The 128,610-nt window shown below is 43.1% G+C and overlaps 1 protein-coding gene across 1 annotated transcript; it reads right to left on the reverse strand.

The window, feature by feature from the left end:
* Window positions 1–58,901: 58,901 nt before the first annotated feature.
* Window positions 58,902–121,084, reverse strand: ppcdc (phosphopantothenoylcysteine decarboxylase). The gene is made up of 5 exons (XM_052042567.1): window positions 121,001–121,084; window positions 102,650–102,745; window positions 100,289–100,417; window positions 74,879–75,047; window positions 58,902–59,020 (listed from the first exon to the last, which is right to left on the reverse strand). Exons 1-5 carry the CDS (start codon window positions 121,082–121,084, stop codon window positions 58,917–58,919), a joined length of 582 nt encoding a protein of 193 aa, XP_051898527.1. The 3' UTR covers window positions 58,902–58,916.
* Window positions 121,085–128,610: the final 7,526 nt, after the last annotated feature.

The following is a 128,610-nucleotide window of genomic DNA, read 5'->3' on the forward strand; positions in this document are numbered from 1 at the left end:
TAGATATATCTTATATGACTGAAGGAAGAGGAACACATTGGTCAATAAAAGGCAACTTATTTCCAGGCACATTATAAACTAGAAAATAAAATAACAGAACTGCTGGAATCACTCAGCAGGTCAGGTGTCACCTGTGGAGAAAGAGAGACAGAGTTAACATCTCAGGTCAATGGACTTTTATCAGTGCAGCATGTGTAAACAAATACAAAAGGGCTGGGGTGCTGAGAGGGGAAGGGGAGGGGAGCTCAGTACTGATACTGTGGAAGGAGTGGGTAATTATATTGGCTGCTGGAGGCATTCCAATAAAACTGGTAAGCCCCTCAAACAATGAAAGGGTGTATCACTCCAGGGTGCCACAGGAGTGGCAATGATTCTATGGTTAAAAAGAAGCGTTAACACTATTGAATGGATTGATCAAAGGACACTAAGAATGTAAGATTGTAAAGAGTTTTTGCACTTTTTTTTCTTTTTATATTATTATTAATAAAGTTTATTTTTGAAATAAAAAAGCTTTGGGAAAACATGGAAGAATAAAGGATGCGTTCTGAGCAGTTTTATAGAATGTTGCCAGCATCTAACTACAATTTGAATCTAAGAATTTTTTTGGCGAGGTCGATCTGTGGATCTTTTGTTCCATAAAAGTGCAGATCCAACTCTCATGCAGATCCAACTCTCAACTTGTTCCATGAGAGTGCAGATCCAACTCTCAAGGAATCAGTACCATCTTGGGTAAAGCTGCCTCCTCAACCAGTCAAATGACCTCAATGACAGTCAAAAAGGTGTGCAGGTGACATAAATGGACCAGTCATGGACATACTTCACTCCCTGATTTGGACATGTGTCTTATGTTGTGTTTCAAAATAGATCACACTTAGATATTATGGTGGAAAAGTAAAATGCGGCAATTTGGGAATCAGCACTGGTTAGAGCTATGAAATGCTTTGTAGGTTTTAGGTGTCCAGCTGAGACACTGCAACATAGGAGGGTGTGCAAATGCATTCGTAATGTTTACATAGATAACTCAGATTCCAAATGTAGGCTGCATTTGTAATGAGTAGTCAATGCAAATAAGTGAGACAAATATAAGAAGCAAACACTTGACACAAATGTGTGACGTACATAAGTTTGACACAAGTTTGAAAGGTAAAACCCATGGTAATGTAAACAGATACAAAGTACAAAAACATGTTTTGCACATTTCCTGTTTATGTCATTATTTTAAGATTGAATAAGGAACTACGTTATTCAGTGTAAGTATATTACTTTGTACTTGTACTACTGCATCACTCTGCTGCACTATGTTATATATTGAATAAATATTTCACCACTTGGTCAAGCACATGGCATGAAACTGGATGAATAAACACCTTGTGGACCCATTTAGTCTTGAAGTCCACTTCACAAACAGTGCTCTGGCAAATAACAAGACGTACACACGGTAGCAGTGGTTTTGTGGGTGAAGGAAACAAAAACATCTACATTAAATGAAGAGTTCCAATATTAGGTCTAACTAGTGATGACTGTTGCAAAAGATCAGTATAATTTCGAGACTGTAAGGCAAATTTCAGAAAATTTAAACAAAAGTCTAAAATGGCATTCGGTAGTTTTCTGAAAGCCATGAGAATGGAAAAGAGGGACAACGATATCCCTTTGTGGGCAGGAGGAAAGGCTTAGGTATTTTGAACAGTTAGGAAATAAGTAAAGCAGAAAATAAAAATCCCAATGTCATATGTGAAAAACTCACCAAGCAGCTCAAATGGAAATCAAGTCATTAGGTCCATCGATGTGAATTACAAAGGCTGAGGCAGGAAACAGATGAACTTCTTGATGATTTTCTTAAATGGCATAGACGTACAGTAATACATGCAGATTTAAGGAAACAGAAGCTAAGTTAATGGACTTAGTCATTTGGAACTCAGCACACCCAGAGATACAAGAAACTTGTAGATCTGTAGAGTTGAACTATAGATGCAGCCAGTGCATAGGAGGTTTCAAGTCAGTTGATAGGGACACTGAATAAAAAACTAACATTCCTGGGGAGGGAAACAGGGTTACTGCAGTTAGACAAGAGAAACAAACGAATGAAGAACAGATTAAATGAAGGCTATTTATTCGATATGGATAACTACATGAGTTCACAGAGAGGGTGAAAATGTCCTGCATACTGATCAAACCAGAATATAAGGTAAGATCAAGGTATGGAGATCTAAAATGACAACAAACAGAGAAAATGGTGAATGTGTTGTGAAGAACCTCATGCACACCGTCCATTCTCAGGTCAAGCAGACGTGCTTTTATATCGATTGACCTTACACTTGCAGGTGGGAGGAGAGCCCACTTACCATAGCCGGTGTGGTCCACACACTTTCCCCAACTGTACAAAGCATAGGGTTTTTATACACATTCAGAGATCTTAGAACAAAGAACAGTACAGCGCAGGAACAGGCTCTTCGGCCCACAATGTCTGGGCTGACTATGATACCAATTTAAACTAATCCCATCTCCCTGCACCTCCAATATCTTTCCACTCCCTGCCTGTATTGTGTCTGTCTAAATGCCTCTTGAACGTCGCTATCGTATCTGCTTCCACCACCTCCCCTGGCAGTGCAGTCCACGCACTTACCACCCTCTCTGTAAAAAAACTTGCCTCGTAAATCTCCATTAAACTTTCCCTCTCTCACCTTAAACCTCTGCCCTCTAGTATTTGACATTTCCACCCTGGGGAAAAGACTTTATCTACCTTATCTTTGCCACTCACAATTTTATACGGTATACTTCTCTCAGGTCTCTCCTCAGGCTCCTACACTCCAGAGAAAACAACTTCAAACCCCTCCTTGCAGCATCTTCATCCAATGTATAGACACTATTCTCGCAGAGAGCCAATCAGGTGAATTTTTTTAAAAAATTTTTTTAAAGTTTTATTTACAGCATGGTAACAGGCCCTTCCAGCCCAACGAGTCTGCACTGCCCATTTTAAACCCATATTAACCTACCCGTACGTCTTTGGAATGTGGGAGGAAACCCATACTGAAGAATTAAGATATAAGAGAAGATATTTTATTGGTCACATGTACATTGAAACACACAGTGAAATGCATCTTTCCTGCAATTGTCGCCACCCTTCCGGTGCCAACATAGCATGCACACAACTTCCTAACCCCTACGCCTTTGGAATGTGGGAGGAAGCCAGAGCACCCGGAGGAAACCCCCGCAGACACAGGGAGAACGTACAAACTCCTTACAGACAGTGACCGGAATTGAACCCGGGTTGCTGGCGCTATAAAGCGTTACGCTAACCGCTACACTACCATGCCTGTCACTTTGGACTTCATCACCCTGCTCTATTACCCTGAGCAGCTCCCACCTCTGGTGGTCCTACGTTGGAAGGACGGAGTGGTCTTGTTCAGAGACAGCGACAGTACCAGGAGTGGGATAGTTATCCATATTCTACCTCGTGGCCCCTGCTGTATGCTCAATTGGTTAGAAGGTCCTGTAAAATCTCAAATATTGCACGTCATGGAAGTGTTGGGGGCGTTTGGTGGCAGGAATAACTCCAACCAGGTCCTCACCTTGTCTGTATTCCAGCGGAGAGCCAAGCTGTCCCTGGGTATTGTCCTTCCAAGGTCCAACAAGGACCTGCACTGTCTTCCCTAGCTTTGGTTTCCTACACTGTTTGCTCTTTTTGCAGATCCTCACAGTTTGTCATTGTTTATGGTTTAGTTAACTAAAAACAGCAACTATTTAAAATTGTTGTTTCATGCATATAAAATTAACCCTCTATCCTAACTCAGCTTTATGTATCTTCCTGTTCCCCACCAAAGGAATCAGAACTAAAGTTTGGAAGGTGACAGAGTGTTTGAAGCCACACTAGGTTATCGGAACCATGGGAGAAGCAAACAAGAAGTTGGAGGAATTCAACGGGTCAGGCAGCATCTGTGGAGGGAAATAGACAGTCAATGTTTCAAGACCCTTCATCGGGACTGGTAGAGGGGAGATGGCCAGTATAAAGAGGTGAGGGGAAGGGGTGGAGCAAGAGTTAGCAGGAGATAGGTGGATCCAGGTGAGGAGGGGTGATAGGCAGATGGAGGAGGGGGGAGTGGAGATAGCGATAGAGGCCGGGAGGTGAGAGGTGGAGGCAACAAAGGGCTGCAGATGGTGGGATCTGACAGGGAAGGAAGGTGGAGCATGGAACCAAATAAGGGCAGTAGGGTGGGCAGATGGGGACAGTGGGAGGAGGGGACCCAGAAGGAGGAGTGTGGGGATAATATGCAGATGAAGTGGGTGGATAAAGGGAAAGAAACAGGATGATGGCAGCTGGGGTGGGTGTAGGAGCAACTGGGTAGATCAGGAGGAGAGAGAAAAGAGACAGGAAGCCTCTCAATGAGCTTTTGAATCACCATGGCATAGAAGGCTATGGACTTAATGCAGATAAATGGCTTTAGTATAGAGGGGTGCAATTGTCGGCACAGACTTGATGGGCTGAAGGGCCTGTTTCTGTGCCCTACAACTCTAGGATTAATAGGATTGCTCTCCTGGGAGATGTCATTGGGTTGAATGACCACCTCCTGTGTCATAATAAGTGCAAGATGGTTTTCAAAGTAATTTGCCCACATTAACACTGTTCTTCCCACAGTTTGTGAGGACTGGTGCGCACGGTACAGAACCAAATCAGCAGCTTATACATCTTTACATTCTATTCCCCTATACATGTCAAGGCCTGGCAACAGCTCTAGTACTTTAACAATCCCACTGTGTCTGCATCTAAAGCACTCATAGAGACAGAAGCAATTCACCAGCATAGGAAGTGAACTATTTGTAGCTGTATACGGATGAAAGACACTCCATACCTTTCTCTGCAGGAGGAAGTTCATAGTCAAAGCTGATTGCCAATCCTTAGAGCAAATCTATAAGAAGAAAAGCCATGTAGAGGGTCAGTAATATTGCAAGTTGTATTCTTTATACTTCAGAGGTATGATCTTACACTGAATTGCAAAACAGGAAAGGAAATGGTGCTAGCAGATGTGATATCTCATCTGTCACCAGAGCAGCAGTACCAGAGGAGAGATTATGGTGTGAAGATATTTCTTCCAGTAGATCTGACACCAACTAAGCTGAGTGAGATCAAAGAGAAGATTGACAAAGATGAGGAGTTACAGGTGCCTCCCCAGCAACTGATTCAGGAAATGCACAGCCAGCAGTGAGGTGTTTTTGGATGATAAGAGATGACATCTCACTGGAAGATGGTGTTTTACTGGCTTGGATCCAGAATTATTACACCCAAAGGGATGGAAAATGAAGTACTTCAAGATACAATAAGGCCGCTTGGGTTTAGAGAAATGTAAGCTGTAAGCTTGAACAGCTGTACACTAAATTGCCATCTTCAACCTAACCAAACAAAAATGTACTGGTATGTCAATAAGGCATAGATACAGAAATATGGAATAAAAAGCAGAAATGATAGCAACTGAGATACCATCAAGACGCAGCACACCCTGGAAGCTGATTTGTTCGTGTACAACCAGGAACAGAACCTCTTAATTGTAGAGTTCTCCTACAAGTTCCCATTCATCTGAAGAATGACAAACTTGAGGGCTACAAAAGGTTTGAATCTTGTTTTCAGAACAAATGAGAAGCTGATGTGTGACAATAGAACACACTTTATGTCCAAAGGATGTGGAGTTCACAGAGCCATACAGATTCATCATTGTGAACTCATCTCCTTACTATCCAAGAGGACATGAAGTTATGGAAAGTCATGATCTCCAAGATGTTGAGGACTCGGTGATGGTAATACCAGTGAAATAGGAGGTTAGTCTCTTTCTTCTTGGGGCTAGTCATCACCTGGCACTATAGTGACACACATTGGAGACACGAGACTGCGGATGGTGGAACTCTGCAGTGACTCACAAAATGCTGGAGGAATTCAATGGGTCGGGCAGCATCTATGGAGGGAAATGGACGATCGACATTTCGGGTCGAGACCCTTCATCAGCAAACGATGACTGTCCATTTCCCTCCATAGATGCTGCCTGACCTGCTGAGTTCCTCCAGCATTTTGTGTGTTGCACAGACATAAACGTTATCTGCTGCTTACCATCCTGTCTGAATGTTGTCTAGCTCTCTCTGCACAAAGCCATCGACTGGTTCTCTTGCTGAAGAATTGCAAATGGAATTGTACAATAAGCGAAGATCCCCATTTCTGACTTTGTGATAGAGTGGAGCAGAGAGGGGTAATTACCAAAATCATGAAACCTAGACTGGGAGAACTCCAGTGGAATGAAGTAGCCAAAGAGAGTTGGGCCTAAGATCCTGCCCTGAGGAGCTCCTTCAGAGATGTCCTAGGGCTGGGTTGATTGAACTTCAACAACCACAACTATCTTTCTTTATGCAAGGTCTAACTGCAACCAATGGAGTGTTTTCCCTTTGATGCAGATTGACTTCAGTTTTATCAGGAATCCATGTGGTCACTTTGGTTAAATGCTGCCTTGATGTCAAGGGCAGTCAGTTGCATCTCATCTCTGAGACTGAACGCTTTTGTCCTTGTTTGGATTCAGGCTGTCCTGAGTTGTCCCGGCAAAACCCAAACGGGATATCAGTGGGTCGTTCAACAGTGAATGCCACGCGATAGCCCTGTCAACCACTTCTCAATCACTTTCTGGTCATAGAGAGTAGACTGGTTGGACAGTAATTAGACAACCTGCTCTTGTCCTGCCTTTTGTGAACAGGGAACATCAGGGCAATTTTCCACATTGTCGACTGGATGCCAGTGCTAAAATTGCTCTGAAACAAATTGCCTAGACGTTCAACTAGTGCTGGAGCCCAGGCCTTCAGTACTTCAACTGAGATGTTGTCTGGTCCCATGGTCTTTGATGTATCCAATGCTGATTGCATCACCCAGTCAGCGCAAGGCATTAGGATGGAAAAATAAGCATTTTGTTTAACCACAGATCTTTAGCCTGGAAGTTTAACAGAGAAACAGTGCTCCGAAAAATGACACTTTTTAATGCTTTCACCTCATAGTGTAGCAGTTAGCGTAATGCTATTACAGCGCCAGCGACCCAGGTTCAATTCTGACCACTGTCTGTAAGGAGTTTGTATGTTCTCCCCGTGTCTGCATGGGTTTCCTCCGAGTGCTCCAGTTTCCTCCTGCATTCCAAAGACGTACGGGTTAGGAAGTTGTGGGCATGCTATGTTGGCGCCGGAAGCGTGGCAACACTTCTGGGCCGCCCCCAGAACACTCTACACAAAAGGTGCATTTCACTGTGTGTTTCGATGTACATGTGACTAATAAAGATATTTTATCTTATCTACTTTGCTTCACTTTATATAAGTCAGCAGCAATTCGAATGTGCAGGAACGTAAGAAGCTGCAGAGAGTAGTGGACTCAGCCCAATACATCACGGGCACATCCCTCCCCACCATCGGTAGTATCTCCAGGAGGCGCTGCCTCAAGAAGGCAACATCTATCATCAAAGATCTCCACCATCGGGGCCATGCCATCTTTTCATAGCTACCATCGGGCAGGAGGTATAGAAGTCAGAAGCCCCACGCCATCAGGTTCAAGAACAGTTACTTCCCTTCAACCATTCAGTTCTTGAACCAACCTGCACAACCCTAATCACTACCTCAGTTTAGCAACACTATGACCACTTTGCACTAAAATTAACCTTGTCTTTTATCGTTCCAGTTGTGCTGTTTATTGTAAAAATTGTGCATAATTTATGTTTTTCTTGTGAATGCTGCTTAAATGATCTTGTGTGCCTGTGATGCTGCTGCAAGTAAGTTTTTCATTGCACCTGTGCACACATGTATTTGTGCATATGACAATAAACTTGACTTTGACTTTCTGGTGTCACTATAAAGGCTTATCTTGAATGTTTCTCCAAAGCTTATTCTTGTTAGCTCTTGCTCATTGGTTCTTGTTTGCTGTGTCAGATTCAAGGATACAAATTGGACTGCTGAAACATGAATCAGACACATCTAAAGTCCGGAGGTGGGGAAGGAGGGCTCAGTTAATTAAGAGGCATGCTGAGACATGCAAGACTGAAAGACCAACCACAGGACAGGTGTTGTCAGAATTATTGAAGGAAACAAGTGGACCTGATACAGCTTATACTTGTCTGAACAATAGGCAGAATCAACGTCCACACTCAGCACTTTTAACCTTGGTATCAATGGAATAAATTAGTTTAAAATGTTAAAAAAATGATTTGCATTTTGGCTGAAGAATTCATCTAAATGACAACATCTCCACAGCGCAGTCATCCATCAGTACTACAGCCCCTTGGCACTGACCTATATATGTTTCCTCAAGGCTCACCAGTGAGAGTTGAACCCATGACCTTCTGACTGAGAGTCATGGCTGATGCAAAATAATATACCTCCTCAGAGCTGGATTAGGAGGTGTGAAGAGAATCAGTAAACGATTTGAGCTCTGTAAATATCAGCGGTAAATCATTAATTGGAAATTGATTTTGAAATTCACCGACTTGTATGTCAAAGATTTTTTGAGATCATGGGTTATCTTAAAGGGCTCGTGCATAGACGTGTAAATTACTAACTCATCCGGACTCTGTGGAAAACTGTCCTTGAAATTAGCATGGGCCAAGGAAACGATGTCACAACGGATGACATTTCCTCCATCCTGTGATCATCCTCAGAGCAGTTCCTCGCTTGCAAAGTCAGTCATGGAGCCATACAGCACAGAAACAGGCCCTTCAGCCCACCATATCCATGCTGACCAATGTACTTATCTATACCAATCTCATTTACCTCCCTTTGCTCTGTAGTAAATGTTGTGAGAGTACCTGTCTCCATATCTACTCAGGCCAATAAGCTTTGTCTAGAAGGTAGATATCAATGATCCGGGTAATTTTCATCATTGGAGTTCTGTCACAGTTGCAGAAAAGAAATATTACAGCTGCAGAAATAATCTACTGGGTTATAAATAGTCAGTGATGAAGGTTTATTTTCCATATAGCTCTAAGAATGGCATGCAATATCACAAGTATCTACTGAGATCCTGAGGCACTGAATTCCCTCAGAAGTCATCCCAATCTCTGACTGCAACTTCAGAAGACCTACCCAATCGGATTATAAATAGTCAGTGATGAAGGTTTATTTTCCATATAGCTCTAAGGATGGCATGCAATATCACAAGTATCTACTGGGATCCTGAGGCACTAAATTCCCTCGTAAGTCATCCCAACCTCTGACTACAACTTCAGAAGATCTACACAATCCCTGGAAGAATGTTCTGGATCAAAGTCAAGCTGGTAAAATGGCAAAAAATTTAAGGGCAAACATTCCAATCAAGTGTGGATAGATATTGGAAAGGGGCGGATATTAAAGAGGACAGAGGAAGAGTGGGAAACTGAGGTGGTGTTTGATAACTTGAAACAGTGTGAATCATTCTCATAGTCAGAGAGTTCAACAGCACAGAAACAGGCCCTTTGGCCCACTAATCCGCAGGGATCACCAAACACCCATCTACACCAATTCGACGCTAAACCTCCCCTCATTCCCATCAACTCCCCTCAGATTCTACCACTAATCTTCTGTCTGTACTGTTCAAGTGCTTGAGTGGTCGAAGTTAATTTCTTTTCCAAAGAGTCTAATCTACGATCCCTCTGTCTGCCAGCTTCATCCAGTGCAGAAATTAGTTTCTGTTGCTTTGCACTTTCCTATTTAAGTGCTGTTAATCTGCCTTCAATCTCCTTTAACAACACTTCCAAAGTGGAAAATCTTTGATTGAATTTTTCATTTTTTTCATTCAGGAGTTTGGATATAGCTTCCAAAGTGAGTTGAGGTTCACCAGACCCCTTACTTTCAGCTGCTGCTTTTTGGCTTCTAGTAGTCACTTCCAGCAGTTAAAGATCAAAGTCCAATCAAATAAAAGTATTATTAATACTTTAACTTGGGTAGTAGAAGGGTAGTGGGAAAAAATTAAAAAGGGACTGGAGCAGTGCCAAAATGCAACCTACTCCATATAGCGCCACCAAGAGATTCCCAGATTCTACCACTCAACTACATACTAGGAGCAATTAACCTACCAACCTACACCCTCTACACATGGGCAGTTACAGAGAGAACCTACAAACTCCACACGGACAACATCCACAGTCAGGATTGAACCCAGGTCTCTGGTGCTGTGAGGCAGCAGCTCTACTTGCTGAGCCACTGTGCTGCCCAGTCTGTACATTCAATGATGCTGTGCCTTAAAAAGCTGGGGTTCTAAGGAATCGGGCATGAGAGACTTCTTGAACTCTTTCAACACTGTCACTGGATTGTGTGGGACACACATCTTGCCAGACAGCTCCATGAGTTCTACAGAGATAGACATATTCCAATTACCATATCAAAATATTTGTGAAGATGTGCTGGCTCATGCACAGAGCAAAAAGGCAGAACAAGATTAACACGTCTTGCAAGTAGATTATTCGCAGTGATGTTTACCCTATGGTTAATGGCTAGGGTTGCCAATTCTGGCTGGTGGTTTGTCACATGACATCTGGCCTCTAATAGCCCTGCCCTCACACCATTGGTTGCCTGCAGTACCTCTTCCCATGCCAAAGAAAACTAACGCCTTCCCTATCAGAATGTTAATCACGGGTTCACAGAATGGTTACAGCACAGAAGGGGGCCATTTGGCCCATTGAGTCTATACTATAAGAGCAATCCAACTAATCCCATTACTCTGCCCTCTGCCCATAGCCCTATAAATACTTTCCATATTGATATTTATCCAGCTCCTTTTGATTGTTATAATAGAAGCTGTCTCCATCACCACCTCAAGCAGTGCATTCCACATTCACCCCATTTGTTGTGTTATGAAGTTTTCTCTTGTGACTTGTGGCTGCATGAGTTTCCCCCTGGGTGCTCCAGTTTCCTCCCACAGCCTAAAGACGTGCAGGTTGGTAGGTTAATTGGCTGCTGTAAGTTAACCCAAGTGTGTAGGTGAGTGGTAGGGTCCGGGGGAGTTGATGGGAATGTGGGGAGAATAAAAAGGGATTAGCACCGAAGTGGTACAGATGGGTGTTTGATGATCCCAGTGGGTTTGGTTGGCTCAAGGGCCTGTTTCTGTGATGTTGGAACTCTATGAGAATGATTCACACTGTTTAAATATTCTTATGCTATTGAACACCACCTCAGTTTCCCACTCTTTCTCTGTCCTCTTTAATATCCTCTCTTTTCCAATACCTATCCACATTTGTTTTGGTTCTTTTGCTAATCACCTTCATTCCATATCCCCTATTTCTTGACGCCTTCACCAATGAGAACAGTTTTTCTCTCTGTCCACACCATCCATGATTTTACATACATCTATCAGATCTCTTCACAGTGTCCTCCAAGGAGAACAACTCCATCTTCTCTAATCTCTCCACAAAAAGTCTCTCATCCCCAGGATCATTTTGGCAAATCTCGTCTGCACCCTCTCTGAAGCCGAAACATCCCTCCCCACCATCGGTGGTATCTGCAGGAGGCGCTGCCTCAAAAAGGCAACATCCATCATCAAAGATCCCCACCATCCGGGCCATGCCATCTTCTCACAACAACCATCGGGCAGTGGGTAGAGAAGCCTGACGTCCCACACCACCAGGTTCAAGAACAGCTACTTCCCTTCAAACATCCAGTTCTTGAACCAACCTGCACAACACTAATCATTACAGTTTAGCAACACTATAACCACTTTGATCACTTTGCACTAAAAATGGACTTTACTTTTTTTGTTCTAATTGTGTTCTTTCTTGTAAAAGCTATGTTTAATTTATGTTGTTCTTGTGAATGCTGCTTATCTGATGCTAGATGCCTGTGATGCTTCTGTAAGTAAGTTTTTCATTGCACCTGTGCATCATGTACTTGTGCATGTGACAATAAGCTCCACTGGACTATGACATTTTTACTAAAGTGTGGTTCACAGAACTGATACAATCCTCCAGTTGTGGCTGAACCAGTGTTTAATAAAGCTTCATCATGACCTCCTTGCTTTGGTGCACTACTTGTAAAGCCCAGATTTGATATGCTTTTATAACCTCTTTCTCAACATCAAATTCTCAAACTTCCAGTAACTACTCTCCGTCTGTCCCTTACCCCACCCCCCCCATCTTCTCTCTTCTCCTGATCCAACTGGCCCCATCACCCTCTTTCCCCTCCCCCCCCTCTCCCTACCACCCACCTCCCACCGGTTCCCCTCCCCACCTCCCTCCCTTTATTCCATGCTCCACCGCCCTCTCCTATCAGATTCCACCATCTTCAGACCTTTGCCACTTCCACCTATCACCTCCCAGCTTCTGACATCATCCCCACCCTCCTCCTCCCCTCACCTGCTTATTAACCCCATCGCCTGGATCCACCTTTCACCTGCCAGCTCTTGCTCCACCCCTTCCCCCCACCTCTTTATACCATCTCCCCTCTTTCTTTCGTCCAGATGAAGGGTCATGACCCAAAACATCGACTGTCCATTTCCCTCCATAGATGCTGCCTGACCCGCTGAGTTCCTTCAGCGCGTTGTGCGCTGCCCTTCAACCTTGCATTTGTAACTACAAATCTCTCTGTTCTTGGCCCCACCTTTTCCACTGTACTCTCTATATTGCCTCTCCTCATTCTTCCTACCAAAATGTAACGCTTCACATTTCTCAGCATCACATTGCACCTGCCACCGATCCTGCCACCCCAATCCCATCAGCCTGTCAATATCTCTTTGAAGTCTATTAATATCATCTTCATGGTTCACAATGCCTCCAAGGTATGGTCATCTGCATATTTGGAAATTGTAGCCCCTACAACCATGTCCAAGTTAGTAATATATTATTAAGAAAGGAAGTGCTTCTAGGGTGGCTCCCTGGAAAACTTACCCAGTGAAGACTTACCTCCAATGTGAAAAACACTTTCCTCTACTATTTTGCTTCTTAATTTCCTATCCACACTGCTGCAACCCCTGTAATCCCATGGCCCTCAATCTTGATGCCAAACCTGTTGTGTGGCACCTTATCAAGCCTTTTGGGTGTCCATTATGTTCCATATCATTTTGCTCAGTGTCTCTCTGTTACTTCATCAAAAAAACTTGTCAAGTTAGTTGGACATAACCTGCCTTTAACAAATCCATGCCAGCTTTCCCTAATCAATCCACACGTGTCTAAGTGATTGTTATTTCTGTTCCTGATTATTGTTTCTGGAACTTCCTCCACCACTGAAGTTAAACTGATTGGTCTCTAGTTACTGGGTCCCTGCACATTTTTTTTGAAGAGGGGCAATATTCCAGTTCTCAGGTTGACTCTGTAGACATTTGGATTATAGTCAGGACCTCCACAATTTCCTACTTTACCTCCCACAGCAACCTGTGATGCATCCCATCTGGACCAGGGTACTTATCCATTCTAATTGCAGCTGGCCCTTCCAGTACCTGTTGGTTACATCATCCAGAATCTCAATACTTCCTTGTTGAAGACCACTCTCTACTTGCATAAGTAGATTCCTCTTCTGGTCTCTGATCAGCCCCTTCTTTCCTCTGACAACCATTTCCTGCTTATGTGCTGAGAGCATATTTTTCATTTCCTTTTATGTTTGCTGTTCATCTTTTCTCTTGGTCTCTACATCTGTAATTAACACATTATAAATAGGTGAGTTCCCAGCACTGCTCCCTGTAGTAGCCCACTATCAAGTTATAGCTTGTCAATCTGAAAATGATCCATTCATCCCAACTCTCTGTTTTCTGTTGGTTAGACAATTCTCTCTACATGCCAATATACTGTATATTCCCTGATACCATGAGGTCTTACCTTGTACGCTAACTGTTTCTGTATCATTGAGTGTGGGTCTTAAGGCTCCTGTACCTCCTCCTCGATGGTAGTAACGAGAAAAGAGCATGTCCCCAAGGTGAGGGTCTTTAGCAATGGATGCTGCCTTCTTGAGGCACCGTCTCTTGAAGATGTCCTCGATGGTGGGGAGGGTTGTGCCCGTGTTGGAGCCGGCTGAGTCTACAACCCTCTGCAGTCTCTTGCAATCCTGTGCATTGGAGCCTCCATACCAGGCTGTGATGTAACCAAGTCGAAATGCTCTCCACCGAACAACTATAGAAATTTGTAACAGTACACCTACAGGTCACCCTTTACCTATCCTACTCATTACATCATCAAATAATAACAAAATTGCCAAACATAATTTCCTTTTATAAATGCATATTGACTTTGTTTGATTGTATTAAGACTTTCTAAGCATGTTACTGCAACGAATTCCAATGACGGATGGCAGGCCAGCTGGCCTATAGTTTCCTGCTTTCTGCATCTCTCTTTTCTCAAATAGGAGAGTTATTTTTGCAGTTTTTCAATTCCTATCCAGAAACTTAGGAATGTTGGAAGGTCACAACCACTGCATCCGCTACTTTCAAGATGGGAGCCATCAGGTTGTGGGGATTGAACAGCCTTTGCCCCATTATTTTGCCTTGTACCCTTTCCCAGGTCAAAGTCACTGCTTTACATTCCCGTCAACCTTTTGCTCTTGGATTTTCTACCAGAATTGTGATGTATTTGGTGTCATTTACCATGAAGGTAGTAATTGTTCAAAGTCTCTGCCACTTGTGTTTGTCTCATTACTAACTCCCCAGTCTCAGCATTTAAATGACCAATATTTACTTAACCACTCTCTTACTAGATATTTCAAGAAGCTCTTACTTTAGCCTTTTATACTGTTAGCTGTGATTAGGAGTAGGCCATACACTCCCCTCCAGTCTGATCCACCATTTCGTACCATCATAACTGGTCTCCTACCTCCTACCTCCTACCTCCTACCCATCCTAACCCTGTAAGAGTTGATTTCCTCGGTGCACAAAAGCCTATTGATCTTGGGCTTGGGAGGTACTCAACAACTGAGCATCTCCTGACAGGGTTCCAACCCTTTCAGATTCTCCAAAGCCTATTAGAATTAAATAAAATCTCCCAGAGACAATTTGAGGAGATAAATCTCTCCATCAGGTGAAGGAGATTGCACAAGTTGAATCGTGCCCGGAAAATGCATGGAATGAGTGGGGCTTGAACCAACCCAGAGAATGCATGTGCGCAATTTGAACCAGTGTGGAGAGTGCATGGGTGGAGCTCGACTCAGCCCAGAGATTATTTGAGTGGAGTTTGAACCAATCCAGAGAATGCATGCATGGTATTCACACCAGCGCAGAAAATGCATGTGTGGACTTTGAAACAGCCCCGAATTGAATACATGGGTTTTGAACTAGAGTGGAGAATGTGTGTGTGGGTTTGAGCCTGTGTGGAGAATGCACGTGTGGGTTTGAGCCTGTGTGGAGAATGTACGTGTGGGTTTCAACCTGTGTGGAGAATGCACATGTTGGTTTGAACCTGTGCAGAGAATGTACATGTGGGTTTGAGCCAGTGTGGAGAATGTACGTATGGGTTTGAGCCTGTGTGGAGAAGGCACATGTGGGTTTCAACCTGTGTGGAGAATGCACATGTCGGTTTGAACCTGTGCAGAGAATGTACGTGTGGGTTTGAACCTGTGCGGAGAACGTACGTGTGGGTTTGAACCTGTGCAGAGAACGTACGTGTGGGTTTGAACCGGTGTGGAGAATCCATGAGGGGTTTTGAACTTTGAATTGATAAGTGTAGTTCCCATCTGACACATGCATTGTTGCAGCACGAATGCATCAATGTGGAAGTAACCCTCCTTCTTCCCCCAGACTGAGGCATGTGGGGGAGACACGTGTAGCAGCTGATGTTCCTTATTCAAACCAAAGACCAAATCGAGAGTCCCTCCTGCGTCAGTTAGCTCATTGACTCACCGGTTTTATCCATTGAATTATTACGACAGACATGATTACATTTGATTCAAAGGGTGATGTGAGGAAATCTCCTGGGACTGATCCAAAAAATTTCCAATCATACAAGATGCTGAAGGAACTCAGCAGGTCAGGCAGCATCTGACCAGACCAGATGAAGGGTCTTGACCCGAAACATCGACTGTCCATTTCCCTCCACAGATGCTCCCCGACCCACTGAGTTCCTCCAGCATCTTCTGCGTTGCTCCAGATTACAGCACCTGCAGTCTCTTGTGTCTCCAGTTTCCAATCTTGTCCACAAGGCTTTAGGCTGGAGAATTCCAAAGACTCACACTCGCGTGACAGAAGAAATCTCTCCTCGTTCTGTCCTGAATGATGACCCAGAAGTGTTTCTTGCATACAGTTGCTTGAAGAATTGGCAGGATTACATCAGTGGAGAAAACTTGCCATTGTTAGGAATTGTATGTACATGTAAGTGTAAATTTAAGAACTCTATGTACCACGTGCTAAGGCGTCTGATACATTTTTGAATGGTCACTGCAGTCATTTATAGAGTCATAGAGTTGTACAGCATAGAAACAAGCTCTTTAACCCATCAAATCTCAACCTGAAACATCGGCTGTCCATTTCTCTCCATAGATGCTGCCTGGCCTGCTGAGTTCCTCCAGTGTGTGTTGTTCCAGATTTCCAACATTTGCTGCCTCTTGTGTTTTCTTTAACCTGCATTGTCTACACTAACTATTGTACTTATCTTTACTAATCCCTTTAACCTGCATTTGCTCCATAGCCATCTATGCTTTGGCAATTCAAGTCCTTGTCTTCTGAGTTACTCTGTCTACACCTCGCTGCCTCGGTAAAGCAGCCAGCATAATCAAAGACCCCACCCACCCTGGACATTCTCTCTTCTCCCCCTTCCCATCAGGCAGAAGATATAAAAGCCTGAAAGCACATACCACCAGGCTCAAGGACAGCTTCTATCCCTCACAAGACGATCGAACATTTCCCTAGTACGATAAGGTGGACTCTTAACCTCACAACCTACCTTGTTATGACCTTGCACCTTATTGTCTGCCTGCACTGCACTTTCTCTGGAACTGTGACACTTTATTCTGCATTCTGTTATTGTTTACCTTGTACTACCTCAATGCACTGTTGTAATGAAATGATCTGTATCAACGGTATGCAAGACAAGTTTTTCACTGTACCTTGGTACATGTGACAATAATACACCAATTTACCAGTAAAGACATCCTGTTGGTAGTTCTATGTCTGTTACTTCCTTTGACAAATAGCAACAATAAAAAGACTGCAGGCACTACAGAGAGAAGGACTAAGCAACCAACAAGTTCTCAGTCAGTGAGGTGGTACAAATGTGGACACGGTAGCACCGGCTAAAAATACTGATTGAGACATACCCATGGTTTCCTGTGTACAAAGTGTTCAGAGCATCTGGGCACGGTGCTCCCTGTCGCTTAATGATCTATTAACTACATCATTGATGCAACATAATCTTTGGCAACATAAACTGCATGCTTTCATCAGGGACCTGTGAAATGGGGCTTCCATTACAAAGGTTGTCTTAGTTTATCCTTGTCCAGTAAAAGTATTGCTTGCAGATTAAAACAGTTAGCAAGGAGCGAACTAATATCAGCTGTGGTACAGCGGGGAGCACCCTGACCTCTGACGTAGAATAATGTGCTTTCCACTTGAGAAACTTGAGCGCAAAATTGCAGGGTGGTACTCTGATGGTGTCAGAGACTATCCTCCAGTTAACTTCACGAAAGCAGACACGTTGCTGTTTGTGGGAGCTTACTGTATGAAGATTGATTGTGTTGTTTCCTACATAGCAACAGTGAACACACGTCTGACCACTTCTTAACCTCACCCAGTCAAGCTGGCATATTACCCCAGTGAAAGAACAACTCGAGTTTAAAATTCTCACATTTATTTTCTGTTTCTCTCTATGGTCTTAGCTCTCCCTCACTATGCACTCCTCCTGTTCCTAGGAGATTTACGAGGATGTTGCCAGGAGTTGAGGGCCTGAGTTACAGGGAGAGGTTGGGCAGGCTAGGACTTTATTCCTTGGAGCACAGAAGACTGAGAGGTGACCTTATAGCGGTGTATTAAATCATGAGGGGCATAGACAGGGTGAATGCACGGTCTTTTTCCCAGTGAAAGCAAATCAAAACCTAGAGGCCATAGGTTTAAGGTGAGAGGGGAACGATTTATAAGGGACCTGAGGGGCAACTTCTTTACACGGAGGGTGGTGCGTATAAGATACAAGCTGCCAGAGGAAGTAGTTGAGGCAGGTACATTAACAACATTTAAAAGACGTTTGGACAGGTAGGAAACGTTTACACGGATAGGAAGTGTTTAGAGGGATATGGACCAAATGCAGGCAAATGGGACTAGCTTAGGTGGTCATCTTGGTTGGCATGGATGAGTAGGGCCAAAGGATCTGTTTCTGCGCTGTATTACTCTACGACTCTAGTCCATGACTCTATAACCCCACAAGATATCTGTGCTCATTAAATTCGGGCCTTTGGTTCATTCCCCATTCACTGTAATGACAGTTGATTGTGATTTCAGCTGCCAAGACCCTGAGCTCCAGAATTTCCCCCCAAGGCCTCTCCACCTCCATTTTCTTATTTAACAAGCTCTTTAAAACTTACCTTGTTGACTTCTCTGTCGACATATTTCCTAACATGGTTTTGTTACTAACTATCCTGTGTAATCGCTCGGTTAAATTTTCTGTATAAATGGAAGTTCTTTGTGAATTGTTTTGTAACATTTTGCACATACATTCATTTATTTCTTTTTACCAGAATATATTTGGGGAGTTTGCATAATGACGTTACATCAGAATGAACGATTGTAATTGAAATGTATATTGTATCGAAAGCATGATAAATTGAATGTAATGTGTTGATTTTATTGAAATATCAAACTGTTGAAGGACCAAATTTTAAATGCTGCTCAATTATTAAGTCAAATTGTGGGATTTGCATGGCAGATAGTTACATAAGAGCTTTGAAGGATTTTCTGTGTAACTTTAAAATCACACCTGCCCTGTGCAGTGTTGCTTGAAGAACTCCGTTACTGTGGAAGTTCCAGACTAACAGATATTTAGAACAGTAGAAGAAACTTATTGAACTAATATCAGCTGTGGTTCAGCGGGGAACACCTGGACTTCTGAGGCATAATTGTGTACTTTCTTGTCCAGAAACCCAAGCACAAAAAAGAAATGTTGTCTTGATACTCTGGTGCAGTAATACTTACATAAACTTATCCTCCAATCAACTTCACAGGGGCAGCATTAAACCCAAAAACCTGCAGATGGTGGAAATCTGAAATAAAAACAGAAAATGCTGGAAATGCTCAGTAGGTCAGGCAGCATCTGTGGGAAGAGAAAAAGAGAAAACATTTCAACTGGAAGACCTCTCATCAGAATTAGGATATAATGCACATAAGATAAGATAAGATTAGATAAGGTATCTTTATTAGTCACATGTACATTGAAACACACAGTGAAATGCATCTTTTGCGTAGAGTGTTCTGGGGCAGCCCGCAAGTGTCGCCACGCCTCCGGCGCCAACATAGCACGCCCACAACTTCCTAATCTGTACGTCTTTGGAATGTGGGAGGAAACCGGAGCACCCAGAGGGCCCCCTCACAGACACGGGGAGAACGTACAAACTCCTTACAGAGAGCAGCCGGAATTGAATCTGGGTTGCTGGCACTGTAAAGCGTTACGCTAACCACTACACTACCGTGCCTGCATCATCATCAGAAGTGGGATATAACATTCACCATTAGAATTAGGAAAGGGTTTCCTTTGGTCTGCCCAAAAATTGTTGGTCTCCCAGCACTGCGAGATGTCCGTAGGGGAAAGCTGCTGACTGGCACATTCCAGGCTGCAGGAGTACGTGCCGAGGGACGCACTGAAGCTCGGTGCAGCCAGCGCGAGGGCCCGGTGGGGAAGGACGACAGTTTCGGGTTCTTCTGCCACAGGAGAAGGAGGGGCGGGGTCAGGCGAGGAAGCCGCTCAAATGTTGTAAATATGGGATTGGGGTATCACCCCAGGGAGCCACACGTGTGGCATCAGCGCTGTGTTTTTTATATATAAAAAGGTAACACTAAGAATTGAACTGTACACGAATGTAAAGGTTTGAACAGTTTTATTATTGTATATAGTTTCTTTTATTATGAATAAAGTTTATTTTGTTAAACAAAAATTTCCTTTCCCAGTTCTGACACAGGATGAGAAGATGGGGCAGGAATTTGCCCTCTGTCAAAGGCTCTCAAGAGGTTTCATTGGTGGGGCTTGTTATAGCCCACCCACATCTTCCTATTAAGCCAATCAAGGTGCTGTTGCTGTGCGGCTCCAGCTCTTTGTGGGCCAATGAGATCAGCCTTTGCATTTGTTTATTCATTCATAAGGGAAAATGCATTCACTGCCCATCCCTACTTGGCCCCAAACTAATAGGGCATTTCAGAGGGCAGTTAAGGGGCAATGACATTGGCTCGGTCTGGAGGCACATATAAACCAGGCCACACAACACAGATGACCTTTCATGAAGGACTTCAGTGAATCAACAGCCTATAATTTCACAGTCAGCATGACTAATACTAGCATTTTCTTTTATTTCTTGAGTTTAAGTTTGTATTGTCTACACAAAAGCATTACAGCGTAATGTAGGTTAGAATTTACACATTCTCCATGTGTCTGTGTGGGTTTCCTCCGTATGCTCCGGTTTCCACCCACATCCCAAAGACGTGCAGGTTGGTAGATTAATTGGCTGCTGTAAATTGCCCCTAGTGTATTGTCTAGGTGAGTCAAGTCAGGACAAGTGCAGTGAGGTACAGGTACAATGAAAAACTTGCTTGCAGCAGTATCACAGGCATAAGTAGAATCTGGAAGGAGCAGATAGCAACGTGGGGAGAATAAATTGGGATTAGTGTAGGACTATTGTAAGTGGCCAGTGAGCCGAAGGGCAAACCTCTATGCTGAATTATTCTGTGACTCTGTATACATCAAAGAGATAGTGGTTTATTTATAAGACAGAGTACTTAATTGAGTCATAATGTCATACAGCACAGAAATAGGTTTTTCATCCTTCATGTCCATGCCTGCCAACTACCTGCCTACACTCAACCCATTTACTGGCAGTCGTTGCATTTTCAAGCACTTCCTCTCTATACTTGTTGCATCTTCAAGCTCCTACTACAGGTTGTATGTTCCAGTGTCTTTTGTTACAAAGTAGGCATACATCAAGGTTCTCCTATCCAGGAATACAAGTCACAGAGGACAGTATGTCCATGCATATGGATGCACTACAGAATTCCACAGTTGCCGTGGTGAGAGACAAACTCAGATCTCCAGAATCTTACCAGACCAGAAATTAACTGTATGTCCAAGGTTGTTATTGTCTATAACGTGCATTAGGATGTTTGCAGGCATGGTAGTGTAGCAGTTAGAGTAACACTATTACAGCACCAGCGATCCGGGTTCAATTCCACCTGCTGTCTGTAAGGAGTTTGTACGTTCTCCCCGTGACTGTGTGGGTTTCCTCCGGGTGCTTCAGTTACCTCCCGCATTCCAAAGACATACAGGTTAGGAGCTGTGGGCATGCTATGATGGCGCCGGAAGCGTGGCGACACTTGTGAGCTGTCCCAGAACATTCTACACAAAGATGCATTTCACTGTGTGTTTCGATGTACAGGTGACTAATAAAGATATCTTATCTTAACAAAATTAACGGCATGATATTGATGGATGTTGTTCATGATACCTGCAAGGATAGCAGATAGAATCTCCTTGGGTATGCAAATCTCAGACAACACAACATGGAAGCTACTGAAATTGGTGCCAAACATAAGTTAAAACCCACTATGGTGGCTTATTTCAGCACCTGGAAGCATCTCAGATGCACATATATTTGTGTTAATTCCTCTAAAATATTTTTTATTTAATGACTTCATTGAAACTCCCTGCTCGATTGCAAGGACACATCCAAAAGTTTCTCAACAGGCCCTAAAAATTAGATTGAAAACCAAACAGTGTAAGCAAGGGGCTGACACCAAACACAATGCAGGAAACTGGGACTAGCTCAGGAAGACATTTTGGTTGACATGGACAAGTTGGGCCAAAGAGCTTGTTCTGTGCTGTACAACTCTATCACTCTGTAACATCTGCAATAAGTACATCCGCCAGATTAAAATTACAGACGTCAGTTGATGGGTATTTTCCATCTACTTCAGCCACTGTAAAGACTTAAACAAAAGAGTTGACTGAGTAGCCTTTTGGTCACCAAAGATTATAACACGATCTCTCAGCTCAGCCAGTGACAATCCCCCATCTGTTGTGATGCCCTCAAATTTAGCAACCACATTTGAGCTAATTTCGAAACTGCATCTGCTCATGGTTCGGTAGAGTTTCCACTCACTGATCTTAGTTTCTTGAATTTTGTTGCAAAGAATAGCCCAAAGTGAGAACTGAATAATCAGTGATCTACGGCATACTGGCTACAGCCTCATACGTGTACAGTCCTTACCAATCACTTAAGCCCATGTAATTTTAAGAACATTTTAAAAACGCAGAAATAGCAATAATTTTTCTTTAGGAAAGGAAATGAATTTACACAGGAGCAGGAGTAGGTCGCCAGGCCCTTTAAGCCTGCCCTGCCATTCAGTGTGATCATGGCTGATCTACCCTGGCTTCACCTCTTCTGAGCGGCTTCCCCATAACCCTGACTTGTTTCTAACGATCTTGTCTCCTCCACCCTCCTGGGCAGAGAATTTCAGAGATTCACTGCCCTCTAGAGAGAAGACATTTCTCTTCACCTCAGTTTTAAATGATAGACTCCTTGTCTCGTAATGCTCCTTGTTCATGACTTTCCCACGAGTGAAAACATCTCAAAATCTACCCTGTCAAACCCCCTTAGGATCTTATATGTTTGAATAAGTTCATCCCTAATTCTTGTGAATGCCAATGAATACAGACCCAAACTGTCTAGCCTCTTTCAGATTGGGGATTTACTTTAGGATATAACAAAGGGAATTGATTCTGAACAGGGAATCGAGTTACAAAATGATTATTCAGCATATTCTACTCTGGAAGTATTGAAGTCAACAGCTGACCCAATGAAGTCTGACTACTTGTGTAGGAATACAGGCTTGGTGGGAACGTGATCTGTGAAGGGGACAAAAGGGGTTCATGAAGAGATTTATACAGGTCATGTGAGTGGCATAAAGGTAGCAAATGAAGTGCAATATGGAATAATGTGAGGTTATTCAGTTTAGTAGGAAGAAGGATAAGCAAGATTTTGTACATATACCGACACCAACGTGCCTGTCCTCGGTCTCCTCTAATGCCAAGATGATGCTAAGTGCAAACTAGAGGAACAGCACCTCATATTCCGCCTGGGGAGTCTACAACTCAGTGGCATGAACACTGAGTTCTCCAGCTTCTGGTAACTGATTCCCCCTCCGTCCTTTTTCTTTCTCCTCCTGATCTACCAGCACCCCCACCACCATGTCTCTTTCCCCTTCTCCGTCTGCCCATCACCCACACACTCCTCCCACTGGTTCCTCTCCCCCTCCTACTCCTCCCTGCCCACCCACCTCCCTCCATGCTCCAGCTTCCTCTCTGATCAGATTCCATCACCTTCGGCCCTTTGTTGCTTCCGTCGATCACATTCCAGGCTCTGACGCTATTTCCGCTCTTCTCTCCCTCATCTGCCCATCACGCCTCACCTGGATCCACCTATCACCTACCAGTCCTCGCTCCACCCCTTCCCTCCACCTTTTCACCGGCTCTCTCCCCTCTACCTTTCAGTCCAGATGAAGGGTCTCGACCCGAAACGTCGACTGTCCATTTTCCTCCATGGATGCTGCCTGACCCATTGAATTCCTCCAGCATTTTGTGAGTCGCTGCAGAGTTCCACCATCCACAGTCTCGTGTCTCCAATGTGTGTCACTATAGTGCCAGGTGATGACTAGCTCCAAGAAGAACCTATTTCACTGGTATTACCATCACCGAGTCCTCAACATCCTGGAGATCATGACTTTCCATAACTTCATGTCCTCTTGGATATTAAGGAGATGAGTTCACAATGGTGAATCTGTATGGCTCTGTGAACTCTGCCTCCTGTGGACATAAAGTGTGTTCTGTTGTCACACATCAGCTTCTCATTTGTTCTGAAAACAAGATTCAAACTTTTTGTAGCCCTCAAATCTGTCATTCTTCAGATGAATGGGAACTTGTAGGAGAACTCTACAATTAAGAGGTTCTGTTCCTGGTTGTACACGAACAAATCAGCTTCCAGGGTGTGCTGCGTCTTGATGGTATCTTAGTTGCCATCATTTCTGCTTCTTATTCCATATTTCTGTATCTATGCCTTATTGAAATATGAGTACATTTATTGGTTAGTTTGAAGATGGCAATTTACTGCACAACTGTTCGAGCTTACAGCTTACATTTCTCTAAACCCATGCGGCCTTACTGTATCTTGAAGTACTTCATTTTTCATCCCTATAATAAGTCTGGATCCAAGCCAGTAAAACACCATCTTCCAGTGAGACGTCACCTCTCATCATCCAATAACACCTCACTGCTGGCTGTGCATTTCCTGAATCACTTGCTCCAGATTCCAGCATCTGCAATCTCTCTTGTGTCTGCGTTGGGATCTTGTACATGCTGAGGAAATGTTAAACCTTGGTGCTCAGAGAAATTTGGGCATCCTGCTACACAAAGGACAAAGTTAACATGCCAGCAGCTGAGATGGCAATGGTAAATTGGCCTTTATTGCAAGAGGACTGGAATATTAGAGAATATTTGAAATCAAGGTAGAGCATAGAACATAGAACATAGAACAGTACAGCACAGGAACAGGCCTTTTGGCCTACGATGTGTGTGCTGAACTAATTAAACTTGCAATTAAATGCCTAACAAAAGGAATTCCTTCTGTCTACACAATGTCCATATCCCTCCATTCTCTGCACATTCACGTGCTTATCTAAGAGCCTCTTAAATGCCTCTATCGTATTTACCTCCACCACCACCCCTGGCAGCGCATTCCAGGCACCCACCACTTGCTGTGTAAAAAAACTTGCCCCGCATGTCTCCTTTGAACATACCTCCTCTCAACTTAAATGCATGCCCTCTAGTAGTAAACATTTTGACCCTGGGAAAAAGATACCGACTGTCTGTCTATGCCTCTCATAATCTTATAAACCTCTGTCAGGTCTTCCCTCAGCCCCCATTGCTCCAGAGAAAACAACACCAGTTTGTCCAACCTCTCCTGATAGCACATGCCCTCTAATCCAGGCAGCATCCTGGTAAACCTCTTCTGCACCCTCTCCAAAGCCTCCACATCCTTCCTATAAAGGAGCAAGCAGAACTGAATGCAATACTCCAGATGCAGCCTAACCAGTTTTATAAAGCTGCAACATAACTTCCCGAATCTTGAACTCAATACTTCGACTAATAAAGGCAAGCATGCCATACGCCTTCTTTACCAAAATTTTACTTTGGTGAAACTGTGTCCCATTTGGTTACAATTTCTACGGAAATAAATGCAAGTCTTACAAAGGACTCATCAGTGTTTCTGAATGAAAGGGTTGTGCTACCTGGAGCCTAAGCAGCAGTAACAAGAGTTAGAAGGAGGAGGAGGCCATTCGGCCTCTTGAACTTGCTTTGTCATCCAATAAGAAATGGTGGAAAGGGTGAGCAGCTTCAAGTTCCTGGGTATCAACAGCACAGAGGATCTATCCTGGGCCCAGCACATAAATGCAACCATGAAGAAGGTGCACAAGCATCTCCACTTTCTTAGAAGTTTAAGGATGTACAGTGGAAAATATTCTGACTGGTTGCACCATGGCCTGGTATGGGAAACCCAATGCACAGGAGCACAAGAGACTACAGAGAGTGGTGGACTCAGCCAGTTCCATCATGGGTACAGCTCTCCCAACCATTGAGGACATCTACAAGACACGATGTCTCAGGAGGGCAACATCCATCATCAGGGACCCCCACCATCCAGGCCATGCCCCCTTCTCAATGCTGCAATCAGACAAGAGGTACAGGAGACTGAAGACACACACCTCAAGGTTCAACAACAGCTTCTTCCCCACTGCCGTCAGGTTCTTGAACCAACCTGAAAAACCCTAACACTACCTCAGACTACATTTCCCTCAACTTACACTAAAGTTGTTATGTTATTTTTGTTTATTGTGTTGTGTAAGTTATGTATAATTTATGTTAATTTAAATTGGTATTGGTATTGGTTTATTATTGTCACTTGTACCGAGGTACAGTGAAAAACTTGTCTTGCATACCTATTGAACAGGTCAATTCATTACACAGTGCAGTTACATTGAGTTAGTACAGAGTGCTTTGAGGTAGTACAGGTGAAAACAATAACAGTACAGAGTAAAGTGTCACAGATACAGAGAAAGTGCAGTGCAATAAGGTGCAAGGTCATAACAAGGTAGATCGTGAAGTCATAGTCCATCTCATTGTATAAGGGAACTGTTCAATAGTCTTATCACAGTGGGGTAGAAGCTGTCCTTAGGTCTGGTGGTACGTGCCCTCAGGCTCCTGTATCTTCTACCTGATGGAAGGGGAGAGAAGAGAGAATGTCTTGGGTGGTGTTTTGTGTTTGTCATGTTTGTTATGTTTTTTGCTGCTGCTGCAAAAGCAAATTTTCAAGGCATTTCAAGTCCTGATGAAGGGTGTCGACCTGAAATGTTGACTGTTTATTTCCCTCCACAGATGCTGCCCAACCCACTGAGTTCCTCCAGCATTTTGTGTGTGTGTTGCTCCAGATTCCAGCACCTGCAGAATCTCTTGTGTTTTCATGGCATTTATACCCTGGGTATGAATACCCATTACAATAAACTTGAACTCAAACTTGAGATCATGGCTGATCTGTTACCTCAGCCCCACTTTCCTGCACCAACACCTTTGATCCTGCTGATCAATGGAAGGGTGATTTGGCCCCAAGTGGCCCTGCCCACAAGGCAAATGGCTTGAGCTGTCACAGATTTTTTCACTGTTTCCTGAGGTGTCTGAGGATCAGCTGGAAAAATATTATTTAATTTTTGTTTAAATACAAACTTATAAACCTAATTTTATCACACAACTGCTGCTAATTAATTAAAATATTCAAATGAAGAAAATTTAACAACTTTACCTTTTAAATCAAAGTTGGAAGCTCCATTCAAATGCATGGAAAGTCAAAGTCCAATTTACTGTCATGTGCACAAGTATGGTGAGGTACAGGTACAATGAAAACTTGCTTGCAGCAGCATCACAGGCACATAGTTCTCACTACAGAACTTAAACATTTCCACTCCATCTCAACTGTAGCAAGACACGATCATGAAGATTTGCTCTCCTGTGATTCAATTTCTTCAGCAATATCATTCTATTTTTAATTTTTGAATGTGAATCACAGGGGCTGGACACGTCAATGCTGAGGTTACTAACACCGTCTTATCTCTTTCAACATCATCCTCAGCTAGTTCAACACTGCCTCTCCAACCACCACCTCGCTGATAAACCGATAACACTTTGTACATCTGTTGACAGTAATGCAAGCAGCAGAAGCTCTCAGGATCTGTCAGCTGCTTTTCCACTCTCTCTTGTTGGGCACTGGTCTCAAACCCAGACCTTGATACATCCACAGGAGCGACCCTAAGCTTCCAGTTACCCCTTCCCCTCCCCCCCCCACTTTAATTCTCCACCACACGCCAACTGTGACCTACGTGCACTGTTACAATGCAGCCTAGAGTAAGCTTGAGGAACAGCATCCCATCTTCCTTCTGGGCACGTTACATCCTTCTGGACTCAATACTATTTTCCCTGTCTACATCAGAACTGCTATGATATTGACTCAGCTTTTCTCCCCCTCTATTAGTACACCCTGACTCCATTTTTTGCAACAAATCACACTTCTGGGCGGGCAAGGTAGTGTAGCGGTTAGCGTAATGCTATTACAGAGCCAGCGACCCGGGTTCAATTCATGCCACTGTCTGTAAGGAGTTTGTACGTTCTCCCTGTGACTGCATGGGTTTCCTCTGGGTGCTCCAGTTTCCTCCAAAATTCCAAAGACGTACAGGTTAGGAAGTTGTGGGCCTGCTATGTTGGCGCCAGAAGCGTGGCGACACTTGCGGGCTGCCCCCAGAACACTCTACGCAAACGATACATTTCACTGTGTGTTTCGATGTACATGTGACTAATAAAGAAATCTTAAGATATCTTAAATAAAGATATCTTCTTTGTCACTCTCTAACTTCTTCATTTACAACCCATTACCACATCCACTCTGGCTCCAACCTATCACAGATATTTTCTTTGTTCTGTCTGTCTCTATTCCTCCTGCTTCGCCTTTCTGCAACATAAAACTAACTTTGTTCTCTCTTTCCCAGTTCTGAAGAAAAGGCTTCAACCTGAAACGTTAGAGACACAAGAGACTGAAGATGTTGGGAATCTGGAGCAACATACAAGATGCTGAAGGAACTCAGCAGGTCAGGCAGCATCTATGGAGGGAAATGGACAGTCGATGTTTTGGGTCGAGACCCTTGAGTCCTGATGAAGGGTCTCGATCCGAAACGTTGACTGTCCCTTTGCCCCCACAGATGCTGCCTGAAACATTAACTCTGTTTTCCTTTCCATAGATGCTGCCTGACAAAGTGTCAGAATCAGAATCAGGTTTATTATCATTGACAGAGATGACGTGAAATTTGTTGTTTTGCGGCAGCAGTACAGCGCAAAGACATAAAATTACTATAAATTACAAAATAAATAAATAGTGCAAAAAAAAGGAATAATGAGGTAGTGTTTCATAGATTCATGGACCATTCAGAAATCTGATGGCGGAGGGGAAGAAGCTGTTCCTGAATTGTTGAGTGTGGGTCTTCAGGCTCCTGTACCTCCCCCCCGATGGTAGTAATGTGAAGAGGGCATGTCCCGAGTGGTGAGGGTCCTTAATGATGGATGCCGCCTTCTGGAGGCACTGCCTCTCGAAGATGTCCTCGATGGTGGGGAGGGTTGTGTCTGTGATGGAGCTGGCTGAGTCTACAACCCTCTGCAGCTTCTTGCGATCCTGCACATTGAAGCCTCCATACCAGGCGGTGATGCAACCAGTCAGAATGCTCTCCACCATATATCTGTAGAAATTTGGAACAGCTTTTGGTGACACACCAAATCTCCTCAAACTCCTAATGGAGTAGAGCCGCTGGCATGCCTAAAATGTTTCCAACATTTTCTGTTTTTGTTTATGGAGGAATTTAAGATTTAAGATAGAAGGATATGTGGGAGGAAGGGGTTAGATAGTCTTAGGTGTGGTTTGAAGGTTGGCACAACATGGTGGACCGAAGGGCCTGTATTGTGCGGTATTGTTCTATGGTTTCAGACATCGAGCTTCCACGGTTTTGTTTTGTTTACTGTGTTGTCAAATCCTCAAGGTGCATATGACCACAGCAACAGTAATGGATTATTCCCAGTGTGGTTTGTGCTTAAGTTGCAACTGAAGATGATGTGCATTTACGGTTCTGAATTAATCAATACTTAATTGGTATTGGTATTGGTTTATTACTGTCACAAGTACCAAGATACAGTGAAAAGCTTTTGTTTGCATGCCATCCAGACAGATCATTCCATACATACGGACATCAAGGTAGTAAAAATAAAACAGAATGCAGAATATAGTGTTGTAGCTACAGAGAAAGTGCAGTGCAGGTAGACAAATAAAGTGGAAGAGCCACGACGAAGTAGTTGTGGAGATCAAGAGTTCATCCTTTAGTGCATGAAAGATTAGTTCAAGAGTCTGATAACAGTGGGATAGAAGCTGTCCTTGAGTCTGGTGGTACGTGGTCTCAGGCTTTTGTATCTTCTGCCCAGTGGGAGAGGGGAGAAGAGAGAATGACCAGGGTGGAAGAGATCCTTGATTGTGTTGGTTGCTTTCCCAAGGTAGCGGGAAGGGCAGGCAGAGTCAGCACAGCCATCACACAGACAGAGTTTGCGTGATGGACTGGGCTGTGTCCACAACTCTGCAATTTCTTGCGGCCTTGGGCAGAGCAGTTGCCATATCAAGCTGTGATTCATCTGGCTAGTTTAATATGTAACTTTGAAGAAAATATGGACTATGTTCTCTTACTCTGTAGAGATGTCGAGAAACAAAAGTAAGATCACCAGTAACAAATTATAAAGAGATAACAGGAGCAGTTGTTAGCCACATGTTCCATCAAGCTTGAGCCATACATGTCATGGCTGATCACTCCTTCGCCTCTGTTCCAGTCTCCAGCTGGTTCCCCTTGATTCTCCCATTGTCCAGTTATCAGTCTCAGTAACTCAGCCTCCACGGCCCTTTGGGTAGAGAATCCTAAAGATTCCTGACCCACTGAGAGAAGAAATGTGTCCTCATCCCCTCCTTAAATTTATTCTGATACCAAGCTCCCTTGTTCTAGAGTCTCCCACTAGGGAATTCATCTTTTCACCAGCTATCCTGTCAAACCGCCTCAGGGTGTTTGACAAGGTCACCTCTTAGTATCTGTTCTTCCAATGTCCAATGAGTATGGGCTCCACCTTTCTCATAATTCAGCCCCTTCATCCCAGGAATTAATCTAGTGAGCCTTCTCTGAAATGTCTCCAACCCAAGTATGTCCCGCCTTAAATAAGGCGACCAAAACTATACACAATACGCCAAGTGTCATCTCACCAAAGCCCATATTCTATTGTCTTTGCAACCAAGTTAAAAATTCCATTTATCTTCCTCGTTAAATGTTGCGGGATCAATATTTATTAATATTCAAGTGCATTGTCCGTAGTGTTTGTCCTGGAGAATTGTGGATTCAAAATCGTACCATTGACGGTAGTTCAAAAGAAAAGGACGTACGCATAACAACAAGAAAATGTCTTTTCTCTTAATACAAACTAATTGATTTGAGGTCTGTGATTAGGCTTTGCAGTTTCCCTTCTCCCTTATTGTTGTGATTGCAGTTTCAATTAGCCCTCCACTCAGAAGAGAAGGAACTACCTCTGTGAAGAATAGTTAAGCATCTCAGCACGAGGTTGATTGCTCATGGTCAAGAGATGAGCTTATTACCTAGATACGTCAGTGCAGTGCTGAGGGAGTGCTGCATTATCAGAGGTGCTGGCATTAGGATGCAACATTAAAATTATGGGCCACTCTCAGGTAGATATGGCACTATTGCAAAGGAGGAATAAAGAAACTGGGTGACTGGTAGAGTTTCTGCCTCACAGAGCCAGTGTCCCAGGTTCAATCTGTCCTCTGTTGCTGTCGATGTGGAGTTTGCACGTTCTCCCCGTGACTGTATGGGTTTCCTCCAGGTGTTCCGGCTTCCTCGCTTCCCTCTTCTCCTCTCTCCCGTCGGGCAGAAGATACAAAAGCCTGAGAGCATGTACCACCAGACTCAAGGACAGCTTCTATCCTGCCGTTATCTGATGTATGGGTTGGTAGGTTAAACGGCTGCTGTAAATTACCCCTAGTATGTAGATGAGGGGTAAAATGTGGGGAGAATAAAATGAGGTTAGTGTTACATGGGGGCTTAATGGTTGGCATAAACTTGGTGGGCCAAAGGGCCTGTTCCCATGCTGTATGACTCCATGACTTTAGCAACAAGGGCGCTCTCCCTGATGCCCTATCTGATATTTAAAACCAAGATTAAAAAGAATCTGGTCATTATCTCATTGCTGTTTTACAAACTTGCTGTGTATAAATTGATTGCACAGATCCCACATTACAAGAGTTACTGCACTTTTCATTCTCTCACTGTACAGTGCCGTGAGACATCTGAGACTGGATCAGTTGCAATTTAAATGAGAATTCTTTCCTCCGACATTCTCCTTTGCAAACTAATAACAGATCGACTAGCCAATGGATGATTCAAAGCTGATGGCAACCAAATCTACTGATTCATATAAATAAAAGGCAGGTTTTGTGAGCACATTCCCAATATACAGCAACACCGTGTTTCCAGTTTCATCAGTAATTTATGAATGGGAGGAAATCACCTTCTGACTTGAAAGGATATTATGGAAGCACATTATTTGCTTTATCATTTCCTTTCAGCAACCCCGGGTGGCTGGAGGCAATCGCCAGATCACAAACAAAGCTGTTTGAAGACTTAAAGTATCTTTTAACAAATGGTCCACACCTGAAAAGTTAACAATCCATCTCCTCTGTTTACAGAGGCTCATCAGAGGGAGGTGCACACCTCCCTCGTCTTCTATCCTTGCTGATCACCAGCGGTCACTGAGGTGCCTCACGCCATGTAAACAGAAATGCTCTCTGAAGTTAAGGGAGAACATTAAATGTCAGACTTAATCCAACACTCCATCTCCATATGAACAAGTTACAGACACAGTGAGACTCTCTTTTACAAGCTGAACCGGTTGTAAATTCCAAGTCCAAGTAGCTTATGTGGTGGATTTAGTTTCCCAGCTTCAGACCATCCATCAGCTCTTTGTTCACCTCTGGGTGGCTGCTTAGTAAGTGCTTTATTACTGATTAGTAAGTGCTTTATTAGTCATTAGCAAGTGCTTTATTACTTTGGCAAGCAGACTTTCAAAATAAAGAGGGCTTGTGTGATGATCCCTAACCTAAACGAATTAGCTCTCCGGCTACAGAACTTGCAATGGAAAAGTTTTGGCAGTGGAGATAGGGGTTTGTAGAGAAGGGTGAGGATGGCCCTTTCTACCCCCGAGACCGTGTTCAGCTGTGTGAAGGTAAGAGGGGCACTGAGCTCCAAAATGGCAACCCTGGTGTGGAATCAAATGTGCAAGTGATCCAGGACATGATCTGCATGCCTCCAGCAGAACTACAATGCGTGCATGCATTGTGCTCACATCCCTGTGGCATCTGACGTGATTCATCCTACAGACATCTACAGAGTTGCATCCCTGAGAGCTGTTCGTAACCCGTACTGTTGGTAACTCGGAAGTGAACAAAGACAGTGTGCGGGAGAGGGTCACGGAAACGGCGGTGACGGGCGAGCGAGCCGACGCGGGAAGAGTGGCCGCCAGCCGGCCTCAGTGAGTGGGTCTGCTCAGCGCTCCCATCTCTGCTCGGCTCCACCCAATCCCCCCCAATTGTGGCTCAAAGGAGCAAGGAGAGAAGGCACAGGGAGGTACCGTGTTCCCACCCGGCAGAAGATCCCCGCAGCAGCTGGCAAATCCGTCCCCGTCCATCCCGCAGAGTACTGGCCGGGCATAAGTCAGGCATTTCTAACCCAGGGAGGACTGTACATGGGCCACCAACACCATTCTGGAGCTCTCAAAACACTCAAAACAAGCTCTGACAGCCACTTTACTACTAGTAAAGATAATAACGTGACCACTATCAGCACCCCCACCTCTATAATGCACAATTAAATTACTTGATCTGTATGAACGGTATACAAGACAAATTTTTCACTGTACCTCCGTACAAGTGACAATAATAAACCAATTCCAATACCAATAATGCACAATTAAATCACATAGTTTGAAAGTACTGCATCAAGACATCCTCAATATCTTGGCTCATTACCTCATTTATATAATGTAACTGATGCATCTATCGGCCCAGAAAGATGACTGGCTGAACCTCCATTACCTGGCTCCATGGTATTGGTATTGGTTTATTATTGTCACTTGTACCGAGGTACAGTGAAGAACTTGTCTTGCATACCGATCGAACAGGTCAATTCATTACACAGTGCAGTTACATTGAGTTAGTACAGAGTGCATTGAGGTAGTACAGATAAAAACAATAACAGTACAGAGTAAAGTGTCACAGCTACAGAGAAAGTGCAGTGCAATAAGGTGTAAGGTCAAAACAAGGTAGATCGTGAGGTCAGAGTCCATCTCATCGTATAAGGGAACCGTTCAATAGTCTTATCACAGTGGGGTAGAAGCTGTCCTTAAGTCTGGTTTATACCTTATTGCAAAAGCAGAAAGGAATGATAGAATACCGACTGAAGTTATTCTTTAAATCGCTTGATGACGGTGACATACTGCTCCTATCCTGTTCCTCAGCTGAACCAAACATGAAACAGCTTTTCATGAATACGGTGTCCTTTATAAACATGCTCCAATCTCAGGAATGGCAGAGGAATTATCCCCACTGCCATGGCTGACATTCAGCTTGCTGTTGGCATTTCAGAGCACAAGCATGCTGGTCATTATCACACTGCTGCTTGCAGAAGCTTGCTGAGCACAACTTGGCTGGTGTCTCCAGAGACATAGAGACATAGACATAACATAAGCTATCTTTATCAGTCATATGTACATCGAAACACACAGTGAAATGCACCTTTTGCGTAGAGTGTTCTGGGGGCAGCCCGCAAGTGTCGCCATGCTTCTGGCGCCAACACAGCATGCCCACAACTTCCTAACCTATGTGTCTTTGGAATGTGGGAGGAAACCGGAGCACCCAGAGGAAACCCACGCAGACACGGGGAGAATGTACAAATTCCTTACAGACAGTGGCCAGAATTGAACCCAGGTCACTGGCGCTGTAATAGTGTTATGCTAACCACCACACTACCTTACCTGCCCCATGACTGTGCAGCACAGAAACAGGCCCATTGGCCCAACGTGTCCATGCCAATCTCCCAATTCCCCACACTCAGCCTGTATCCTTCTATGCCTATTTAACCGTTTGTCTGAATGGCTCTTAAACATAGTGATTGTTTCTGATTCCCTCACCTCCTCCCACAGCAGATTCCCTGTGTCAAAAACTTAACCCCAAATCGTCTTTAAAACTCCTTCCTCTCACCTTAAACCTATTCCCTTTTGTTTTTGATACCCCTACCATGTGAAAAATACTCTGACTATCCATCCTATGCCTCCAATAATTTTATACACCTCTATCAGGTCATCCTTCGCTCCAGGAAAAACAAGCCCAGCCTGTTCAATCTCTCCCCGCAACTAAAGTTGTCCAGTCCCGGCAACATCCTGGTGAATCTCCTCTGCACTCTCTCCGGCACAACCACATCCGTCTTATAGTGTGCTGACCAGAACTGCACACCATATTCCAAGTGTGGTGTGCCACATTACAAGACTGGATACATTTCAAAAGTACTTCATTGAGTATTAAACACTTCCAGGTGCACTGAAAGGGATGCAAAAGGCATTATATAAATCAGGTATATCTCTTTAACCCAAGCAGCTGATACTTGCAATATTACACACAATAGGTCCTTATTATCGAGACACAAGAGACTGCAGATGCTGAGAATACAAATCAAAAGGCTGGAGGACCTCAGCAAGTCAGGCAAAGGGATGATCAAGGTTTAGGGTCCTTTTGCCTCCACAGATGCTGCCTGACCTGCTGAGGTTCTCCACTGACTTACTATCCGTGGGCCCATGCACGTGAGAGATGGGAGTACTGGGAAACATTGTGTGTTCCTCTCCGGTGGTGCCTGGTGAACGTGATTGGCCATGAGGTGGATTCCATTGGATGTCTTGCACTGGAGAGTAGTGAAATATCAATAGTCGGTGTACGGCCGGAGCCAGGGTCTGCGGTGTGCGCTGGGTGTGCAGCCGGGAGCTGGGATCTGGACTGTGGACCGGGTCTGTGGCTGGAGCCAAGGCCTGGACTGTGGACCGGGTCTGTGGCTGGAGCCAAGGCCTGGAGTGTGGACTAGGTCTGTGGCCGGAGCCAAGGTCTGTGGCTGGAGCCGGAATCGTGATTGTGATCCAGGAACATGGATAGGCATGGCTGACGCACTCATATGTTTCAGTTTGTCGAAGTACACCAACTGAAACATGCAAAGGGAAGTTGTTAAACCCATGGAAGGGTTGAAAGCCTCCATGAAGAAGTGCAACATCCCCGCTGTCTCCTGGGAATCTCTGGCCCACAACGGCTCAAGGTGGAGCAGGTGCATTCAGGATGGTACTGAGAACATTGAGACTCTGCGCTGTCTGTGGAAACGGTGGAAGGAATGCACTACCTCACCTTCTCATTCTGTCAGCTCCCACCTCAGCCACCTCAGATCACACACAACCGGGGTGGAGTTCTCCTTAATCCCAAGGGTCTACCTAAAACGAAGAGAAGAAGGATTTTCCTTCAATATGATTGATACATCTGATGATTTGTTATCGTGTAGCACAAGTTCCAGCTCTTTCCCTGCTAGACACTAATCCTGTCCTAGAAACAAGATAATTTCCTGTTGATGGCTATTCTTGAAAGCACACACCACCAGACTCAAGGACGGCTTCTATCCCGCTGTTATCAGACTATTGAATGGATCTCTCGTGCAATAAAGATAAACTCTTGATCTCCCAATCTACCCTGTTGTGGCCCTTACATTTTATTTTGTCTGCACTTTATATGCACTGCACTTTCTCTGTAACTACAACACGATATTCTGCATTCTGTTTTCCCTTTTTCTACCCCGATGTGCTCATGTGTGGCATGAATTGACTGGATGGCACACACACAAAAACTTTTCTCAGTACATGTAACAATAATAAGACCAATAAAACCAATATTAAGGAAGGCAACCTTACCCGGGACTACATAAAAATGCAAACGTGCACTGTGATTCACTGAAGGTAAACAGATTATTCACTGTTGCTTCTGTTCAGAGGAATATAATCTTTGTGGTGTAAATAACAGTCTCAAAAACTATACATATTTCATTTGCTGTTGTAGAAGTGAAAGTTGGTGATCAACTTTGACAACCATTCTGTGAATGGGATGTTAAACAGTGGTGGGTAAATCTGAAATAATATTTCCCAACTGTGGGCAATCATCACATTTTAAATGTTACACTGTTTAAAGTCAAAGTCAAAGTCAAATTTGAGTTTATTGTCATATGCACAAGTACATGTGTGCACAGGTGCAATGAAAAACTTGACTTGCAGCAGCATTTCAGGCACACAGCATCAGATATACAAGATTCACAAGAAAAACATAAATGAAACACAATTTTTACAAGAAAGAACACGATTAGAACAAAAAAAAACAAAGCCCACCATTGGTACAGGAGACACTGCCTCAAGAAGGCAACTTCTATCAAAGATCCCCACCATTTGGGCCATGCCATCTTCTCACAGCTCCCATCAGGCAGAAGGCACAGAAGTCTGAAGTCCCACACCACCAGGTTCAGAAACAGCTACTTCCCATCACCATTTGGTTCTTGAACCAACCAGCACAACCCTAATCACCATAGTTTAGTGACACTGTGACTACTTGGAACTAAAATGAACTTTGTTTTTTTTGTTCTAATTGCATTTTCTTGAAAAAATGTATATAATTAATGTTTTTCTTGTGTCTTTGCACTGTTCTCTTGCCGCAAAACATATGTCAGTGATAATAAATCTAATTCTGATTCTGAATGCTGCTTATATGATGCTATGTGGCTGTGATGCTGCTGCAGGTAATTTTTTCATCGCACCTGTGCATACATGGACTTCTGCAGATGGCAATAAACTTGACTTTGAGTTGTCTGTGCAAAGTGGTGTCATAGTGTTGCAACAAAATATTACAGTACCAAAAAAATAGGCTGAAAATCTTTGTTATAATTACAGTTGGGTTGTCATGAAGCAGATTTAAAATGCTATTAAACTTGAATGAGTGGGATTTGTTGCCTCAAATCCTTATGGAGGAAAGTTTGGAGTGTGTAACCTCCTTTTCTTTTGGGAGAACTGCAGGATCTTCATACAACTGACCAGCTGGAGCATACAGACTGTCTCTGTTTAAATGATCTGTTAAGGATGGTAACTGGTGTGTTTCCCCTCTGCATTCCCCAGAAGTCACTCCCTGTGTTGATAAGCTTGCGACAATGAAAGAAAGGCCCTTTCACACATGGACTCCAGCAATGGTTCAAAGTAGCCGTATCAAAACTAGTCAATTGATGAATTGTTAAAAAGTGCAGAGGTTACCAGAAAACAGAGCTGTCAGCACGCCACTCATTGGCTGAGATACACCGTTATACTAAGGCTAAACATTTGAACTATTTTCATCAGCACCACTCATTAAAAAATTGAACTGCAGATGGATAGTCTGCTTTTGGAAGCATTGTTGAGATGTTTAGCCTGTCTCCTTAATGCCTTTGCTTCAAGAAGGCAAATTACGAAAATTATAAATACCAATAAACTTATTACTGGATCAATGGGTTGTTCATGGACACCCCATGATCTTCTCTGCATACTACACTCAGTGGACCTTTGTTTTAGGATCTGGAGCAACAAACAATCTGCTGGAGAAACTCAGCAGATCAAGCAGCATCCGTGGAGGGAAAGGAATTGTCATCAAGTTTCTTGACATGTGCGCAAGTACAGTGAGGGCAGGCATGGTAGTGTAGCGGTTAGCGTAACGCTATTACAGTGCCAACAACCCGGGTTCAATTCCAAATAAGGAGTTTGTACGTTCTCCCTGTGACTGTGTGGGTTTACACCGGGTGCTCCAGTTTCCTCCCACATTCCAAAGACGTACAGGTTAGGAAGTTGTGGGCATGCTATGTTGGCGCTGGAAGCGTGGCGACATTTGAGGGCTGCCCCCAGAACACTCTACGCAAAAGATGCATTTCACTGTGTGTTTCGATCTACATGTGACTAATAAAGAAATCATATGTTGTCCTATCAGGTACAGGTTCAACGAAAAGCTTGCTTGCAGCAGCATTACAGGCATGTAGGTACAGACAACGCACAGAATATAAATTATATATTAAATTACATTATATCGACAGTTCAGGTCAAAACCCTGCATCAGGACATGAGGCGTAACTCTACATGTTAGAATGTGTGTCTTGTTTACTGATGGTGATTCCAACACTCCCACACACATTCTTGATCCACATTGACAGCTTTGGAAGATAAATATTGTTCACTCCTACAAAGCTGTATGTTCCCACAGAGGCAGCTATGGGGATTGGTACAGGGGGTAGAGTATTTCCACGCACACAGACATCTAATGAGAAGAAGAGCAGAAGGCTGGTTTTTACCATGCTGATTCCTGGCAATGAACAAACTGCTGGAGGAACTCAGCGGGTCAAGCCACATCTGTGGGAGGAAAGGAACTGTCGATGTTTCAGGTTGAAACCCTGCATTAGGATCTGAAACATTGATAATGCAGGGTTTTGACCCACTGAGTTCCTCCAGCAGATTTATTTGTTGCTCTAGATTACAGCATCTGCAGGCTCTTGTGTCCCCATAAGCTTCAATGTGCTGATGATCAAATAATCTGATGTTGGCTGAGAGATAAAGATTACTGGACACCTGAGAGAACTTGTTCAAGATGGTGCCAAGGTCCAGCTACCCGAGGGGGAAGATGGGAGTGGGGGGGTTGGGGGGGGAGTTCATTTTAATGTAATATCCAAGAGTTGGAAGCACAGAACTAACACAATTGTCGGCCTAAACTTTGTACCCGGGACTGGAATGCACACACTGCTGAGACAGAAGTGAGACTGCTCTCCATTGACCCACAGCTGATACAGCTTGAGATGGATACAATATTAGAGGGAATGGCGTTAACAAAATCATCAAAAAAAATTGGCATAATTTAGGAGAGTTGTACAGTCAGTAAGAAACCTGGAAAACAGGAAATATTTGGCCCTTTGCTCATGAAATTGAGGCGAGATGCAGGATTTTCCACATTCTTAACCATGACTCTCTTGGTGTTCAGAGAGTTGCAGTTTGGATTATTGTCCTAATAACAGCCCAATTGGTAAGGAGGTTTTGTGACTCAGTTACACATACCAGGAAAGATTTAGCTCATCCATCTTTCGGTTGTAATGGAGACTGCGTATCTCAGCTGGGAGAACACAAGGGAAACAAAATCAGTCAGAGTTCCCAAACCTGATCACCAGGCAATCCTCACTAGAATGTGCATCAACAATGGGTGGGGGAGAATCAAACTCAAGTACGATCTCTTAGTCAAACGACTGGCCAAGCCTCTGAGATCACACATGGTCAGATGGTTTAATAAGTATCTCCATCACTTCCGTTTGGGGAAGGGAGAAACTTAAAAGAGAAAAAAGAACAACATTCACATTGGAGATTGCCTATTAGCTACCATTATAAAATTTCATGTTCCTGTTGAACTTCATCCATTTCTGTGGCTTTTCTATTTTCACAACTATTTATTACTTCTATTTGCTTTACCAAGTAACTGTTAATAGCCTAAAAAAAATTTTTGTTCTTGCGGGTGTATGTTAACATTCCTCTGTGTTATTCAATGTGCTGATTATTTAAAATAATTGAAATAGGAAAGGTCAAAAGACGTCACATGTTTATCTACTATTATCGACAATATTAAAAACAGTAATCATTATAGTAAGAAAGATTCTAATCTAGTGGCTGATCTTTGTGCAGTGGGTTCTTGTAAATGATTCTGTGACTTTATTATAGTTATTGTAACCAGGAAATCCTTCCTCCTGCAAAAACACACACAAAATGCTGGAGGAACTCAGCAGGTCAGGCAGCATCTATGGAGGGAAATAAACTGTCAATGTTTTGGGTTGAGACCCTTCATCAGGACTGGAAAGGAAGAGTGCAGAAATTCTGGCTTCTGCCTTCTTCCTTTCCAGTCCTGATGAAGGATCTCAACCCATGGGCAGGCACGGTAGTGTAGCGGTTAGGCTAACACTTTACAGCGCCAGCAACCTGGGTTCAAATCCGGCCACTGTCTGTAAGGAGTTTGTACATTCTTCCCGTGTCTGCATGGGTTTCCTCTGGGTGCTTGGGTTTCCTCCCACATTCCAAAGATGTACAGGTTAGGAAGTTGTGGGCTTGCTATGTTGGCGCCGGAAGTGTGGCGACACTTGCGGGCTGCCCCCAGAACACTACGCAAAAAGATGTATTTCACTGTGTGTTTCGATGTACATGTGACTAATAAAGATATCTATCTGTTTATTTCCCTCCATAGATGCTGCCTGACCTGCTGAGTTCCTTCAGCATTTTGTGTGTGTTGCTCCAGATTCCAGCATCTGCAGAATCTCTTGTGTCTGGAAATCTTTCCTTCTGATAGATAAGCTGCCTGATTTGGGTAAGATAAGGAGTATAAAATGGGACGTGTTGAAGTTATATACTCCAATCAAGAAGAAAATCAATTAAAAAAAATGAGAAACTAGACTTCAGCCTCCTGGACTGTTTCAGAGAATCTCAATATAGCCTTAAGGAACAACATCTCATCTTCTGACTGGACACATTACCGCTCTCTGGTTTCAACAAATTCAGATGATCTATTATTCCTGCCTTATAGCACGCAGTTTAACATTCAGTAATGTTGTTCTCTTCTCTTTTGCTATTTTCAGATTTCATTGCTATTTATACCTGCCCCAACTCTTTTCTTTATTCACCAGCCTTTACTATCTGCATTGAGACAGTACCACCACCATTCAGATTCTCCCGATCTCTTCCCTATCACAGATTTCCTTTTGTGTTCCCTATCCTTCTCCATTTTCTCTGCAATTTAAAGCTTGTTGTATTTCTAATTTTTCCCAGTCATGATGAAAAGTCATTGACCAAAGTCTTTAACCCTGTTTCCCTCTTCATGGACCACAACGTCCAGCAGATTCTGCTTTGGTTTCAGATTTCCAGGGTCTCTAGTATTTTGCTTTGAGGTCAGTAAATGTTGGTAAGATATTCATAAATGTCATTGTGCACAAACTAAGCAAAGGTGACATGCAGGCAGAGCAAGTGAACATGAATGCAAACGATATGTTGGCCATTACTGCAAGGAGCTCAGAGCACAAGATTCTTCTCGCTCAGGCACACAAGACTCTTCTTCTCAGGTACAGAAGCCTGAACTCCCACACCACCGGGTTCAGGAACAGCTACATTCCTACAACCATCAGGTTCTTGAACCGACCTGCACAATCCTAACCCTACCTCAGCAACAGGACACTACGGACCAACTCTTGCACTGCCATGGACTTGTCTCTGATTCAGTCCTTTTTTATTGCATGGTCTTGTTTTTGCACAGTCCCCTTTCTTCTCTCCCTTCTTCACTGTTTTGTATAATGTCTGCATGATTTATAGCCTGTGCCTACTTGTCTGTGATGCTGCTGCGAGCAAATTTTTCATTGAATCTGTACCTCTCCGTTCTTATGCATGTGACAATAAACTCAATTTGAAGATAAGTTATCTTTATTAGTCACATGTACATTGAAACACACAGTGAAATACATCTTTTGCGTAGAGTGTTCTGGGGGCAGCCCGCAAGTGTCGCCACGCTTCTGGCGCCAACATAGCACGCCCACAACTTCCTAACCCGTACGTCTTTGGAATGTGGGAGGAAACCAGAGCACCCGGAGGAAACCCAAGCAGACACGGGGAGAACGTACAATCTCGTTACAGACAGCGGCTGGAATTGAACCCGGGTCGCTGGCGCTGTAATAGCGTTACGCTAATCCCTACACTACCGTGCCTGCCACAGATGAAGAAAGCCTTGTTATAATTGTTTTGGGTTTTGGTGGAATGGGATCCAGTGTATTGTGTGTGATTTTGGTCTTCTTATCTTTGGGATGCTATCCTTGCCTTGATTCTGGGAATGAGGGGTTGTCCTCTGACAGAAGAATGGATAGGGTTTTCCTAGACTCACTCTGGTTTAGGCAAAATGAGAAATGATCTGAATGAAACAACAAAAAAAAAATTCTCAGAGGCTTTGTCCTCAGACTGGAGAGTCTAAGACTAAGGGACAGAGTCCCAGGATAACAGTTAGCCACTTAGGATTGAGATGAGGTGAAATCTCTTCTCTCAGATCTTCAGAATTTTTTATCGTAGAGGGCTCTTTGAGTACATTCATGGCCAAGTTGATAAATTTTGGACAGAATGAAGGAATTCTCAAATGAGTTTGGAAAATGGGTAATGTGGTGGTGCAGTTATTTTACAGTTTCAGTGACTCGGATTTGACTCTAATGTTGGGTGCTGTCTGCATGGAGTTTGCACGTTCTCCTCGTGATTGCATGGCTTTCTCCTGGGTGCTCTGGTTTCCTCCTACATCCCAGTCCTGCTGATTGTTTGGCTACTGTAAATTACCCCTAGGTAGGCCGGTGAGAGAATCAGGAGGGTGTTAATGGGGCATGTGAGAAAGAAGAGGTCATGGAGAGAATTGAGTGGGGGAATGGGATTGATGGGAGCTGGTGGGATTGATGGGACTCCTGAATGAATGGGCTTCTTCTGTGTTGTAAGGAAATATGGAAAAATATATGGAAACCTTGATCTTACCGAAAGCTGGAGCTGGTTTGAAGGAATGGATGGCCTGGTCATAGAGGTCCTGGTCCTGTCCCCATTCCTTATGAAACATTTCAGGTAACAAAGAAAGGGGAGCAGAATGGGACCATTGGGACCTAGGGATACAAGTACATGGTTCCCTGAAAGTGGCAACACAGCTGGACAGAGTGTTGAAGAAGGCACGTGGCACGCTTGCCTTCATCACACAGAGCATTGAGTACAAAAGATCGGATGTCACGTTACAACTGTACAGGACATTGGTTAGACTGCACTTGGAGTCTTGCATGCAGTTCTGGTCGCCCAGCTATAGGAAGGATGTCATTAAGATGGAGAGGGGGCAGAAAAGATTTACAAGAACGTTACCGGGACTGGAGGGTTTAACTTATAAGGGGAGACTGGAATGGGCTGGGACTGTTTCCCCTGGAGCACAGGAGAATGAGGAGTGACCTTATAGAGGTATATAAAATCATAGATAAGGTGAATGGTCAGTCTTTTTCCCAGGGTGGGGGAGTCTAAAACTAGAGGGCAGAGGTTTAAGGTGAGGGGGGGAAGATTTAAAGAGGACTTGAGGAGCAAGCTTTTCATACAGAGGGTAGTGGGTATATGAAACGAGCTGCCAGCAGAAGCGGTAGAGGTAGGTACAACTACAATGTTTAAAAGACATTTGGACAGGTACATGGATAGGAAAGATCTAGAGGGATATGGGCCAAACACAAGCAAATGGGACTGGTTCAGGTAGGTAACTTGGTTGGCATGGATGAGTTGGGCCGAAGGGCCTGTTTCCATGCTGTGTAACTCTCTGACTCAACTTTCAAAGAGCTGACATGGCCACAGTATTCTCTCAAGCTGTGTGGCTCTACAGTTCTATATAACAGGTTTTTCCATACCAGAAACAGGTTCAACTTCCTCTTTTATCAAAAGTAAAATCTGTATCATGTCAATTACACACTGCAGGCAAGAAAGAAAAGGGAACAAAATGGGACTAATGGGACCTAGGGGTATAAGTGCATAGTTCCCTGAAAGTGACAACACAGGTAGACAGGGTGGTGAAGAAGGCATATGGAATGCTTGCCTTCCTTCATCAATCGAGTGTCAATTTAACACTCGTCTTTCATTGTCTGAGCTGCTTCCTACTTTAAAACTACGTTTAAAATGGTTTTATTTGTTGTTAATTATAAAGCAGAAGACGCTTTTCATTCTTAATCTTAAACAACAACCAGCATCAGCAAATCCAGGTAAATGAACATGTTATAACAAGTGTCTTAATGACGGAGATTTAGAAAAGATTAAGGAAAGAATTCTATGGTTTGGGAATCAAGACAATTTAGGGAATGCCTGCCAATGAAGAGCAGAGAAAATCTGGGATGTACAACATGTCAGGGTTGGAACATTGTAGAGGTTCTGGAGAGTTGTAGAGAGAATTGAAACAAAGGATGAATGTTCTGAAGTCAAAGTGAAGCTTAACAGTGAGTCACTGTAGGTCAGCTAACACAGAGGGGTCAACCGGCAAGGAGCATTGAAACAGTTGAGTCTGGGTTTTAACACCTGATGAAGTGAGTCACTGGTGAAGTAAAGCACTATTATAAAAGTGGAAGTATCTAGCCTTGGTGTTGGAGTGGAGACAGGACAGTTATAACATAGTTTTACCATCCATATATGCCTCATCAAAGCAACACTCAGATATGCTATCTCAAAGAAATATATTGATGGATTCCTGGGTTGCAGCATGTGTTGGACAGTGTGAGTGTATTCAAGCATATAAAAGGCTTGAGATTATAAGAACAACTGTAGAAATAAAAGGTGGTTTCTCTGCCAGACTACAAACTTGCAACATTAACTATTCCTGTGTTTCCAAATATATTTAACGTGACATTAGCTGTCTTGAATTGGGCTTCAAAAAGTTTACCTTGAGAAAGCTGACATATATCTCATTCCTTGCATTTGTATATCTCGTGTTTTATAACAGTACACAGAACTTTATATACAGCGTTGTCCTCTGAAGTAAACCAGTGACAACCCTCACTCTGCACGTTTAAGACTACAGCCCCCCCTAATGGCCCAGTGTGAATTCACTGACAAACAATCCCAGTCAATAGAGACCTGACTGGTTCGAATGTTGAGTCCTATTTGATATTTGCTTCAACTCTGGTATCTTATCAGTCAAGCAGAGCCACTGATTGCATAGGTAACTTTGGAAAATAGTGCAGCTTTATCATCCAAAAGATTTTTTCAAATACAGATGAAGGGATCCGGTTCCAGTCCAGATGAAGGATCTCAACCCAAAACGGCGACCGTCTATTTCCCTCCATGGATGCTGCCTGACCTGCAGAGTTCCTCCAGCATTTTGTGTGTTGCTCCAGATTCCAGCATCTGTCGTCTGTTAAAATTTGCCAGCTTTGGTTCATATTCCCCTGCTCGCACCTTCACCGACACCCGCCAACACCCCGACCATCTCAGTAACTTTTATTGTGAATGGAGGAGTCCATTTGGCCCACTGAGCCGATGCTAGCAGAGCAATCCCATCAGTCCCCCCTCTTCTGACTCCTTGTATCCATGCAACATGATCTCTCTCTTCCATTTCCACCAACTCCCCCTTTTGAGTCTTCTGCCACTTGCCAACAGTAAGAGCTAATTTACAGCAGCTAATTAACCACCGAGCACGTCTTTGGGATGCGGGAGGAAACCAGAGCACCCGGAGGTAACCAGTGCACTCACAAGGAGAAGGCGCAAACTCCACACAGGCAGCAGCAGAAGTCGGGGTTGGACTGTGAGGTGTGAGGCAGCAGTTCTACTTGCTACACCACAACATCACCTTTCCCGTCCTCTGATCCACCACGTGCACCGACCCTCCCCACCCCCCACACCCACCAAAATCATCCCACCAAGCAGTTGACTGCATCCGCCACCTTGGTTCTGTCTGAGGCTCAGCAGAACTATCCACAAGGTTGATACCCCTGAGCTAAGCTTCCAAACCCAATGATCTCAAGAATATCCCCTGCTTCTGCTCCTGTAATATCTCCGCATGGGCATTTCGTTTTCAATCCTGGAATATCCCAACGCTCTCAAACTCAGACCCCTAGCTGTCACCCAGAATAAACTCAGCTTCAGCTCTCCTTCCTTCATCCTAACCTTCACCTCCTCTGCAGTCACTCCAGCCATACCTTGGCTCCCAATCCAACAAATCTTAAAATTTGCATCCTCTCACTCAAATCCCTCCAAGGAGCTGTCCCTTGACACAATGTTCCCCAACCTCCCACAGGCGGGATGGGTTGGCTGTAGGTCAGGCAGACAGATCCTTGCCCAGTTAAAGCCACCCCATGTCCCTCCAGGTAATTATCACTAGTTCAATCCACTGGCATCCTGATAGGAAAGCTCCCCATCGCCCCATCCTTTGTAACTGCCTGTGAATGTCGGCGTGTGAATCAGAAGTAACGGTCTGCTCTCAACAAACAATCTGCTGGAGGAACTCGTGTGGGAGGAAAGGAACTGTGGATGTTTCGGTAGAAACCCTGTTTCAGGGCTGAGTTCCTCCAGCAGACTGTTTGTGCTCTAGATTCCAGCATCTGCAGCCTCTTGTATCTCCGTAATGGTGTCCTCTGTGCACACCCATTTTAGTCATGCCATTCTGTGGGAGGGAGCAATACCCTTACTCAGCACAAAGCCATTCCTATGTACTGAGGGTCCTGGATCACAGAGACCAAGTATCAGCAGGTGAAATGGGTCAGGTCTTCCAATAAGATAATATTTCTTTATTAGTCACATGTACATCGAAACACACAGTGAAATGCATCTTTTGCGTAGAGCGTTCTGGGGGCAGCCCGCAAGTGTCACCACGCTTCCGGCACCAACATAGCATGCCCGCAACTTCCTAACCCGTATGTCTTTGGAATGTGGGAGGAAACCGGAGCACCCGGAGGAAACCCACACAGTCACGGGGAGAACGTACAAACTCCTTACAGACAGCAGCTGGAATTGAACCCGGGTCACTGGCGCTGTAAAGCGTTACGCTAACCGCTACACTACCGTGCCTGCCCAAACATACACTCAGTTCCCTGGGATTATCCATCAATGCATACATTTGGGTGTCATTAATCCATCCCTGTACCTTGCTCCTCTTCATCTGATCAGGACAATGACTCATTTGGCCACTCATCCAGCTGCCCTGTGCATGATGTTTGCTGCCTGAGGTTGTTAGGGTCACATGCTTGTATTCCAAGTCAATAGTATCTCCCGCAACTGACTGCTGGCTTGGAGCCCTGATCCCCCTAGTGCTGCTCCTTCACAAGTTCTGTGCACTAACCATCTTAAATCCAGTCTCAGGGAATCCATTTGGATCCGGATCCCCTGGAGTTCCTTCATACTGACTAAACATATCCGCAGTGTTTACTCCTGTCGCATTGTCACCTGGCTGCACGCAGTCACAGAGTCATACAGCACAAAAACAGGTCCCATCAAGTCCAGGTCAACCACCAAGCATCTAGTTACACCAATCCCACACTAACCTCATTTTATTCTCCCCACATTTCCATCAGCTCCCCCCCCCCCACCCCTCCGATCCTCACCCCCACACTCAGGGCAATTTAAAGTGGTCAATTAAACCATAAGATCATAAGGTATAGGAGCAGAATTAGGCCATTCAGCCCATCGAGTCTGCTCTGCCATTCAATCATGGCTAACTTTTTTTTCTAACCTCACTCTCCCATCTTTTCCCCATAACCCTTAACCCTCTCACTAATCAAGAACCTATCAATCTCTGCCTTAAATACACCCAATGACTTGGCCTCCACATCCGTCTGTGGTAGCGAATTCCACAGATTCACCAGCCTCTGGCTGAAGAAATTCCTCCTCATCTCAGTTCTGATTCATCTATCATACAGTGGGAATCCTGACAACCACTCGCCCAGGTGGAGTCTGCTGCCCCCTGGAGGACTCTGGTATAATGCAACAAGCCACTCATTCCACCACGTGGGTAATCCCAAATGTTGTTGGGTCTAAAATAATAAGATTTCATGTCTTGTATCATTGCACACTTCCATCTTGCAATATCATCCCAGTTTCTGGCCCAACAAAGACAGAAAAAAAAGCAAGTCCATGATGACAACCAATCACCCATATACACTAATCTTACATTAATCACATATTATTCATCCCACATTCCTGTCAACTCCCCCCTGATTCTACCACCCATCTACACTCTGGGGGCAACTTAGTGGCCAACTAATCTACCAACCTGCATGTCTTTGGGGTGTGGGAGGAAGCCTACACAGTCACAGAGATAATGTGCAAGTTTCACACAGACAGCACCAGAGGTGAGGATTGAACCTGGGTCTCTCTGGTGCTGAGAGGCAATGTCTTTACCAGCTGCGCCACGGTACCACCCATTAGTGAATGGCGTTCTCAAGCATACACAGGTACTCAAATATGCTGTAAGCTGTCCTTTGAAAGCAATGCCTCATCTCAACATGTTGGCATCCTCAATATATTACATCTGGGTTATTACCAGAAAAAAGTACTCAGCAGGTCAGGCAGCATCTGCGGAGAGAGAAACTCTAACTTTTCAGATCGCAGTCTCGTTCTCAGAACTAGGAAGGAAACTTGGTTTTAAGGTGTAGAGAAGGTGGAGGAGGGATGGATAGGACGAAGGGAATATTTCTGCTAGGGTGAGGCTGGGGTTGCCACAGAGATAAACTGTTGATGGAGTCATCCTGTTCTAACTAATGAGGATGGTTAGGGAGAGAGAATATGAGCAAAGGAACATAAAAGCTCTGAACTATTGAAAGAACTCAGTGGGTCTAGCAGCATTTGTGGAGGCAAAGGATTGGCTGGCTCTCCTGGTTGAGATCCTCCATCAGCATGTAGAGGGGAGATATCCAGTATCTCCAACATCAGAGGTGAGAGGGAGGTGTGAGACAGGAGCTGGTAGGTGATGGGTGGAACCAGGCGAGGTGGGGAACGATGGGTAGATGGAGCCGGGTGGCACAGCGGAGCAGAGGAGTGTCGAGACAGAGACTTGTAGTTGATAGTTGGAAACAAATAATTAGGCAGGTGGAACTGGGTGGGGGAGGGGAAGGGTAGGGTAGAGACAGAGGCTGCTAGATGATTGGTCGAAGCAGATAAGAGAGGGATAATGGACAAATGGAACAGGTGGAACCAATGTAATGTGTTTGAGTTTGAGGACCAGCCAAGTGAGATGCTCCCACTCCCACATGATGAGTCCAACTCCAGTGGCTGGGAAGTTATGTGCTGAGACCCACTAACAGAACACTGGGAGACTGAGATCTATTGACATTCTCGGAGAGGCTCGAAGGGTCTGGAATAGGCCTCAGACTACGGGCAAAGCTGGAACTATTGGACCGTGGTGGAGAGGAGGGGGTGGAGGAGGGAGATCGGGAATTAGTTTAGTGGCCCTGAAGATGGTGATGGGCAGTGGCCTACCAAGTCCATGATTACAATCAATGACCCATTGATCCTATGTTAAACACATTTTATTATCTCCACATTCCCATCAACTCCCCCCGATCTGGAGGCAGCTTACAGTGGCCAACTAATCCACCAACCTGCATGTCTTTGGGATGTGGGAGGAAGCCTACACAGTCACAGAGATAATGCGCAAGCTCCACACAGACAGCACCAGAGGTCAGGATTGAACCTGGGTCTCTGGTGCTCAGGGGCAGTGTCTACTAGCTGTGCCACTGAACTGCCCACTGATGTGCTCAGGCATACTTGCAGCTATTTAAATATGCTGCGTTGTCCCTTTAAAGCAATGCCTCATCTCAACACATTGGCATCCTCAATATATTACATTTGGGTTATTACCAGCAGAGAAATATCAGCAAGACACAGTGGCAATGATTTGGCATGGTGTTCTGTTCTGCTCTGCCAAGTTTTCTTCTGATTGCATCTCTCCAAAGGTTTCCTTGCGGATTTCACTGACAGGAGTGTCGATCGATGAGCTTGATTCTCCAATTGGTCAGCCAACAACATGACAACTAAAGCTTTTGACTCCTGGACAGGTCATACATCTAAAACATCCGGGCACCCTGCTCTCCAGAAAATCAACAGGAAGCAAAAGGTCAGGGAGACTGGAAAAGCCAAAAGCTGCATATGCTGGAAATCGGAAATAAAACCAGGTCAGACAAAAATCTATACAGAAACAGTTAACGCTCCAAACTGGTGACCTGACACATTAATTGTTCCTCTCTCCACAGATGATCCTACATCTGAAGACACAAGGGACTGCAGATGCTGAAATCTAGAAGTTGTTGAAATGTCAGCAATTCCTTTCCTCCCACAGAGGCTGCTTGACCTGCTCTGTTCTTCCAGCAGATTGTTTGTTGCTCCTACATCTCAACTGTAATAGTGAGAAACAAGCATGTTTTTAGTTGCGAGGGGGAGGGATGGAAAGAACAAAGGGAACGTCTATGCTAGGGTGCAGACCAAGGTTGTTGCTTTTGGTGCCAGCAATTAAGGGGGGAAAAAGACCAAAGGAGCATATTGGAACTGGAAGATAAAGAGCACAAGTTTTAGACTGGGTGACCCCTTTGCAGAGCACCTCCATTCTGTCCACAAGGGTGATCCTGAATGCTCAGTTGCTTACACCTATAGGAGGCGCTGCCTCAAGAAAGCAGATTCTATCATCCCCACCCTCTGGGTCATGCCCTCTTCTCACTGCTACCGTCAGGTATGTGATACAGGAGCCTGAAGTCCCACATCACCAGGTTCAGGAACAGCTACTTTCCTACAACCATCAGGTTCTTGAACCGACCTGCACAAGCCTAACCCTACCTCAGCAACGGAACACTACGGACCACCTCTTGCACTGCCATGGAGTTGTCCCTGATTATGTCATTGTTTGTTTTGCACTGAGGTCTTGCATTTGCACAGTCCTTATTTATTTTTTTCATTAGCTGGTATAATTTATATTCTGTGTGTTGTCTGAACCTATGTGCCTGTGATGCCGCTGCAAGTGTTTCACTGTACCTGTACCTCACTGTACTTGTGCACATGGCGATAAACTCGACTTGACTTGACCTCTCACTTTAATTCTCCATCCCACTCCAACTCCAAGCTCTCTGCCAGACTATAAAAGCAGTTTCATGACCTCCACACAAAAAAAATCGACCAGGCTTCATGTCCCAGCATGCTGCAAGTAAGCAACAGGACTTCTAAATGAAGTTTTAAGATAAGCTGTGAGATGAAAGAGGACTAGGAGGAGATCTTCAATACAGAGGTGGAGCAATGATAAGACTGACCTTATGAATTTGCAAACAAAGGACTTAAGCAGATCAGGTCAAGTGTTTGTACAAATCCGACTGTTCAGTCACTAAAGTCCTGGGTCAGTCTGTTAATAAGATTTGCAAATCAATGTAACGGGTGACTACCATGGGTCCATTGAGCCTGGCATAGTCTCACTGCCTTTGAAAATGTCTACAAAGTTGTCACCAGAGTCAAACCGACTGGGCAATCTTTCAAAATGATGATAAATCCAGAACTTTTCTCCGTCAAGAGACCTTTCTAGTTATAATAGTCAAACATCAAACAAAATGATATTTTCTTGAGATGAGAATGGACTAATTCACTAATCATTTTCAGAGATTTACAACAAATAATGAGGATTAAGATGGTACAATTAAAAGGCAGGGCAGCATCTGTCAATTGTCAAGGCATTTCTTTTTGAATCCTAAGAAGTCTTTTTAATAGTAACCCTTGGTAACTTGAAAGGGAACTGTGAGCAGACGTGTCACCCTGGGGTGGTTTCCTGAGCAGACTTGTCAAAGACATTTGGCAGAATGTCTTAGCATCAGAACTCACACATAAGCACTGTTGACCTCTCTTTGCTTGCAGTGAGAGGGGTCCTCCCTGTCAGATCCTTCCTGCACAGTCGAGGACTTTCTCCCGATACACACTGCCATCAAGACGGCTGTGGTGTGGATGAAATGATCGCTCACCTCTGTGGATTGTATGCTCATCAAATTCTGGAAAAAGGATGCAAGGGTCCTTGTTAAGGTTTGTTTCAAGCATCTGTGTAACAGAGGACTCTCCTGATCTATGAGCTGTTCCCAGGGATGCATCGCAATACAAGCATCAAGTGAGGCTGGAAGGTCATCAACTCGGTGAAAGACGCACTGTGGTCTGTCTGAGACATATTGGTCTTCCAGTGCAACAAGATGAACACAAGTGAATTCTCCCGCCCAGCCCATTCCAACGTCAGGACGTGCTGAGAGACGCACTGAAGCTCAATGCAGCCACTACAAACACCCTGTGCGGAAGGACCACAGTTTATGGTCCCACCACCATTGGGCACTGAAAGGCTGGGTCCTGTTTGACAGCCTCTTATGGGTGTATTGTTTACAGAGGAAACTGAGTGGGGTTGACGTATTGCATACGGAATGTATGGATTTGATGGCAGAATGAATGTAAATGTACTGATAGTGTTGCATTTCCTGTATATATTTTTAAGAATAAAGTTTATTTTTGAATAAAAAGAGTGGTTGTTGAGTGGAGGTCGGTGACCAGTGGTGTACGTCAGGGATCTGTACTGGGACCCTTACTATTTGTGATTTTTATAAATGACCTGGATGAGGAAGTGGAGGGGTGGGATAGTAAGTCTGCAGATGACACGAAGGTTGGGGGTGTTGTGGATAGTTTGGAGGGCTGTCAGAGGTTACAGAGGGATATAGATAGGATGCAGAGTTGGGCTGAGAAGTGGCAGATGCAGTCAACCCAGATAAGTGTGAAGTGGTTCACTTTGGTAAGTCAAATATGTTGGCGGAATATAGTCTTAATGGTAGGACTCTTGGCAGTGTGGAGGATCAGAGGGATCTTGGGGTCCGAGTCCATAGGATGCTCAAAGTGGCTGTGCAAGTTGACTCTGTGGTCAGAAGGCATATGGTGTATTGTCCTTCATCAATCGGGGAATTGAATTTAGGAGCGTGAGGTATTGTTGCAGCTATATAGGGCCCTGGTCAGACCCCACTTGGAGTACTGTGCTCAGTTCTGGTCGCCTCATTACAGGAAAGATGTGGAAGCCATAGAGAGGGTGCAGAGGAGATTTACAAGGATGCTGCCTGGGATACGGAGCATGCCTTATGAAAGCAGGTTGAGGGAACTCGGCCTTTTCTCCTTGGATGAGGGGGGGACCTGATAGAGGTGTATAAGATGATGAGAGGTATTGATAGGGTAGATAGTCAGAGGCTTTTCCCCAGGGCTGAATTGGTTGCCACAAGAGGACATAGGTTTAAGGTGCTGGGGAGTAGATATAGAGGAGATGTCAGGGGTAAGTTTTTTACTCAGAGAGTGGTGAGTGCGTGGAATGGGCTGCCGGAAACGGTGGTGGAGGCTGATACGATAGGGTCTTTCAAGAGACTGTTAGTTCGGTATATGCGGCTGAGTAAAATAGAGGGCTATGGGTAAGCCTAGTAATTTCTAGGGTAGGGACATGTTTGGCACAGCTTTATGGGCTGAAGGGCCTGAATTGTGCTGTAGTTGTTCTATGTTCTATGTTCTACATATGGAAATCATCTCCAGGTGATCACTGGGGAGCGCGGTGCTTGAAATCGAAGAGAGTTAGAGCCAAATGCACATGCAAGTTGTTTTCAAAGTTAAAAGCGTTTGTTAACGGGGATAGTAGACGAGTATATGCATGGCATTTTGTAATATTATAAGCCCTTAAAAAAGTGTTGTATTGCTTGTGAACATTGACCAGTTGTATCCCACCTGGATGTGTTCAGGTCAAATTCAGGACCTATTGCTGGGGGGAATTGACCCACCTACACATGTTCTGGTCAAACTACTTTTGTTGTACAACTGTGACACTCATAAGTCTTGAAACACACCTGCATTGTATTGAAGACTTTTACTTACATTGCTAGACATTTTGCAGACCTCCCCTGGCATTGGTCTCCTGGGAGGCAGAGTGGTGCAGCAAGTAGAGCTGCTGCCTCACAGCTCCAGCGACACAGGTTCAATCCTGACTTCCAGTGCTGTCTGTATGGAGTTTGCAGGTCCTCTGTGTGGGTTTTCCCCAAGTACTCTGGTTTCCTCCCAAATCCCACAGACGTGCAGATTTGTACATCACTGTAAATTGCCCCTAGTATAAGGTAGAATCTGGTGGGAGTTGATGGGAGAATTTTTAAAAATGGGATTAATGTGAGAATTTGAAAAAAATGGGATTAGTGTGGGATTAGTGTTTATGGGTGGTTGATAGCTAGCATTGACTCAATGGGCAGAAGGGCCTGTTTCCGTGCTGTATCTCTCTGTGTTGTATGCTCATTGACAGCCTATGGACACACTTTGAGAATGACTCACAAGGTGCATCATTTAGTGCACACTCAATCACCTGGCCCCTGGACCTGATTTCAAATTGGATTTGCCATTCAAGATTAGCAAAGTCTCCTTCCTGGAAACCACAAGGTCAATCAAAGGTCAACTTCTTGCCCTCAAGGGAAACTTGGCTCCAGACTAAAAGAAACCAGCATAATATAACTTCCTTTATATAACATTATTGACTTTGAAGTGCACCAGAACTATAATAAATGCAAAACTTTCTATACATGCTTTATCTCCCTGTTGGTTGAAAGCTATATATCTTGGAGGTTTGGATTTTTAATACAAAACTCTGGGTCTGGCAGTCACGTTTTCTGCAAAGTATGGGAGATAACTGAATAGCGACCAAGGAATTGTAGACAGTTTGGGATAATTTCAACATTTCCTGATCAGTTGAATTGACAGTTGGGGAGGGCAGTTACAACTTGCAAAAGGACATCATCTCTGTCTTCACTATTGTGGTTTACATTGTTGAAGCAAGAGCATCAACCTTGTGTTTGAGAGGGGCTTTTTTCTTACATACGCAGATGAGGTGCCAGTGGCAGGATTGGGGTCTGCAACAATGCAAGGCAATGCAAGTGGCGCTGATTCCCTGCAAGTTCAAAGCCATTGGAAAGTGCATCCAAGACAAAGAAAGTGAAGCTTTACAAAATAATTTGTTTCCTTTGGTCAGGAGCAAGAGCAACCCATGGGAAACTTTAGGCCTCCATTAATCTAACCTCCGAGTACTACCCGAGTCTGAACCTAACCCTTCACCTCAGGGATCATTTTCTTTGGCTCATGGCAGTGATAGGTGCTTCTAACAGCTAAGGAATTATTTCCTAACAAGGGAAGCATTGGGAAATCAGATACTGAGGCATAGCCCTAATGACACCCACTGAGCAAACTCAGTGATGGGTCCTAGGCTTGCTTGGAATGTTCCCACGCAGAGCCTAAAATTCTCCTCTGAGGCAAGACATCTATGTTCCACTGAGGATACAACAACCTGCCTTTACAATGGGGTCTTGACTGTTGTAAAACACATCAAGCTGCCTCACAGGGGTGGAATAGGACAATAGGTGAGACTGAGGCATGTTAGGTGGTAGCACAGATGGGTAAAAGCGTAGTAGAACATAGGAACCTAGAAGTACTAGTACATAGTTTCCTGAAAATGGCGTCACAGGTGAACAGGGTGGTGAAGAAGGTGTTCATCAGTCATGACATTGAGCTTAGGAGTTGGGACATTATGCTGCAGTTGTTCAAGGCATTGGTGAGGCCACACTTGGAGTAGTGATTAGAGTTTTGGGTACCCTGTTATAGGAAAGACGTCATTAAGCTAGAAAGAGTGCAAAGAAGATTTATGAGAATGTTGCCAGGACTCAAGGGCCTGAGTTATAGGAAGAGGTTGGGCAGGCTAGGACTTTTACAAGAACTAGAAGGCATTGGTTTAAGATGATAGGGGAAAGACTTAATAGGAACCTGAGAGGCAAATTTTTCCACACAGGGTGTGATGTGTATGCGGAACGAGCTGCCAGAGGAAGTGGTTGAGGCAGGTACAATAACAACATTTAAAAGACACTTGGGACAGGTACATGGATAGGAAAGGTTTAGAGAGGTATGGGCCAAACATGGTCAAATGGGAGTAGTTTAGATGGATATCTTGGTCAGCATGGACCAGTTGGGCTGAAGGGCCTGTTTCCATGCTCTATGACCACCTTAATGGAGAGAGGTGGAGGGTGATGAGGTGCAGGGAGAGAACTCAAGAGCCTTGGAAGAAGGACAGCTTGAGACGTTTCCACCTCCTGTGGCGAGAGGGAAACAAGGATGTGCAAGAGGCCAGAGTTGCAAGAAACAGAGAGATGTTGGAGGATATTCCAGAAGACGGATAATCCTGTACTCAAGTTGTGATCCGTTTCAGCCACGTATCTTAAAACACAGCATCATACCTCTACCCACATCCTGACAGTTCTTATCTCCTAACCAAACATTGGTTTAAGTTTTATACTGAACCACAGAAAGACTTATCTACAGTTAACAGCAGTGACCACAAAAATCCCAGTTATTGACCTCCATGTGTCCTACTTAAAAACACTGGCCTCTTCCTGCATATGGCATAGATGCTATATGACATCTTCCTGCAATGTTACTTCCTACATTAATCCAGAAGAGACCAGCAATGTGCTTTTAAATCTTCCTTCCTACAAGAAAAATATTCCACATGTAGTTTCTCTCCATTGTGGTTTCTAAGCTTGGACGTACCGCATGGAATCATTATTTTATTATTGCAGGGAAAATCTGGATTCTCTTTTCTTTCTTGTCCACCTTATTAATTGTCACGAAGGAGAAGTTGGAACGTTTATCAATTAATAGAACATTGAACAGTACAGTACAGAACAGGCCCTTCAGCCCACAATGTCTGTGCTGACCAGGATGCCAAATTAAACTAATCTCTTCTGCCTGCACATGGTCCATATCCCTCCACTCGCTGCATATTCATGTGCCTAAGAGCCTCTTAAATGCCACTATCATATCTGCTTCCACCACCACCCCTGGCACCATGTTCCAGGCACCCACCACTCTGTGTAAAAAACTTGCCCGCCCCACACATCTCCTTTGAACTTTTCCCCACTCATCTTAAAAGCTAAGCACTCTAATATTTGACATTTCTACCCTGGGAAAAAGACTATCTACCCTATCTGTGCCTATCACACAATTTTATAAACTACTATCAGGTCTTCCCTCTGATGCTCCAGAGAAAAATTCAGTCCCATATTATTGTGTACAAGGCAAAGTTCTGTGATGTACATTGTGACTTTGAATGGGCCACATGGAGACCAGAGCTGTGGCTATAACAGGTTTTTATGCAGCACAAGCAGAATTTCAGGGGAAGTCCTGATGAAAGACCCTCTTGGCAAAATCCCTCTCTCATTCAGGTTTTATGTTCTTTAAGCGCAAAGATAACAGCAGGTGGTTAAATACAGTTATGATGGCCATAATTACATAGCTTACCTCAACATTTTGGGTGTAGATAAGTGGCTCTGTAGAATTACTGTCCAAATGAAGGACCAGACCAGATGAAGGGTCTCAACCCGAAACATCGACTGTCCATTTCCCTCTACAGATGTTAACTGACCTGCTGAGTTCCTCCAGCGGCTCTGTTTTTGCTCCAAAAGCACTTCCTACTTCCCTCAACTAACATGAAGCAGCTGGACAGGCACTTGAATCACCAAGGCATAGAAGGCAATGGACCTAATGCAGGTAAAAGGGATTAGCATAGTCGGGTACAATGGTCAGGACGGACATGATGGGCCAAAGGGCCTGTTTCTGTGCTGTGCACCTCTATGACTCTGATAAGTTATTCAACTCTTGTTTGTTCACTTTTTCCCGGTAAAATATCTCACAATATACCAGGTCAAACATTACTAGCTTGGTTTCAGCTTGTGCCACTTCGAACATTTATTACTATAATGTGAATGCTTTAGAAGCAAACCCATTATTAACTTTCACTGGACAGTAACTAACCTGGGACCCCAAACCTTTCGTCCCTGGGTAGTGAAAGGCTGCATTCTAATGACATCATAAAACAGAAGGTAGACAAGTTAGTAACACACAAAGCGCTGGAGGAATTCAATGCGTCAAGCAGCATCTATGGAGGGAAATGGACGATCAACATTTTGGTTTGAGACCGTTCACCTGGCAGGAGAGCAGCAGAGATCACAGAGGGGGAGCAGTGATGGAGGGTCTTCCATCGAAGAGAGGAGGAAAACCTCCAGGGTAGGCATACCTTGAAGAGACTTTGCAGAGGAACAGCAAAATGGAGACACAAGAGATGCAGGTGTTGGACTCCAGCATCTGCGGTCTCTTGTGCCTCCAGGTAAGATAAGATCTTTATTAGTCACATGTACATTGAAACACACAGTGAAATACACCTTTTGCGTAGTGATTTTGGGGGGCAGCCCGCAAGTGTCGCCACGCTTCCGGCACCAACATAGCATGCCCACAACTTCCTAACCTGTATGTCTTTGGAATGTGGGAGGAAACCGGAGCACCTGGAGGAAACCCACACAGACACGGGGAGAATGTGCAAACTCCTTACAGACAGTGGCCGGATTTGAATCCGGGTCTCTGGCGCTGTAAAGCATTATGCTAACCACTATGCTACTGTGAAGAGATATGTGCTGCCAAACTTGTATAACTTTTCTTGGAAATCAGAGAGACAATAATGAGCCATAATTTCATCCAGCTACATCATTTAAAATAAATAAAATTTATTTTTTTGAAATTATACAAAGCAACACCTTCACCTTTAAGAATTCCTTTAGATAATTTGCTTTGTTTTATTCAGACGAGTCAACACAGCGCAATCCGGGATTGACATCAAGGGTTAGTGTGCAAATTAATTTTAATATCCCCATGCGGGTAGAAAACCACAAAATTTAAAAGATCGGAGCACAAAAATATAGACAGGGGTTTCAATACAGAGTGCAGTATTGAGTGAATGTTGTACTGTCAGAGGTACAGTCACTCATTGGAAGTGGGAGCTACACATTTACAAAGGAATTATAGTTCAAAGAGTATGGTGAGTTCCCATGGCCAGTTACATTAAAACAGATTTCTCAGGGCTATGTGGCTTTCATTTTATTGTTGATGCTGTGTCTCTCCAAGGCTGTGGCTGTACAATTGTTCCAAGCACTCTTGGACCTTCTCTATGATTGTTGATATCTCTGCCATTGCCCCATAACCTACATAAGGAACAAAACACAGCAGTCAGTATCAGACATGGTGAAAATGTAGCTACCCATCTGCGATTTATACAAGTCACAGGTCTGACATCTGACCTAGTCTGTGTGCAACAGCAGAGAAATTGCAATGTCTTCGAAGTGGCCCAGCAAGCCATTCAGTCAGGAGTCGGTGTTTTTTGTTACATTCACTCAAGGGATGTGGGCTTCACACACTGAGCGAGCATTTACTTGCCCATCCCTAGCTGCCCTTGAGAAGGTGATGGTGAGCTGCCTTCTTGGACCACTGCAGTCCCTGAGGTGTGGGTATAGGCACAATGCCTTCAGGGAGAGAGTTCCAGGATTTTGACCCAGCGACGGTGAAGGGACGGCAATATATTTCCCAGTCGGGACGGTGCGTGACTTGGACGGCAACTTCCAGGAGGTGGTGTGCCCGTGTTTTTGCTGCTATTGTTCTTCTAGCTGGAAGAGGTGGTGGGTTTGGAAGGTGCTGTCCGAGGAGTCTTGATGAGTTGCTGCAGTGCATCCTGTCGACGGTACAAACTGCTGCTACTGTACGTTGGTGGCGGAGTGACTGAATAGTTGTGGATGGGTGCCTATCCAGTGAGCTGTTGTGTCCTGTATGGTGTCGAGCTTCTTGAGTGTTGTTGAAGGTGCACTCACCCAGGCAAGTGGAGGGTGTTCCATCCAAGCCTTGTAGATGGTGAACAGGCTTTGGGGAATTTGGAGGGGAGTTAGTCACCACAGGATTCCAGGCCTTTGACCTGCTCTTGTAGCCACACTGTGTAAATGGCTACTTGAGTTTCTAGTTAATAGTAACCCCCAGGATATTGATAGTGGAGGTTGCAGTGGTGGAAATGCCATTTAATGTCAGGGGGAGGGAGAGCTGGATATCGCCATTGCCTGCCGCGAATATTACTTGTAGTAAAGTACAGAGTGCTGTAATTCAAGGTGACAGTTCTCCACTACCTTTTGTAATTAAAAGGCAGCCTTGCCAGTGACACCCACATCCCATGTTAAAAAAAATTCATGCCATTCATTCAGGGATAAACTTTGCAAACTGGTATTCCAAATACAACCCTTTGAGACTTCCATGCCCCTCCATTTGTGTCCCCAAGCAGACCCAACTTCCCTGCTCCACCAATGGCACCCTTGCATCAATGGTAGACCTGCTGCCCTGCCCCTCCAGTGATCCTTCTAGTGCTGTCTGTATAGAGTTTACATTTCTCCCTGAAGCCTTCTCCAATGTTTACATGCTTGCCCAGGGTACTTTGGTTTACTCCCACAACTCAAAGATGTGGTGGTGAGTTAATTGGCTACCCCAATGTAGACGGTGAGAGGATGGGGGAGGGGTAATTGATGGGCATGTGGGAGAGAACAGTTGCAGGATGATGACAGGGAGAATGGGATTGATGATTGCTCTGAGAGCTGGTGTGGACCTAATGGATCATCTCAAGACTAGAAAGAAACTTAATTAATAATAAAGAACTTTATGCCGAGTGTGATTCACATTATTATTCATACAGATGGTAATTTTATTGCTTTGAGCAGAGATAGCTAACTATTGTAAGACTTCAGTGGAAAGTCTACAGCTGACTGAAAGGCCTCCTATGTTGTAAGGAAGTATCTAGGCAGGTTACAACAAAGCACAGATTCAGAAATCAAAGATCAAGACCCAAAGGGTCAACAGCAAAAATTCATAAATGTAATGTTCATAAATTGAGGAGTAACTACAGAGCTAAATCTACATAGTAATATACACAAGGTCTGCTTGAAGTTAAATCAATTAAACAAAACTAACCAAGGTCATGAGGTGGGGTGGAAGATACTCTGCCCTTGTAGAAGTACAATCCTGTGCATTCCATTACAAATTATTTATTTTCATTGATACTAATGTAAAATTTAAAACATAATCCCATTTTAAAACATAAATTGTAACACAGGAATGTTCAGAGAAAAATGCAATTAATTTGAAGCATTGCTTGCTTGCTTTCTTCTGGACTGGTTAACTGCTCAACAATTCTCCCCGGGTTACGAATACCTGACTTATGGGCACCCGGTACATACGAATGAGCATTTGGGAGACCAGCAGGATGGATGGGGACGGATTTGCCAACTACTGCGGGGCTGTGGGCACCTTCTGCTGAGTGGGAACGGGGCATTTCTGCCTGCCTTCTCTCCCCACCCACCCACTCCCGAGCCACAACAATCAGGAGCCGAGCAGAGCCGGGAGTGCTGAGCAGACTCACTCACCGAGTCAGTGAGGCCGACTGGCGGCCGCTCTTCCCGTGCCTGCTCGCTCTCCTGTCACCGCTGTTTCTGTGATCCTCTCCCACACACTTTTTGTTCAATTCTGACTTACCAACAGATTGGGTTATGAACAGTACTCAGGAACAGATTTCCTGTATCCTCTCTGGATTTTTTCACTAGAGGAACCTTAGGTACTAAAACAGCAAATTCTAATAGCCACTCATTCAAACAAAACCCTTGCAGAATATCTTCAAATATGTCATGTCAGAGGTACAATTCAAAAAGTGTAATAGTGTTTCATAATGCCTATTCTCTCTGAAGTTTCAGAATCTTGGGGCAGGAGGTCTCTGGCCCTTCATGAGGTGTTGGCTTTCGAGCTATTCAATAAGCTAATACCTTTCTCTGAAGCTCGACAATTTTTTTAAAGTAGTTATCCGATACCACCTTAGAAGCTGCTTCTGATTGTGTATCCAGCCATTTGGGTCTTAACAGCTTTGCATATCAAACACATTTAACTTAAGTCCCACAGAAACAACCTCGTCCAAACATCGTACTACGAACAGCTAATGGCTTCCACAGTTTCCTGTCTCCTCTAACTGAGCCAATGATCAGCTTGAAATAAATTGCCCTGGTTAAAAAGCATTGTGCCATCACATTAACTGTGCGCATATAATTGATTGATATATTTCTTGAATATATATTAATTGACTGCTCGCCTGTAATTTATTGCAGTAAATTAGTTTTGACATTTCCCTTACTTTGCAGACATTGAAATCTATTTTGATTCTCAAAGACTGAGTGACGAAGTTACAGTGGGAGAATTAGTTGAGATGTATTATTGTGCTAGAACAGTGTGAAGGAGCTGGATCACTGTGCATACTTTTAAATGACTCCATTTAAATAGCTACAAGGTTCGACCGTCACCACAGCTGTATATTAGAGTCTTGGTGCTTTGCACAGGCAAGCACCTCTATTCTTCTAACTGTTCTCCTCACCACTGCCACTTAAGAACAAAATAAATCCAAAAGAACAATACCAGTAATGAAGTTACATTGCCATTGTTATGAGACCATAATTTAGATATGCTGGCATAGAATTGCTTGAAGTTAATTAGTTCAGCCCATCATGAGCGGAAGAGCCTGTTCCTGTGTTGTACTGTTCTATGTTCTAAAACAGTTTGCAATACTTGGGGCATAAACCCGGCACAGCGATCGATTCAGGAACCTGAACAAAGCTCCAACATTTTAAGGAGCAGGAATCAGAAAGGTTCATCGGTAGCTTACCTGTGTGGCCGATCTAATACAGATATCTTTCTTCACCAGCCTTACCACTGACAAATAGGGGATGGGGAAGTGTGATGCCAGCACACGCCTGTAACGACCAAACATTGTGCCTGCTCACCATCCTCGTGAAATAGATATTAGCAACCCCTGGTCAAGTTAGCATTTTCTAGAGGATTAATGGCTATTTGAAGAGGTTGGGAGAGTGCTGTTCAATGCCAGTACCTCCACGAGTGATCACATTGTAAATTCAAATGCCACTTCAATGTAGTGTTACGGTTAAATCTAATAAAAATGACCTACCAGCTTCAGTGAAAGTGGAGGAACATTGTTAGCAAAAGAGGAAGTTAATACAATACCAAGGAAGAATATTAGCTTAGAGCATCCTGATATGTAATCTGCATGGATGGTGCTAAGAAACATCAAGGAGTAGAAAACATTGGTGGGGATGTACATAGACACCCTAAATAGTAGTAGTGATGTATGTGATGCTATTAAATAGGAAGCTAGAGATGCATAGGGTAAGGGTACAACTATAACTATGGGTGATTTTAATCTACATATATAGGGCAAACCAAATAAGCAATAATACTATGAAGTAGGAATTTCTGTAGTTTCTTTTTGTTTTGTACCTGTGTGTTGAAGAACCAACTAGAGAACTGGCCATCCTAGAATGGGTAATAAGAAAAGATTACCCATAGAAGACAGAGGGCAGTAGTCGATGGGTCTTTCTCTGGTTGGAGGTCTGTGACTAGTGGTGTTCCGCAGGGATCCGTACAGGGACCTCTGCTGTTTGTGACTTGGATGAAAACATGGATGGGTGGGTTAGTAAATTTGCAGATGACACAAAGATTGGTGGCGTGGTGGATAGTGCAGAAGATTGCCAAAGGATATAGATCAGTTGCAGATATGGGCAGAGAAACGCAGATGGAGTTTAATCTGGGCAAGTGCAAGGTGTTACACTTTGTGAGATCAAATGTAAAGGAAAAGTACACAGATAATGGAAGGACCCTTAACAGCATTGAGACACAAAGGGATCTTGGAGTCCAAGTCCATAGCTCCCTGATAGTGGCCTCAAGAGTTGATAGGGTGGTAAAGAAGGTGTATGGCATGTTTAGTCGAGGCACTGAGTTCAATAGTCAGGAAGTTATGTTACAGATTTATAAAACGTTGGTTAGGCCACGTCTAGAGAATTCCATTCAATTCTGGTTGCCCCATTATAGGAAGGATATGGAGGCTTTGGAGAGGACGCAGAAGTGGTTTACTGGGATGCAGCCTGGATTAGAGGGCATGTGCTAAAAGGAGAGATTGAACAAACTAAGGTTGTCTTCTCTGGAGCGGCAGAGGCTGAGGGGAGACCTGATAGAAGTTTATAAAATTATGAGAGGCATAGACAGAGTAGACAGCCGGTATCTTTTTCCCAGGGTTAAAATACTAGAGGGCATGCATTTAAGGTGAAAGAGGGAGATTTCAAAGGAAATGTGAGGGGCAAGTGTTTTTCTAAAAAAGAGAGTGGTGGGTGCTGGGAACCGGCTGCCAGGGGTGGTTGAAGCAGATGTGATAGTGGTGTTTGAGAGACTTTTAGATCAGCATATGAATATGCAGGGAATGGAGGGATATGGATCATGTACAGGCAGAAGGGATTAGTTTAATTTGGCATCCTGGTTGGCACAAACATCATGGGGCGAAGGGACAGTTCTGGAACTGTACTGTTCTATATTCTATTCATTGATAAATGTGCCAACTTCTCCTTTGTGAATGTTCTCTGCTCTATGTTAATTAGCAATCTTGTTGTGTGGGGTTCCCTTGGGGTGGAATAATCTGGCTAGGCTGGCTGTCAAATTTGCAAAAAGCCCTTGAATGTTTCTGAATGTTCCAGACTTTCAGGCAGCGATTAACAAATACTTTAGCCTTTGAAATCATTCCCCTGGCTTTGAAATGAATTATCCCAACTTGATTTTTCTCCCCCCAACATGTGCCAATTCTGACAAGCACAACAAAGTACATTTTCTTATGTTGAAAGCACATTCAATATTAACAAAAACAATTGAGACTGGCAAAACAAATTTTTAATCATGTTTTGTTACTTTTAGATAGACTCTCTGAATCCCAATTAGTATTTGTTCCCATGACAACCAAGCTTTATCCAACACAACTCTCTAAATGGGGAATGTGATGGCTCCCATCCAATAACATGATGTTAGATTCCAAGATCCCACAAATGTAATTTAAGGATGTGTATCTGATCTCTTTGTTAGTGTGTGTGGTTTGGACTAATCAGTGTTTTAAAAATAAACAGATTTAATAGCAAATGGAATTAGTCACAACCTGGGCTTTACATTAAATGTGATTCTGACATCTTTGGCATTTGTAATAGGAATTTTATTTTACAGTTTAAAGGCAAAGCAATTCTGGATGATATTGAATGAGAGTTTAACAGGACTATGATTTACTCATTGACCACGGCAGCACATTTGCCTTTGAGTCAGAAGACTCATAGGTTCAAATGCTACTGCAGGGCACATTATCTTGGTTCAATACCACAGCGCAGTACTGATACAAACTGTATGCTGAAGGTGATGTCTTTCAGATTAGGTAATTTAACACCACATCTGTCCCCTTAGATGGGATTAATGGATACCACAATCCATTCAGAAAGTAGTTCTTCCCTGTGTGTGTGTGGCAAATATCGAGTTTATTGTCATGTGCACAAGTACAGTGAGGTACAGGTACGATGAAAAAGACTTGCTTGCAGCAGCATCACAGGCACAAAGGTACAGAATATAACTTATACCAGACAGCAAAGAAAGATAAATAAAAGTGTGCAAGAAACAAGACATTAATGCAAAAAGAGACAATCAAAGTCCATGGTAGTGCAAGAGATCTGTCCTTCAACCAATACCCAAGAACGTTATCACACGGCAACTTGAGGGAGCTTGCTATGCATGAAGATCAAAAATGCCTCACATTTTGTTTTCAAACTCCTTGACTGCCCTCCTTATTTTGGTAGATAGGACGACAGCTGTACACAATCAATCTGAGGATATCACATATCTCAAACCACATGACTGTGCATCGTCTTCCACAGGCATTTGAATACTCCTGAATGGTTTGATTTTACATTTCCCTGAGACATTTTGGAATTAATTGCCCTGTCTGGACAATGGTTACTTTATCTAATCTAGGTTATGCTGTTATCAACATGTAACTGATGGTACAAATGCTTGCTGATGACGGTTTCAGATTATGTCCATGAAACATCATAAATGTTATCTTCAAAGATGAAATGAATTTCCGAGTGGCTTTGCAGTTAGGTTACCAGTTGAGGTAACTCCAAGGGTGGCAATTTTCTACTGAATATTTTTGCAATAATTATTTGTTATCTCTGTTCTGTTATCTCTGGCCCTGCTGGCAGTACCCCCTTGCATCAGAACATTGTGGATTCCAGAGATCTCAGCACAGAAATGCACACTAGCACTCTGGTGCTGCACCAACGAGGTGCTCGAGTGAAGATGCTGACTATAGCGTAATTAAACTGAAGGCTGTCTGCCCTCTCGGGCCTCTTAAAGATCTCATGCCATCGTTCTGAAGAGGGGGTGCAGGTGCATGGAAGATACTCTTGTGTCCTGGCCAACCTATAAGCAACATCCAAAATAGTTTAGGTGGACATTTATTCTCCTGCTGTCTGTGGGATTCTGCTGTGCACACATTTGCCAACATGTTTCTCACATTACAAGCAACTAGGCTTTAAAGCATTTTGGAATGCCCTAAGATCCTAAGAAAAGCCACTGAAATATAAATACAGTTCCTCCCCAGATTACGACAGATGCATCCTATTCAGATGCCTCACAGCTAGGTATGGCAACTGCTCTGCCCAAGACCACAAGAAATTGCAGATTTGTGAACGCAGTCCAGTCTATCACGAAAACCAGCCTCCCCTCCATTTAGTCCGTCTACACTTTCCACTGCTTCAGGAAAGCAGCCAACATAATCAAGGACCTCTCCCCCCCAGTCATTTCCTCTTCTCCCTCCTCCCAGCAGGCAGAGATACAACCGAGGGTAACGTGTAGTTAAACCAAGGGTGACGTGTAGTTAACTCAACCATTCAGATATCGCCATGAACTGAATTCTCACACAGCAGAAGATGCCTGCAGCCCTGCAGTATTGGGCAAATCCATCCCACTGGTCTCCCAAACACTCGTACGTATATACCGGCTGGACATAAGTCAGGCATTCATAACCTGGGGAGGACCTGAATAAAAAATTACTCTATTGCAAAATTAATTTACTCCATGCCTGCATGCTCTGCAACAGACATAGCAGAGCTATATGGACTCTGCAGGCTTCCTGTCTGTTGGTAGTTCAGCTTTGTTCTAGGTAGCAGTGCCATCACGTTTCTCACATTACAAGCAACTAGGCTTCGAAGCATTTTGGAATGCCCTAAGATTCTAAGAAAAGCCACTAATATATATATATACTGTACAGTTCCTCCCAGGTGGAGCAGGGAACAGATCAGCTGGATTTGGGTTGTAATTCTGGGTTGCTACCCAACGACCTGCCACTGGAAGTGCAAGAGAGGATGCTAAATGTAGAGACTTGCACGGTTCATGTCCACTCCCTGGAAGCCAAGGGACTGCCCTGATTCTTCAATGCAAGTAACCCGTGCATGAATCTGGTGGAGGTTGCCTTGAGTTTGCATGGGGTGCCCACAACATGAATATCTCTAGTGAGGGTGTAGACGCGGGCATGTTGAAAACCAAATAGAAAGAAAAATCTGATCGCTTCCTTGTCGTTGTCACAGAGTAATACAGCACAGACACAGACTCTTCGGTCCACTGAGTCTGTGCCGACCATCAACCACCCGTTTATACTAATTCCGCATTATTCCCATTTTTATTCTCTCCACATTCTGATCAACTCCTCCCAGATTCTACCACGCACCTACACACTTGGAGGTAACTTACAACGACCGATTAACCTATCAACCCAGGTGTCTTTGGGATGTGGGAGGAAACTGGAACACCTGGAGGAAATGCACACAGTCACAGGGAGAACGTGCAAACTCCACGTAAACAGCATCCAAGCTCAGGATCAAACCAAGGTCTCTGGCGCTGAGAGCTGCACCACTGTGTCCTCCTTGTGGACTGCGCATTTATGAAGAAGGTGTAGAAAAGGTCCTGGTCAAGGTTTCTCCAGAGCAGCTGCATAACAGAGGACTCTGTGATCTATGGACTATTCCCAGGGATGCATACTGAGACAAACATCAACTGCTGCTGGAAGATCACCAACTCGGTGAGGGACGCAACTTGGTCTGCCCAAAACTTGTTGGTCTTCCATTGTAAGGAGACATCAACAGTGCTGCTGACTGGCACATTCCAGATGTCAGAGTACAAGCTAAGGGATGCGCCAAAGCTCGGTACAGCCACTGCAAAGGCTTTGTGGGGAAGGACCTCAGTCTAGTGCCCTGCCACCACTGAACACTGAGGGTCTGGACCCTGAATACAGGCCCTCCCCTGGTTACGGACACCCAACTTATGGACACCCATTCACATAAAGAAGCTCCTATAAATATTATTAAATTCAAATGAAAACCAGTCTTGAAACAAAACCTGTTGACATGTAACCTCCCTGCAGTAATCAGACACCATTGTCTCTTAAGGACACAGGCTGCATGTTTTACTACAAGAGGCCACTTTAAAGAGTTGCTTTGGAAACTGACAAGCAATCACTTCTATTAACGCTTGTGCAATGATGCTATATTAAGCAACGTAACACCCACTGATATTTCAAGCTCATTGAAATCAGCCACTGAGCATGGGACATACTGATTCTGTACCATTGTAACTGGGCAGGGTAAGGTAATAAATAGATGTTCATGTGAACTGGCCCTCATCAAATCCATTCATTACAACACAATGGAGATATGATTACCGTATTGAGTGATTTTGTGTGTTTTCCAACTTATGGACAATATGAACTTATGTACGTCTATAAAAATGGAACCCGTTCACTACGCGGGGGCGTCCTGTAACGGCTTCTCAATAGCTTCATGGGTGCATTATTTGAGGAGGACACACGTGGCTTTGATGCATTGTCAGAGAATGCATTGATTTGATGGTGCAATGATGGGGGAGAAAGATGTGTACCAATTGTATTTACTGTGTATGTCTTGTGAATAAAGTACATCTTTGAAATAAAAACTCTTCTTTCTTTGTGCCCTTTCACAACAGTGTCTGAAGAGTGGGCATTGCTACTTAGGATCTCTATTATAAAACGTTAGCAGCTTGCGTGAACTTGAGAGTACCTCCATCCAAGTAAAGAATCAAATGAGTAAAGAGATTTAAAGCATTGTCCAACTAGCTCCCTTGATGGGCCATAGAGTAAAAATTACCTAGAAACTGCTGACATAGATCTGCATGAACATAACATAAGCAGCCGAGACTGTATCCACCTAAATTTCCTGGTCTGTCTAAGGACCCAGAATTATAACATCTATTAGTCCAATTTAACTTGAACACCTCATCCAACCCAGGAGAATGGAGCAACCTGCCCCTGGAAACATTTAGGTCAATTACAAATCATTACTTGCTTCCTTTGGGCTCTGGTCGGTACTGTGCTCCATTGAAGATATTTAATGATTGCAACCAACTGAAAGGAAGCTGACACTGCATGCAGTCAGGCAAAACCGCCGAGGGTTTATACTATGGCCATCTGCTTACAAAGAATGTAGATCGGAGATGAGAGGAAAATGCAGTCCACATTCTCTGAATGCCATGTCCCCAGAGGGATGAACAGAGTTTCCAGGGTGAGAAAAGGAAAAGAACAATTAGAGGAGCAAAGAAGAAAAACGGGAAGGTGATTGAGAAATCAATGGGAATGAGGGGCAGACAGGGAAAGAGAATAGGGCAATAGGATAGAGAGAGAGGATGAGAGAATGGAAGAGGACGAGAGACGGTGGGGTGGTGAGAAGGGATGAAGTGAGATAAGGTGGGAAGGATATTTTAGCATCTGATTCTTCAGATAAGCTATGCAATAATTTGCTTTGTGGTGTATCTACTGCACTGTCTATTCTGCAGAACATGCTTTGATTTCAATATTAAAATAACTAAAAAAATCTCATGCAAAATGTAGGTCGAAGCTACTGGCAACTTGTGGAAACAAAACTAGAACAGATGAATGTAACTAGACAATTAGCGAAAAAATACTGTATATGTTGCATTTTTATTACATTCGATAGTCAGCCGTGAGCTTGTACATTTTTTTGTTTTGCTTAGCTTGATCCCTCCAGAAAGTGAGCTGTGTTTCCCCAGATCTCCTTGGATTGCGACCATATCCCACTGAAGTTGCAAATACTTGAGAAAGAGGGTGCAAGCACAGAGTAGGGAAGGATAGTGGTTAAAGTATTGGAAGGGCTGCAAGAGATTTGAATCACTGATCCAGATATAAGAATTTGAATCCCACTGTTGCATCTGGGGAACTTAAAAATGCAGTAATTAAATAAAACTGGAGCTTAAAGAGAAGCTGCTCTTAGTAACAATGACCAAAATCCCACCTGATTCACCAAAGTTCTTAGAAAAGCAAATCAGTCTTTATCCATCTGATATCCTGGTCCCATCAATGCGGTTGGCTCTTAACTGCTTCAGGGATAATTAGTGATGGCCAATATCCTGTGAACAAATAAATTAAGAAAGGCCATATCTTCCAATTGATATTAAGCAATGTTGTAGAGAATGGTTGCTACATGATGGAAGGCTTCCATGCTAAAACAAAATAATAGATGATATGTTCTACAGAAATCCTTGTATCCATAGACAGACCTAGGTGACTTGGGTAGATACCATCTACATATGCTATGTGCATGCAGGTCCTGGATTCTACCTTACTGATGCATCAGATGTACTGTGCCTTCAGTACAGTACAAGGTCCCAAGGCGCTGAAGGGGGATACTATCAGACAATATCTGACACAGTTGCATAACGAGGTATTAGGACTGACGACCAATAGCTTGGTCAAGGAGGGGGACTTTAAAGTCCATCTACAAGGAATAGAAAGGCTCAGGGTCTGAGCAACTGAAGGCATAGCAGCCATTAATGAAGCTATTAATACAAAGTCACACCAGCAATTTCAGAACATGAGGAGCCCAGAGATCTTGAAGGCTTGTTGGACTAGAGATTATTAAAAGGTTGAAACGCCGGAGGGGTTTGAAAACAAGGATGTGAGACATTGTTGAATTGGAAGACAATGTAAATGAGTAGGCACAGGATTGAGCACAAATTGGGATATGATCAGTAGAGTTTTGAATGAGCTCATTTTGTTATGTTATAGTTTATTTTTCATTTTTCTAGAAACTCTCCATGTCAGAGAGGGATGGTCACTGCATTAAATAGAGTACTTTGCCCTTGAACTGATGTGGAATAGAGTTCTCGCCCTCTGACACACGGTGTAGTCCTCCTTTGGTGACTTCCTTTATTACAACAGACATGACACTTAAAAAATACTCGGAGAGATTTGGGACATGCTGTAAAATACCATAGATATCCAAGTCCTTTTATGAATTATCAATCCCACTCCACTGCTGCTGCATTGTACAGGCAGTCCCTGAGTTACATAAGGGTTCTTTTCCTAAGAAGTGTCTGTAAACCGATTTTTCCGTAAGTCAGAAGTGAACAGTTTCGATGGGGAACGATTAACGTGAACATTTATTTATTGTCTTCCCCTGTGTAGTTACAATGGTACTGAATCAGAATGTCCCAAATCCAATAGCTAGTGTTGATAGCCTTAAAGTACCAATGGATATTACATTGTTTGATAAAGTATTTTACAAGTGTCAATAGAAGAGACTGCCTTGTCAGTTTTCAAAGCAAATCTCTTAAGTGGCCTCCCACTGTGAGCCAGCGCCTGCATTCTCGACAGACAATGTGATTACTGTGTGGGGGTTACATGTAAAGTCTTATTTTGAAGACTGGTGGCTTTTGAATTAGCCAGGGAATGGATTGATATAGACCATGTGCAGGCAGTTGGGAATAGTTTAAATTGGCATCATTGAACTAGCTGCTAAGTCTATTCCAAAACTCTTTAAGATATTTGTGCGTCTGTAACTAACTTTCCTATCTTGAAAAATTCTTTAAAAATGTATGGGGGAATTTGTGTAAAGTTGAATTTATGTAAGTCAGGTCTTCAGTAACCTGGAGAGCCCTTGTACTTGCAACAACTTATTACATAATCTCTCAATTTCACCTTCTAGCTGTTTACTAGTTGCAGTTCATAGCATTCTTTGTTTATGCACATTTCATGGCAAATCAGCTACAAAGCTATGAGGACTCGACTGAACAGACCACACACAAGATACAATGGTTTCTCCATGAATATCCTTCCTCCATAAATACAAATGCAAAACTCTCAGCAAACCAAGTGAATCAAGTGAAAAATGGAAGGAAGCTGAGCTGTGCACAGTGAAGAATTGAGAGAAAGACTGATTAAATGCCCAAAAACAGGATAGTGAAGGATTCAGTCAATAAAGCATAGAAAAGTGTATGATAAAAGGTATGGGACAAGAAAATGAGTGATTCGGGAAATGGACCTGTAAAAGAAAGAGGTTCTCTAAATGATTGTGAATAGGCAGTCCATATACTATTTTAATGAATTATAAAAATGAGACTCAGCCTGCAATTCAATCACATTGAAAGCTAGGTTGAGAATCTCAGTTTACTGATGTCTACAGGTAAACTGTCCATCAATAACTGGAGCAAAAATATCAGGCTGGCAACATAAGAGTACTTACTAATTCATTTTGATCTATGGACTGGGATCAGTTTGCTTCCAAACCAACCGCATAACAAGGATTAATTGATAGTTTGGCAATTTTTTCCAATATACAAATATTCAAGTATTTGGAACAATGTCACCTTATTCTGATAAAGTACCTTGTTCTACATGTAGCTGGACAATCTATTACCTCACACAGAGCTGATTCGAAATTAGTGTAGAACTGAAGTCATTTATGGGCCAGAGTGGATTGTGTTGCTAAGTCTCCATCTCTGAAAGGCATTGGATTCACAGTAAACTGGAAGAAAGCAGGCACTAGCACAACCTTCGGCTGAAGAGGAAACAAGGGCTTGAAAACCAAGACCTCAAACCTGCCCTGGCACCAAGTTCATGATCTATTGAGCAGCAGTAATCCCCACCTTCCTGTGTGCATCAGAGACATGAACAGTCTACAGCTCCTGAAAGCACTGGAGAAGTATCACCTGTGGTGTCTCTGCTGGACCCTCCAGGGAGGAGGAGGAGGAATCCGGTAGGAGAGGGCCTCTTCTTTCCTTTTTCTTCAGCCCTTTGCCTCTTCTATCACCTCTCAGTTTATTACATCTTCCCCCCCTCCCCCACCCACCTACCTTCCCCCTCTCATCTGGGCTCACCTATCCCCTGCCTGCGTGTGCTCCTCCCCCTCCTCCCACCTTCTTATCCTGGCTTCTGCCCTCTTCCTTTCCAGTCCCGATGAAGGGTCTCAGCCCGAAACGTTGACTGTTTATTTCCCTCCATGGATGCTGCCTGACCTGCTGAGTCCCTCCAGCACTTTTTGTGAATTGCTCCAGATTCCAGCATCTGCAGAATTTTTTGTGTCAAGGTTGTTGAGCTGATACTTCCGAAGAGGAACATAAACAGTGTAGCTGGGTGTTAGATTGCATTTTTATAAATCTATAACGCAGCAAGGAGATCTTCTGCTGTGCCACATCATTATCCTCCCCCAACACTAAAAATATTGTGTATAAAATTATGAAGGGTACAGAGGGCACAGGTTTAAGGTGAGAGGGGAGAGATTTAATAGGAACCTGAGGGGTAACTTTTTCACTCAGACAGTGGTCAGTATATGGAATGAGCTGCCAGAGGAAGCGGTTGAAGCAGGTACATTAACAACATTTAAAAGGTACTTGGACAGGTAAGTGGATTGGAAAGGTTTAGAGGGATATGGGCCAAATACAGGCAAATAGGATTAGTTTAGATGGGAATCTTGGTCAGTATGGACCAGTTGGGCCGAAGGGCCTGTTTCCGTGCTGGATGACTCTATGACAAGCTCACTAGTCATTCACTCCATTTGGTGTTTTTAGACGGATAAGACTGCCTTCTGCAGCTTGACACCTTTGTTTACCTATGGACGACTGGTACTCTAATTTACTCATCTTGGAGGACTTGTTGATGAAAGGCCAGAAGTTTACAATTACACAAGGTTTCTATCGGTCTTTACTAGCTTTAAAAATTCTTATCAAAGGAGGATAAACACTCATTTTCACACCAGCCCAGATTGCAGGGTGCCTCCGAGTGATCGACAGTCAATTAAACCCTTCTGAAGTGCAATTCTTGTTGCAATGTGGATGATGTAACAGTCAACTATTGCACAACAAGCTCGCGCAATGGAACAATTGACCATGCCATTGACTCAAGGATAAATGTTAACTAGGACACCAGGGAGAGCTCCCCTGCTTTTTTTGAAAATAGTTCATCTGAGAGGGCAACCAGGGCTTCTAATTAATATCTCATTATATAGTAATGTTAATGGAATATTTATTTTTAGTAATTCTTATTTGTTTTCTAAAATTAAATCAACAGACAGAGCAAGTAGGTAGAGATATTAAGCACGCATGCACTGATTTTTGGTCAGTTGGCTAACTAAAATTCTTGACCCAATACAAATTCCTGCCTAGATTTTTTTTGGATAAAGCATGGCCGCAATGTGCTCAGGTATGCAGCTGGTGGAAGTTGCATTTGACACGCATGAATGGTTCTATGTGAATGATCTAAACATTTATGACTCTGAGTCAAACCCAAAAGTATTATGTTAGAATTTTAAAAACAATTGCAATCCCATTAATCAGGCAATTGTCTGGAAAAAACACAATTCCCAAATCAAATAAATTTGCAAAAAGAATCTATAAAAGAAAAACAAAGTTCGATTTATAGCTATCATGAAGTAAACTCCTGGTTCCAATTTTAATCCAACCTTAAATTGATACTTTTGACCTGACCTGTCACACTCCCCTTCTTCTAATCTTTGCAAAATTGTTCATAATTTTAAAATAATCAATAAAACTGCTGGCGCTGGCTCCTTTCTTCTTGCTTACCTGCCAAATATTTATCCTTCAATTAAAATTAAAAACAATATTATCAGCATAGAACTGTTTGTGGGAACTTGTGTGTGTTTCTGTGCAGATCAGCTGTTCTATTTCCCCCTTTTCTACGCTTCAACAAGGTACTATAACTAGATGTCCTTGGGTCATTAACAGTGCCAGATAAATGACACTACATTAGTTATAGGAAAGAAGGGAGATTCACTTACCTTCGTCTCCACAAACGAGTTTCTTTACAATGCATGGAACTTCAATATAACCAAAGCTCTTCAGTGTTTGGATCTGCATGGCTGTGATGGGATGTTCCCACATTGCAGTGTTCATGGCTGGGCAGAAGAGCAATGGCCTTTTCAGATCCCAGGCTCGAACAACACAGGTCTGTACCAGACAGAGAATAAACAAATATACCGAATGATTAGCCCTATGGTCAATTATTATACTTACCATGAAGATAACAAAAGTCCAAAAACAAAACTGCCTTCACTCTCACAAGAAATGTACAACGAAGATCGTCACACTGTGTGCCCTCAACAAAGAATATAGCTCATGTTACTATTAATTTTCCAATGCAGTTTATCATCTTGCATTTTATCCCTGGAGGAGAAGAACCGCTTGGAGGACCTTTCAGTAGGGCTGAGGAGATTCACAGTATTACACTGCACGATACTACGTCACGCATAAATCAGGGGGTGCCTTCATGTTATTCCTGCTTTACAGTAAAGCAGCCAGAGTTCCTGGAGCAACTGGGCTGGGAGAAAGCTATTCCCATTTCTAGTCTAGTGTGCACAGACCAGGAACTTAGCTTGGTACTTTTGCTGACCTGTCATCTCAGGATTTGGACACTTAACAGGCTATTAAAATTGTATTTCTTAATTCAACAAATATGACAAAAGATGTTTACTCAAATGCTTTGACTGCAGATCACTGTACACTTACACAAATTGCAGAGTCATTCTTCAAAATTAATTGAGAAACATCAGAGCTTTGTTAATGTAACCACTATAGCAGACTACAAACGATATAATCTGCAGTAGCAGCTGTTAATATTTGGCTTTAACTTTCTTGGAAACTTGAAAAATTAAAGCAAACCGGACAAAACATTCACTTGAAAACTTCCACCACAAGGCAACTAACCTTGAAGCCATCTTCAATCCAAAGTGACAACCTCATTCCTCGCGCTCCCACCCGTTTAAAAGAGCATGTTACCATGGGCCCCTTTAGTCTGGGAGCCACATTCACAATGAAAGCACCTTTTCTATGAGCAGGTATGCAGGTGTTGAACCAAAACCAGAATCCTGATATATGCTGCCTGCGTTCACCCAAGTGTTCCTTGTTCCCTTAATGGAACCTGCAACTTATGTAAAACAGAAATCTGCTGGTCTGTGATGTGTCTGATGATGGGATCCCAGAGCAGACAGTGCACCTTCATCTCTCACTCTGCTATTCTTCACTACATGTCCCACTGTATCTTCATTACATCTACCAGATGGGACAACCCCATTTTGTGTGTCCCATCTAATAGGGAATGTATTGAGTGTCATTCAACATACACATCCAAACCATCTCCTTTTAGCCACTTGCTGTGGAACACCACTCGTAGCATCTTCACAGCAAGAAACTGACCAATTAATTCACTGTAGTCATGTGGCTAGCAGTTAAACCTCTACAAAGCATGATACCAGCTTTACTTGAGCACTAGTTTATTGTGACAACCAAGTGAAACCAGATGCTTGGTGTCGAGGGTAATGGTGTAACCAGATGTAGACAGTGGTCCCTACACAGTATGCCTGTAGACTCAGACAGAGATCACTTGGTGTGTCTGCAGCTTGAAACCAAGGAGAGCAGTCAGGGAGAGATGGTGACCCTGCAAGATGTCCTGAGATAAGGGAAATGCAATGAACTCCCATAATATTATTAAATTCAGAAGTCTGACACTCATATATATGTTTGTTCCTACGAACGACGGAACTAGTTTCTCTCCACTTCTAGTAATTGCTCTTTCTTATCAGTCCTATGTGCTTTTGCTGCTGTGGAAATATGATTACCGTGTCAAGTGATTTCTGTGTGTCTTCTGACTTATGGACAAAATCGACTTATGGACATCTGTAAAAACGGAACCCATTCGTTACCCAGGGGACAGCCCGTAACCGTCTTTTCACCTTTTCGATTGGCTTAACTGAGACATGAGGAACATATCCTGAACATGTCCTCAACTCCTGAACATTCTGGGAGAAAACCAAAAAAATTGAGCACATGGGCTGCAGTAAAGCAGGAAGGACCATCACAGAAAGAGGATCCTGGGTTTGGAACTCAGAGAAGACTCCAACCATTGGAATGAGCCTGGGATTGTTCATCTTGCACGGGTAGCATTCAAGTCCAAGCCGTAAGTTTTATAACTTAATGTATGAGAGTGCAAAGTCATTAAGAGCTATTAGTAGTTGAATGCCCGTATACTTTGGGTGATTTGAGTGTTAATAAAGACCAATCTGTACTAAACTACACTTTGTGCATTTCTTTGTCTGCTATGTCATTTTACACCCTATGGGAGCAAGAGGGTCAAAACTCTGTTTCCTGTTAGTCAGCCAATCTTCCGTCCATGGCATCAGCTTTTAGTGTCTACTATAACCTTTGATGAAACACCTTATCAAAATGCCTTCTGGAAACTTAAGAACAGAACATCCACTGGCAACGCTTTACCCACAGAATTTCTTCCAGGAACTCCAGTAAAGTGGTTGTCCGTAACTTCCCTTTCACAAAACCACGTTGACTTTGTCTGCTACTTTGAGTTTTTCTATGTGCCCTGCCATAATTACTTTAGTAAAAGCTTCCCACATTTTCCCTGTGTTAATGTTAACCTAACAGGTCTGCAGTTTCTGTCTCCCTGTTTTGTTTTGAATAAATGAATTACATTAATTAATCCCTAATCTAATGGAACTTTCCTTGAATCTAGGTAATTTTGGAAAATTAAAACCAATGCATCAACTATCTTACTAGCCACTACTAGACCATAGGTTGAAGTCCATCAGGAGCTGGAGATCTGACAGCCTGCAGTTCCAACAATTTGCTAACCCTCTCCCCTTATTTTCCTGAGTTCCGCCCTCCCGCATAATTCCCAATTTACAGCTATTTTGGGGATGTTACTCTATAGTGAAGACGTGCAAAATATCTAATTCATCTGTCATCTCCCTGTTCTACGTTATTAATCAGAAGGAGGCTTCCCTTGCCTGTAGTCTACCTGATGGCATGAGCTATCATGTATCCTTCTTACAAACAAACTTCTTTACACTGACGCATAATTCATTAAAAGAAGTGAAGTCCAGCCTTTTATCTTGCTCATAACAGTAGTGGAAAGCTATATATTATGAACTTAACTGAACACATATGGGGCTTGGCATGAAAAACACTAGCATTTTGCCGGGTTAGAAGGATACGTTGTTTAATCAGCAGCATGCCCCTCTTTATTAAACTTAAATGCCCTTAAGTGGTTTTTCACAAGCTCTTATACACTCCTTTCTTTGGTTTATAAGAATTGCATAGAGAATTTATGCAAGTTCTAGAACCAGATTCAAGGAATTCATTTGAAGACAACATTTACCGTAAAACTCAACTCCTCCTCAAAGAAGAATGCTAATTAATGTATCTACACAATGAACAAGCTGCTTTCAATAATACTGCTGGCTAGGAAATGCTGGGAGATGATTGCAGTTCCCGTCAACAAGTTTCATATTTGAGGCAGGAGAGAATTTTTCTAACTTCTAACATGGGCCTCATTCACAAAGCTTCTGCCCCTTTGTACTTGCATTTTCCTTCAATTACATAGCATGGACAATTTTCTATCCTGGCTGTTGTGTTCACGTGACTCCTGTCATATTCCTTTGGCGCTACCAGTACAGGCAGGAACTTAAAACATGAGGACATAGGTTTAAGGTGAGAGGGGTAAGATTTATAAGGGATCTGAGGGGCAACTTTTTCCATATAGAGGGTGGTGTGTGTCTGGAACGAACTGCCAGAGGAAGTGGTAGAGGCAGGTACAATTACAACACTTAAAAGACAGGTATGCAGATGGGAAAGGTTTAGACAGATATGGGCCAAATGCAGGGAAACAGGACCAGCTCAAGTAGACAACTTGGTTGGCATGGACGGCCTGTTTCTGTGCTGCATGACTCTATGACATAGATTTTGGCGAAGGGTTGAAAGTTTAGAGGGGATCTGAGGAAGAATCTTTTCACCCAGAGGGTGGCTGGAGTCTGGAATGTAATTCCTCAGTGGACGGGGAGGCAGGTACTCTCACAATGTCTAAGGAGTATCTAGATGAGCACGTGAACTGCCAAGGACACTCATTGTCCATTCCAGGATTTGAGCACATTATCTTGGTTGGCACTCTGGAACAGGACTCCCCTCAGATAAGATCCCATCTTTGGCTAGGCAGCAGGTCCTGACGAACTTTGCAAACTAAAAAAGAACCAGTTCACTTTAGGTTATGTCGTAAATACTATTATCACAGATTAAATGGCACACAATATATAAATCCCACCTCCACAGACACAGATGTTGGCATTCAAATTCCTTCCACATAATAAAAGTGTAATGAAAGACTTAGTTTCAAGTTAAAACAAAACCCTTCCACTTCAGACCCAACAAATGTGATTAAAGATATTTTTTCTGGTAAAGATTTATGATGGGAGGACTATTAAGTGCAACATGACTTTATCTACATTAACAATGTGCAGAATTCATGGCTTATAATCAGAGTAACATAAACTGGGCTTGTAAAGAGCCAAACAACCCTCCTCAATATTAGTCATCTTGGCCCTTTCCATGTCTGTCATACTCAGCTTCTATTTATGACTTAGATCAAGAGAATCCACGACTAGAATCAAAAACTTTCTTAATTATCAAATCAGGACACAACTTGCAAGAAAAGTGAAAGAAGCATGGGAGTCAGCTGTGGATTAATGCAGTGTACAGAGAGAAGGGGGGAGAGAGTGTGAGGGGAGAGAGAGCGAGAGCACATGAAGAGAGAGAGAGGGGGAGAGAGGGGGAGAGAAAAAGAGGGGCAAGAGAGAGAGATTGAGAGAGAGGAGGGAAAGAGAGAGGGGGAGAGAGAGGAGGGAGAGAACACATGAAGAGAGAGAGAGAGAGAGAGAGAGAGAGAGAGAGAGAGAGAGAGAAGTTCGGGTTTGGATAGGAGGGGGTTGAAGAAGGATGGTATTGTAGTGACAGGACTGAGAAAAATCTCCATACCCAAAGGCCGTTAGTGATGGATGAGAGGTTTTAACCCACATGGCACTGACACACTTGCAATGTGTTGTAACCAAATGAAAAATGTTGGATGGTAATGAGTTAAGAATCAGGTGTGCTGGAACAGTCAAGCAACATTTTTTAATTGCACAGACATTAAAATATACATGATATTGTTTTAAAAAATACTAATGTTGGCATTTAAGAGGCTGTTAGCCACGAATATGCAGAGAATGGAGGGATATGGATCGTGTACAGGCAGAAGAGATTTAGTTTAATTTGGCATCGTGTTTGGTGCAGACATTGTGGGCCGAAGGGCCTGTTCCTGTGCTGTACTGTTCAATGTAATTAAAAAAATGTATATTTACAGAATTAATCCACTTTCCAATGCCTCCATGACTGTCGGCTCATAAGTAAGCTATCAGTGCATGCTTGAATTGCTCATTGCTTTCCATTCTCTCTTCCTTAGTCAACCCTAAAATTCTGACAGTGTTACTGATACAGAATGATGACTTGGTCAAGCAACAGTCTCTGGAAACTATAGAGACAGGCCCAGTTACTGCAGCATGGGTAATTTGTCAAACTGGTTAGAACCATAGAACAGTACTGTACAATACAGGCCTTTCGGCCCACAATGTTGTGCTGACCTTTAAACCTCACCTAAGACTATCTAACCCCTTCCTCCCACATATCCTTCTATTTTACATTCCTCCGTATGCTTACCTAGTAATCTCTTGAATTTGACCAATGTACCTGCCTCCACCACCGTCCCAGGCAGCGCATTCCATGCCCCAACCACGCTCTGGGTAAAAAACCTTCCTCTGATATCTCCCTTGAACTTCCCACCCACTACTTTAAAGCCATGCCCTCTTGTATTAAGCATTGGCGCCCTGGAAAAGAGGCGCTGGCTGTCTACTCTATCTATTCCTCTTAATATTTTGTACACCTCAATCATGTCTCCTCTCATCCTTCTCTCCAAAGAGTAAAGCCCTAGCTCCCTTAGTCTCTCCTCATAATGCATACTCTCTAAACCAGGCAGCATCCTGGTAAATCTCCTCTGCACCCTTTCCAACGCTTCCACATCATTCTTATAATGAGGTGACCAGAACTGGACATAGTACTCTAAGTGTGGTCTAACCAGAGTTTTGTAGAGCTGCATCATTACCTCGCGGCTCTTAAACTCGACCTCAAGACTTATGAAAGCCAACATCCCATAAGCTTTCTTAACTACCCTATCCACCTGTGAGGCAACTTTCAGTGATCAATGGATATGAACCGCCAGATCCCTCTGCTCCTCCACACTACCCAGAATCCTGCCATTAACTTTGTACTCCGCCTTCATAAAAGTAAGTATAAAATGAAGAAAAAGGGGTTAAGAAAATGGGGAAAGTGGATTAGTTAAAGCACATTTACATTTTCCAGATGAAAACTCCTTGTCCTTGTTCTTACTTGATTTTGATTCTATCCAGTGGTGTGTAGGTGGGAGGCTCAGTGCGACGAGGGCCTCAAGCCACCAAGAGGCGGTAAGAGTTCTGGTTAGGACTGCAGCCAGGTTTTGCTGGGGGTGTGAGAGTTGGGTTATTTTTGGGGGTGTGAGTATCTTCTGTCAAGAAGATGCAAGGAAGAGGAAATGAAGCATTAAGAGTTAAAAATAAAGAACAGCAGGTTTGAGAAGCTGACCAAGATAGGAAATAAACAAGTACTGACTCTTGCACCTCATTGACTCACAACGCTGATGATCCAACCCTGTGGTTAATCTAGATCATTTAGATGTCTGTAAATGACAACATAGTTACTGTGACTAATAGTCCTCTGGAAATGGCTGAAAGGACAGCATTAAAACATTAAATGCAGATTTGAGGCGTGCTTTCAGCAGGATTGAAAACATTTTGTTGAATAAGATTTTCACAGGCCTTCAAGGGAAAGGTGGCATCCATTATTGTTTCTGCCTGACCAACTTTTTTGTCACAATCATTTGGATTTTACTCATCAATCAATCCAACTATCATAAACCTAATGTCAAAAATTTCACAAGTTTAAGATTACTTTCATTTCTAATCAGTCAGTGTCAAATAGATAATTAATAAGTATGGTTACGTTACACAACTCTTAACTGTAATGCTGAGCTTGGTGGGGAAATCTCAACACTGGATTTTAATCTCAATGTCATACCAATGAATGAAACAGCTATAACCAACCCAAGAGGTTGTAGACATAGAAAGTAATATATTCAGCTTTTCCATTAAATGTTAATGTTTTTAATTTAGTTGGGAATTAGGTAATTTAGGTAATATTACCTTGCCAATATACAAGGTAATACATGATATATAAGTTCATTCCAGTATCCATTGGGGGAAAAAATACAATACACACCAAATATTTCAACGCTGTCACACCATAAACCTGGAAGAAGAAACTTATTTTATGTGTTTCTAATTTGTACACATCTATTTTGTGCAGATTGCCATCAAGAATTCTGTTTAAACCGCAAACATTATCCTGATGGAAAGTGTTCCATTACTTGCTATAACCTATTGTCTATTTATGCAAATATTAGACAATACAAGCAAGTACATCTTATAAGCATAGTTACTTTCTACAATTCACTGGAAACTGAATTATACAGCACCCAGATGCATCCCCTGTGCTTCAAAAGCCAATGCATTACTTTTTGAAGTGATATTTTATAGGCAGACAGAGCAGGCCACTTGTAAAAGCTTCCACAATGTAAATGACAGAAAAATGATTAGACTTTACATCCAGGGTTTCCTTGCTCTTTCTTTATAACATTATAAGTAGCAAATATAAACAAATGCTCTCTGCAACGCCAACAGAGATGAAAGACATAGAAACACTTCCTGCTTCATTTCCTTTGCAAACTGCATCTCCATTTATTTATAAACCCAATGTCAGAGATCAAGATCTAGATAAGGAAGCTTGACTCCTGGTTTGAATGCAGTTCATAATCTCTTGATATAATAACCATTGCACCTTGTTGTGTGCTGAGGGTTCATAAGAGTAAGTATAAAACGAAGAAAAAGGGGTTAAGAAAACAGGGGGAAAGTGGATTAGTTAAAGCACATTTAAATTTTCCAGATGAAAAACACAATGATGCTGGAGGAACTCAGCAGGCCAGGCAGAGTTCCTCCATCTTCATGATACTTTTCATCTAGATTCCAGCATCTGCAGTCCTTTGTTTCTCTTTAAATTTTCCAAATGAGTATTAATGAGTTCAGGGAATAATGCTTCTCATGAAGAAAGAATTAGAGAATTCAGCTAGTGCTCAATGAGGACAAGGGGAGGTAATCACTTGGTGAATAATACAATAGCCTCTTTTAGTTTCTGGTAGGTCAAAATATTATGTAGTTATGTAGATCAAAACTACAAAAGATAAGGTAAGATATCTTTATTAGTCACATGTACATCGAAATACACAGTGAAACACATCTTTTGCATTGAGTGTTCTGGGGGCAGTCTGCAAGTGTCACCACGCTTCTGGTGCCAACATAGCATGCCCACAACTTCCTAACCTGTATGTCTTTGGAATGTGGGAGGAAACCGGAGCACCCGGAGGAAACCCACGCAGACACGGGGAGAACGTACAGACTCTTTACAGACAGTGGCCGGAATTGAACCCAGGTCGCTGGCGCTGTAATAGCGTTATGCTAACCACTACACTACCGTGCCTGCTGTGCATAATTATCCACATGCATTGTATTTGGAATGGCAATATTCAAGTATGTTGACAATCATGTTCAAAGGAAGTATATTCTAAAAACCCACATATGGGCATAGAACATGTTCTAATTTTGCTGTTCTTAGGAACTGGGCTGATGTCATGTTTTAATCAATCTACTTCTTTGTCCAAAATATTCTGAGCAATAGTTTTAGCCTGCATGCCTTGGTCTGATATGACAGAAGAGCAAGATGGAGTCTCCCAACAACTCCAGTGATGAACACATTGTTAGAATTAACCAAACATGCTAACTTATAAGTTTCCACATTTCAGATCAGAGATCTGGATAATTAAATGGATGAGACCAGATGTAAAGAAATGGGGGGGGGGGGGGGGGGGGGAGTCTAAACCACCACCAAGTACTAAATTAACAAGCCCAGAAGGGAACGGTGTTATTTTGACAAGCTACATAGGTTAAGGCTTTAAAAGGCTTCCTCAAAAAATGAGGCAGGTCAATTAAGTCTTTTTCTATAAGAACAGTTGGTTAAATAATTAGTACAATAAAACACTGAGGCAAAAAGAAAAAATCAAACATACTATTATGAAAGCCCCTCTATGTAAGGAAACCTAAATAAATGAGGCATACATAAAAACAGGAAATACTCAGCAGGCTAGACTGCATCCTTGGAAAGGAAATTATGGAGTTACTATCTCAGGTGGAAGTGGGAAACTGGGTTTTCTCACTTTCCCAGTTCTGATGAAGACTCTGACATAGAGTCAGAGTTACTCAACATGAAAACAGGCCCTTCAGCCCAACTCATCCATACCGACCAAACTGCCTACCTGAACTAAGGGACAAGAAATTCTGCAGATGCTGGAATCCGGAGCAACACACACAAAATGCTGGAGGAACTCAGCAGGTCAGGCAGCATCCATGGAGGGAAATAAACAGTTGACGTTTTGGGTCGAGACCCTTCATCAGGACTGGAAAGGAAGAGGGCAGAAGCCAGAATAAAAAGGTGGGGGGAGGAGCAAGTGCTAGGTGAGTCCAGGTGAGAAGGGGAAGGTAGTGGGTGGGGGGGTACCCGAACAAGTCCCATTTCCCTGCATTTGGCCCGTATCTCTCTAAAACATTTCTATCCATGAACCTGTCCAAATGTCTTTTAAGTGTTGTAATTGTACTTGTCTCTACCAGTTCCTTGGATAGCTTGTTCGACATACTCACAATCTTCCCTGTGGAAAAAGTTGCCCCTCAGATCCCCTTGAAAACTTTCCCCTCTCGCCTTAAACCTATGCCTGCTAATTTAAGACTCTCCTTCACTGGGGAAAAAGATTGTGACCATTCACCTCATGATTTTATATACCTCTGTAAGGTCACCCCTCAGCCTCTCCGGGTGATAATGACAGCAGCAGCCAGATCAGTAGCACCACAACTGGCTCTGTTGTACAGCAGGGTAGGGTGAAGTTCAGGTGAGCATGAAACATTAACTCTGTTTCTTTTTCCACAAATGCTGCCTGCCTTGCACAGTGCTTCCAGCATTTTGTATTTATTTCAGATTCCAGCATCTGCAGTTCTTTGTTTTTCAACACGAGGCAAATCTCTCCCTGGGAGCTGTGGGAAAATCTCACGGACCATGGTCATGTTGGCAGGGGTTTTAGCTATGGCTACACATTAATCTCATTCTCCCTAGGTCAACAAGGGGAAGGAAAATAAGAGTCTTACTGATCACATTTTTGTACATCAACAATTGCACTCAGTTCATGATTAAATATTTTTAATAGTACCCTGCCAACTAGTGAGTGAGTAATGTGTAGAACATTCGGAAGATTGCAATTGTAAACTTACATAGAATCTAATGGATTACAGGATGACTGGAGTGTGCTCTGCAAGGCACATTTAGTCCTGCCAAGTCTCCCGTGTGTGGCAGCCTCAATTTCTTCTACATGATCGAATAGAAGTAAATGTCCCCACCATCATTCTTCATGTTCAACTGCTGTATAAATATCTTTAAGTCACACCAGTGTATTATCTTCAGTAACTGCGTTCAACCACCTTGCAGGCAGCAGCATATAGTTTTGCAACCCTTGACCTTTCATTCTTTATTTTAAATAAGAAAAACTAGTCAGGAACAAAGATGAAAGTTTATGATTAGTTATGGGAAGCATTTGGATATTAAAATAAGACCATAAGATATAGGAGCAGAATTAGGCCATCCGGCCTATCGAGTCTGCTCCACTATTCAATTATGGCTGATTTATTTTCAACCCCATTCTCCCATTTTTTTCTCAGTAACTCTTAACCCCTTTACCAATCAAGAACCTAACAATCTCTGCCTTAAATACACCCAATGACTTGGCCTCCACATCTGTCTGTGGCAACGAATTCCACAGATTCACCACCCCCTGGCTGAAGAAATTCCTCCTCATCTCAGTTCTAAAGGGATGTCCCTTTATTCTGAGGATGTGTCCTCGGATCCTAGACTAATGGAAACATCCTCTCCACGTCTGCTCTATCCAGGCCTTTCAGTATCCGGTAGGCTTCAATGAGATCCCCCTCATCCTTCTAAACTCCATTGAGTACAGGTCCAGACACATCAAATGTTCCTCATACATTAAGTCTTTCATTCCCAGGAGCATTCTTGTGGGCCTCCTCTGGACCCTCTCCAAATGAACAATGCATATACTTTTTCCAGAAGTTTCTCCTATTGTCCAGGACAATTATCTGTAATTTGTGTTATCCTAAAACTAATCTCACTGATCTAGTACAAGAGTTCTCCCCAAGACCTGGCACAATGAGTTAGAGTTCCTTCTGTGCTTTTACTTTCTTAGGTCATGGGGAAAAAGAGATGTAAGTGGCCCTTGCTTGCTCCTGTGCGCCTGGAGTTCTTTAGGGGTCAACTAATTTGGGGGCTCAATTAGAAGCAATTAATAGAAATGTGGGGAAAAATATATTAAAATTACATAAAGTATACAGGACAGAAGCAGATCATTTGACCCATCTGACAAATGCTAGTGATATACCAGGTGAATCACAACCAATCTCCCACCACCATCTTACTTAATACAGCCTTATTAGCTTAACAATACATCAATGAAGATTATTTCATTGGTTGTAATGAGGGCTGGGTCATCCTGAAGTCATAAAAGGTTCTGTACAAATGTATTTTTCTTTTATAGTCTTCTAATCCTTTCTCTTCATGCCGTTTGTCTCAACTACTTGTGGTGTAGTGATCTCCAATTCTAATCATTCTCAGAACAACTTAGATTCTTCCAAATCCCTAGTCATGGCCTCTTGTTTCTCATCGCCAAAATGTTAGCCTCTTCTCTTGTCTCCAATCTGCTGAAAAGTTTGAAAGATCTGTGTCAGGTCAAGCCTCAGGCATTTTTTCCTGTTTAACCTTTTCTGGTGCGTATCTTCTTTCAATTCTGGTGTATGTTCTGGAAATGTGAAGGAAAATTTATGCTTTTCAATTACAATGGAATTCAGCTGGAGCTCTCTCCACTGGGTAACAACCTTTGGGAGGAATATACAGTGGAGAAAGTGGGATACTTCTGGATAATCTCCACTTCAGAATTCTTGGACTTCGGTCCTTGAGTTCAGGAAAAATCCCTGAATAGATACAAAGTAGATTTGAAACATTGACCAGACATTGCTGAGGGATAAACCACAGTTCAGGATGGTCAACTGTTTCCCAAGATTATAAATCACATAGCATTGTTCCAGGTAGAAGCCAGTTTCTTACAATGAATAGTCAAAGTTTGGATGTTCAAGCCAAAACATATTTAGAGAAGAAAAACTACATTATCTATTTGTTCCCTTAAATGCATTCGATTGGGAAAAGAAATGTAACTCGGTTCAAGAGCAGCTTCTGATGCTCCAAAATGTCAATGCCCTGTGAATCGTGTGTGTGCTGAAAATTTATAGTACTATAATATAGAACAGTAAGTTGTTCTGGTCCCCCAGAGAATGACATTAACCATTATTCAAGACACCTTTTGAAGATGTTAGCAATGAGTTGACCACAGTGAAATGTGAAAAGTAGAACTGTTCAGTGACAATGAACCAAGGCTGGAAACTGCCTGGGTAAAGAACGGTGCCACAGTGGATAATAAAGTGGTTTCGGAGAAGGAGAACGTGATCTCAAATAATCCAGAGCAGGAACTAGCACGAGATGTGGGAACAGAGAAAACTTCGAAAAACAAGGTACGTTTCTTGAAACGTGTTGATGCAATCCATGCATAGATGGCCTGTTTCTGTGCTGTACAACTCGATGACTTTATGTAGAGCAACGCGAGCCGCTCCTTGTTTCAATGATCAATGGCCATTATGGTCAATTAGGCTACTCGATTCCAACTAGTTCATCATTAGGCAATTTCAGAGCACCATTCATCTGAGGTAGCTACTTGCACAACACATACTTATTAACACAAAAGAATGGCAAAAAGGTTTAATTACCAGAGCTAGCAGACAACAAATATTTCACTGTTCATAGAAAATTAGATCAAAAGACTAAAATTGGTATATTGGCAAATTGATTTATTACTGTCACATATACCGAGGTACAATGAAAACTTTGTTTTGCATGCCATCCATACAGATCATTTCATCACATCAGTACATCGAGGTAGTACAACGAAAAAGCAATAACAGAATGCAGAATACAGTGTTACAGTTACAGAGAAAGTACAATGCAGGCAGACAGTAAGGCCATGACGAGGTAGATTGTGAGGTCAAACTTAACTAGCTCAACCAGGTTAATTGCAATCTCTACTAAAGTGAGAGACAGCAGTGCATAAAGGAAATAAAAAGCATAACTTGGTGCAACGAGAAACTCATTTAAAGTTTCTGTAAAGATTGAATAAGCTTGGAAAAGGTCAAATTCATAGATTGCAGAGAGATACAACACTGCCGATCATCAAGCACCCATTTACACTACTCCTTCATAGTTCCATTTTATTCTCCCCACATTCCCATCACCTCCCCCCAGATTCTATTTATCACCTACACACTAGGGGCAATTTACAGCGGTCATTTTTCCCGATGTAAACTCAAGGGTGTCTACCTGCAACTGGACACTGCAGCGGGAAGAATCCAACGAGATTGGAGCACGAGCAAAGTTGGTAAAGAAAGAAAAGTTTGACTCTACGTCACAAGTTAAGGACCTTAGCAAAGTTCTTTATAGTCATTGCTACAGGGTGGGAATCATGGCAGCCATTTAGCTCACAGGAACATCCAACAAACAACAATGGTGATAAAGACCAAATAACCTGATTATAGGGCCAGCTGAGGGCTAAGAAGTGGCCAGGCCATGAGAAGGGTGGCAGAAGGAATGGGTGGGTTGAAGGAACTCCCTTATTCTTCTAGACCCACAGGAACTTATGGGTAAGTGGACCTGAGTTAATATCTCATTTAATAGATTGATTTGTGAATACAAAGTACAAGAGGACAGGCTTTAGGGTGAAAGGGGAAAGGTTTAGGGGGAACATTAGAGGGAACTTCTTCACTCAAAGAGTGGTGGGAGTGTGGAATGGGCTGCCATCTGATGTGGTAAATGCAGGCTCGCTCTTAACTTTTAAAAGTAAATTGGATAGATACATGGACAAGAGAGGTCTGGAGGGTATGGGCTGGGGGCAGGTAAATGGGACTAGCAGAATAATGTTTCGGCACAGACTAGAAGGGCCGAATGGCCTGTTTTCTGTGCTGTAGTTTTCTATGGTTCTATGATTCTACAAGAGCCAAAGTCAAGTTTATTGTCATATGCACAAGTACATGTGTGCACAGATGCAATGATAAACTTGCTTCCAGCAGCATCACAGGCACACAGCATCATATAAGCAGCATTCACAAGAAAAACATAAATTAAACATAAATTATACACAATATTTACGAGAAAGAATACAATTAGAACAAAAACAAAGTCCATATTAATGCAAAGTGATCAAAGTGGTCACAGTGTTACTAAACTGTAGTGATTAGTGTTTTGCCAATTGGTTCAAGAACTGAATGGTTGAAGGGAAGTAGCTGTTCATGAACCTGGTGGTGTGGAACTTCAGGCTTCTGTATCTCCTGCCTGATGGTAGCTGTGAGAAGATGGCATGGCTTGGATGGTGGATCAAACCTCCTAAGCAGTCAGAGAACTTAAAGTGTGTATAACAAGCATGTAGTTAATTCTTGGATGCAAGAGGGAACCTTGACCAAGATAAGAAAAATACAGAAACCAGATGTCTGTGGTCTGGCTCCAAGAGTAAACAGCAGGCTGTGGGAACTGGTCACAGCAAGTTACAAAAACCTGATGGTGAGGAAAACCACTGCTGTAGTCAAAGCAGCAGAATTCCCAGTCAACAGAGGCATCAGATTATGTGAGTGCAAGGCCATGCTGTGTCCCGTTAGTGAATGCTGGATAGGTGAATGAACATTGAAGATTAACTCTTATGAATCTTGAATGGGATGGGGAAGTGGGGGAAGGATATCAGCCACTTTAGATGGATTGCTGACTATTATTTGAGGAAGTAAATGACTTTTTTAAAAATGTGTCTGCTGTCAGTATGCAGTTAGCCCAAGTTCTGTACTGTAGACAGCATTTAATTTAAAACACCTTAGTTTTAATTAGCTGGGATATAGTTGTAGTACTAATAAAAAAGTTGTTCACCATGGTGCAATTCCATTTAGACACAAGTAGAATTTACAATCCCAATATTTGCAATGCTCTCGGAAAGAGCAAGCGAGAGGGACTATTAGTAATGCTTTCAGAGTGAGCTGACTGGCATCAAAGTTGAATGGCTTCCTCTTGTTACATCATTCTGTACATTTGAACAGTTAGATCTGGTTGAATGGACAAACAATTACAGCTCACAGATTTAAGTGGGTAAACCAACCCAGCTGCAAGTGATATGCTTGCTTGGTCAAATGATAGAACAGCGACGGAAGTTCCAGATCTTAAAATTAGCAAGCCAGAAAGAGGTCCAGGTTAACAGTAGCTGGTTAGAGACAGCCCCCTTCTGGCAGAGACTTGTCATTGCACTGTTACAAGGAGTAGAATAAGAAAAAAAATCATTCTGAGATTACAGTTCAATATTTTCGGCAATCCTTTATTCCCCTCGTGAACAATAAAAAATTTGGACCACTTTTGTTTTCAGTAAGGTACTGTACACAAGAAGCATTGAGCCCGTCCACTGTACTTGTCCCTGGGGTAAGAGGACTCACTTCTACCCACAGGTATGAACACTGCAGAGGAGGAGGTCTGATGAAGTTGTCATTGCCATGGAAAGCAGATCACGGATTCATAAACTTGTAGTTTCATGTATCACTCTGTCTTGAGGACTTTTTAAAAACACTTTACAGCCAACAAAATACCCCAGAAATCAATTGTTGCTCCATTGCAGGAGCCTAATCCAAGTACAGGGAGGTCCAACAATCAAGCCCACAACATAACCAGCCACATGGTACTAAAGAGATGCCATCTCCCTTCTCACATAGGAAGTAAATTCATGTCCGCGGGCATAAAACACAGCAAGTTTAAGCCTTGAAAACGTTTTGGACATTATCCTTATTCAAAAGATATATTCACATAACTCATGTTCACGTCACTTCTTGTGGGATAAATGGACAAATAATTCTAAACTACAAGAGGAGGTTATGGGTAAACTAAGAGGTACAAGAGTAGAGGGAAGAGGAATGTAATAAGAGCCATGTTGGAGTACTCTACCAAAGTGCAGACACAGAAGTGATGTGGTGAATGAACTCTTGCTGAGTTGCAAACGTTATCACAGACTTAAATGCATGGACCACATGGCTTAAAAGAATGCTACCACTGACTCTTGAAGGCTCTGCCATAACATACTCTATGCTGCAGCAGCTAGCATTTATACATTATGTTTTAAATCAAGGGTTCAATTCTCACCACTGCAGAAGGGGAATATAAATAAATAAATTATCTGGAATCAAAAATAAAAGATTTATTGATAGCAAGGACCTGTATTACCATTACTGAGGGTGACACAATGACACAGCTAGTAGAGACACTGCCTTGCAGTGCCAGAAAGCCGGGCTTATTACTGACCCCGGGTGCCGTCTGTGTGGAGTTTGCACGTTCTCCCTCTGACCGTGTGTGTTTCTTCCGGTGTTCCGGTTTCCTCCCATGTCCTAAAGACATGCAGGTTAGTAGATTAATTGGCCGTTGTAAGTTGCTCCTAGTGTGTAGGTGAGTGGTGGAATCTGTGGGGGTTAATGAGAATGTGGGGAGAATAAAAAATGGGATTAACATAGGATTGGTGTAAATGGGTGGGTGATGGTTGGCGCAGATTTAGTGGGCCGAAGGGCCTGTTTCCGTGCTGTCTCTCTCTATGACTTTAGTATGGAAAATGTCAGAAGGGTGGGGTGCAAGAAGGCAATAAGATGAGGAATACAATATGATAAGAACTAGGCGAAGGCACAATGCAAGAGCTGGGAATAGGCTAGGTTCAAGACATGTCTTTAGGAGAGTTTAATGGTAGAGCTCAAGCCAAAGGATTCAGGAAGGAAGTTCCAATGAATGAAGCTTTCAGCTCTACCATGATGGCAAGGGAAAGGGAGGAAGGAATCATGAAGGGCAGAAATAAAGAATTGAATGGTGCGAGAGAAGACAAAGGTGAGTGAGGATGCAGAGTTCAGGTGAAACTTTGATGATATGGAGTTTATGACTTGGGAACAGGTAACTACTGTAGGTGCAAAAGCACAGGAACGATGGGTAAACAGGATTTAATACGACAAAACATTACATCAGTTCAGTCGGCATTTAGATAGCACTACATAAAATGTAGGAAGTTAGTTAAGAAGAAATTGGAGAACCACGCCTAGAGACAAAACCTTTGTTATGAGCTTTGCTGATGATACTGGCTTTTAAGTTCTGCATTGTGTTATTAATCAATGGTTGTGCATCAACCTAAACCAATGGCCAGGTAAAAAGATGGACGTGGAGGATCGGGCAGTGACATTAACAATGCAACTTGGAAGTCTCAAGATTTGTCTCCCCAATGCTCACTTGAAGGAAGTTTCAATATATCCAGGCAAGTCAACCAGTACCATAGAAGTGGTTATGGTGGACAGGTAGATAGCCAGGATATATTGCCTACAGGTGCTGTGATTGAGCAGAGGAGAGGGAAGAGAATTAACTTGTGGCAATATCCTGGAATATAATAGAGCTGGACTGAAAGACAGATTGTTCCTGGAAATGATGCTGGACAGATTCTTGTGAAACCAGACATAGTCATGCTCTGAAACGGAGCACAGAAGGAGACGTCATAAAGTAGGACGATGTCATCAACCAGATCAAACTCTGTGGAGAGATTAACAAGCAGTTACAGTAAAATTTCTAACTTTTCACTTTCCAATTTCGATTACTGGGAATTGGCTACAATGTGCTTCAAAGGCCTGTGTCATTACTGCAACAGACAAGAAAGTATGCCAGGGAAACGGCAGGAAAGTGAAGAGAGAACCAAAAGGAGTGATTAAGCAAAAAATATACATGAAACCAAACAATACCAGAAGTTAGCAAACTGAAATGAGAAGTGAAATCAGGAAGGAAATTGTAAAATGAATGGTATAGGAACAGAAAGGGCACTTACTGTTTCCAGAAGTAGATGCTTTTTTGTGTTGTCCACAAGAGATGACATGGTTTTTATCCAATGATTCCCTCAGAAAGTGCAGTGTTAAATTAAAACCTTTGTAAAGTGACACACTCTGCATCAAGCCATTTTACAATGGCAAGTAAAGAAAGAACCCTTCATTTCACAATCCTTGACTTTCTGACCAACAGACCACAATCGGTGAGGACAGGCAGCAAAACCTCCAGCACTATTATTCTCAGCACTGGTGCCCCACTAGGCTGCATCCTCAGCCCTCTACTCGATTCTCTATATACTCATGACTGTGAGGCCAGATTCTGCTCTAACTCCATCTACAAGTTTGCAGATGATACCACCATAGTAGGCCACATCTCAAATAATGACGAGTCAGAGTTCAGGAAGGAGATAGAGAGCTTAGTGGCATGGTGTCATGACAACAACCTTTCCCTCAATGTCAGCAAAATAAAAGAGCTGGTCATTGACTTCAGGAAAGGGGACGGTGTACATGCACCTGTCTACATCGACGGTGCTGAGGTCGAGAGGGTTGAGAGCTTCAAGTTCCTAGGAGTGAACATCACCAATAGCCTGTCCTGGTCCAACCATGTAGATGCCACGGCCAAGAAAGCTCACCAGCACCTCTACTTCCTCAGGAGGCTAAAGAAATTTGGCATGTCCCCTTTGACACTCACCAACTTTTATGGATGCACCATAGAAAGCATCCTATCTGGATGCATCACGGCTTGGTATGGCAACTGCTCTGCCCAGGACCCCAAGAAACTGCAGAGAGTTGTGGACACTGCCCAGCGCGTCACGGAAACCAGCCTCCCCTCCATGGACTTTGTCTATACCTCTCGCTGCCTTGGTGAAGCAGCCAGTATAATTAAAGACCCCACCCACTCGGGTCATTCTCTCTTCTCTCATCTCCCATCAGGCAGAAGATACAGGAGCCTGAGGGCACGTACCACCAGGCTCAAGGACAGCTTCTATCAAACGGTGATAAGACCATTGAACAGTTCCCTTATATGATGAGACAGACTCTTGACCTCACAAAGTACCTTGTTATGACCTTGCACAATAGACAATAGACAATAGGAGCAGAAGTAGACCATTCGGCCCTTCGAGTCTGCACTGCCATTTTGAGATCATGGCTGATCCTCAACAATCAATATCCTGTTCCTGCCTTGTCCCTATATCCCTTGATTCCCCTATCTATAAGAAACCTATCTAGCTCCTTCTTGAAAGTGCCCAGAGAATTGGCCTCCACTGCCCTCTGAGGCAGTGCATTCCACAAATTCACAACCCTCTGGGAGAAGAAGTTTTTCCTCACCTCTGTCCTAAATGGCCTAGCCCTTATTCTTAAATCATATCCCCTGGTCGTGGACTTCCCCAACATCTGGAACATATTTCCTGTCTCTATCTTGTCCAATCCCTTAATAATCCTGTATGTTTCAATCAGATCCCCTCTCAATCTTCTCAATTCCAGTGTGTACAATCCCAGTCTCTCTAACCTCTCAGCATAAGACAGTCCCGACATCCCCGGAATTAACCTCGTGAACCTACACTGCACGCCCTCTATAGCCAGGATATCCTTCCTTAACCCTGGAGACCAAAACTGTACACAATACTCCAGGAGTGGTCTCACCAGGGCCCTGTACAAATGCAAAAGAATCTCTTTGCTTTTGTACTCAATTCCCCTTGTAATACAGGCCAACATTCCATTAGCCTTCATCACTGCCTGCAGCACTTGCTCATTCACTTTCAGTGACTGATGAACAAGGACTCCTAGATCCCTTTGTATTTCCCCCTTACCTAACTCCACACCATTCAGATAATAATCCGCCTTCCTGTTCCTGCTCCCAAAGTGGATAACCTCACATTTATCCACATTAATCTTCATCTGCCAAGTATCTGCCCACTTACCCAACCTATCCAAATCACCTTGAATTCTCCTAACTTCCTCTACACATGTTGCACTGCCACCCAACTTTGTATCATCAGCAAACTTGCTAATGTTATTCACAATGCCTTCATCTAAATCATCAACATAGATCGTAAACAGCTGCGGTCCCAGCACCGAGCCCTGTGGCACCCCACTAGTCACGGCCTGCCATTCTGAGAAACATCCATTCACCCCTACCCTTAGTTTCCTATCCGCCAACCAGTTTTCTATCCATGTTAATACCCGCCCCCCAATTCCATGAGCCCTAATTTTACCCACCGATCTCCCGTGCGGCACTTTATCAAATGCCTTCTGAAAGTCGAGGTATACAACATCCACTGAATCTCCCTCGTCTATTTTCCTGGTTACATCCTCAAAAAACTCCAGTAGATTAGTCAAGCATGATTTGCCCTTGGTAAATACATGTTGACTCGACCCAATCCTATCATTGCTATCCAAATATGCCGCTATTTCATCCTTAATAATGGACTCTAGCATCTTCCCCACCACAGATGTTAGGCTAACTTCCCCGTTTTCTCCCTCCCTCCTTTCTTAAAAAGTGGGATAACATTAGCCATTCTCCAATCCTCAGGAACTGACCCCGAATCTAAGGAACATCGGAAAATGATCACCAATGCATCCCCAATTTCTAGAGCCACCTCCTTGGGTACCCTGGGATGCAGACCATCTGGACCTGGGGATTTGTCAGTCTTCAGCCCCATTAGTCTACCCATCACCATTTCTTTCCTAATGTCAATCCACTTCAGTTCCTCTGTCACCCTCTGCCTTTTGTCCATCCTTACCTCTGGGAGATTTCTTACGTCTTCCCCCGTGAAGACAGATCCAAAGTACTTATTAAATTCGACTGCCATCTCCCTGTTTCCCATAATAATTTCACCCGATTCGGTCTTCAAGGGCCCGACATTGTTCCTAACTAACTTCTTTCCCTTCACATACCTAAAAAAACTTTTGCTAACCTCCTTAATATTCCTGGCTAGCTTGCCTTCGTACCTCATTTTTTCTTCCCGAATTACCTCTTTAGTTAAATTCTGCTGCACCTTAAAAATTTCCCAATCTTCTATCTTCCATACTTCTTCCTTTTTAACACAATGCTATCTCTAACTTCCTTTGTCAGCCACGGTGGCCCCTTTCCCCTCTTTGAGTCTTTCCTTCTCTGGGGAATAAACTGATCCTGCACCTTGTGCATTATTCCCAAGAATACCTGCCATTGCTGTTCGACTGACAATTCTGCTAGGATGCCCGCCCAGTCAAGTTTAGCCAGCTCCTCCCTCATGGCTCCATAGTCTCCTTTGTTCAACTGCAAAATTGACCTTTCTGATTTGCCCTTTTCCCTCTCTAATTGCAGATAAAAACTTATCATGTTATGGTCACTACCTCCCAATGGCTCCTTTACTTCGAGTTCTCTTATCAAATCCTGCTCATTACACAGCACTAAATCCAGAATAGCCCTCTCCCTGGTCGGCTCTCGTACCAGCTGCTCCAAGAATGCATCCCGGAGGCACTCTATAAACTCCCTTTCCCTGGGGTCCAGTACCAGCCTGATTTTCCCAGTCCACTTGCATATTGAAATCCCCCATAACTACTGTGACATTACCCTTGCCACATGCCAACATTAACTCACTATTCAGCTTGCACCCAATATCCATGCCACCGTTCGGAGGCCTGTAGATAACACCCATTAGGGTCTTTTTGCCCTTACAGTTCCTCAGTTCTATCCACACTGACTCTAATTCTCCTGATTCAATGTCCCCCCTTGCAAGGGACTGAATCTCATTCCTCACCAACAGGGCCACCCCAGCCCCTCTGCCCACCTTCCTGTCCTTACGATAGCATGTATACCCTTGAAAATTCATTTCCCAGGTCTGATCTCCCTGCAGCCATGTCTCCGTTATCCCAACAACATCATACTTACCCATTTGTATCTGAGCTTCAAGCTCGCCTACCTTATTCCTGACACTCCGTGCATTCAGATATAGGATTTTTAACCCATTTCTCATTTTTAACCCATTTCATAACCCACCTTATTTTAACCCATTTCATAACCCACCTTATTGTTTACCTGCAATGCACTTCCCTGTAGCTGTGACACTTTACTCTGTTATTGTTTTTATCTGTACTACCTCAATGCACTCTGTACTAACTCAATGTATTTGCACTGTGTAATGAATTGACCTGTACAATCGGTATACAAGACAAGTTTTTCACTGTACCTCGGTACAAGTGACAATAATAAACCAATTCCAATACTAATAACCTCCACTGGAACACCCAACACTGAGCCTGCCCTAGCTGGGAAGCAGAACAGTGCATTTAAGAACAAGTGATCACAAGGAAGTGCTCTGAATTTGTGGTGCAGTTGTATTTTACAAACCACCACAAGGGTCAGTGATCTGTTGAAGAAGACATTGGTATTCGTTTATTATTGTCACATGTATTGAAATACAGTGAAAAGCTTTTGTTTTGCGTGCCATCCAGGCAGATCATGCCTTACGTAATTACACTGAGGTTGTAAAAAGAAAACAAAATGCAGAATATAGTGCTACAGTCACAGAGAAAGTGCATTGCAGGTAGACAAATAAAGTGCAAGGGCCACAATGAGGTAGACTGGGAGATCAAGAGTTCATCTTTTAGCGTATGAGCGATCCATTCAAGAGTATTTGTATTGGTATTGGTAGAGCCTGATAACAGTGCAATAGAAGCTGTCCTTGAAGGGTCTTTGACCTGAAACATTAACTCTGTTTCTCTTCACACAGGTGCAGCCTGACCTGCTCAGTATTTCCAGCATTTTCAGTTCTTATTTGGATTTCCAGCATCAGCAGTTTCCCTGATTTTCATTACGGCATATAGTTTTACAAATGAGTTGGTTTAATACCAAATCATAAAGAGTGGTAACTAATTGGAAGTGGTCTTGACATTTCTCAGTGGCTAATCTAGACCAGCAAGTGGGATTTATATGGTGACCTTGGTACTGAAAATGTTTGGTAGTGTTTTATAAAGTGAAATAGACTGAAGGCAATTGTATTGTAAATTCAGTTTCTGAAGAGGCTGCAAACAGGAGAGGAACAGAGCAATAATCACCAAGAGGCACTGGGAGCTCAAAGCAGCCTCTTTTACTTGCAGTAGTTATGTATGGCATGATCTGCCTTGGATGTCCTGCAAAGTTTTTCACTGTATCTGGGCACGTGTGACAATAAATCAATACCAATCTTCTTAGTTACGTGACATGGCATTACGTTATGTGACACAATGCATCTATCCAGCAAAAATACCTTAATACTCTCACATTAGCACTACTCCTTGCTGGAATTATAGAAATAAGTAGTATTACAAAGTAACTAAAAATAACTAAAATGAAACACTATGCTGTGTTTTAATTGTAAAGCTAATTATTGTAAAATCCTCATTGATATTCCCATACTCTAGTCAAATAAAGCAGTCATGTTTTCATGGAAATATGTTTTAAGTCCTTAACCTCCAAAGTACAATTATCCTGTTTTATCAAATACATTTGATAAACTAACAACCACAAATGCCAATGGCATGACTCAGTACAGTCATTTGTAAAATCAGACAGAGCAAACAACAAGGAATATCCATTTAAGGACAAAGAACCTCCATGCAACCAAAGCAATGCATATTTCCATTTGGACAGAGACAAAATACGTGTTAGGTATCTGAATCTGTACATGTTTCTACACCAAACATTCACAGTATTTCAGAACGGGCTGCTTTTAAATTGGAAAATCACTCAAATTTAGCAATCTTTCAACCTGTGATGGAAACTTTTTGCATCCTAAAGTTAGAGTCATCGAGTTATAGAGAGGGTCATCACAGAAACTGACCCTTTGGACCACTGAGTCTGCACCAACCATCAAGCACCCATTTTATACTAATCCTACATTATTTCCTTTTTTTTATCTTACCCACATTCCTATCAACAGCCCCAGATTCTGCCACTCACTAGAGACAATTTACAGCAGCCAATTAACCTACCAACCTACACGCCTTTGGGATGTGGGAGAAAACTGAAGCACCCAGAGGAAACCATGTGGTCAGAGGGAGAACGTGCAAACTCCACACAGACAGTCCCTGAAGTAAGGATTGACGCTGGGTGTCTGGCACTATAAGGCGATGACTCTACTAGCTGTGCCAGTGTGTAATGTTTATTAACAACATTTAAAACATTCCTTATTCTTTCCTTACCTTGGAAGAATTATATATTATGGAATTATGTGTTGCTGAATTTTCTAAAAATTAAATGTAATCTGGATATCTCCTATGGAAAAGTCTGATCTAAGTGCTCATTATGTGAACAGGTCCAAAAATAAAAACTGCCATTTGAAGTAGATTGAATGTAAAGCAATAAAACAGCAGATGCATGAAAGCACATAAAATGCTGAGAATACAGAGTTAACATTACAGGTCAATGATCCTTCAACCAAACACATGATAAGGGTCACTGACATGAAATATTAATTCTGTTTCTTTTTCCACAGATGCTACCTGACGTGCCGAGTAACCTAGTGTAGCGGTTAGCATAATGCTATTACAGTGCCAGAGACCCGGGTTCAACTCCGGCCACTGTAAGGAGTTTGTACGTTCTCCCCATGTGCCTGTGTGGGTTTCCTCTGGGTGCTCTGGTTTCCTCCCACTTTCCAAAGACGTACGGGTTAGGAAGTTGTGGGCATGCTATGTTGGCACCAGAAGTGTGGCGACACTTGCGGGCTGCCCCCAGCACACTCTACGCAAAAGATGCATTTCACTGTGTGTTTCGATGTACATGTGACTAATGAAGATATCTGATCAAATCTGATGTTTTTGCTTTCATGAGGAAAGACTAAAGATTTGTAGTCTCAAAAAAAAACACCAAAATTGAGTTCTAGCACCAAAATTGAGTTATATGGTTGGTTGCAAGGAATTGGAGTGGGGTGGAGCAGTGGAGTAAGGAACTATGCTTATACCTTCCTGCAATGAAAATTAATTTCTTCCAGTGCAACTATTTTGAAAGGATGTTATAATAAAATCCCTTGTATTATTAGCATTTTTATGCATTTTCAATCTACCTAATGTGGAAAGAAAACTTGTTAACAAGTTTCATGACCTAGTGCCAAATGGCCAACAGCGATGAGCTTAACTTACCAATAAATTGTCACAGATTCCACTGGCTATTTTCCCCAGGGTATTGGCATCCAAAGGTGCAACCACCATTAGATCTGCCCACCTCCTCAGTTCAATGTGTAGGACAGGATCTGTCCTCTGTTTCCACATCTAAAGGGTAAAAGAAAGAGATTCTATGTGAAATGGCAGAAATACTATAAATACTATTTTTTTTATTGCAAAAGTAAGTAGAACAGTGCTAAGCTCTTTAAATTCTTGGTGTTGTTTGCTCAATATATTCAGTGTTGCTGATTCTATATATAGTAGTGTTAGCACATTTTTTTTTTGCGCATAGCACCATTGCCACTCATGTGGCCTCCTTGGGTGATACACCCTTCCGTTGTTTGAGGCGAATCCTCACCAGACTCAGCCCCTCAATGTTCAGCAGCAGAAGGACCGTACACTGTGGTTCTTCCCCACAGAGCTTTTCCTTTGGCTGCACTGAGATTCACTGCATTCCCTCAGCACATATCCTGCAGTCTGGAATTTATCAGTTGGCAGCATTCCCTGACAGACATCTCGCTCTGCTGGAAGACCAGTAGGTTTCGGGCAGACCAAAGATAGTCTTTCACTGAGTTGATGTGGTCGTTGTTGCATCATTTAGCAAGTCCATGTGATACTTCTGTGGTAGTGGTTCAGAGGCAGTCAATGTCAAGATAGTAAGTGTGAGGGAGTGCACACTGTCATCTGGAGATGGGGGTAGGGGATTTAATCAGATATACAATTGAACTGTATAAGAGACTCAGTGCTGCAAATCAGAAACGGTATTGGATATATATTCCCCCTTAAAAAAATTTTATATTATTCTGGGACCAGTTCTGTTAAATGAGGAGGATTGGTAAGACAATTTTTGGTCAAAGCCAATGCTTCCAGAGAAACCCTGGCCATGGCATTTGATAAGGAATGTGACATATTCCGAGCTGCTGCTGATACTTGATCAGGTATTTGATTCAAGTTGAGTTTATTGTCACATGCACAAGTACATGTGTGCACAGGTGCAATGAAAAACTTACTTGCAGCAGCATCACAGGCACACAGCATCAGAGACACAACATTCACAAGAAAACCATAAATTAAACATAAATTATACACAATTTTTACAAGAAAGAACACAATTAGAACAAAAAGAAAACAAAGTCCATTGTAGTGCAAAGTGGTCATAGTGTTGCTATGCTGAGGAAGTGACTAGGGTTGTGCAGGTTGGTTCAAGAGCCGAATGGTTGAAGGGAAGTAGCTGTTCTTGAACCTGGTGGTGTGGGACTTCAGGCTTCTGTACCTCCTGCCCGATGGTAGCTGCAAAAAAATGGCATGGCCCGGATGGTGGAGGATCTTTGATGATAGATGTTGCCTTCTTGGGGCAGCGCCTCACATAGATGATACTGATGGTGAGGAGGGACATGTTCGTGATGTATTGGGCCGAGTCCATTACTCTCAACAGGTTCTGATTTGGGGACTTGATTCGGGGAACTGAGTGGCTTACTCCATGGGCACAAGCCATATAAACCAGTAATAACCCAACAATGCGATAAATGATTCAGAGAGAAACCTGCATCTTTTTAATGCCCTTCAGTTTCACAGAAGGTGTGTCTAGTGAAATCTTGGTGAGGAAAAAAAAGTGTTATTTCCTCATCAGGTGAACATAGAGAAATAATTTCGCTTTGCAGTATAATTGCACCATTATGATACAAAGATAATGAATATGATTCACTACCCCACTTGGGCAGCTCAACTTCCTTCAGCTAGAGTTGTTTATTTTTAAACTCAACTATCCTGCTTTTATTCCCCCCCCCCAAAACCCCCTCCCAACCCACTGGTTAACCATCTCCATTTCTCAATGTTATTTGTAGATAAAATATCTGATTCAAGTATCCAAATCAAAATTGACTAGCCCTTTCTTCTCAGAATGTCATCGACATGGTCATGACTGCTGCTATGTTCAAAGGAACTAATCTCTGGTAAAAGAAAACAGTGCAAAGAATTATCAGATTTCCACAGCATCTTTCACTAATCACAGCAAGCTGTTTCATTTGAAACTAATCTACAACTTTGAGCCCTGCTGCATTATGAATTTAACCCTTTGAGAGCTAAAGCAAACAACAGTGACATTTTAATAAATTGTACCAAGGCATCAATACAGTTAAAAATTCTGAAATATGAGAGGATAGTTTTACTCATGTTGAGAAATATTGCTTTAATATGAAGTGTAATTTGAGCAGTGAGCTGTATAAATAGAAGACAATTAATAATTTACACACAATCCTTATTAAAGTTATACAGTGGAGGAGCTTCTTTAGCTCACTTTATTTGTACAACTTTCTTAAAAGATACAAGAAGAAGAATTACCTCCCACTCATCCAAATCGCTATATACTTTAGCAGGAACATCTCTGGAGTCATAGAAGTGTTTTGCATGTTCTGTGGTCACCACTTTTACTTCAACCTGTAAAAGAGATGGTGGTAGATAACAATCACAAAGGAATGCCTTCCAGGATAAGTAACAGTTTACATTTCAAGACCAATGTTAGCTGTGTTGGGAAGTGATCTGTTAATTAGCTGAAACTACTTGTGTATGCAGGAACTTAAATTTGACTGCTTTTGGAGGAGCATGTCAAACACATTATGCACATATATGCACGTCATCAACATGACTGATGATTAATATTGGGAACCATGGCCCTGCTTGCTATAAAGTTACCCCATATCAAACGACTTGTGCCTTGCTGGAGGGCACAAACTTCTGGTTCCCAAGAGGTTTTGTACACGTCTACCTTCTCCCTTTACTCATTTCTCTCTGTGTACTTCAGTATACAAACCTGAAGAACACAGCCTGCAACTGGGTTTGCCCTGTTGTACCTTCACAATCATGCCAAGAAATAGAAGTAACTTTACACATTTCCTTAAAAGAAATATACGTTTTACCTTAGTAATTAATCTTTGGTGCAACTGGTTCTTCATTAAATGAAAACTTTTTCTCTCAATTGTTCAACAGAACCCTTGTGATTTAGTTCAGTAGACCATCGGTTAGTTAGTTTATTTTATTGTCATATACACCAAGGTACAATGAAATACCTTTCTCGCTTAAAGCTCACGGATTAAACAGTGTAGATGGCAATAATAAATTCAACAATAAATACAACAACGAGTGCAACACTAGGGAATGGTGCAAACAGAGGTGGTGCAAACAGAGCTAGTCCAAACAGAAATGCTAACGCTACAGTAACAGGAATAGAATTAAGGGTTCAAGAACGTTGGCAGCACCACCAGGAAGGGAATGCGAAAGAGGTGATTGGTTCAGAAAGTCTGACAGCAGTGGGGAAGAAGCTGTTCCTGAGACTAGTCATGCTTTCAAGCTCCTGTATCTTCTCCGAGAACCATAGAAACCATAGAAAACTACAGCACAGAAAACAGGCCAGTTGGCCCTTCTAGTCTGTGCCGAAACATTATTCAGCTAGTCCCATTTACCTGCCCCCAGCCCATACCCCTCCAGACCTCTCTCGTCCATGTATCTATCCAATTTACTCTTAAAAGTTAAGAGCGAGCCTGCATTTACCACATCAGATGGCAGCCCATTCCACACTCCCACCACTTTTTGAGTGAAGAAGTTCCCTCTAATGTTCCCCCTAAACCTTTCCCCTTTCACCCTAAAGCCATGTCCTCTCGTACTTATCTCTCCTAATCTAGGTGGAAAGAGCCTACTTGCATTAACTTTGTCTATGCCCCTCATCAGTTTGTAAACCTCTATCATATCTCCCCTCATTCTTCTCCGCTCCAAGGAATAAAGTCCTAACACGCTCGGTCTTTCCCTGTAACTCAACTCCTGAAGACCCGGCAGCATTCTTGTAAATCTCCTCTGCACTCTTTCAATCTTACTGACATCCTTCCCGTAGTTCGGCGACCAGAACTGCACACAATATTCTAAATTTGGTCTCACCAGTGACTTATACAACCTCACCAAAACATTCCAACTCCTATGCTCAATACTTTGATTTATAAATGCCAGGATGCCAAAAGTCTTTTTTACAACCCTGTCCACCTGTGACTCTACTTTCAGGGAATTATGTATCTGAACTCCCAGATCCCTTTGTTCCTCCGCACTCCTCAGTGCCCTACCATTTACTGTGTATGTCCTCCCTTGATTTGTCCTTGCAAAATGCAACACCTCAAAGAGAATGGCCAGGGTGGCAGTCTACCCTTGCAGAGTTGTGAGAATCAAAGATCAACACTTACACCATCCAGACTAATTCTACAAATTTTGCACTACAGTGCTACTCTGCACCGTAAGATATTGGACTAAATAATCACTAGGGTCAACATTTACAATAATTCAAAAATGTGGAAGTTACAGGTCAAAAATATATGCATTAAATAAAATAAGATAATGGTTCTATTTCCCTTCTCAACACCTGCTTCGAGAATATTAATTCTAAAAATAAAAATAAAGCTGATTAATAGCAAGGTGATAAAATCAAAAGAAATATCTTTTTGATTAGCAGTTCTACTTAAGTTTGTGAGACACACATTTAAGTTTTGCTTGCTCACTCTTTTAAGAAGAGTCAGCAGTCTCATTCTTTCTCATGACTTTACTGGTTTTGAATTCTGTAAGCTTCATTCTGATGAATCCATTTTATTTGCTTTGGATGTTTAGGAAAATTGCAAGAGTATATGACAAGGCATTTAATTTGAAATGTGGAGCATATTTTAATTCTTGGGTTAAGTGCAAAGCCAGGGAAGATTCACCCTTCAGGGTCACTTGAAGGATTACCTGAGAGCTTAAAGCTGAAACCGTGTTGTTGTTATATATTATTATCTCTCAAAACCACCCTTATTAAAAGATATAAGAACTCCATATTCTTTGATGCAAACAAAATGATAACAAATCTTGCAGCAACAGGGCAGTGTCAGGGGGTGTCCTGTCTGAATTTCCCTTAACATTAACAAAAGGTTGAAAATAACTGTTGATATGCACACATTAGCACCTCAGATAACCTGCAGCGAAAACAAGATATTGTTTTAAAACTTGTTACAGCCAACTGATGCCAGTATTAAATTGGTTTCACCTGTCAGAGATCACAAACTATAATCCTAAAGTTCAGACACTTGCTATGAAGGGAAAATAAGGGGCCAGTTTTTCCAACAAGGTACCACGAAAGAAGGGGAAAGCAAATAATATGATTGATAAAATCAGATTTATTATCACTGACTTAGATGACATGAAAGTTATTGTTTTGCGGCAGCAGTACAGTGCAAAGACAAAGTTACTATAAATTACAAAGATAAATAAATAGTGCAAAAAACAAGGAATAATGAGGTAGTGTTCATGGGTTCATGGACCTTTCAGTAATCTGATGGCAGAGGGGGAGAAGCTGTTTCTGAATCATTGAGTGTGGGTCTTCAGGCTCCTGCACCACCTCCTCGTTGGTAGTAACGAGAACACAGAACATTATAGCACAGTACAGGTCCTTCGGCCCACAATGTTGTGCTGACATTTTACCCTGCTCCAAGATCTATCTAACCCTTCCCTCCCACAGCTCCAAGAGGACACGTCCTGGATGGTGATAGTGTTTAGTTGAGAGATGAACAGTCTCCAGGACATCAGCTGACCAATGTTATAAGATTGTTTAATTCCAGCTAAGAAAGGAAATTGGGTGATTGGTTCCATAGCTTTCAATATCCCTTCTGAATTAATGTGTGAATGAATGGAAAGTGGTAAGGCAGCTTGTGTGCAACATCCCAAAAGCTTAATACTGAGCCAAATGAACAGCTATTGGGGCAGGTGAAGAGGTAAATCGAGTGTGTTGTCATGTGCACAAGTATGGTGAGATACAGTATAATGAAAAACTTGCTTGCAGCAGTGTCACAGGCACGTAGGTACAGCCAATACACAGAATATAAATAACACACAAAGTTATTCCATACAGTGCAAAAAAAATTCTGTGAACAAACAAGACCTCAGTGCAATATTAAATAATAATCAAAGATAAGTCCATGGTAATGCAGGAGGTAATCCATAGTGTTCCATTGCTGAGGTACGGTTGGGTTTGTGCAGGAAGAAGAGGTTCTAACGTGTGTCTTAAGAACGGAAAAAGAGAGGCAGAGGGGTTTACACAGGGAAACCCTAGAGCTAAGGGTCTTGGGGTGAAGAAATATCTGCCAATAGTACAGAAATTTTTTAAAAAATCAAGAGAATGTATAAGATTCCAGAATTGAGAAAGCAGAAAAAGTCTAAAGGTTTCAAAGAGCAACATAAAAAGCGCTGGAGGAACTCAACGGGTCAGGTAGCACCTATGGAGGGAAATGGACAGTCGACGTTTTGAGTCAAGACCCTTCATCTGGGCTCAGCCATTTCCCTCCATAGATGCTGCCTGACCCGCTGAGTTCCTCCAGCGCATTTCACGCTGCTCCAGATTCCAGCATCTGCAGTCTCTTGTGTCTCCGTAAAGGCTTCAATGCTTTTGTTAAAAGAACAATTTTGATTAAGCATTACATGGTCTTTTCAACGTAAAGAGGACTGGTTGTTTCAGGTTCATTTTCCATTTAGTCAAAAAACCACAGTATACTTCATGATCTGAAAGAACAATAATGGACCTACTATTGTAGAGTGACCTTCTTCCCTTATGCTAATCTTTTTCCCATAGCTATTATCTTAACAATCGCCAGGTGCTATGAAACGTTGAGAGTTATGTTGAAACACCACAACATTAAAAAACCCACCTCATTAAATAGCTTATCGCTGTTCAAGCACATTTCCGTTTTAACTGTAAATTCACTGTTATTGGCACACAGCCATTCCTGAGCTTCACTGTTTAACACCACCACTTTCACCAATGGTTCATTTGCACAGTTGTGCTGTGATGCTATTCTGAAGCACTTAAGTCACATTGGGATCGACCTTTATGCCCATTTTCAGGGGAACGGTTAGAGCTGGTGGTAAAGGGGGAGAATTGCTGTAATTAGCCACTGAACACATGGCTAACCAGAAGTGGCATACAATTCCCACTTCTGACTGCTATCCATTTACGATCAGAGATAGCACTCTCCCTTGAGACAGAAGGCCTGTTTAAGCACTCCATGTGGGGTCGCCAACTCTCCAGGGGTCCAGAATCTCCAGAGACACTGCTTTAGGAAACACCATTTGGACAGGAAGATAAAAACATAAGTGAGGCTACCATCCAGGGAAAGGTACTCAGCTTATCACAGCTTCGTTCTTTCAATAACACATCAACACCCATTCTATTATTTTAAATTGCGTGTTGATAGGCTTAAATGCATAACTAATGACTGATATTAAAGATAAAGATAACCTGATGTTATTCACTGCAAGTAAGAGATTTAAAGGCTTTATCGTGTTCTCAGGATTTTGTTTGGTGTGTTCATGTGATGTGGATATCACAGAGTAGACTGGCACCTATCACCCTTCCCCACTTGCCCTCTTGAATTGAGTGACGTGCTGGTAAACTTAAAAGGGCAATTAAATTTCTGCCACACTGGAGTCACTTACAGGGTGCACTAAGGTCGGCAGATCTCCTTCCTTCAGATGGAATTTACAACAATCTAGTTGTTCAATGTGCACACAAGAGACCGCAGATGCTGGAATCTGGAGCAACAAACAAAATGCTGGAGGAACTCAGTGGGTCAGGCAGCATCTGTGGGAGGAAGTAGACAGTCGATGTTTCGGGTCGAAACCCTTCATCTGGACTGAAAGAGTAGAGGGGGAGATAGCCCGTATAAAGATGTGAGGGTGAGGGATGGGGCAAGATCGACCCGAAACGTCGACTGTCCATCTCCCTCCATAAATGCTACCTGACCTGCTGTGTTCCTCCAGCATTTTGTAAGTTGTTCAGCTACTGATACTTGCTGAAAGCTTAAACTGAATGATAAATGACAACTTGGATATGGATGATGCTGAAAACAACAAAAAGACTTTTACTCTTCTAAATCCAGCAGCCTAAATGTCCACTGCTTGGTCCATCGTAGCTCTGTTAGTTCTTTACGAGTCACCCCATTAGCTCCACTTTCTTACCTTTTCCCCACAGCTCTGCAAATGCATCTCTGTCAAGTATAAATTCAATTTGCTGGAGAAAATTAGGATTAAGCTTTTTCCACCAGCCTTTCAGGTAATGCAGTCTAGATTATAACTTGTTGATCTTTGTTAATTACTTAAATCGATGTTCTTTGGTTCATGACTCACGGAGCACTGAAAGCAGTTTCTCTTAATTTTAGGAACGATACTACACATTTGAACACTCTCATTAAATTTCTCCTTAAGTATGGCCTTGACAATCTTGCTAAAACATAGCGCTAGAATTAGTCACAATATTCCAACTAGAGTCAAACCATTGATTCACGAAGATTTAGCATAATTTCATGCAGAATTTCAATCAAAAATGTCGACATTTCCTTCCCCCACACACACATAGAAGCTGCTCGAGCCACTGAGTTCCTCTGGCAGACAGTTATTCCAGATTCCAGCATCTGCAGTCCCTTGTATCTCACATAATTTCTAGCTTTGTCTTCATTTCACCAGGTTGATTCCAGAGATGAGGGGGTTAGCCTACGAAGAGGGATTGAGTCGCCTGGGACTATATCACTAGAATTCAGAAGAATGAGAGGGGATCTTATAGAAACGTATAAAATTATTAAAGAGATAGGTAAGATAAAGGCAGGAAAGTTGTTTCCACTGGTAGGTGAGACTAGAACCAGGGGACATAGCCTCAAGATTCAGGGAAATAGATTTAGGAGGGAGATGAGGAGAAACTGCTTTTCCCAGAGAGTAGTGAATCTGTGAAATTCTCTGCCCAGGGAAGCAGTAGCGGCTACCTCATTCAATATATTTAAGACACAGTTAGATTTTTGCATAGTACGGGAATTAAGGGTTACGGGGAAAAGGCAGGTAGGTGGAGCTGAGTCCATGGCCAGATAAGCCATAATCTTATTAAATGGCGGAGCAGGCTCGACGGGCCAGATGGCCTCCTCCTGCTCCTATTTCTTACGTTCTTATGTTCTAATTTGCAAAGTCAAAGATGTTGTATCTTCTTTAATAACTCCTTTATTACCTTCCTGCACACAAATTCAAGGCTACACTTCAATTAAGTATCTCAGTTAGAAAACACTTTGAAGTGAATGAGAAAAATGCAACATTTTTTGTTAATAAATGTGAACCTGCAAAATGAGAGAATTAGGACAGATGTAAATAGGAACACACCTGCAGGGCTGTTAACCCTATAGTCAAGAATCAACCTTTATGAACTTCCTTTCTGACCACAGAACCCAAATTAAGATCTGGTATTGTCTGGCATGTTTGTGAGAAATTCTCTTCAGAAATTAAGACTTCAAAAAAAAATTCTGGCCTGAAAACACAGAAGAATTTCGATACTTGATGGCATCTCTGGTTAGGCTTCCTTATGTGGGAAGGCACTTACAAGGTTAACTGAAATTGGAGGAGAAATGTATTGTTCAACAGACTGCTCATCTTGGTTGGTAAAACTAAAACCAAAAGTGGATCACACATGCAGAAAAATTGCAAAGATTGAGTAGGAACACATCAAACTGGCAGAGATCAAAACATCCATTCATCAGCCACTCATTTAAGTCGGAATCTCTGAGAAAGATGGGCAGGACATTTGTAATTTTAAGCAGATGTCATTCCTCTCCAGTGATGATCTGGTTTTTATTTTGCTTTCCTCGGAAAAATAATTGCAGAGGGAAAACGACCACAGGGGACATTCAAGGACAACAAGGAAGTGTCAACCACTTCAGTAAACTAAAGGGCCAAACTTTTTTTTTGCAAGTGCTGTTGTTAAAGTTATGCAACTTTGGAAGTTTAACGTGAGATCAAGAATAAATAGTGCTTTTTCCAGGCGTGATTCCATGAGTTGCAGAAACTTGCATTTATACTACATCTTAATATGTTACTGAAACATTCCAAGGCACTACACGATGTATTATCAAAGTTTGCTACAAGTCATGTTACATGTTAACAAAGGTGATCTCAAGAATGGATTTTAATGGGAGACTGCCAGGAGGAGAGAAAGGTGGTTTGCTTTGGGAAGGAATTATGGAGCTGAAGACCTAGATAGGTGAGGATTGGGATGTCGACGATGATGAGAATGATAATGTGGAGCCCAGAGTTAGAACCGATATTAAGGAAGAAAAATCACTTGCAACTTATTATTTTTCTATTACGGTGAAGAGACACCACATTTCAAAATAAATGCATGTATAAACATAGTTATATAGAGACTGTAATCAAGCCATATGTAATTTAGTGAAATGTATTTGCTTGCACATAGCACCATCTAGTGTTAAACTGTTCAGTTCTACACTAGCACTTGCAGTCAAGCAGATACACCCTCACAATCAGCTCTTTGCATTACCCACAATGGGTGCTGTGGGGTGAGGATCCATGTGCCAGGTTATGAGGTAACAATATTTCATCATACTGACTTATTGGGTGCCCTGTAAACAATGCATTCTCCTTGAATAAACAATTCATTTCTTTACAGTCATAGAGTAATATAGCATGGAGACAGGCCCTTCAGCCCAACTGGTCCATGCCGACCACAGCATCCTCCCTGCTAGTCCCAGTTGCCCGAGTTCGTCCCGTAGCCCTCCAAGCCCCTCCCCTCCATGTACCTATCCAAGTGCCTCTTAAATGTTGCAATTGTACCTGCCTCGACCACTTCCTCTGGCAGCTCATTCCCGTTACTCACCACCCTCTGTGTAAAGAAGTTACCTCTCAGATCTTTGTAACATCTCTCTCCTCTTGTTCTGCATCTGTGCTCTCTAGTTTTGAACTCCCCAACCTTAGGGAAAAGACTATGACCGTCCACCTTATCCATAGCCCTCATGATTTTATAAACTTCTATGAGGTTGTCCGTCATGCTCCTACCCTCCAAGGAATAAAGATCCAGCGTGACCAATCTCTTCCTATAACTCAGGCCCTCTAGTCCAGGCAGCATCCTCATAAATCTCTTCTGCACCCTCTCCAACTTGACAGTCTTTCCTATAACAGGGTGACCAAAACTGTACACAGTACTCCAAGTGCAGCCTCACCAACGACTTGTATAACTGTAACATAACGTCCCTACTCAATGCCCTGACTGATGGAGGCCAGCGTGCTAAAAGCCTTCTTCATCACCCTGTCTACTTGCATAGCCACTTTCAGTGCACTATGCACTTGTGGTCTCAGGTCCCTCTGTTCCACAACACTCGTCAGTGCCCTGCCATTCACTGTATAGGTCCTACCCTGGTCTGACTGTCCAAAATGCATCACCTCACACACTTATCTAAGTTGAAATCCATTTGCCATTTCTCAGCCTATCTCCCTAACTGATCAAGATCTCTTTGCAATTCATTGTAACCTGCTTCACTATCATCAAGTCCCCCTAATTTAGTATCATCAGCAAACTTGCTAATGGTGCCATATACGTTCATATCCAATTCATTTACATACATAATGAATAACAGGTCTCAACACTGACCCCTGGGGCACCCCACTAGTCACAGGCCTCCAGTCAGAGAATCAACCTTCAGCCATCACCCTCTGCTTCCTATCATCGAGCCCATTCTGAATCCACCTCGCTAGCCCCCCCGAATCCCATGCAACCTACCTTCCAGATCAGCCTGCTATGTGAGACCTTGTCAAAGGCCTTACTAAAGTCCATGTAGACAACATCCACTGCCCTACCTTCATCTGTCCCCTTAGTTACCTCTTCGAAAAATGTAATGAAAGATTCGTCAGACCTAATCTGCCACGCACAAAACCACGGTGACTATTCCTGATCAGGCCTTGGCTATCCAAGTGACAGTAGATCTTGTCCCTCAGAATTCCCTACAACCGAAGTCAGGCTCACCAGCCTGTAATTCCCTGGCCTGTCCTTGTTTCCCTTCGTGAACAATGGAACAACATTAGCCACCCTCCAGTCTTCTGGAACTTCATCAGTTATTAATGACAAAGCAAATATCTCAACAAGAGCCTCCTCGATTTCTTCCCCGGCCTCCCAGAAGGTCTGGGGGTGCACTTGGTCAGGTCCTGGGGATTTGCCCACCTTAACGTACTTCAAAGTTGCAAATACCTCGTTCCTCGTAATAAGCATATGATCAAGACCTCACTACTTATTACCCTCATTTCTTTGGCATCCATGATATTCTTCTTTGTAAACACAGAGGAGAAAAAGACATTAAAAATCTCAGCCATCTCCTGCAGCTCCACACATAGGTGGCCCTGATGGTGATCCAGATATATTTGGGAAGATATGTTTTCTATAACAGATTCCATTATTTCATGTATTTTCCTGCATCATAATTTTATTTAAATTCTTTTTTCATCTGGAACTCACCCTCAACTTAGCCATAGGTGACAGATAGCATGCGAGTGTTCATTGTTGGTTTGGTGCTGAGGCCACTAGGGTTGATGAAGAATGGTAACCTGGTTGGAGTTATCTATTTATTTACTTAAACTTTGGTTCCATATCTACATTTTATACCTTTGAAAATTAAAAAGCATTGAAAGGACAACTGGTCAAAGATTTCTCAATAATTTCAGCAGGGCCTTTGACAAGGTCCCACATGCAAGGATAGTCCAAAAGGCCCATGAGATCCAAGGCAAATTGGATCCAAAGCTGGCTTGGTAATAGGAGGCAGAGGGTGATGATTGAGGGTTGCTTTTGTGCTTGGTAGCTTGCGACTGGTGCTGTACCACAGGGACTGGTGTGGGACTCTTACTGTTTGTCACATACAGTTTATTAATGATTTGATATTAATGTAAGAAGTATGATTAGAAAGTATGATTATTAAATTTGCAGATGACACAAAAATTAGCGTTGATAGTGTGAAGGATCATCTTGGGTTCCAAAATAATATTCGGTTTGGTTTATCATTGTCACTCCTACCAAGATACAGTGAAAAACTTGTGTTTACATGCCATCTGGGCGGATCATGTTACGCACAAGTACACTGAGATAGCAAAAAGAAAACAGAATGCAGAAGATAGTGTAGCAGCTACAGAGAAGGTGCAGTGCAAGTAAGCCAGTAAATTGGGCAGAGCACTGGCAGATAGAAATTAATCCCAATAAATGGCAGGTGATGCATTTTGGAAGGTCCAAGACATACACTATGAATGGTAAATCCCAGGGAATATTGAGGACCAGAGGGACCATAGTGTACAAACCCACAAATCCCTAAAGATGGCAGCACAGGTAAATAAGGTGGGGATGAAGGCATACGGGATGCTACCCTTCATTGGCCAGGGCATAGAATATAAGAGCACGGAGGTCACGTTAAAACTATGTAAAATTTTGATTAGGCCACAGTTGGAGTATGAAATGCACTTCTGGTCCCCACACTACAGAAAGGATGCGAATGCACTGGAGAGGGTTCAGAGGAGACTGACCAGGGTTCTGCCTGGAATGAAATGCTTCAGTTATGAGGAGGGACTGCATGGGCGAGGTTTGTTTCCCTTGGGGCTGAGGAGGTGTGGTGGGGGGTGGGGGGGGTTGCAGAGCTAGGGTGGATATTAAGAAATTTTATTCCATATCAGAGACGTCTAAAACCAGAAGAAGGTTAAAGGTGAGGAATAAGTTAGAGGAGATCTGAGGATTTTTTTTCCAAAAAATAACAAAATCGAAGGATTTACATATGGTGTGAAAAAAGCGAAGCTGGGGAAAAAAAATCAACCATGAACTTGGCTATGGCAAAGCAGCTATGAGGAACCAAAGGGCCTGCTCCTGCTTCTGTTTTTCAATGATTTACATTTTTTTTATTTAAGCTTACAAAAGACCCATGAAAGACCACTTGGAAAATATTCTGTGCTTGCAACATATGCCAACCATGTAGAACCTGCATTGTAATTTGTTTTCCTTTAAGAATGCCACTTGCTCCCATGGACACCTTCCTAACCCCAATTGTCTGTGGAATGTGTTGGTCAGTGGTGTGGTGGTGACTTTGGAGACAGCAGTAAATTTTAATAAAATAATTTGATTTTGAACATACATATTGTTATTTGACAGGCATGGTAGTGTAGCAGTTAGTGCAACGCTATTACAGTGCCAGTGACCCGGGTTCAATTCCTGCCGCTGTCTATAAGGAGTTTGTACATTCTTCCCGTGTCTGCGTGGGTTTCCTCCGGGTGCTCCGGTTTCCTCCCACATTCCAAAGACGTACGGGTTAGGAAGTCGTGGGCATGCTATGTTGACGACGGAAGCGTGGCAACACTTGCGGGCTGCTCCCAGAACATTCCACGCAAAGATGCGTTTCACTGTGTGTTTCGATGTACCCGTGACTAATAAGGATATCTTATCTTACATTTTATATAGCTCATTCTCAAGACCAACAATTGACGCATTGCTTGACACATTTTTAGAACATAGAACAGTACAGCAGAGTACGGGTCCTTCAGCCCACGATGTTGTGCCGACCTATATAAAATAAAACCTATTCCCTGTTCAATCTAACCCTTCTACACAGCCCATAACCCTCCATTTTTCCTACATCGATGAGCCTATCTAAGAGCCTTTTAAATGTCCCTATTGTATCAGCCTCTACCACCACCCCGGTAGTGCATTCCAGGCACCAACAACTCTCTGTGTAAAAAAAAACGACCACTAACATTTCCCCTAAACTTTCTTCCTCTAACCTTAATTCGATTTCCTCTGGTATTGGCCATTGCCGCCCTGGAAAAAAGGTGCTGGCTGTCCTCTCCATCTATGCCCCTCATAAACTTATTCACCACTATAAAGTTGCCTCTCATCCTCCATCACTCCAAAGAGAAAAGCCCTGACTTGCTCAACCTTTCCTCATAAGACATGTTCTCTAATCCAGACAACATCCTGATAAATCTCCCCTGCACCCTCTCCAAAGCTTCTACATCCTTCCTATAATGAGGCAACCAGAACTGAACATAGTACTCTCTAAGTGTGGTCGAACCAGAATTTTATATAGTTGCAACATCACCTCACGGCTCTTGAACTGAGTCCTCCGACTAATGAAGGCCAACACACCATACATCTTCTTAACCACCCTATCAACTTGCGTGGCAACTTTGAGGGATCTAAGGATGTGGACCCCAAGATCCCTCTGTTCCTGCACACTGCTCAGAATCCTGCCATTAACCTTGTACACCGCCCTCAAGTTAGTTCTTCCAAAGTATATCGCTTCACACGTTTCCGGATTGAACTCCATCTGCCAGTTCTCCGCCCAACTCTGCATCCTGTCTATATCCCGTTGTAAACTACAACAATCTTCCACACTATCCACACCTCCAACCTTTGTGTCATCTGAAGACTTACTAACCCATGCCTCTACGTCCTCATCCAAGTCATTTATAAAAATCATAAAGAGGGATCCCAAAACAGATCCCTGTGGAACACTAGTCACCAACCTCCAGGCAGAATACTCTCCATCTACTACCACCCTCTGCCTTCTGTGGGCAAGCCAATGGGATCCATGCAGCCAAGTCTCCATGGATCCCATGCCTCATGACTTTCTGAATGAGCCTACCATGGGGAACCTTGTCAAACATCTTACTGAAGTCCATATACACCACATCCGCCTCTCTACCTTCATCAATCCGTTTTGTCACCTCCTTGAAAAACTCAATTAGGCTCATGAGGCACGACCTGCCCCTCACAAAGCCATGCTGACTATCCCTAATAAGACTAAGCTTCTCCAAATACTCGTAAATCCTGTCCCCAAGAATCCTCTCCAATAGCTTGCCCACCACTGACATAAGACTCACTGGTCTATAATTCCCACGATTATCCCTATTACCTTTCTTGAACAAGGGAACAACATTTGCCATCCTCCAATCCTTTGGTACCACTCCTGTAGCCAGGGAGGACGCAAATATCATCGTCAGCCCCCCAGCAATCTCTTCCCTTGCTTCCTGAGGTATATCCCGCCTGGTTCAGGGACTTATCTATCCTAATGTTTTTCAGAAGCTCCAACACTACTGCTTTCTTAACCTCAATATGCTCCAGCACATTAGTCTGTTCTATGCTGACCTCACATTCGTCAAAGTCCCACTCCTGGTGAACACTGAAGCAAAGTATTCAATAAGGACCTCCTTTACCTCCTCCACCTCCAGGCACACGTTGCCCCCTTTATCCCTGAGCGGTCCTACCCTCACTCTAGTCATCCTTTTGTTCTTCATGTACATGTAGAATGCCTTGGGGTTTTCCTTAATCCTACTCGCCAAGGCCTTCTCCTGTCCCATGCTAGCTCTCCTAAGTCCCTTCTTAAGCTCCTTCCTGGCTACATTATAATTCTCAAGAGCCCTGCCTAATTTTTGCTTCCTAAACCTTAAGTATGCTTCCTTCTTCCTCTTGGCTACTTGTTCCACCTCTCTTGTCAACTATGGTCCCCTTACCCTACCATCCTTTTCCTGTCTCAGTGGGACAAACCTATCCAGAACCCCATGCAAGTGTTCCCTAAACAGCTTCTACATTTTTGCTGTGCATTTCCCCATTCTCAATTTACACTCCGAAGTCCCTGCCTAATACCAGTGTAATTAGCCCTCCCCAATTAAAAACATTCCCATATCGTCAGCTCCTATCCTTATCCACGGCTATGCTAAAGGTCAGGGAGTTGTGGTCACTGTCTCCGAAATGCTCGCCCACAGAGAGATCTGTCACCTGACCAGGTTCATTGCCTGGTACTAGGTCCAGTATGGCCTCTCCTCTAGATTGTGCCAAACATTGATAAAAATGGGAACACCAAACTGAATCAAAAATAGAAAAAAACTATAATTATACTTGATGACTGTACGTCCATAACCCTCTGAGCAAGCTCGGCAAAATCACAAGCCTTTGAGTGAAAAACTTCTCCTCAACTCAACTCTGTACAACCAATCCTGTATCCTTTGACTGTGCTCCCTTGTTCTAGATTTTTCAGCTGGGGTAAACGGCCTTTCAGCTTCTACCCTCTCAATCCACCTTTGACAGCACAGTGGTGCAGCGGGCAGAGCTGCTGCCTCACCACACCAGAGACCTGGGTTCAATCCTGACCTCTGGTGCTGTCTGTGTGGAGCTTGCATGTTCAATTTATGACCCTGTGGGTCTCCACCGGGTGCTCCAGTTTCCTCCCACATCCCAAAGACGTACTGGTTGGGAGCTTAATTGGCTCCTGTACATTGCCCCTAGCATGTAGGCGAGCGGTAGAATCTGGCGGGAGCTGATAAGAATGGGATTAATGTAACTCGTTGATGGCCAGTGCCGACTCAGTAGGCCAAAGGGCCTATTTCTGTACTGTATTGTTCTTTGACTCTATTTTATATCTAAGACTTTGTACATCTCAGTTATATCATCCATCATCAAAGATCCCCACCACCCGGGCCATGCCATCTTCTCGCAGCATCGGGCAGGAGGCACAGAAGCCTGAAGTCCCACACCATCAGGTTCAAGAAAAAGATACTTCCCTTCAAACAAATGGTTCTTGAACCAACCTGCACAACCCTAATCACTACCTCAGTATAGCGACATATAGACCACTTTGCACTACAATGGACTTTGTTTTGCTTTATTCTAATTGTGTTCTTTCTTTTATGATTTATGTTTGTTTTTCTTGTGAATGCTGCTCATATGATGCTATGTGCCTGTGATGCTGCTGCAAGTAATTTTTTATTTACCTGTGCACACATGTACTTGTGCACACGGCAATAAACTCAACTTTGGGAGACTGCGACTTTGGGAGGTCACCTCGCATTCATCTAAACTCTTGTGTCTCTATGCCCATCCTATTTGATCTCCCTGTGGTGTGTGGTTCCTTGTTCATATCTACATTTCTTTGGATAGATCAAACCAGATGCAGATGATTCAATCAGAATTCAAATAAATAATAGACATGCCAAAGGTCAGAGATCAAACCCCCTCATCTGGATCCACCTATTACTTGCCAGCTCTTGGCCAGTCCCTCCTCCTCACCTCCATACAGGCTCTCTCCCTTCTATTTTTCAGTCCAGATGAAGGTTCGCAACCTGAAATGTCAACTGTCCATTTCCCTCCACAGATGCTGCCTGACCTGCTGAGTTCCTCCAGTAATCAGAATGCTGCGTTTGCTAAAAGAAACTGCTTCATTGCTCCAACTTTGTAAAAACCACACTGCTGATGCAAACCTTATTTTTTTTTAAATAAATCCAACCTTAATATTTGAACTATGATTTATTTCAAAAATAACATTCTGCATGGCCTGTGCAAGATATCATGGGTCCAAAGCAGTCTGGAGGATGGGAACTGAAATATAACAGGCAAAAGTCGGCAAAACCGAATGAACAAATCCTGGAACTCAAATTTCAGCACCATTTGGCTGTAGCAATGCCAATTTTACAATGCGGAAGGAGAAGGAAGTGCTGGTACAGGTGGTGTGAGGATTTTGTCAGTCATAGTGATGACTTGTTCATAGAAATTCCTCAGGGATTTAGGCCAGACATTACTTAGACCAAGTCAGCTTCAAATTTACTACTCACTTACATACGAGGAATAATTTACAATGTGCTATTGAGCTATCAACCTCCAAGTCTTTGGGATACGGGAAGAAACCAGAGCACCCTTAGGAAACCCCTGTAATCACAGGAAGAACAAGCAAGCTCACACAGACAGCACCAGAGGTCAGGATTGAACCTGGGTCAATGGAGCTGGGAGGCAGCACCATTACGAGCTGCATCCATCAACTGCCTAAAAAACTTTTGACATTTTGTTGTGTTAAAAAAAAGCCAGGTGAATGTAAGTCCTTATAGTTTCAAACCCTTGGGGAAAAAAAAAGAACCTCCAAACTACTGCAAGCTACTTGAAGCTATTTTTATTATTTAGTCTACAGGATATTCATTGCATTACTAAAGCCAATTATCACATAAGATCAAAGGCACCTTGCAGGTATTCCTCAACTTAAATGTGAGATTTATGTATCTTGCTCTAACAGTATCAATTCTCTGGGGTACACATCTTCCATTTACAAATTTACTTTCTGCTATAGCGAACAGCATGCCACACTCCATGTGCAGAAACAGAGACACAAGAAATTCTGCAGATGCTGGAATCTGGAGCAACACACAAAAAGTGCTGGAGGAACTCAGCAGGTCAGGCAGCATCCACGGAGGGAAAGAAACAGTTGACATTTCGGGCCGAGACGCTCAATATTGATTTCTCTAACTTCCAGTAACCCCACCCCTTCTTTTTCTTTACCCGCTCCCCCCCCAACTCCTTTGTCTTCCCTTATTCCTGTGGCTCCCTTCCCCCACCTTGATGACCAGCCCACCTCCTCTCCCCTCCCCCATCCTTTATTCCATGGTCCACTGCCCTCTCCTACTGGATTCCTTCTTCTTCAGCCCTTTGCCTCTTCTACCTATCACCTCTCAGCTTATTACATCTTCTCCACCTCCCCAACCACTACCTTCCCCCTCTCACCTGAACTCACCTGTCCCCTGCCTGTGTGTACTCCCCCCACCTTCTTATTCTGGCTTCTGCCCTCTTCCTTTCCAATCCTGATGAAGGGTCTCAACCTGAAACGTCGAGTGTTTATTTCCCTCCATAGATGCTGCCTGACCTGCTGAGTTCCTCCAGCACTTCTTGTATATGTGCAGAAACACATCCCTTTTGTATATCAAAGACTGGCTGTAGCTCCTTTTATGACAGCTACCAAAGTACTTTACAACAAATGCAAAATTTAATGGAGAAACACCAAAAACTCACAAACAGCAACATGGCAAAGACCACATTGTGTGTTTTAGGGATATTAACTGAGGGAGAAATATTGACCAGGACATCAGGGACAACTTCCCTGCTTTTTGAGATAGCACATTGAGAAGCAGACAGAGTCTCCCCTCTGTCTAATTTTTCATCTGAAAGTCAAGACCACCAGTAGTGCAGCACTCTCTCCCTCACGTCAGATCAACTGTACTGACACATTTCACACATTGACTCATTATTATTGGCTTCAAAATAATTGAGGACAGCCCAGGCTGGTGAACAGTGCAATGGAAATACAAGTTCTTTCTTTAAACAAGAAAACTTGGTTTGTCTGGCAATTTCAAATGATGATAACTCAACTGAATTACTAACAGACCACCTGACAGATGAAGTCTCTCGCCACACCCACACCCCCAATTTCATCCCATCTCAAGACACCATTCACCCCCCATTCCCCAGGGCTTGCCATCAACCCCTCACCCCCCATTTCTCCCATCACCCCCCACCATTAACCCCCCTCACCCCACCATCAATCCCCCCACCTTCCACCATCAACCCACCCCTCACACTACTTGATCAACCCCCCCACCATCAACCTGCCCACATTCAACCCACCCCCCACCATCAACCCCCCCACCACCAAGCCCCCCATCACCCCCCACCATTACCCCCCATCAACCCCCCACCACCATCAACCCCCCACCATTACCCCCCATCAACCCCCCCACCATTACCCCCCATCAACCCCCCCACCACCATCAACCACCCACCACCAACCCCCCCATCAACCCCCCACCACCAACCCCCCCATCACCCCCCACCATCAACCCCCCCACCACCAACCCCCCCATCACCCCCCACCACCAACCCCCCACCAACCCCCCCACCACCACCAACCCCCCCATCAACCCCCCACCATCAACCCTCCCACCAACCCCCCCCATCACCACCAACCCCCCCATCACCCCCCACCAACCCCCCCACCACCTACCCCCAGCTCCGTGCCCCCCCTCACCTACCCCCAGCTCCAGCAGGCGCCCCACCAGCTCGGGCAGTTTCACCGCGGCGACGCTGCCGCTGGCGGCCACCAGCACCCGCCGCATCCCGCTCCGCTGCGGGATCAGTGAAGGGGGGGATGTTTCCACCCAACCTCATTCGCGTCAAGCCTTTTCCACAAATCGCACTAGAAACCTCTTTTTTCTGACTGATCTATTAGAATGTGCATTAGTTTAAGTCTTACTTGCACTTTGGATTCATAACACTGAAAAATCTGTTATTATGTAAGGTAAACTCCCCCACCACAGTTGGTACAGCCCAGCCGACGCTGGCGCGTTGTCTTCTGGGAAATGTAGTCTTCAGTCGCTGGACAGCGTCGAGATTTGCGCATGCGTGGCTGCGGTGATTGGCAGCTTCTGTTGCCCTAGATCCCCGAAAGAGGGCAAGATGCAGCATCAACGCGGAGACCCAAAGGCAGATGCGGATACTCCATGAAATTATCTGCGTTATGCATCGTTCAACTGGAGACAAATCAATGCCGACAATGGCGTGAAGGTGATCCCAAAATCAATTGCAAGTGAAAGCCCCTTATTAAAGTCAACGACCCTCAGTCTGTCCCGGGGGGTTTCCCGGGCGCTTTGGCGGCTGGGATAGGGCTGCCTGCATAGTTGGATCGATGAGTCGCAATGTTCCTGGTTTAAGCTGCCGTCTCCTAACGAGGGAGATGGAGAAATAATGGTAAGAGGAATTTAATATTTAGGGTAACTGGCTTAAATTTAGTAAATATTTAAGTTAGACTACAGCTACTTTGAACATTTCTAATAGTTTATTATTCGTTCACAGGATGAGGACCTCACTGTCGAGGATAACAATTATTACCCATTCCTAACTGCTCTTGAGAGGTGGTGGTGAGTCGCCACCTTGAACAGGTTCAGTTCATAAAAACCAGCGAGAAGTCATTGGGGCAACAAACAGTTGGTCAAGCAGCATTTATGGGAAGAAAGGAATTTGTCGACATTGTTTGTTGCTCCAGATTCGAGCATCTGCAGTTTCTTGTGTCCACAAGAAGTCATTGGTACGCTTGAGCTTGTATTTAAAAAAAACTGAAACTGGAAAACTGATATAAAAGTAAATGCTGTAAATATTCAGCAGGTCAGGCAGCCTCTGTAGAAAGAGAAACAATATTTCAGGTCAAAAACCCTTCTTCAAAACTGGCAAAGGAGGAAATATGTTGGTTTTAAGTTGCAGTCTTCAGCAGATCAAGCTCTCCCAGTGTTCAGTGGGTGGGCTGGTGGGTCTTGGCACACAAGTTCCTGACTGACAGAAACTAATTCATCTTGCAGGGTCATCTCAGTCAGCTGGTATCTTCATTCAGCAGGTGAGGGTGGGATGCATTGGACAAAGAAAATATCTCTGTTAGGGTGAGATCAGTGATGCTGTGGGGATAAGCTGTCGAAGCTATGTGACTGATAGGTTAATGAAGGAGTTAGAGGGATAACACAAGAAATGAGCGATTCAACAAATTCAGATGAGGCACGGTAGTGTAGCGGTTATCATAACACTTTACAGCGCCAGCAACCCGCGTTCAATTCCGGCCACTGTCTGTAAGGAGTTTGTACGTTCTCCCTGTGTCTGCGTGGGTTTCCTCCCACATTCCAAAGACGTACGGGTTAGGAGGTTGTGGGCACGCTGTGTTGGTGCCGGAAGCGTGGCAACACTTGCGGGCTGCCCCCAGAACACTCTATGCAAAAGATGCATTTCACTGTGTGTTTCGATGTACATATGACTAATAAAGATATCTTACCTTGTATCTCACATTTCCAGGAATTCCTCCACCTGGACCTAGGATAATGGAGTTCCAACAACCACAACCTTTTTGGAAGGCCTGATTTTGACCACTGAAGGGTTTCCTTTAGTTTGTGTTCTCTAAATGCCCTTGTTGTATAGCTTTTTCTGCTGCATCCTTCATGTTGCCTCCCTCCTTCATTAACCTACAAACCAAATAACTTCTCCAACAGCATATCCTCATAACAACCTTGGCTTCAGCCTGTCAGAGATATTCCCTTGTGTGCTGATGAGGTGAGGTTGATGGGGTAGTAATTGCTTTGTTCCAGACTAAACCCCATCACTTTGTGTCCGTTCCATCCTACACCTTGCATGAGTTGTAGTGAAGGGTGAGTGAGTGCCTCCGTGATGGCAGTCAACTGTATGAAGATGGTAGCCAGCTTGAGAATCTCCTGCAAAATGGATTGGTTTCCATCATCCAGGAAATTGTGCGCCAAGACTCGCCAAGCTGTCCAATGAGCACTGGGAGACCTTGATCTGCTGATGTCTGGCAGCACTGGGTGAGTGACTGAAGGTTCTCCCACAGTTTTGTGGGAGAGGTCAAGAGGTTCTGAGTTAGGCTATTAGCTTTGGGGAGGCACCGCTGCCGGGAGTGGGGTGGGAGATGAGTTGGTGCGAAGGAGGACAATCGGCATTGACTGGTGGGTAGGCCTCGCCCTTGGAGAGAGCAAGCAGCCAGCAGTTGGAGAGTGGGGGAATAAAAAGGGAAAGAATGTAACCCAACAAATAGAAGCAGTAGGTCATCTGGCCTCTCGTGTCTACTTTGCTATTCAGTACAAACATGGCTGAACTTTTCCCTCCGATTCAGATTAGTTCATTGTCATATACACCAAGGGGCAATGAAATTCCTTGCTTGCATGAAGCTCACAGAATAAACAGTGCACATGGCAATAATAAATACAGTGAGCTCAAAACAGCAGAATGGTGCATAGCAGTGCAATCTGAAGTAGTGCAAAAAGAAATGCTAAAGTGCGATAATGGAATAAATGAGAGAGGTAGAATTAAGAGTCTGGGACCAGGGCAGCGCCACCAGGAAGGGGATGCAAGAGGTTATTGGTTCAGAAGTCTGATAGCAGTGGGGAAGAACCTTTCCCCACTTTTGCATACTAACCCCATACCTCTCAGTTCCCTTAATATTTAATCACTCTGTCTTGAATATATAGGCGGCACAGAGAATTCCAAACCTTCACCAATACCTGCCCTTAATGGGCATCCTTTTATTTTGAACCAGTGATCTCTGGATCTGGACACCCCAAGCCCAGTGAGAATGTTACGTTTTAATGGGATCTCCTCTGTCCTTTAAACTGAAGGGAGTACAGACCGAGTCTCCTTGATCTCTCCCCATGTGATAAACCTGCCGTCCCAGAAAATATAATGAATTTTCACTGCACTCCAAATGTAAATAGATCAGTGCCTAAGCAGGGAGAGCAGACCTGTACACATCATTCTACGTGCAGTCCCACCTGGGCTCCTCTGTAATTGGAGCAAGGTCTTTACTTTTGTACTCAAACCATCTTGCAGTAAAGACCAATGTATCATTTTCCTTTCTAGTTCATGTCCAAAGATACCAAGAAGCTCCCTCTGGAGATAAACATCAATCTCTCGCCATTTAAAATAAGACATCTATTTTTTTTCTACCAAGGTAGCTAACCTCAAATGTTTCTTCATTATATTCACATATGACATCCTTGCCATTCACACAGCCCATCAATGTCTCCCTGAAGCCTCTTTGCATCCTCTCCACAGCCCACACTAAATGTATATCAGTAGCAGACTTGGATCTATTATAGTTGATCCACTCATCCAAATCATAGATATAGCTTATGAACAGCTGGAGCCTCAGAACTGATTCTTCTACCATGCCACTGGTCACAGACTGCCAACCCAAAAATTATCTGTTTACTTTTTATTGTTTTCTGTCCATTCATCAATCCTAAATCCACGTCAGTACATTACCCCTAATAATTCACACTCTATCTTGTTTAGTTTCGTGTGGCACATACTCAAAGGGTACTGAAAATCTAAATATACCACAGCAGTTAGTTTGCCCTTATCTACTCTGCTTTTACAAATGCAAAAGATTCCAACAAATTTGTTAAACAATTTATTTTTATTAATCCAAGCTGACTCTGTCTAGTCCATTATTATTTTCCAAGTGCCATTACCACACCCTCAAAATTAGATTCCAGCATTTTCTCACTACTGGTTTAAAATTAACTGGGTTAACTGGTTTATAGTTAACTGACTTAAAGTTCCCAGTTTTCTCTCTCTCCTTTTTTAAATAGTGAAGTTACGGTTGCTACCTTCCAAACAGTGAAAATTGTTCCAGAATCTATGGAATTTTTGAAAATGACAACCAGTACATGCACCATCTCCATAGCCAGCTCCTACATCCTAGAATGCAGGTCATCAGGTCCCAGGGATTTATCACTTTTCAGTCATTATTTTTTCTTATACTTTTGTTTTACTAGAGCTAACTTTTTTGAGCTCCTTATTTACTCTAGACTGGTGGTCTTCCACAATTACCAGGTTTTCTGTTTCTTTTGTGAAGAATGGTACAAAATTACTGTTTCTCTGCCATTTTCTTATTCCTATTAGAGTGCATATTAACTCTGGCTCTTTTTACATATCTAACCACTTTTTTACAATCTTTTTATGGCTCTTACTCAGAAAGAAAGGGGCAGTTAATAAGGGACGAGTGAAAGGAGCTGAGGGGGGAAGAGACTGAGAGAGGCAGTTAGGGGAAGAGGGCACAGAGGCAGGGAGATTGACAGAAGGGGGACTGAAGAAGGGAGGGGATCCGAAAGAGTTGCAAAGGAATGGATCGAGGAAAATGATGTGGTCAAGATCATGTGTCCGTGTCCACATGTGTGGTCAGAAGAACTGAGAGTGTGCTTGTGTCCCCATATGTACATACTAAGTCTGCATCCCTTGTCTCCAATTGTCCTGAACAAGACTTGTGTGATAGTTGGTGTGTAAAAACCAGTCCCATTAAAATAATTCATGCACAAGCACCTCCCACTCTTCAGAAATGGAGTGGAAGCAAGTCATCCTTGATCCTAAAGGACTCCAAGGTAAGTCTTTGGACCAAATGTCCCCTGTTACTCCACTTGCAAAATCATGTCTTTTTAAAAATTCTAACCCATCTACCTTGCTCACTCTAAATCCACTTGCTCCATGAGATCCATCTACTTGATCATATTCCCACCAAGCAACTGTACAACCAGCTTCTTTCTGGGAGCCCAACAGCTGATATTACAATAGTTGAAACATCAACTGTCCATTTCCTCCGACAGATGTTGCTCAACCCGCTGAGACCATCCAGCAGTTAGTTTGTTGCTCCAGATCTCAGCATCTGCAGTCTCGTGTCTCCAATAGCTGATATTGTTAGTAGTTCTCTCTTCCCAGGAATTGACTCACTTTTCAAATTCAAACTCTCCACTCAAAAGGCAACCATGGCTCAGGCAAATTACCACCCCATCTCCAACCTTTCTTATCCTCAAATATGTCATCACCTTGTATTTGAATCCCTTCAACCTTGTTGCCAGTTGTCACAGTACTGAAATGGGTCTTACTAAAATCACATACATTTTTTCTGACCCTTTCTGTGGTAAACTATCCAGAAAACCATAGAAAGATCTGACACAAAGTGGCCATTCAGCTCACTGTGGGAATGCTGGCTGGAAAAGAACCACCTTACCCACCCCCACTTTCCTGTGTCATCGCTAGAGATCATGGCTCTTCAAGTACTTTTCCACGTACATCTGAAATGTGATGGGGGTTTCTGCTTCTGCAGCCTCAGTCCCTTATTCTTCTTGACTGATCTGCAGTTTTAACACAATTGGACACTCCATTCTCTGTCAATGTGGAATGTAGTGTTCTAGTTTGCTTCTATTTTTATTTTTTCTGCTCCCACACACTTCAGAACTCTCCAAACGTCTATTTTTACCCACCTACAATTTCTCCTCTACTTATCATCAGCACACGGATGGAAACTGTCAGCATCTGTGAGCGATGTCACTTAGATAGCTTTGAATGTCTCCGGAGTACATTCAAACAAAAAAAAATGGGCATAGTCAAAGAAAGAGGTACCCAGACAGATGGCCAAAGGAGAGAATGAGAGAGCAAGAAAGCTGGGGCAATTTTTTTTTGGGGGGGGGGGGGGCTTTGACCTTGACAAGTGAAGACTGTACTAAAGGTGGGGCAAAGGGGATGCGAGAAAAGTGAAGAATTCACAGGGATACAGGATTGAAGGAGCCCACAGAGGTAGTGATGAGCAAAGACATTGTGATTTGAGCACAAGGAAAATATTAAATGTGAAGAATTCTTGAACTAAGAGCCACTGCAGGTTAGTTAAACTGGAAAGGGTGCAGAAAAGAGTTACAAGGATGTTACTGGGACTGGAGGGCTTGAGTTATAAGGAGAGACTGGATATGCTGGGGCTGTTTACCCTGGGGCAGCATGTGACCTTTTTTTTAAAAGAGGTTTATAAAATTATGACAGGCATAGATAAGGTGAGTGGTCACAGTCTTTTTCCCAGGGTAAGGGAGTCTAAAAACTAGAAGGCAGAGATTTAAGGTGAGAGGGGAAAGATTTAAAAGGGATCTGAGGGGCAACTTCTTCACACACGGGGTGGTGGGGTATGTGGGACAAGCTGTCAAGAGAATGTGGTAGAGGCAGGTACCATTATTTTCAAAAGAAATTTGGAGAGTTTAGGAGGAGGAATATGGGCCAAATGCAAGCAAAGAGAACCAGTTCAAGTAGGCAACTTGTCCAGCATGGATGATTTGGGCCAAAGGGCCTGTTTCCCCGCTCTATGACTCTATGGTTAGTAACCACGGGGATGAGGGGTGAATGGTACTTGTGTAAATTAGTATTCATAATACAAGGTAGTTTAAGACAGAGGAAGGAGGCAAGTGGAACCATCTTTGTAATATCCCTTCTTAATCAGTTATAGAAAAAATATATACCACAGAAGGTGGCCATTCAACCGATTGTGGTTGTAAACTACCCAGCCTAGTTCCACCTTCCAGCATGAGCCTTGCAGGTCGAGGCTCTTCAATATGTGCTCAGGCATTTCTTAATATTTACTTCCTCTGATCTTTCCCCATAGCTCTACAAATTATTGGACAGTATTTGTATGTGCAGTTTTTGGTTTAATATTACTACTGAATTAATCAAGTTTTTCATTGTACCTCTGTACATGTGACAATAATAAACCAATTACCAATTAGTTGTAGTTTCATGCCATTTTTTAAAAAAATGGAAAACCTTAAGTCTTTCATTTGCCTGTGGCATGGATTCAGTTCACTGTAGGGTGTTTAGGTTTTAGGCAGCAGTCCTGCCCTTGTTCAGGATGACATTTACCCAATTTAAAATTCATTTGCCTAATATAATCACAATTGGAGTGCAAAGCACACATGCCAGCAGTAACTCGATTGGTACCGTTCTTGTCCCACTGCAGAGATGAGCTCCAAAATCTCAACTGACATCTCAATGCATGTACCCTTTCGGATGGATGTCAGTGATTCCAAAGGATCCTTCTTTACTGTGCTAGGGAGTTATTCCAGAGTTTTAGCAAGTATTCAAACTTGAAGACAGATTATCTGCTCATCAACACTTGGGCTATTTGCAGGAACCTGCTGTGTACAACTTAATCATTGTAAATTCTACATTGCAACAGTGATCACTTGTCAAGAATACATCAATGGCTGTAAAGCTCTTTGGGGTTGTAAAGGTGCTACGTAAATGTGCTACGTAAATGCAACTGTTTTTATTCTTTCAATGG

This window comes from Pristis pectinata, chromosome 32 (assembly GCF_009764475.1).
Source record: "Pristis pectinata isolate sPriPec2 chromosome 32, sPriPec2.1.pri, whole genome shotgun sequence".
Lineage (NCBI taxonomy): Eukaryota > Metazoa > Chordata > Chondrichthyes > Rhinopristiformes > Pristidae > Pristis > Pristis pectinata.

Bases quoted from the DNA above. Each gene is read 5' to 3' on its own strand.
- ppcdc (XM_052042567.1), bottom strand. From the start codon at position 121,084: ATGCGGCGGGTGCTGGTGGCCGCCAGCGGCAGCGTCGCCGCGGTGAAA. The intron at 102,746-121,000 runs GTAGGTGAGGGG...TCTCTTTTACAG, and splicing joins GGCGCCTGCTGGAGCTGGGG to GTTGAAGTAAAAGTGGTGAC. The intron at 100,418-102,649 runs GTAATTCTTCTT...TTTACCCTTTAG, and splicing joins GCGATTTGGATGAGTGGGAG to ATGTGGAAACAGAGGACAGA.